At 36.8% G+C, this 112,759-nt stretch overlaps 2 protein-coding genes and 1 pseudogene across 4 annotated transcripts; 1 reads left to right on the forward strand and 2 right to left on the reverse strand.

The window, feature by feature from the left end:
* Window positions 1-338: 338 nt before the first annotated feature.
* Window positions 339-6,401, forward strand: LOC149070084 (sulfotransferase 2A8-like). The gene is made up of 2 exons (XM_089249214.1): window positions 339-569; window positions 4,892-6,401. Exon 2 carries the CDS (start codon window positions 4,951-4,953, stop codon window positions 5,842-5,844), a length of 894 nt encoding a protein of 297 aa, XP_089105340.1. The 5' UTR covers window positions 339-569; window positions 4,892-4,950; the 3' UTR covers window positions 5,845-6,401.
* Window positions 6,402-6,762: 361 nt separating this feature from the next.
* Window positions 6,763-97,015, reverse strand: LOC149070085 (sushi, von Willebrand factor type A, EGF and pentraxin domain-containing protein 1-like). Of its 2 annotated transcripts, XM_089249212.1 has the most exons (34): window positions 96,311-97,015; window positions 82,849-83,063; window positions 82,389-82,565; window positions 81,970-82,128; window positions 81,537-81,776; window positions 81,219-81,404; window positions 76,815-76,908; window positions 73,681-73,805; window positions 72,957-73,211; window positions 72,488-72,588; window positions 70,909-71,047; window positions 69,367-69,582; window positions 69,043-69,152; window positions 65,691-65,966; window positions 62,527-62,713; window positions 60,023-60,184; window positions 59,286-59,447; window positions 55,490-55,651; window positions 53,694-53,945; window positions 51,245-51,399; window positions 47,314-47,593; window positions 46,835-47,111; window positions 45,435-45,645; window positions 44,632-44,782; window positions 43,269-43,322; window positions 42,897-43,028; window positions 41,679-41,801; window positions 41,524-41,561; window positions 39,721-39,819; window positions 31,316-31,367; window positions 26,947-27,407; window positions 9,037-9,212; window positions 8,735-8,922; window positions 6,763-7,023 (listed from the first exon to the last, which is right to left on the reverse strand). In XM_089249212.1, exons 1-34 carry the CDS (start codon window positions 96,775-96,777, stop codon window positions 6,830-6,832), a joined length of 6,276 nt encoding a protein of 2,091 aa, XP_089105338.1. In that variant the 5' UTR covers window positions 96,778-97,015; the 3' UTR covers window positions 6,763-6,829. The 2 variants fall into 2 exon arrangements, with proteins under 2 accessions (XP_089105338.1, XP_089105339.1); XM_089249213.1 differs by lacking the exons at window positions 6,763-7,023; window positions 8,735-8,922; window positions 9,037-9,212 and adding an exon at window positions 20,768-23,634.
* LOC149070086 (protein RCC2 homolog pseudogene) lies at window positions 34,132-38,471 on the reverse strand (annotated as a pseudogene). Its single transcript, XR_016195040.1, has one exon. The product of XR_016195040.1 is annotated as a protein RCC2 homolog pseudogene (transcript).
* Window positions 97,016-112,759: the final 15,744 nt, after the last annotated feature.

Genomic DNA, 112,759 nt, shown 5'->3' on the forward strand with positions numbered 1-112,759 from the left:
AACCTCGTCACTCTAAACCCGTGAAAACCTACAATTCCGTCTCTACCCTGGTAAATATTTTTCCATTAATTTTGAAGCGAAATTTCGCAAATCCCAGAAGAAACAATGAAACAAACAGATCTACACAATCACATATCATCAGTGATGGACGAGATATAAATGCCATAAATATTCACATTTTTTTTGGGAAATCCAAAATGTTGTCCAATCATTGCTTCAACTTATTATAAATAGATTACACTGAGACAATCTCTTTGGGACTTTGCACTTTGGCTTTTGTGCGTCTCTTTTGCTTTATTAATATTATCTACATCCTCTCGTTGCCTTTTTTTTTTCTTCCACCCTTCAGATTGAGATATAGACCGACTGAATATGTTCAGCTTCCTTAGAAACCAGTCGCGGCGGAACTTGGCCTGATCGTGTAGTATGCGTGTTACTTAGGGATATTAGCCATTGCCTATAGCACTACTTCCGATTATTAGGTGTTTGATGCAAGAAAAAGCTGATCTTCTTCCGCCTCTAGCTTGATAGGATATATATCCGGGGTCTGTCACCAAAATATATCGATAGTAAGTTACTTTTTTATAATGTGTTATTTCAACTAGGGAAGTACAATTAGTATTTGGCACAGCTTCCTATTGAATTGTGCATTCGTGATTTCTAAATTCTTATGGGGTTTTTTTTTGGGGCCATTCCATTCTATTTTGTACACCCCCAAAGGTTTTCGTACCCTTTTGAATACGTAAGGGGGGGGGGCTTGAGTACTCATTAAAACACGTGATATGAGCGCTGCTAGATATACACGGAAACATTGCCTACTCACTGAAAGACGAGAATGTGAGCACTCTTACGAAAGACCATTCATAAAAACCGTGCGTATTCCGTAAAATGCGTAATAGGTGTGAGTGCTCCTAGATATGCGTAAAAACTGTGCTTATGTTCATGGAATGCGTAGAAACCATGCACACTCATTGAAAATGCATAGAATTGTGTGCGCTTCTTGAAAATGCGTAATGTATGTGAGAAATCCTAGAAATGTGTAATGTATGAGCACTCTTAGAAATACATAATATATGAGTACTCCTAGAAATGCATAATGTATAACCACTTCTAAAAATGCTTAAAAACCGTGCGCACTGCTTGAAATGCGTAAAAACCGGGCTTGTCCTCTTAACAATACGCAATAGACGTGAGCACTCCAACAGATGCGTAGAAAGTATACGTATTACTTGAAATGCATGATAGGTGTGTTTGTGTGTGAGCACTCCTAGAAATGTGTATCAAGTGCGTGTGTATATTCCTTGAATAGAAATGCGTAACAGATGTGCGCACTCCTAGAACTGCGCAGAAAGCAGCGAGCGAATTCCTTGAAGTACGCAATGTGTGTTTTCCAAAAAACGCATAGAGAAGCCGTGCATTCTCCTTAAAATGCGTACTAGCTGTGGGTACTTATTTAGAACCTGCGCAGATAGCGTGTATACCTAGAAAACGTTGAAACCGCGAGCGTAATCCTTGAAATTCGTAGAAAGCGTGAACGTAGATTGTAGAAAGGTGTGACATTACATAGTTAATAAGAGGCTTGCCCCTCCCTCAAATAGGTTTACAGACTTTCATATGAATGCCCAAAAAAAAAAGATGTAGCAAACTTGCATTTAGGGGCCATTCAAGTATTACGTAAGCAGATTTTTAGCCATTTTTGACCCCCCCCCCTTATCAGCAAAAGTCAGCAAAACACGGACGCCCCCCCCCCTTGTCAGCAGCTTAGAATATTTCATATCTTCAAAAAGGGGTGGTTGTTGACGTAAGCAACCTTCAAACCCCCCTCGCATCAAAAGTCAGCAAATCCAAACCCCCCCCCCCTCCCTCGATGCTGATGTAATACTTGAATGACCCCTTACTAAAAATGCGTAAGAACCATGAGTACAGCTCTACACCCTTATATATTGTGCCATAGCATTTTTTTTTCTTTTACTCATTTCTATCGTCACTGATTTTCGTACCATTAAAATCACCCATCACATACCTAAGGTTGGAAACCCACTGCATCACTCATCAACATTGAGTCTATCAAGTACCAGTTCGTCTCGATCATCATAATCTCGCTTATATAAACCCTTTGATAATCTCTTCGAGTATTCAACTCTAATAAACACGAGGCTGTGTCACCGCGATAAGAGGAGCTTCAAGTTATCACGATAACCCCCCCTTCCCCCCTCAGACATACGATATATAAAATTGGGCTTCCTCCCCCCCCCCCCCCAACAATCGATTACAATCGCAAACGCTGCTGCCGCCATCTTTGAATAGAGGAAACCGAAACTCTCTGACACGAGTTTTCTGACCAACAAAAATGTTAATTTTCTGGTTCTGAAATCCTTTGACGCCACTTACTGCTGACTGCTGGTGACTGAACGGCAGTGCCGTCTTGACACATGGGGCCCAAAGGGAAGAGGGGGCCTCTGAAAAACGAGAAGTAGTTGCATTTTTCGAGAATTTTCTAGGTAGGTCCTCAGAAAAATCACTTGGCTCGGGGGCACCATGATGCTCTTAAGACGGCCCTGCTGAACGGGACCGTCTTAACGCGAGTTGTAAGTCTTTAAGCTCGGGTACAAACATGTTTGTAAGGGATTCCCCCTCTTTTCAGCTGTTCTTAAAAAAAACGTTTTTCAAGGATCGCCATCAAAAATTACAATCCGAATTGTCTCAGCTCACATTGTCTTGGCTCATTAACCTCTTTACGATCACGGGCTTAATATTATGTCCGAACACCAGTGGAAAAAATTGAAACAAGTTCTCTCTCTGTATTTTCTTTCTTCTCTCTTCACCATCGTGAAGCTTTATAGCAACCCTATTATCACGATTGTCTATTATCTACGGAAGTTGTTTTTTTTGTTCTTTATAATTAGGGTGACCATACATCCTGTACTTTCCGGGACAGTCCTGGTTTTTTTTTTCTGTTTTTCCGGCTTTCCCGACTTTTTTGCAGAAATGTCTCGGTTTTTTACATATTTTCAACGAAGCCAACTTGGCTTTTATTCTTCAAATCGATGATCAAAATTATCTTCACAATGCTGAAATTACATTACGATAATTACGACTACAAATGAGAATATTTATTCCACATGTTTTTCATGTTTATTTTAATTCACTGCAATTTGAAGTTGTGCTCCAGTTTCCTCAATTGGCGACTTTCCTGTGATTTCGTCATGAGTTGGCGTTTTTTCTGTTATTTCGTAAGGAGTTGGCGACTTTTCTGCACTTTTTGCATCATTTATGGTGATTATTGGGTACACACAACACTGACTACTCTGTCTATTACTCGCATCGTTTTTTCAAGACACATCGAATTTTCCATAAATTCAATCGCAGTACCAGTCTGGCGGCGCCACTGTACGGAGGTCAACGAAGACCTTCTCGATTTTTCCACACGATTCGAGTGTTTATCTTTACACTTCTGGTTTGGCAACAGGAAATTACTGTCCCGAGGCGTTATCCAAAAATTGCGCTACCGATATTTTTCTTAACAACATGATGCCATCGCCAAGTTGGAGTATTTTTCATGATAATTATGTCCAGGTTAGCTATGATGGCCCATCAAACCGCAGTCACGATGCGATAATAATTATTTTTTCAAAATTTGACAGAAAAACTATATGTACATATTATCATCAATAAATAATTCCCCCCCCCCACCCCTCTCAAATTTCTCTTTTTTCACTCTTGGCACTCTCTAATCCAATACAGTTACTATATGCACAGCCATGAATCGCACATTGGCAATGAAAAAAAGGCTCCCGAGGTGTTTTGCCAAAGCCCGAAATTCATCAATTTCGTTGAATATTGACCGGTCGATGTCCGAATTTCGGGCTTTAGCCAGCCAGTTCACGAAAAGATCGGAGATTCCTGGCAAAACAAAAGACAGTCCGGTTCCTGGCAGTCCGGTAACAAAAGACATTGCTCCGGATAATATCTCACAAGTCGTTGAAATGATCAGAGGATGAAGCAATTTTCAGGACGTCACAGATTTGTTCACAAAAAACAGCTATTTACACATATTATTCACAATCTCACATTGAGAATAATGTCCAACAACATTGACTACTCTCTCTATTCCTCGCATCGTTTTTTAAAGACACATCGAATGAACGCACTTCGAGTTTTGGCAGTAGCATACCTAAGGCTGAACACACAGTGAGACAGAGAGGAAAGCAACGATGGAAGAAGAGATCAGAGCAGCGAAATCAAACACACTGATTCCAATGCGCCTGCGTATAGCGGCGCGCACCGCAGCAGAGCGGGAACTCCGCGACAAACGATAAGAGCAGCGCATTCAAGATATTTTGTTTTTGCCGCTCTGTTCGCTTGCGTATAGCTTAAGATGGCCGTCTAAGGGCTTGTTTTTGCTATTGCAAAGCGGTAGTGAGGTCAAAAATGTCACCAGAATCGTTGATGTTAATTGCTCGACGTACTTCAAAATGGTGTGGAAGATCAAATGAAAACAGCAAGCACCGAATATAATTTTCATGTTTCCCGTGAAACCTTTTTTCGTGCGTACGTGCCTAACCAAACCGAAAATGATTTATATTTTACGTTATATAATATATATAACGTAATATATAATATTTATGCAAATTAAGTTCACAAATCGGGATTTATGGGTTCTGCAGTTAGCTAAAAATATTTACATACTTACTGTCGAAAATCATACCAGAACTCATCGTGTAGGCCCTCTGTGGACATGAAGTTCATTTCCCGGGCCATGTCTTGAATGGGCCAAGAACCACAAGGTACCATATAAGCCTTGTTGAAAACCACTGATTGAAGTTTCTCAGTCACTCTGCAATTATTTACATATTGACAAACGTGTTTCATTCTATGGGTATTTTTTTAGGATCTTCTGGAAGGAGTTCAAGAGATGGTCACATGTGAAACTGTCAGCAGCAGCGTACCATGTCTTTGGCTGATTCAGATTCGGACCGTGATACAAGACGGCTGCCGATCCCACTCCGGCCGCTGTCCGTGACGGAGTTCTGCGACTTCCTCCCTGAACCCAGAGACGTGGTGCTGGTATCCTACCCGAAATGCGACACGAAGGTGATAGAGATTATCCTTTGGAAGCTCCTCAGGCCCTCGGCAGATCTCCCGGATCCGTACAGCACGACTCATCGTCATCTGCCGTGCGTGGAGATCCACGGTCTGAAGAGGATCCTCTCCGGACAGCAGTGGCCAAGACTATTGAAGACCCACTTGCCAAGAGTCTTGGTTCCGATCTATCAGAAGGCAAAGTACATTTATGTGGTGCGGAATCCCTGGGACGCCGTTGTGGCGTGTTATAGGTCGGCTTACCCGGAAAACACGGGGAACGAAAGGAACGAAGACTTCGACAGTTTCTTCCAGTCCTTCGTCTACAACGAGCACGGCTACGGGAACGTGTTCGACCACGTCAGAGCGTGGACGAGCAAAAAGAACATCGAGCGTGCAAACTTCATCGCCCTGACGTACGAGAACATCAAATGGCAGCCGCGCAGCGCACTGTACACGGTGGCGGCTTTCCTCGGGGAACCATACCTGGACTCACTGGTGCAGGACGACAGTGTTGCTGCCGAAATACTGAAACAAATCGAGAAGTCCGGCTTCTATCACAACCGTCACTGTAGGGTGAAGAAAGCGAGGAGGTCGACGCTGCTGACGGCAGAGCACGTCAAGACCATCGAGGGCACGATCGAGCAACACCTCAAAGGCACGGACATCGAATACCAGTGGAAGAACATGCTCAAAGAAGAGAAAGTTCGAGCTGCCGGCGTCAGAAAACACGAAAATCAAATTAACCAGTCGATAATATGACCTACCAAGCTGTCGCTACCGACTGTAGTAGTAGTACTATTACTACGTAACCATACAACACCTCGTACACATTCTTTTTTCGGAATTTCTAACGAATCGGTGTCTACCGAAACGTGTTCTGAGTGTATGTGCGACCCTAACTTATTTAGGCTGTCAGAATTGTGCTTGTTTGATGTTCTTGTTGGCGTTGCCATTTGTTTGCTATACTTTGAAGTGAAAATGGTAAATGCTTGCGTTTTCATGTTGTATAAGTATCATTCTGAAGGTCTGCCTGCTCTCTGCGAAGAGACTTTTCAAATGGGGGACTAGCTTGCATTCGCGCCTAGAAGTTATAGGGGAACTACCAACTAAGGCCCCTCTTCACTCGGAGAATACTCAAATTTATCTCAAGTAGCATAGTGATCAAGAGTCATCGACCGAATCACTCGATTTTACCGTTCTCCCTCACACGGTGCGAAGTCACCTGACAACCGGTTACCTTGGTATTCTAGTCGCCAATACTCCAATGTTCTCTCGTCTGATTGGTGCTATACGCGTGTTGGGAGCCTGGATACCGAGTCTTCTGGATTCACTCGAGTCCCTCTGGTCATCAGAATCATTCCAGTCTCCAACACTCCAATGTCCTCGTTTGAGTGGTGCCATAGCAATTCACGTGTTGGGTCACCGTGATACCGAGTCTTCTGGTATCTGAATTACTCTCCCTCACACGGCAAGAAGTCGCCAGTCAAATGGTGGCATAGGTAGGTATTCTAGTCACCAATACTCCAATGTCCTCGTCTGAATGGCACCATAGACATATGCATGTTGGTTTGCCTGGATATCGGGCCTTCTGGTATCCCCGTATGGGGAGGGGCTTGAGTCACTGCCCCCCTCAAATTTTGATACATGTCAAAGGTATGATGCATGCAAAGGCACTGAACAAATAAAGATTTTTATTCAATAAATAAACATTTTCTAACAATAAAATATATCACTATGTCCAAGTCTAATCGGGACAATCTTCTTTGGCGATGCAGGTGCCATTCCGAAGTACTTCGCCATCCGGACAGTAGCAGCCCGGAAAGCACTGCCATTTCTCGCAAGCAGCGTCATCATTAAAGTGATAATCACGATCCGAACAAGTTGGTACGCATGCGCTTCCACACTCCCGGTATACCATACCGTCATTACAATGTTTAGCTGTGAACAGAAAAAAGAAGGCATAGAATCAGATTTCAGATTGATATATACGAATACAGTACAATACCGTTTTACACTTCATAACTGTTAACACTTCATACACTTCTTCGTTCTTACTGTTCGGCCATAAATTTGCCGATATAAGAGCCCCTAGTGGCCGCAAAGATCAACGAATGCAATTGAAATTCGAGATATAGGTGTTTCGAAGTATGCACTCGAGAATGTAAAGAAAAAAAAACCCCAAAACCTAACTCTTGCAGTGACGGCCACAACGAAACGATTTCGAAAAATTCGAACGGCAAACGCCCACTTTTATGCATCGCAAAATTATCAGCGTACCGAATAAACATAAAGGGCGTTGGAACGGTGCCTGTAACTTATAAATGCGGCCGCAGACAAAGAAAGAAGATCTCACCAAGGGGTTGGTGCGCTAGACGCTCGGTCTGGGGCTTCCGCAGGTTTGAAGAAATTCCCCGAGAGTCTAGCGCTCCAATCCCTTGGTGAGATCTTTGTCTGCGTCCTTCGCCAACACCCCCATAGATAAGATATCTTATCTAAGATAATCTTATCTGTAGGGGGTGCTGCCCTCGCCCACATTTATAACGTTACAGGTACCGTTCCAACGCCATTCATGGTTATTCGGTACGCTGATAATTTTGCGATGCATAAAAGTGGGTGTTGCCAATCGAATTTTTCGAAATCGTTTCGTTGTGGCAGTAACCGCATTAAGGGATTTCCCTTAACCGAGTTAAGGAATTTCGGTTTCTTTTGTTATTTTTTTACATCCTCGAGTACTTACTCTGAGATATCTATATCTAGAATTTCATCCAAATTCGTTGATTTGTGCTGCCGCTAGGGGCTCAAAATTATTTTATGACCGCCCTGTACAAGGGTGACAGAGTTTTGAGCACCTCTCCGCCATAAATGCCTCTAATGGCACGCAGGTCTCACAACTCAGCATCTCGCGATCATCTGTTCCTTCTTCTCACTCTCGCGTGCACGCACACCACTGAGACGCGCACACACACACACACGGATGGTTCGTGACGTCACAGTTCGGTCACTATTGGTGTATGCGGCACCGTAGGCCCTTTGTTAAGTCGGCCCTGCACTCTGGGAACTTCCTCGGAAATTTTCTTTGACGGACACGAATTCCAAGACTTTTAGAGCCCCCCCCCCCCCCATAAATTAATTAATTTCCGGTAAGTGTGTGTGTGAGCAAAAATGAGTTAATCTCAGCCTAATTCCTATCATATCTTTTGTGGCGGGGGGGGGGGGGCGGTCGCGGCGTAAAAAAAGTCGTCAAGAGTTGCCAGCACTCCCAATGCTACCGCAATATTGCACATGTAAATGAGGCTAAAATATAGTCTGAATCAACTCAGCGATAGGTATATTGATTAGATCGTCTGCCCGGATTGCCAGATATCAGGGTTCGATTCCCGGCGGAGATAACTAACACACTTCCCTTTCTAGAGTTCATCTCAGCCATTAAAATCCAAAAAGTCTCTCTCTTTGATGCATTGCATATGTTTTTTGCCCACATAATGACGTTTAAGTAAAAAAAAATGGCGTCACACACGCAAATTGAACGATGAGCAAACTTCCCTCATTTTTCTAGATGAAATATGGTCACCCAAGGCTTAAATAAATTGTATTTTTGCTTCATGGTAATGCCAAAAACTGCACCAAAAATTGAAAATATCGTACTCACAGCATAGCTTAGCTCTGCCCAGTGACTTTATCGGCACTCCTTTCTCGCTGCACCTCAAGGCGTAGGCCAGCACGGAATTACAGAAGCAGTTCGATTTGCCTTTGCAACTGCAGGCGTCCCTCCAGCAAAAATGGTAGTAAAGAGTCGGGTCCACGACGCGGTGGCAAGACCGGAAGTACTTGCTCTTCCTGTGGGAAGAAAAAAACGGAAGTGGCGTCAATTAAGGCGTTCCGGAAATTCACTGTGCGGACGCTTAGAGCGTCTAGTTTTTAGAAAAAATGGATGATGTATGTGAATCGTACCAGAACGTGCTGCAGACTTTCAAGGCCCTGATGCGTCTCGCCCGGGTCGAACAACCGGACAGAGTCATGTCGATGCTGACGTTTATCGGGGACACTCGAAGCTTCTCGAAGTCCAGTACTATGTCGTGTCCGCTTTCTCGGCAACTGGTGTCCTCCTTCCAGCTCGTGATGAACTTCTGTAATTGGATGCAAGAACAAACATTAAAAAATCTGAGCAACCACGATTTTTTGGGACTCTTTATGCATAGCAGGGGCTATTAACCTATGGGTCGTGATCCAAACTTGCATCGCAGGTGATTCCGAGATGGGACGTTCATATCCATTAAAAGTCGGGGATTATTGAGCTATAGGTCAAGACCCATACTTGATTCGTAGAGGCTTCCACAAGATGGGTGATGCAAATCCACTTACAGCCAGGGGTTCTTGAGCTATGGGCCACGACCCGAACACAATTCACAGCGGCTTCCTAGGTGAGTCGAACAGATCTACGTGTGTTATAAATGCACTGATTACGCCACTGGTTTGTCACTAACTTCAAAAAACAAATAGTCGCATGGGTCGCGAAGCTGATCTTGTTGTTAATTTTGGGTCACGGTGTAAGAAGTTCAAGAACCCCTGATATATATATATATAGCATTCTTTGAGGCAGATACGTAGGCAGGGGGCAGAGGGGTATGGACCACCCAAGACCATAAAAAATTTAAAATATTTTGTAATATTTTCGTAAAAAATTATAATATCGAAAAAAGATGCTAATTTCTGCATCCGAATAGGACCCCCGAAAGTTTTTTGGGCCTTGGGCACGAACCCCGTTTCATCCACGCGAGAAACAGGCTCTGTCCATGATCAGCTTGAATGAGAAAAACAAAAATTGACTTATTGTTTTTATATTATTCTGTACTGACAATATTACTCGGTAAAGGAGTCCCTAACCTCCATCTTATTGGTCCAAAGGGTCCGTAGAACACAAAATTGTTAAGAACTCTCCTTCCACCCCTCGTCTAATGGATATCTCAATTTTGAGTATTAAAATATAATTGAACCGATTCAGCCACTTCTTTTTCTCCGTCTTGAAATTCGATAACGTTTTTATTGAGCAATATTTGGCATTATTTCCCCAAGGCTCTCTGCTTCATGTTCTTGGAATCCCAAAGAATCCGGAGGTCCCCATTGAGAACACGAAGGCAGTCGAGGATCCAGATAGGTGGGGCTGTTGCCCCTCCCAAGAGCCGAATAATATGTAAAATTCGCCTTGACCAATAAAATACCCCTCCCGTACCACATCATTCTAGATTCGCACGTGCTTGGAGAACTTTTGGAATCCAACTTGGGGGTCTGAAGCACAGAATAGTTATGTGCAGCAATGCCGTCTTAACTCATGGGCACGGCCCGGGGGGCCTCAGAAAAATGAGAAGTAGTTGAATTTTTCGAGAATTCGACAGTTAGGGCCCCAGAAGAACCACTTGGCCCGAGAAGCCCATGATGCTCTTCAGACGGCCCTGATGTGCAGCCCAGATCGCGCCACCACTTATATATATATATACAAAAAAAGCTCCCCACCCCACCACCACAATAAATTCTCTCGGCCAGAATGGTCAGTTTTATTACTTTGCCTGCAGCAGGGCGAGAGGTTTTATATATATATATTTGTCTACCCTCAGAAGGTTTAATTTTCCTTTCGGGAGCGTTTGTTTTTTTGCCAGAGGCAATTTCGTCATAGGAATCAGCACTCGGTGTGTTGTGTTTGCATCCTATTTTCTTCATTTCTTTATGGAAGAGGTAATGCATCTGACACACCCCTGTCCCACCCCTAAGGGTATTTAGGTAACTTCGTGAACCGGACGCCGCCATCCTACTCAGTGCAGATCTGACTGGGCGAAACGGAACTAAATCCCGAGCCGAGAACCAGAGGAGCCAGGTTCGAGGGGTGGTGCCAACCCTCTTCCGTCGTGCGATTTTTGCAAAACTACAGAGCTATAGCCTTCAACCGCAGGACTTGATGCTACATAACGGCATCACCAAGCTGAAGCCCTACCCTACACGCATAGGCGAAATACCTAATAGTACGGTAAAACTAATGTCTCACGACGGTCTTCATGGAAAAGGTAACACCCCACTTAAGTACATATGGGCGAACCCTTTCCCCCCCCCCCCGAAGGAAATACGGGAAATTGGGATTCCAAATACGGGACCATTGTCATTTATTGCCGAAAAAAAAATGATGCTAAAAGTAAACAAAAATGCCGAACACTGTAAAATCACGGCAAAAATGTCAATGGCTGGAAGTGAAGCACTACTGCAAATTGCTGCAGATTAAAATGAATTTCATTAAAACAAATTCACCATGACAAACATGAGATCGATACTTATTTTATTGTTGTAAATTATTAATAATATAATTTATGTGTTGGAAAAAAATTCTGACTTCAATAAACGATAAAAATTCAAGTAAGCCTTGTTTTAAAAAACGGGAAAAACCAAGACATTTTTGCAAAGAAAAAAGTCGGAATGGCGAGAGAAAAAAAATCTGGACTGTCCCGGAAAAGACGGGAGGTATGGTCATTGCAAGAACATAGCTGGCTCACTTGTGAGCAAACAATGATATTCTCAAAATGTATGTTAGTTTTTTTTACCGGATCCGTTTCATACGGGGAGCATGGCATCAAAGCATGGCCCCCACAAAGGTGGGGGGCCGACAGGGCTCTAGCCCTGGGGCCCGGGACATTTCTCATCATTTTTTGCTTTTTCGCACTATAAATTATTACGGAAAGGGTCCGTGAAAAGTCTGACCGGGGCCCCCGCTCCAGGATGTGGGGGCCATGCATCAAACGTGAAGTCGACTGATCTAATGCATAATTGTATAGATGAATTGACATCATCATGATTTTTGGAACAACGATATTTAAAAATCTTCCAGAATCTGTGACCAGGGCCGTCTCAAGAGCATCATGGGCAACCGGGCCAATTGGTTTTCCTGAAGCCTTTCCCTACCTCGTAAATTCCAGAAAATTTCAACAGAATCTCATTTTTGTGAGGCAACCGGGTGGGCCCATGCGTTAAAACGGCACTGTCTGTGACTTGAATTCTCCGGCATGCCGAAAAATACGGGTATTCCCGACAATGCTACTTCTCTCATCGCGGTTTCTTGGCATGCGACCCCGAATAGCGTACTTTTAAAAAAGTGCAACAGATACGCACATCAAAACAGAAATGTGCTGCCATCTAAAAGTCTTGAAACAAACAAAATCTTTGAATTTTTGTTTTCACTTCCAATAGTTATTTTTAGATGGCAGCACTAACACACGTTTTAAGAAATAAAAATCGTCATTTTGAGAAAATATTTCGTTTAAATTTTGTTTTACACGAATTTATTACAGGGTTGCCAGATTCGGAAATTCCGAAATAAGGAGGCACGCTTGTGCCACTTCGGTAACAACACATTCATCTCTACCCACAACAGATGGCACTACTGTCGTCTGGGAAAAAGAAACCTGTACACGTTGAGTTCCGAGATGTCCTCCTTTTGTGATGTCATTTCAAACGTCCTCGTACATTTTAGGAAATTTGTCCTTTTGTCCTCCTTCCCAAAAAAAAAAGGGGTTTCCAGAATTATTTTTATTTCTTTCCTGGAGAAAATTTCCTAAACTGAAACATATCTCCTTTTTTCTCCCCCTTCAAGCATTTTTACACCCTTTGAATTCTCAGAATAGGAGTACCCAAGGCGCTTCCGAGCAGGGCCGATGCTATAAATATTCTAACCACGGCCGAAAGTTTTTGCTTCAGGATAATACGAGAAATTCCAAAAACAGCTCTGGAATAACAAACGCGCGAAATATTGTTTGGCTCATCACCAACATAGGGTTACCAGACATCCTTTTTTTTGTCTTACGCACGCCTAGGGTGGTGTTTCCCCAAAGTGAGCAATATTGCCCCCTGGTGGACGATGGAATGGTCCGGGGGGGGGGGGGAAGGATAAAAGTTGCTAAGCTACTGGTTTAACATAGGACCCCGTGGGTTTGCTCGAGTAGGGGGCCGATGAGAAAAAAATTCTGAAGGGGGCGATGGAACAAAAGTTTGAGAAACCATGGTCTAGGGCAGTGTTTCCCAAAGTGGAAGATGGAATGGTCCAAGGGGGCGATAGAACCTAGTGATTTAACGTAGGATCCTATGGATTTACTTTAGTTGGGGGGCGATGAGAGGAAAAAATTTCTGATGAAGGGGGCGATGGAACAAAAAGTTTGGGAGATTATGGTCTAGGGTTACCATCCATCCATCCTCCTTTTTCGCGTCATTTCAAGCGTCCGACGTTTTAGAAAGTTCGCCAATTTTTCCCCTTTTATTTTTTACAGATTTACCGAATCATTTTCGTTTTTTTTAGGGGAATTTTGTGTTTTTTTCACTCTGAAACATATATCTCTTCATTGGTATGAGTTAGTGGGTGTTTTTTCCCACACATTTGTACACGCGTTGACGAATGCCCTCGAAATTCCCAGACAAATCCAAGTTCCATCCAAGAAGGATATTAATGCTATTCTAACTACGGCCCAACTTGCTTCAAGATAACATGAAAAAGAGTCTGGGAAAAGCTCCGGAAGAAGAAAGCCACAATATCCGTTTTGAGAATACCATTGTTTGTTCACCAACAGCATATGCCATGAACTGAAGTAGGGGGTTTACCTATTCCATTCAGAAATAAAGAAAATAAAATGCAAATAACTCTCAAGGCTGATTCTTCTGGCAAAAAAACCACTCCCAGAAGATAAGAAAAAACTTTTGAGAGTATGGAAAGAGAAACCCCTCTCCTTTTTCCAGGCAAAGAAATAAAACTGACTAGATGGTGAGTACAATCCATCAAAAGCGAGAGAGATCGTTACTTTTTTTTCTTTTGCTCAAACTCATGTCTGTGCCAGACATATACAGTATGTTAAAATATGGAGACGTTTCAAGTCCAAGACTATTGTATAGCTTTTTGGCCGTCATCATCCTACTCTATTTTCCGCATGGGTCTAAAATTCAAACCACCAATCGTTTCGGTCACTTTTACCGGTAATTATGCATAGTCCCCGATTGAAGTTGGTAAGGATTATAGATATGGAAGAAATGCGAAAATCAGTGCCGCCTTAACGCATGGGCCCACCCGGAGGCCTCACAAAAATGAGATCCGATTGACATTTTCTAGAATTAGCAAGGTAGGGCCTCAGAAAAACCAATTGGCTCGGGGGCCACGATGCTCTTAAGACGGCCCCGGCGAAAATATCACTTGAATTTAACCACTTAGTTTCTCCCGTACGTGACGGGTGCACCACATATTTTGCCGTATTTTAAAATTACCGTTATTTAACGCGTATAAGAAACCCCCCGATTTTTTTTTGGGCTTAAAATTTGGAAAATAGTTTAAAAGATATACGTCTATAATACTATCCAAGCATAAAGAGGCCCCCGTCTTATTTTGGGAACCCATTTTATGGCAAAAAAGGTTCCTACACGTTAAAATACATGGTAAATGGAAATGTGTTTATGAGAATAAAAAAAAAACCGAATCTATGGCGCTCTTGCCAGCAGTGAGCGGCGATGGTCGATTTTTCACGCTCTTGATTTTTAACACAGAGAGCATGTTCATTTAATCTAGTTTTTATGGGTCTCCGTGTTTTTTGGAGTATTATTAGGCAAAGTCATCCACTCTTCCGTAGTTTATGTACGAACAGGGAAAAGTTATGAATGGAAACTGACGTCACCAATAGCAATTTTTTTTATGAATGAACTGCTCTTTATCCAGAGGCGGATTTAACGGCGGGAGCACCGGGACCCCGACTTCTAAAGGGCCCCAAAAAACATATATATGAAAGTCACCTTCATTTGACTTTTCTTGTTTACATCCGTATAGTACTACAAGGTTCCTACGTTTTACGTTTACTACCAGTAGTACTACGAAAGAAGACATCGACCAATCAGCTTCTTTCATCGTTCATTCGTGAAAATCTTCACGAGTTCATTCATTGATGAGCTTATGGATGAGAAATGAGATTTTTTCCCCCGCGTTTTTTCTGTTGCCTAGGCGACGGGATTAGATATTGATCAAATGTAAACACTACAGTGCGAGAAATATATCACAACAATGAGTTTGTCGCGTTTCCTGACGTATTTATAACTAACAATTGAATATTATGTTTAGCACTTTAAATTAATGACATCGCAACAATATAGTTTACTTCAATACTTCTACGTGCAATTTCTTACAATTAGAAGATATTCAAATTTCGTGTAAATTCACCTAATTGGAATTTTAAAATGCAGTTTTCACCAAAATGTCTGCCATAAAGAGAGGATTTAAAAGAGCTCGGAGTTAACACATACATAAAAATATTAGACGTCAATCATTAGCGTCGGAACCTAGGGGCTGAAGGTATTCGAGTCCTCTCCCCACCCGAATAATTTCTGAAAAACGATGCAATTCACCTTCCCTTTCCCGTATAAGTGCTCGAGTCCCGTATATACGGGATAACCAGCAACTTTCAGCCGTCTCTGCCCCTTTCAATGTTTTGTTCATGTCGTCGCCTCTAGCGCCAATTTTTCAGTCGTGATGATGACCTGTCGATGAACTAACAAAATTAGGAGATTTTATGCATGAAAAAAATGATTAATCATTTATTTAGGTCGTTAGCTGTTTTTTATTGTTCAGGTTTAGGGTTACTGGATTCCGGAACTAAGAAATGCAGATGCACGCACTCTAGGCAAAGTCACTTATATGTTTTCAAATACTGTATGTTGGCACAGAGACAAGTGGCGTCTCTCGCCTCTGCTAGAGTGTGTGAGCATGAAAAAGACAAAAGAGTACGCAAGCATGTGTGACCAAAGCGCGACTTGGAAACAATTGCGTATCTACGGGAGGGTGGCGAATTCGGGGAATGAGCGGTCAAGACAATTATACAAGAATGGAAGGAGCACGGCAAAATCAGTGTGGAGTATGTATCAAGACCATATTTCGCCTCCGGGGGGGGGGTAACAGAATAAGCACACATCGACGAACAGATTTTTCTTTCAGAGTGCAATTTTTGTTTTTTCTGGAAAGAAAAAATTCTGGAGCCCTAAAATATGAGGCCAAAAGAGAAATTCAAAAAATGTAAGAGGGCGCTTGAAATCACTTCGAAAATAAGGACATGTCCTCATAAATGAGAACGTCTGGTAACCCCTATTGTGCCGCCCAGACACCCCAAAAAAAAGTCAAATACCCCTGCTCTTCTTGAAACTATGGTGTAGCATTTTCATGTTCGAAAACTAAATTTCTTTTCTTTTGAGATCTAAACTTTGAGCCCAGCCAGTGAAGGATCGATTCAAAACATAACGCAATGTTCTAGCGGGGCCCCATAAATAGAGCTGCTTGGGGGAAGAGGACTAGAAATTTCTAGAAAAGGGATTGCAAGCATCTCTGATAACAATTTGATTGTAACAGAAATAAAGGAAAAAATAACTTTGCTATTCTAAAATATTTGAGCTGAAAAAAACTCTTTTAATAGAAAAATGTAACATTTATTGACCGCACACGTATTATAAAAAAAAAATCAAAAGATCAGTTTATATCAAACATCAAAGAATGTCAGATAATAAAAGAAAAATAAAGCATGGATATATATGTATAATTATTTAAAAAAGTAAACAAATAAAAGCGACAAAAACAAGTATCAAGAAGTAAATGTTTTGGCAATCCGTAATACCACTGTGAAACACAAATTAATAAATAATTGCATGAATCCCATTCTCAGCAGTGAACACTGTATTTAACTTATCCGAATACATTCAGAGCCATCTTAATAACACCTAGCTCAAAGTACCTCCCACCAATTTTAATTCTTACTCTTAGAAAGTATTCTTACTCGTAGCACCAAATCTCACTATCATGAAGGCCCCCTGGACCGGCCAGGGTGTTACCATGTGTTAAGAAAGCCCTGAATATATTCAAGATCCAAACGACAACCTAGAACCTAACTCTAATCATTGAAAACTTTTATGCATGGAGGTACCATACAGTAAAGTGTGGACTTCCATGGGAAGAAGGGCATTATGAGAACATCCATGTACGACAAAGTATAGGTAAATAAAAAGTTCTTACCAAGAAGCTATGTAGATTTAAATTTAATACAAATTAGGTGAATAAGTATGAAATATTGATACGGTAGACTCGATTCATGAAGAATAAAGTTATTACAGAAATTGTGTTGCCGTTATTCAAATTAGTACGTATACATTTATGATATTTTTATGTCCTTGTCTCTTTTTAATCTCTGAATCCTGCAATCACCTTGACAATACAACTCATATGTATTATTATAGTATTTTGATTCTAATATTGTTCCTAAGGCCACATATACTGTACAATACATATTCATCAAAACAAACTTGTAAAATATTGAGAAAATAAACACAACACGACTTTGAAACAGTATGTTTGGGTACCCCCAGATCATATACAGGGTTCCCAGCAAAATCTTCTTGATCATTTCCCTACCAGAAACTCAAAAAATTCTGGCTTTCCCTGACCAAAACTTCTGAGAAAAGAAATATACAGTCGCCCCCCCCCCCCGTATTTGCGTTTTTTTCCCCTTTATTGGAATTTTTTTTTCAACACTCAGAAATCGTTATTCATGTGTTTTGTTTACAAAATTTTAGTTGTGCATATTTAGAATGGCTCGCTAATGACATTACTGTCATCACCAGAGCCGTGGCAGTCCCCAAGAGAGAAACAGTCCTCTTGGATTGGATTAACCTTTTGCCACAATGTGCACTAAAGAATACAACCACTTCTACAGAGCCAACTGAAGAGACTATAAAAGACATTGCCATGTTAGCGAAACAGGTGGGTGGAGAAGGGTTCAATGATATGGATATAGAGGAAGTTGAACTGCTACATTAATAGCAATTCAGAGGTGTTGACCGAGGAGGAATTAATGCAGGTTGACTGCTCCTGAAACTGAAGCGGTACCAGATGAAGATCAAGATAAAGAAGTAGAAGACAGGTTCACCATGAGTAACATAGCGGAAAGGCTTCACACGTTCTAATCAGCAATGGATTGTTTTCATGGCATAGATCCCCATATGGTACGCTCTTCAAATTTAGAAAAATTGGTAGAGGAAGCCTTGTCATCATATTACAACATACTTGATGATATGAAGAAGACACGACAAACAGAAATCACAATGTTCTTTCAGAAAACATCGCTAACAATCGCTGCACCCTCTTTTACATTTCGTTCTATCCCCTCCTCTTTCCCGTGATGTTCAATAAACGAGATATACAAGAAGAAAACGATGGTTTCGGTTATTCGCGGATTTCCCGTATTCGCGGTCACCACCGGAACGTAACCCCCGCGAATACGGGGGGCCGACTGTAATTCAAAATATTAACCTTCCAAATGTTTTTCAGTTTGTTTTTTCTTTTTACAAAATTTTTCCCTGACTTCTATCGAATATCTGCATACTTCCCACCCCCCGACCATTTTTCTTTTTTTTCTTCTGACATCCCCTGATTTTCCAGGTCAATGGGAATCTTGTTTTTTATACTTATCAATTAATTTATTTTCACACAAAGCAGGCGATGTACAACACTGATGTAAAGTTTAGATGTTGTCTGCTTGAGAAGAAAAATAATTGTAAGTTGAATCTGAAAACTTACTTACATTCAGTACACGCAAACAAAAAACAGAAGTATATGAAACGTTGATGTAAGTATATTTATGCTTCTTGATGTAAGCATATGGCAAAAATGTTATATCTCAATCAACAGCATTGCAGTAATTCAAACACTTTAAAAAAAAGAGCCAGTTTCATATTCAAAAGCAAGTTGCTCTTGTTAGCACAGTGAACAGCATCACGATAAATACAGATGCTGCTATTGTTCGAGAAAACTACAGAGCAACAGTGAATGGACTGACAGATATTACATATTTCTGATACCAGCATACACTCAGCATTCTACAATTCCATCCACCGTCACTCAAGCATTGACAACAATTGTTTTTATCATGATGTCATTCACCATTCACTTAGTAGCAAGAGCGCCCAAACCACCTTGCTTTAAAAATTAAACACTCCTTTTCCCTTGAAGTATTTGAATCATTGAAATGCTGTGGTGAATCGAGGCAAATCATATTCCTCACTGTATGTTTAATATGCTTCTGTTGCAAATTTTTGTAAATGAACCAATTTTGCTTTCCCTAGGCGAAAAAAAAAAGACTTGTAGTATGTTTTCGTTCCATTCCAGCCCAGTGAAATGCCAGACTTGCCAGCAATTCCCCCATTCCCCCCCCCCCCCCAAGCAGACAACATTCAAGCTGAGTTTTACATCATTGTCATACATCATCTGCATTTTTGAAAATTCATTCATTCCTAATCTTTTTTAACACTGGCCTACATATATACAAAAATGCTTCCAGTAAAACTGAATAAAAATGCTAGAGCTGAAACAAAAACACGGATAATTAGATTTCATTTTTCAAATGACTGTGCGATCAAACTTAGAGCTTCATCCTGGAGGCAAGTATGTTAGTGATCCTTTGTAAAAAAAATTATCTGTTAAACACCAATGTTTTTCCCTCACTCAAACCCATACTTCCTATATGGGAGTGGGGGGACAGAACATTGAAGTGAACAATATTACCAGAAAGAATGGTTGGAAACATCACCTGAAGGTTACGGGTTGCACTGCATCAGGCAAAGTGGATTATTGGAGCATTTCAATTAAAATATACACCAGAACATGACAAATCCTAGGTGCTGGGTTCACATTATGACTAGAAAATCAGTATTGACCAAATATTTTCCTGACAATGCTTCTCCCAAGATATTAAGGGCAGGGGGTCATTAAGTCTGGAAAAGTCACTCACAAATCCACTTAGAGCCAGAGATTCTTGAGTTATCAGTCCACGGCACAAACTTGATTTGCAGGTGCTTCCAAGATGAGTCATACAAATCCACTTACAGCCAGGGGTTCCGAAATGGATTGTACGAAGATTTCAGCCAGGGATTCTTGAACTATGAGCCACGACCCAAACTTCATTCTCAGGAGCTTCCTGGATTGTTCATACAAATCCACTTACAGTCTTTTTCTAAATGGACTTATTGCGGTACTGGTCTCAAAACAATTATGAAAAACCAACAGTCCTGTGGAAACGCGAAACTAATCTTTATGTTGATTTTGCGTTGCAGCTGCAAAAGGCAGAGAACCCCTGTTTTAGGTACTCCAAACCAGTGTTTTGCAAAGTCGGCACTATCGCCCCCTGGGGGTGATGGAATGATCTGGAAGGAGTGGGGGGAAGTTGAAGTTATGGGTATAAAATAGGATTCAATGAGTTGATTTGAGTCGAGGGGCAATAAGAAAAAATTTCTGAAATAAAAGTGGGGATGAAGCAAAAAGTTTTGGAAACTCTGATCCAAACAAACGGGACAAATATAAATAAAAGAAATAGGACTTATTAATCTATAATTACAAGACAAAATTTGAGGACAGAGAAGACAGTAAAACAACCAGATCTCAGAAAATACTGTGCACAGATATAAAATAGTGAAAAAGCCAAGGACTTTCCTTAACTTGAAGATTATCTATATTCATATATACCAACATTGGCTTAAAGCTTGTCAGTAGTAATGAATGTTCAGCTTTGCCATGGGGGGGGGGGTGGTACCTCCCAGGAACAACGTAATCATAGCACAATAAAAAAGTCCCTCAAAAATTTTTTTTGAAATTTTTTAATTGAAAGTTCATTAAATACAGCACCTCATTGGCACTGGAGCCTAGAACGCTCAGGCCACATGAGTCCCACCTCCCGAAACAGTAACAAAACAGATCGGTTCCGAGTTTGTCTTCTCTCACATGCTTATATGAATTCATTGTTACGGTAAAGATCGATGCAATTAAAAAAAAATAAAAAAAAATAAGTAAACCACCGCAAAAAACTCAAACACCTGATTTTTTAAAACCAATTTCTGTAGTATTAAGAATGCCTTCCGTAGCTCCGTAGTTTATAGCGGCCATCCATAGAAACTATGGATGAACAAATCCATAGCAGTTGGCAACTCTGTATATGTATTCATAGGAAAAAAATATAATGGCACCATATTTGATTAAAAAAAATTACATCAAAGAGGAACTCAGTTTATCAAAAAAACACACTTTGAGGTAGAAAAATATAAAATAATTTTTAATACTACCTTCTCCCCACATTTTTTTGATGCATAAAATATGTTTAAAAAATTGGTCAAATTGACTAGTTTGTTAGCTTTGAGTATATCTAATTTTTCCTATTTCTGACAAATTTTATACATATACCAATTTAACCTTTACAATGGCAACCCCAAGATATCTCGTCAAACTTGATCTGCTTTATTTTGGTCACCCCGAAATCATGACATAAAATCGCTACTAATATAGATATGCTTACTTTGGCTAATTGAAAATATCCTTAATGATAGACTTTAAAAATACAAATATGGCCAAAAATGTAGTGATGCAAAATCATTGAATCTCATTTGAAGTAAGAAATTTGAGCATGTGACAATTGTTTTTCTTCATTAATACTTGCTGAAATACTGAAACAGAATACTAATAGCTAGGTAGGTATAAAAGATTGAAAAGAAAGTTTACGTGAAATTCATCAGGGACCCCCCCCCCCCTTCATATGATTAGTATTGGATGACGTTGTATAAAGGCATTACATTTTGTGTTTTCTGGATAAAAAAAAAAAAGGAAAATATTACTTTACTACATTCAATGCATTTAAATATTGAAATATATACTCTCAAAAAGAGGAAAAAAAAATTCTGAAACTGTCAAGTTTTACAACAAAACAAAGTATAGTATTGATCAGATGGCTCAAAAGCATTCCGGGCCCATATCATTCATTTGCCAGTGCCCGTTTTCCTCAACATTCGGTGTAGCCTCAAGAAATGCTCGATTGATTTGTAGAAAAATAAATAAAACTGGGAAATTCAATTGCCTTGTTGTTGAAATCTAAAAAGTTTGGAGAGACCCTTATTTGTTCATGAATCAAAATTTTGCTAGTAACAGCAACAACAAGCATTACTATACCGAAATAAGACAGCGATGTCAGGTCCTGCTATGCAATAACAAAACAAGTGATAAATTTTCAATTCGCAAAATGTGTTTCTAATGTAACAAGGGTATTGAAAAGTGTAGAAAGCATGATGCGAGAATACAATTGCAATTATAATGTTCAGAATGTAAATATATTTTTTATCAGTTATGGAACGAGGAACTTTTGGCTAGGCAGTAAAAATTTTTACTAAGGTAGTACATTAATAAGGCTGTTGCTGAACCAACATCAATGAGTAACCCATGTAGATCTGTTGGAAGGATATTCATGTCCCTTGAGGTCAATAATGTGTGTATTATATGTTTGTATATTGTATAGATGTTTGTATATGTACATATCTTTGTATTTGTGCAATTGTTTTATCAATAAACATTGTTTATCAATTACATGTAATAAAAATTAATATACAGGGGTCGAGCCAAAACAGTACAACCCGTTCAATATACAAATGATTCTCAAAGCAAAGCCATGGGTCAAAGTAATTGAAACCTGGGTGAATCCAAGTTCTTTCAATCGTTGATTTTGTTATGCCACAACCTGGCTAGGAAAAATTTATTCATCTGATTTTGACAAAGGGCGTATATGACCTGAGATCTAGGTAAAAGCATCTCTGATATAACAATGCTGATTGGATGTTCATATTATGCGGTTATCAGGATGTACCTAAGCGACGCCTTTGAATCATATTCATGGTTGGGACAGTGGGTCAATGTAGACTTTCTCGTCTTGTTAGCAGAAGAGGAGCAATAGCACAAGACGACACCAGGCATAAATTCAGTAAGCATGATTAGGACCAGGTGTCAATGTACACAAATACACCTTCATCATACTCATTTGACTTTACATGGGAAGACTGTGGTGACAGCTGTCATCGTGAGATGGCGCTGTACATTCCATGAAAATGTGTGCATGGTTGTCTGGGCGGATTGAGGAAATACTCAGTTTTCATGCGGCTGACAGTCAGAAATTCATTTCATTGTACACATTCTTTTTTCAAACTTTTATTGCTTAATTTTGACCATCAGTAAATTCTTTTAAATGTGGGGAAGCGTTTTATCATTTTTTGGCACCCATAAACATGTTACGTAGGTGGTTTTATTGCTTTGGCTCAGCTCTGCATACTCTCATATAAAATGTGACAATACTGTACTAGGAAATCAATTAAGAGTAATTTTATGAAGCACAAATGTCACAAAACATATTGTTGAAGATAGACAGCACAAGTGTTATGTTCAATCAACAGAGAAAGCAAAAGAAAAGTTTTTAGCACGCAAAAACAAATAATAAACTACAAGAGTTGCTACAAACATTATCACAGACTTCGACAAGATAGATAAGAATGCAATACAAAAATTAAGAAAAGGGTATGAGTGGTTGTTAGAGGATTTAGAAGATGAGGCGCAGAAGAGTCTTGCAGTGGTCTCTCACATGCTGACTGACTAGCATCTGAAAGTTGATCTGTATCTTCACAGATGTATTTACATTCACCTGAGTCCTGTATTAACATCATAAGAAAAACGATAAAATATAAAAAGACAGAACACAGAAGCGAAAAAAAAGCAACAATGACAGCAATTGAAATATTTAGAATTCTTAGTACGCGTACAGTCAACACTTGCTATAACAAAAGTATGATATTGAAACTGTTCCATCATAACGACCAGTTCGATCGCTTCCCTTTGAACGACATCCATCTTTAAATGTGTCTGGCCTCTACCTCTGATATTTGGGAATTCTGTTTCTTATGCTTGTAATCACAAGAGACACAAATGCGAGGTCTGATACATAGCTATGTGTGACTGTTGCATGGCTGACCCCTCCCTATTTCTCTGTCTGGGTATCTTAAAATCCTGATTGAGGAAACTTACGAAAAATTCTGACCATGAAATAAGGACATTTCACTGTGCTGAAGCTTCAAGTGTACACAAGCTCTAAGGAAAGATTGAACTTTGTTGCTTTTGTTATCTAGTGTGCTCACCTGGCAAGTGAGAGGACGTAGGCTCGATTTCCAGCAAGGGCAGTTGAATTTTCTCTCTAATAAATTCATCTTCACATCAGCCAGCTGGTGAAAACCTTCGCACGGATATCAAAGAGTGACATCATCCTCAGAGAGGTGGAGTTATGTTTGCACAAACTGAAAATTGGCACTTTTAAATTTATTCAACATGGCTGTCTTAAATAAGTGCAACAACACGCTACCCCTTTTCACCTTAAATTTTAAATTACATGTACTTAAGTAAATGCATGAAATTCATTATTGCAATTTTATTATTTCCTAACCAGATGCATTTTCACTGCAATTGCTTTGTTACATTATAACAAAATGAATAACACAATTTTTTTTTATTCTATCGAAATATGGAACTCTCTTAAGAAGCTAATTATTATTTAAAATATTTTTAATTTAATGATCTCTTGATATAAAGTCTGCTGGAATGATGGTAATTATGACGAGTTCGCTGTAATCATAACTAAAACTTAATTTGACATTTTCACTAGAGAAACAGCAGCATATATAAGCCAATACAGACTCCTTGAATGAAAAGGGCAAATGCCCACCTCCGGCCATGACAATAGCACAACGCTTTTAGTGAACTCTGGCGCATTCTGTTATCTGCCTATAAGTAACAGGGCAATCACATGGTTCCAACATGTTGAAAGCAAGATAGTTATTCTGGAAAAACGTGGAATTACTCAAATACTGAAGAATCAAGGTGCAGCGGAACCGCAGAGAAAATTTCTATTCAAATCAGGTCATGACTTCTATTGCACGAGATTCTCATGCCAATTTGTTTTTTGTGGGGTCAGCTCCTAGGCATTCTGTTCACAACTCCTACCGGAACCCCTCAAGGAATTAGTAAACAAAAAATAGTGTTGTTAATGTGTCAGTGTTGCACGCTAGTCTTTCATAGCCTAGTGCATTCTGTTCCATGGTGAATGTTTCTTATGCATTCTTTCACCTGACTTAAAGTTTGCGTGAAGCGTTTTGAATAACCAGGAGTATACAACATACATATAGACTGCATATAATTTAACGAAGCTGCATCCGAAATAAAATAGCGGAAACTTTTTTTATGCACATATATATGTACACATATATAGGATTCACACAAAATTTCCTAAATATAAATTAAGGACTTTTTAAGGAGTTTCAAGCAGTTTTTAAGGAGTCATGGCAAACTTCATAACTTTTAAAGCAATAAAAAGGTTAATAAGTTTTACATCAAAAAAAGGGGCGGAGCACATATGCAAATTTATTTTTTATTTGCCAAATTTTCCCTCTTCTCAAAAATATAGAAGTAGAAGTGGTTCAGAAATTACAACTTTTAATTTGTCACCCAGCATCATAAGAATTCATAAAATAATCAATCTACATACATACTTTTCTGCTGTCACCAAAGTATTCTAAACCTGAAGTTTCGGTCAAAAATATAATTCACAACAGCATCACGTAAATTATAAAAGTGATATTCATTCCCCTTTCCTCCAATTATTCAAAATAAAAATCCACAGCTAACAAAGATTTTTCTTACAAAATTATATTTGCAGCAACTCTTTATTCATCTCTCGCTCAAAGTGGATCAACACATACACAAATTCTTTAAAATTAAGTTTTTAAATTTTCCTTCTTGTTTTTCAGTTGTACTCAGAAATTGTTGCAAAATGAGAGCAAATTTCAGGACATTCAACGTGATGTTCGGCGATTTAGCACTCGTTATTTGGTGACATTGGCGATTTAACACTCGTTATTTGGCGAAATTTACAAATCAACTCTCATAATTCAGCGGACTAGTTCTTATTCATGAAATAATTTTTTTCCCCCACGAAACATCAGGATTTGATGCAATGACAATCTACCATAGTAATTTCTGCTGCTTGCAGTGGCGACATTTCCTTTTCTTTTTTTGAAAACGGAAACCGCGGTCGCTTGTTGAGAAACACGGGACTAGAGTAAACCATCTTCAGCTGTACGATCAAGGATATGATCGGGGGTTCAAGATGAAAAGCCCGATGAGGGGCCGATAATTTGAATAAGGAGCTGTAGTTATCACAATCCGATTTTCGGGGACAAAATCGAGAGTGGGGGAAAGTCAACTTTTTTTTTCAGAAACAGCTGGATGGATTTTCAGGAGTTTTTAAGGGCCCTTAAAAAGGAAATGAAAATTAATGACTTTAAGGAGTTTTTAAGCACCGTACGAACCCTGATATAAAATTGATTTTCTTTCTGTCTGTATGTTCTTCATACAAATCTACAATTTTAGACCAATAGTGACCAAATTTTGCCTATATACCAAACAGGACCTGACTTGAACGATAGGCTACTTTAAAAGTTTGCCAGAGCTGGGCAAATGGGTGAAAAACCGTTGAGCAACAATGGTTTCTGAACCTCAACAATCATTTTTGAAATGTTTACTTTGGTTACTGTGGTTCCCTAACAATTTGTTTCAGACGTGTACAGTCAAACCTTATTAATGAGTCACTCTTGGGAGAGCAAAAATATGACTTGGTAAGCGGAGTGACTCATTAAACGGAGTAAGCCATAGCTGTGCCAATTCCTGCCTGAGGACAATTGGGACTTTCAAAACGTGACCCATTAAGTGGAATGACGTGTTAACCGGGTGACGCATTAACAAGGTTTGACTTTATACAATGGATTTCTTTAATGCTGCCAGTATTATGTACAATTTATTCCTTTATAATGGTTTGTCACTTTTTCAATCCTCCCAGTAATTGAATAAAATCCTGGCAGCAACAGGTATTATAGCTAGCATATATATATATAAAGAAAGAGACTAAATATACTTACAGACAATGTCTCAGCGTACAAATGGTGCCTTGTTGTCATGTCGTCTCGCAAATTTCCATTAAAATTACCACAAAGACCGGATATGAGCTTCTTGAAACCGTAGGGCATTTGAACAATAAAAAGTCCAGATGTGTGCCATGTCACCGAAACACCATGATACGACCACACGGTAATGAAGAGGTCTGAATCCACAATGGAGAGCTTTTCATTTCGGAAAGGTAAGGAAACATTCCTTGCATTCACAAAGACCTCTTTACTTGAAGAGATGGAAACTTCATCACAGAGAATGTGGAAAGTATAAAGCTTTTCAGTGACGTTGTTCACATCATTTTCAATATGAACAGAAAAACTTCCATCGATGTTGTCTTTTGATAATAAGTACCTGCACCTCCCTTGGAAAGCGTAGCTTAGACCATCAAACGTCTCGATGGTGGCATTCGGTGAAACAACACACTCAGTACCTGAAAAAGTTATATTTAAAATTATCAAAATAAATATGTACTTGTGCAATAACCAAGGAAGATATCGTTCAAGCAGGATTTGACAAATTGAAAAAATATTTATGTGCTAGGCAGGGTTTTCGTCAGGACAACAGGAAAAACAGTCCTGAATAATTTTTGTGACTTTTCTAAGACTTAATAATGCTTCCTGTGTTGAAAGAAGTGACATAATAAAATAGGAAAATTTTGCATTATAATTAGACTAATTTAGCATTCATCTGTAAAATATCTTAGACAACAATACCGATTTTCTAGTCGCAATGGATGTGTCAAGGCCTGTGTTTAAGTCCTGGTTATATAAATAGCGAATAAATATACATGATATAGGTGGGTAGGTAGCAAGGACAGGGGAGTCTCAGTTATCTGTGTGAATGGTGTGTGGGAAGGGGGAGGACCACCATTATAAAGAACTTGAGCCCAAAGGAGAAAGTCACATGGGCTTCTGAACATCAACTGCCCCTGGGTTCACAATGGTCTTCAGTTGGGGGGGGGGGGGGGTTTCATTAATAAACTTTGTATTTTTCTCACTTTTTTTACACTTACAAATTTAATAGAAAATGAAATTGATAAGAAAATTCTCTCCCTCATCCCTGAAATAGTTATCCTTAAAATAATGATATTCACCACAACTATTTTTTCAACACTGATATCTGAGCCATTGGTTATAACTATGAAATTTTTTCAAATTTTACAGCCATAGAGCAGATTCTGTAATTTAAAAAAAACCAAACTAATTGAAAGTTTCTGCTCGATAAGTCTTTGCTATATCAAACGCCCCACTATGTGCGCTATGTTACTTGCTCATGGCTATATTCTAATCTCCCTTCTATATCCTAATTTTTTGCTTTGATCACCCCAGCGCAATATGTTTTTAACTTACGGGAGAACACATTGAAAACATCATGGAGATTACTTCTGGACGATAAAAAGTGAGGATGAAATGTATATTGGAACAAAGATAAAATTATTTTTAAAATTTAAAATTTTATTTTCTGTAAAACCTCTAGATACGTGACATATTCTAAGATAGGGGTCTTCAACCCGTAGCCCGCCAAAACATTTCGATCGATTGACACAATATCATTCAAAAATAGGGTAAAACAAAGATTTCAACAAAACAAAGTCACCCAGCTTCATATAGACTTATAACAAGGACAGGATGATCAGTGTACAGTATTTAGCTTCTTAATAAGGCTTTTAACGTAAAAGAAAACACACCATGCACTTCTTCACTATAAATAACTTCGAGTACATCCCATTCTCCTTGAGTGGGAGAAAGCAGAAATGAACAGAATTTCCATGGTATCGTATTTCTCGGGTGCATGGTTGGGTAAGGAGCAGGTGGATGTATGCATCTTGATTGGTTGGAAAAAGGATTTGTACAATATTGGTACAGTTCGTTTAGTTGTGTTTTAGGTCTTTGAAGCCTTTCAACAGAAGCCTTTTAATGAGTGCACGATGGCAAACCGTGATAACAAAAAAAAGGAAAGTTGAAGAAAAAAATGAGATTTTTTCAAGAAAAGTGGTCATCCCTAGATGCTTTAGCGCCTGTTTTCCTTGAAGGAGGAAGGCGATGAATTCATGAAATCCAAAGGAAAACTTACTGGAGAGTTTCAAGATAAAAAGTGGGTGGGAGATTTCACATTTCTTGTCGATGTCACTGGTCATCTGAATGATCTAATTCTAAACTACCACTTACTGGGAAAAGACCTACTTGTCCATAATTTTTATGACAACGTAAAAGCGTTCGAAACTAAATTAGTCCTTTGAAAACATCAATTGCAAAACAAAAACTGCATACAAAATTATTGAAGTTGGTAAATAAATCTACAACTTGGAAACCGGACGATTATGGACAGTACATTTCAAATCTGAGAATGGAATTCAGAAGCAGATTTTCCGACTTCCGCGAGAACGAAATTTCTATGAAAACATTTTCCTGACCATTCTCAGTCAATATCGAAAGTGTTCCACCTGAGCTACGATTAGAATTTGTGGATTTGCAATGTGACTCTGCAGTTAAATGCAAGGTTTTTTTTTAAATTCCTTCATTAATTGATTTTTATTCTAAGTATGTGTCCGAACAAAAGTATCCAGAAATAAGCATATATGCATTGTTCATATCTTCTATATATAGGCAGCATATTTTTATTATATTTGCTGCCTTATAATTTATTATATTCGGCAGCACTCGCATATGTGAATAGTTTTTTAGTCGAATTAAGAATACAAAATCAAAAAATAGAACACGTCTGACTGATCAGCATTTGGAAGATACTTCACGAATAGCAACAACACAAATTTTGCCTAACATTGAAGCTTTAGTCAAGCAAAAACACAATAGATAGGACAAATTAAAATGAGACGCGTACTACGTATTTTATGATTCCATTGTGTAGCATTTTCGTTTTAAAAAATGAAATTGAATTGGGGTAAGACCAATTATATTAGGTATTATTTCCATTGTATGAAACAGAATGAAAATGGATGATTTTATACATATATATATGTTGAATTAATTACGCACCAAATAAAAAAGAAAATCTTCGGTTACTCACATTACGAATGCGCATTAATTTAGAAATTACATCCACTCGCATTCGTAATGTGAGTAACCGAAGATTTTCTTTTTTATTTGGTGCGTAACTAATTCAACATATATATATGAATAAAATCATCCATTTTCATTCTGTTTCATCAATGGAAAAAATACCTAATATAATTGGTCTTACCCCAATTCAATTTAATTTTTTAAAACGAAAATGCTACACAATGGAATCATAAAATATGTAGTATGCGTCTCATTTTCATTTGTCCCATCTGAGTGTACGTGGGATCAACCTTTGGCAGGGGGGTTGGGCACACTGAGATTGATTGGAGGCACAAGAAATCTCTGAGAAAAATTCAGATTTACCAACTTTCAAAAGCATTTTCCAGTAACAGAAATGTATTGATACAGCAAAAAAGAAATTTTTTGACACTATAATTTAAAATGTTTTTTTTAAATCATTCAAAATTAATATTTGTTGAAATTAATTGAATTGAATGTTTAAATTCTATAAAATATTTTGAAATATATTTAATTTGTGATCATCTTTGGGGGGGGGGGCCCACGGCATTAATGAGTGGCCCGCGGAACGCAACAAATTTTTTAAGTGGCCCTCGAGCGTAAAACGTTAAAGACCCCTATTCTAAGAGGTATTTACAGTTTTTAACATTATTATTAGTGTGAAAAGTTTCAATATTTCAGTCACCTAATGGTATATGACCAATTTATAAATATTGATTCCCTCGCCACAAAACCAAAGTTTAAAGCATAAAATTGCTGTATTGAGTCTTTATCTAGTCATAAAACATTGGGAAATGTGGTCTTTACTACCAGACGCATCCCACTACTCATTCAACACAAACATCAGAGCGTTCATGAAGGTTGGACATGCCTGGAGATAAAGCCAAAGTAGTTTTTTCCCGTCAACAGACGAAGAAGAATCATACCGTAATCACTATGAAGGGAAGGATATGAATTAAATCTTGATAACATGACAATCTTTGCCTTGAGCATCCTTTGAGCCTATTTTGTCATCTACACACTCCAACAGATTTCAATTAATATCCTCTTGGCACAGTCTTCGCGTTCCTGAGTCAATAGTCAGCATTAGCTGCGAGTGTTGATTGTTTACATGTTGGTGCTCTAATAACTTCTTCCAATCATCACTGACAGCTCTTCCGGGCAACAGTTAATGGTAATGATTGGAAATGTGGTCTGCTAACCAAGGACAAAAATAATGTTATAAAGTGTAATTAAATACCAATTGAAAGACTGATATAGATAGTTAAACTGTTTTAGAATGTAAATGAAATTTACTTACCTGATATGCATGAACTGCAGCAATGACCAGGCAATAAAACTTCTTTCTCGCCCTTAATTAAGAAAAAAAGAACAGAAAACAGAATTTAAAAACATAGGAGAATCTATTTATAACAAAATCGACATCATGGTTAAAACACTTTTTTTTGGTTTCGGTAAGTCACAATACTGGAATAATTTTAAAAACATCTCTTATATAACAAATTGCCATACTTACAAATACCAGATATAAGAAAGCTTTTTTTTTTACAAGAATAGAAAATTCTCTCTTCATAGATTATGCTCCATAAAATCTGTTCTTTTTCAAAAACTTTGAATGCAAAGTACTATTGTGCTGGACTGAGAAAGGTTATTGGTGTTCTGCCAGCGTCACTTATAACTAGATGCTGATTTCCGGCTAGAGATATTGCTGGTTCTGTTCATTATAAGAACTGCTAAAATAAATAAGGATCAGCATAACAACAATTTCTATGGCTCAGACCATTAAAATGTCTGAAGAACTTCAATTACAGCAGCAATTTTCAAATTTTTACCACCCACAGCTCCCGAGAATAGTCTAATACAGAACCAATTTCAAACACCCACCAGGCACTTGTGCCATGTGAAATCCACATGCCTAGAAGCGCAAAACACACTATAAAAGCCACAAAGTTACAGTATATAGGTATATTTATATTACAGTCGAACCTCGTTATAACAAACTCCAAGAGACCAGAGAAATCCCTTTGTTATAATGGAATTTAGATATATAGAAATTCTAGGGTTTTGCATTGTTTCCATGTAAATTTATCTGGAGGATTAAAAAAAGTGTTTGTTAAAACAAGATTTTTTGCTATAACAGTATTCGACTGTATAATATATACATAAGTATACTATATTCAAACTTATGTGGAATATCATTAACATTTGTGTATACTCTTCATTCTACTTATAATTGAACTTTCAAGTCTGTTGGAGGGCCACCTTGTTTACATTTACAGACCATAGATCGAGAAAAGTGCTCGAGTGGGTTCCTTTAACTCGAGTATTTATTGTGTATCAACACGGAACATAGAAGGGGGTCACTATCCTGGAAAAGTTGAAAGAGAACTTTAGGGACCTATTTTCCTCTGGAAAAATTTTTTTGACTCTTAGATTTTTTTTTAATAGCCATGCCCTGCTCTAGATATCGATTTTAGTTATCCTAACTTCAAGGTGCAGTCTCTCATCTGAGAAAATTTCTCTAATTTAACATTAAACGTTATATTTATATTCATATGCACGCCTTAAACATTATATTTACATAGCATGAGTATTCAAACGTTTACCATCTTCATTTCGAAACGTTGAAAACAGATGGCAACAAGTGCAGAACACGAAACAAGCACACATTGACAATATAAACACTTTTGACCAGGGGTGCACAACAGTTTTAGTCTGCGGGCCAGAAACTTGTACCGCCCCATACCATATGTTATGAGAAATTCCTGTATTTTGGTCGACTGTCTAAACATTTTCATAAAATCTATTTTTTTCTCTTATTTACAGGGCTTACTTGAATTTTTTAAATCAAGAATACAGATTATTTTCATGACAGAAATTAATGTCTTTAACAACTTTTTAGCAATAGTGAGTGATATTATGTATGAATCCTGATTTCCCATTTCTGTATATTCATGAAAATATGGTCAGCCTGGGAGTTTATTGCAGTGTGTGTATTGATACTTCTTTTAGAACACCTTTTGTGAGCCAGATAAAACCTTCTGTCAGGACAGAGCTTGTGCACCCCTTTCTTAAGGTGTATTGATGACTCCGAGATGTTCAGAAGGAAATTTAACTACTAATTGAATTAAAGATATTTGATTAAATAATAATCATAGTGAGAATCATTCCCGAGACAAGGGAGAGTGACGTGCATAATCTCCAGTGCAAAAATAGAGATGTATACTTGTTGAGTTGTATATTTCATACAAAAAAACTTTTTAAATAAAGATAAGATAAAATATCCTATGAGAATGGAAGTACACACAGTATGCCAATGCTATCGAATGAATGAAAAATGAACTGTGAATGCTCACTGAGGGTGCCAACACACCACAGTATGTTAGAGGCCACACATGCATGAAGTCCAAACTTCAAAAATTTTTTTTAGTGAGAGACAAATTCCTTTGGGGCCAAGAATGACTTTAAATTTCAAGAAAAACTAAATATATTTTTTAATTTTTTCCAAGCCTTTATATATTTTTTCTATGTTCAGGGTTGTCTTAAGTGTATAGTGGGGCCCCGGGCCAAGTGTTTTTTCTGAGGTCCTACCTGGCTAAAAATGCTCGCCTACAAATTTACACACGTTTACTCTAGAAAATTTCAAAAAGATCTCGTTTTGTGAGTTGTCCGGGTGGGTTCCATGTGTTAAGACAGCACTGATTATGTTACAAAGCACACTATCATGAAATCAGAAAATTTTGAGTTGTTCACAGACTCCAATTTAACAGTCACGTACAGAAAAGTTTAGGCACTGGTGACCTGGGATTTGTCAAGCCCTGCAATAAGCACCACATTTTGACGTGTACTGATTCATGAGAAATTCAGCAGAGGAATTGAGGTCTGAATTAACCCACCATCAGTGCACAGAGACTTTGTGACTACCAACCAACTATCCCTTTCCCATTACAGTTCCGGGATGGCAAAGCAATGACTGAAATTGACATCCCGCAATAGTCTGGATTACGTAGTTTAAATGGTCTAAATCAGTGTCTGCCAAACTTGTACCAAATTTTAAGAGTTAACTTATCGTGAACTTTAAAACGCTCATTCTGACTATGAAATAGACTTAAGAAATATAATGAAGTGACTTTAATTTTTTATCAATGTTTTTTAAATATGCCAATAGACAGGTGACATTTCACTACAAAACCTTTTGTGGCGCTTGTTAATACAAATGAACACTGTACACACATACACAGTATTAAAATTGCTTAATGCAATGAAACTGTTACATAATACATCAAAAGTACAAGAAACACATGGTAATTATAAATATAATGGAAATGAATGTCAAAGAAACTATACACATAAAATGTCATAAGAACTTTTGCTTGAAGGAGATTTAAACAAAAAAGTTTTTCCATAATCTTCAGACCATTGACATTGATCCCTCGGATACATAACTGTAAATATTGTTACAGAAAAAAAACCAGAAAAACAAATTCAAGCCTTGAATACAACAGAACCGAATAATGATGAAAAGAACCAAAAAAAAAAAAAATTACAGAGGATTCTCGATATCTCAACATTTTTTATTCCCATGGGCAGCACAATACCAGATTCAATGGAGAAAAACCTCTAACTCAGCATCTCTCAACCTTTTCGCACCCAAGGACCAGTAAAATTAGCTATTTTATTGTAAATTGGATGTTTTGGTGACAATTAGAAGTATCCTGTATATAAGATAACAATTTCCAGTATTTTTCTTGATGAAATATTTTTCTCTCATACCTAAAGTATGGGGGGTCTAGTTAGACTCAAGAGGATATTAATATCAGTTTCACAATGAGATAATTTTCCATTCATTACCAAGTTATTTCTTGAACTATCGATTCTGTCTGCGGAAGAAAAAAATGCTGCTCTAACTCATCACAAGATTGCTAAGCCCTGATCAAGTTTGACTACAATTTGTATTGTGCAGGGGACGGCAGGTTAGAAGGGCTGATAGCTTGAGTTTTAGCCTGACACCTAATTTTTAAAAAATACTGATAGTAAAAATTCATAACATGCTTTTGAGCCATAACATGGAATTATTGAGGAAACTTGTAGGAACAGATAAGGCCTGGGACCATAATAGCAGAAACAATCTACTCTGTCACCAGGGGCAAGTGACATTTTAGTGCCCCCTTTTCATGATTTTTCTGAACGGTCAAAATAAAGGCACAAGATTTCTGGATCATCAGATAAAATACCTTCGGAATGAATTTGTTAATAAAAATCGTCTCATTGTACATCATCTTCACAGGTTAAGTTTAAGAGATGATAGCTCACCAATCAGTGGTGTTTTGTGCTTTTCGTTGTTGTGGTCGAAGATTCTCTCCCTCGCGCCATGGAGGTAGGATCACCCGAGGTGGCTAGTAACTCTGGCTATTCAAATGGCATCTCCTTTTGAGTAATAGTATTTGAAATAGCATCATTTCATTTTCCGTTGTCTTGTCTCACTAGGATTACTTTTCTGTCCGGTTGTATTTTTCCAATATATTTATTATTATTTTACGTAACGTCAGTCCTTCCATTTTTAGTGTTGTCAAGAAATATCATTATTTTAGTTTACTATTAATTTAAAGAGCGGATACCCTGGATCGGTTCATTTTTCAAAGAGAGTCCGAGTTTTTTTTTTATAGAGATTATTTACTTTTACAACTAGAAGGACCGTAGCTTATTTAAAAGGGAATTCCTAAAATTCTGGATAATCAGAGAAACTAACAGCCATATCGATTTATTATTTCGAAGAGAGTAGGTTTTATTTTTTTCATACTGAAAACATTTATTTGCACTATTATTGTTGGTTTCCACTTTTATGTTTTCTACACTGGTTTCTTTTTTGTCATTCGTAGCCAGTCACTGCCTTGGCGACTTTTCCCCCGGGCCGTCAGATGTGTTTGGCAGCGAAAAAAAAGTCGCCAAGGGATCTGGATCCCTTACATCTGTTCCAAAGATTGATAGAATATTTTTAATATTTTTCTTCAAGAGGTACCGGAGTGTGTAATAATAGTTCTACACTACACATACTCGAGTAGCACAGCAAAGGAGAGAAAGATGCCACTCAACAAGGTGCATGACAAACCTTTTCCACTTCTGCAGAAGGGTCATCATCATCACATCCTTGCATTTCAGAATCCCTCTGGTCATTTCCTTTATCTTCCTCCACCCCTATGCATTTTTTTCATCCTAGTCACAACTCTTGTGTAACTCATCTCTTCTCACCACTATAAGCACAGCCTAAATGAGAACAGGCAAATAATGCACATAGAATTTCTCTAGCCCTGGTCTAATATTAACATTTTTATTCCTTGTTTTTAAATATATATTTTTTCAATTTCCTCTGTTGGCAGCTTCTTTGGTTATCTCTCTCTTGATTTCTCGTCATGCTTTCAGAACTTTCTCCCACCAAAAGAAAAAAAAAATCACCAAAACAGGACTATTATATAGCTGTTCCTAAAAATATTAAAAACGTTTAAAGACTAGATTTATTTATTGATGTATTTATCAATCCTTCTTGGGGCATCAAGCTATCGAAATTCCACTGAGTAACAGCACAGACAGAAACACAGTACCTCCTCATGAGGGAGACAATGTTAACACGAACAAACTAGGTTTTAAAAAAAAAAAGAAAGATGTTTTAAAAACATAGAACAATTTTCTTTACGAAAGTAAAAGTGATAAAACATCTTCACCACGTGTGAATACAGAAACTTATAAGCTCTTTTACAAAATACAGTATCGGAAGTTTTGTTTCCACCAGCTCCAGTTGAAAATTTACCGATCATCGCTTGGATTGAACTCTGGCATCCAACCCAGTTTGGCAATTTCTTCTTTTGTCTCATCCCTGGCAATCATTAATGTATGTGCATAGCCACATGCTATTTGCTTGATATGAAGTCCGTCAACTGTTTTAACTTCTTGGGGTGTGGTAGATGACCTCATCCTATTTTCTCCATAGCACAACTCGCCATACGTTACACTGGGACCCCAACTAATCAAGCTTTCGTCCGATATAGCAAGAATACTAGTGTTTCCACAGGCAACATCCAGTACTTTCCAGCCAGTCAGTTCACGCACTGGCTTAGGATACATGGTAGCTTCACCAAGTTTATTACTTTGTCCCCAAAAGTAAAGCAGACCATATTCGTTAATTGCCAAACTATAACTAGAACCGGCATAAACACGCTGGACACCTCTGTTGGGCCCATCAAATGTTTTGATCAGTCTAGGAACTAATTCATCTTTTTGCAGTGAATGCCCCAATCTCCCGTAGCCACCGAAGCCCCAAGAGAAACACCGTTTCTTCATATCTACAGCAACACAATGATTCAATCCACATGCAACATCAACTATTCGTACATCCTCTACACGAGTTGCGCATCCTTCCTTGCTTTTTTCGATGAAAGTCATTACCGGACGAGGCACCAATTCGCAATGGAACGCTAACTTGGCACCGGTGACAAAGTACTTGCCGTCAGCATTATGCCCGAGCTGCCCGTATTCCGATAAACCAAAGGTATATAATGTGCCTTTCGAATCAAGAATAACGCTGAATTCACGCCCGCAAGCTACTTTGCTGATGGGTCTACCTTTGAACGTGACTTTTGTAGGTATGCTGATGACACGCATTTGAGATCCTACTCCACATTGTCCCATCTTGTTGTCCCCACAGGAATAGGCATCACCCTGATCTGAAAGAAATATGGTATGCCCCTTCCCGCAGGCGGCGGACACTATACAATGTTCTTTCAAGGTATCTACCAGACACGGAGTGTCCCTCCTTTTGATGTCATTGTGACCCAACTGGCCGTTTTCGTTTCTACCCCATGTCATCGTTTTTCCCTCGTCCGTGACGATCACGCTGTGACAGGCACAGCAACCAGATGCGGCGAATACAACCCTGATGCCTCGCAGTGCAGAGAGTTTGTGAGGTCCCCATAGGTTCCTCCCAACTGCACCTTTCGCACTCTTAAGAAGTGTTTTCCGACCAATCAGATCCCAATTAGTGCCTCCACTGAATAACAAAATGCCTCCTACTTTCTTTTCTACACTTTCCGTTTCTTTTGAAATCACCTGTGTAGATTCATTGCTACTCTTATTGGCGACAACTTCAAATTTGGGATCCGGCTGTTCAGGTGCATCACTACTGCTCGAGTCGGTGCAGAAACTCTCGTCGCCGTCCGATGAATCGTCATCACCTTCACCCACTGGTTTACGCTTTTGACTGCTTTCTACCCTTTCGACGACATTTTTCCGTTTCCTGGAGCTCATCGTCGCACAGTCACAACCTTCAAAACAATGATATATTTTTTTTCTTCGTAATATACGTATTCGATACGATTAAAGAGGAGAACCGATGTTTGACATACAAGCACAGCCGTTATTGTTCTCCGTCGCAATCAGCCTCCACTAGGAAAATTTGTTTGGCGCGACGGCCTTGACTCCCCTATTCGAGGATTTGAACTAAATAAGACGGCCTTGACTATGCAGAGTGAGATTGCCTTCAACATTGATTACCATACGTCCCGTATTCTTTGAGACTTCGTTTGTTCTGGTTTTTTACGTATTTTCAATCAAACCAACTTGACTTTTTAATTCTTCAAATCAATGAATAAAATTATCTTTCCAACTCAGAAATTTTATTACGATGACCCCGACTGAAAATGAGAGCATTCACCTAATAATTTGTTATGGCTTTTAATTCACTGCAATTTTACAGTACTGCACTCCATTCCCCGCTATTGGAAACTTTGCTCATTTTCGGCATTACTTTTTCAGCGATAATTAACAATGTCCCGTGTTTGGATGTTCAATGTCCCGTGTTTGGATGTTCAATATCCCGTATTTTTCAAACAAATATGGTCTGCCTACCTTCAACGTTATTTGTACTTGGTATGTTTTGAGAAAAACGCATTTTAGTGAAAAACACTACCATGTGAAATGCCTGCCAGCGCAGTTTATATTAAAATATTTGAAAAATATTTCTAGTACAGGGCAGAACAAAATTTTCAACAGTTAGACGCAGAAAGTTTCATAGTATTGAAAAATTGAAAAATGAGTATTTGGAAAATTTGCGTGCACCAACTTCCTTAACCTACTGTGCCATGATTGGCAATAGCTGGCACGGTTTCTGCTACAGGAAAATGTCCCTAAAATTTCCCTTGTACTAATGAAAAATCCCTAAAATGTTTTAAGAGACCCCTCTTACATTTATTTTTGTACAGAATTTGGATAGGCGAGAAAACCCTCCCGAATTACCATTCTCCAAAGTTGGCAGCAATGCAAATGATATATATATATACATATGTCTAAGGATAATGATATGCTATAGATATTTAAACTAATTTAAAATTTTATATGCAATAAAAAATACTAAAGGTTTTTCATTTCAAAAACATCATAATCTCGACTTAAGTGTACCCCTTGCCGCCGCCCCCCCCCCCACTCCCATACTTCAGTAGTAACTATATAGGAACAACAGAAAAAAAAATCTCTGGATATAAGAATTTAAAATGTTGAACCGAACGTGGTTCTTCTAAGCTCCGAAATCATATCGTGCATGGGTGAAAATTTTGTCTCAAACGGCCCCTGAGCAACTACCCCCAATAATTTGGAAAAGAACCGCTCCAAAGAATATTCATGTAATTTGAATATAAATCAAAAACAAATCATACTTACAATGCTGCAGTTTACATGAGGGCATATTTTTGCCTGGCAAGTTATCTCTCCAGCAGTACACACACAGTCTTCACACTTATAAGACCACTGTTCTTTATCCTAGATACAAAGAGAACTTTCCAGAAAAACATATAACAATTTTTAAAACTTTGCTTAAATTTCAATACTGCAAAATAAAACTTATTTACAACTATGAATCATTTAAAACTTGCATCACCAAAATAAATTTTGCCATCAGATGTACACTACTTCTCAAAAGTTAAGAAACAAACTAATAGTTTGTCGTGCAATGAATAGAACAAACAAAAAGTCAACATATTCGCATCCATTACTGGTAACTTTCACTAAGCAAACAATTTGCATAGCAGGTTTTTCTGCTTGGCAATAGGTTTAGTATATAAATGGTCTCGTTTAAACAGGTTCCATATTTTCTTGTGTTGATGCAAAAGATAAACCAAATTAACAAATCTCAAAAGAAGAATACACATCATTTAGGTGCCGATATGCAATGGGCAGCGATAGGATGTCTCTGAGTGAGTACAAACAAGTCTGAAGAACTGCAAGTTCTGAATGTCAACCACTCAATCATTATTTGCCAGTGGAATCACTATAAAAATGAAAGGGCCCTGTATGTGAGAGCATTGGCGTACACAAAGGGGGGGGGGGGGAGTTGGGGGTTCTAACCTCCTCCCTCCAACCAAGATTATAGTGTTATTTTGCAGGAAAAAAAACCCATGAGAAGAAAAAAAATTGAAACACACCCCCCCCCCTTCAGAATATTCTGCTATATGTGAGAGGATGTTCAAGAAAGTAACAGCTATTTACAATCACCATTACTTGTATTTTTAAGCCCAAAGTCACAGACTACACACAGGTTGTCAACTTGATTTGGAACTTGATAAAATTAACAGAAAAATTGGTATCATGCCAAAAAATTCTCAAAGGCTGTATGGGGGTCACCTGTATGATTCTGCATCTTAGTGGGGTCTTCACACCATAGGGTAAGGTCAAACCGGGCCCCATCACAATGGAGAAATGGTTGTTTTTATTGATCAGTCTTGATTTGGTAAATACAATGCCTTCCAGTGAATACAAATATGGGAGAAAAAACACCAGAAACTTAATGTCTGACTCATTGCATCAACAAAAGGCATGCCTGCAGTAGTGGAGGTTTGATGGTCTGGACAGACGTTACTATTCACACCCACACCAAACTTTAAGTCTTTATTAACAGTTCAGAGACAGTAGTGCATTATCGAGATGACATACTTGCACCATATGTTCACCCATGTCTTGCTGTTATGGGACCTAATAGCATGTTTATAAACAATAATGCCATAGACAACAAAGCTTGTGCAGTGTAACATTAAGTTCAGTTTGAAGCACTGACCCGTATGGAATGGCTATCTATTTTTTTGTTTTGACTCAAATCCCCTTGGGGGATAGATGTTTTCATATTGTCAATAGACAGGTGGTGGCAAATACAGAGAAATAATTTTCAACATAGAATAAACTAACCAAAATGTGAGTTCTGTTGAAATTTCATTACATAGAAAAATTTGTTACATAGTGACTCTACTGTAGCTAGATTTCACTTTCCTTCTCGTAGACACTCAAGAACAACAAATTTGAAAACTCCTTAGAACTAATATCACACTATTAATGTTAAATTATGTTAATTTTTCCTCGTTAACATTTTATGTAAAAGTTTTACAAGCTATATACAACATGCATATAATTTTGGTCTTGGAAATAAAAATATGTGTACAAGCTCAGCAATCTTTTATGAATGTTCATACTTACAAGAAATAATTTATCGTCAATTCTGCAAAATGTTGTATCTGTAAATAGTCAGAATGAATGTTAAGGTGAAAAAAAAACATTATTCTGTCTAAGCACCCAAAAAGTCTTAGTCACCACGAAACTTAGACAAAAAAAATCAATTCAATAATACACACCCATGCAAGTATGACTATCGTTACTAAGCATAAATTCCTCTGGACAAGAGCAATAGAAAGAGCCTGCTGTGTTCACACATTCATGACTGCAACCATGAGCACCCAGCAAGCATTCGTTGACATCTAAAAAATATGATTGGTTGAATTCTCTGAGTTGATCATCATGAAACACGCAAAATGATGTAAATAAATAGAAAAAAAACAAGATGTCTGTTTCATTCATTCATAATACTGCTCAACACTGATTTTGTTCTCAATGTTATTTCAGTTGTTTTAGGATGATTTTGGGGGGGGGGGGGGACGCTGATTCCAAATCTGGCATTAGTTTTGACAGATTGGCTATAGTTTTTGCGATAAAGTAACAATTAAAAAATTAAATTTCAATGGTTATACATAAGGGGCATACAAATCACATTGAAACTGCATTATAAATAAATACAGTAAATCATTGGCAAAGATATTTCAGTGATTTGAGGGTAATTTTGGGGCGCTGATTATGAATCTGGTATTGGTTTTATCAGATTAGCTCAAATTTTTGAGATAAAATAAGAATTAAATTTCAATGGTAATACGTAAGCAGCATTTAAATTCCATTATTGAGAATATGCATTATCTCAAAAACTAGAGCCAATTTCGCAAAACCAACACCAGTTTTGAAATCAGTAGCCCCAATATACCCTAAAACCATTAAAATTTCCTTAAGAACATGATTTGATTTTTTTTTGTCGAGCAGTTTAATTATAAACAAATTGAAGTAACATCAATATCAATGAAGGTACACAATCCAACAAAGCAAACTGACATTCTCGCACTAGATTTTTAGCATGTTATTTCGATTATGTTAACACATTGCAAGCACATAACTGAGATCTCTGTCCAACCTTTCCTGACTAGAATGTAATGCATTCTTTAGCTACAAAAAATTGCCCAGTGCGGAAACTATTGTTAGTTCACACTTTTGAAACAGATAAAAAGACATGTTTTAATTTTTTTTGGTCATCTTTTTTGTTTAATTCAAGTAAGTGAAACAATATAAAGCATATATAATAAAGGAATAAAGTATTTCTTTTCACAGTTTATCCTGTACATCATACACAACAGCACCTACATACTAATGTAAGGAGATAACAAACAAGAACAAAATGCGGGTGATATACTTTCATTAAATTAACTCTAAAAGTGCGCAGAAACTCTTATAAATTTTTACAAAGCACTTACCATATTCACAAAACTTTCCTTCAAAACCTTTGCCACAAGAACAAGTAGCTCTATCACCAGACTGTATGCAGCTCTGGCCATTTTTACATGGGTTTGGAGCACAGCTACTAACCGAAGGCTTGCAACTCTCGACTATGGAAAAAATAAAAATTTAAGAAGAAATGAATAAAAACCTTAGAGAGCATACCATATGCTAAATAAGAATTATTTTCAGTAACAAAACACATTTTTTCATCAGTTGCAATCTAGAACTGTAAACGAACTCATCGTAAAGGAACTAGTATGTGCCACACTCGAGATTTAAAAAAATTTAATTTACGAACAGTAAAAAAATTATGAGAGAATAAAAATATACTTGCATGAAGAACTAACCTGAAGTATTGGCAAGTTTGCAAAAGCATACGCTGGAGTCACAAACGTTACTATCTGAAAAAACATTCATGTATCAATTAGGGGAGTTTTGAAAATACCCTCTCATATTCCCCCCTAAAATTAAAATTTGGGGGGGGGGAATAATCCTAAATTTAAAAAATTAATATATTCTCTTTACACATGAGTGAAAACTGACTATTAAAAAAATTTCTTTGATTTATTTGTGTTTATTGAATGTCAAAATACCCTTTGAAAAAGAAAAATTAATTAATTAATTTGGGTCGATATCTTTATAACAGAACCATTTGAGTTAGGTACACAACAGACAAATTACCAAAGAAAGTGAAGGAAAAAAAGATGCCCATAAAAATATGGATATAAATTATGCGTACATTAGATCTTAACTTGTGAACAAATAGGCCAAAGCTGAGTTAAAGATAAGCACATAGCTAATAAGTGTCACTACTGGCACAGGGGTGAACAACATAGTCATCTGGATGGCGTTCTCTTCTCCCGATTCGTTAATTATTTTTCTCATCTTCCCACGTGATGGCTCGCTCTGTTCAATCTTATTTCATCTTTCTGTTTCCCTCATTCTTCAGCAAGCCATTTCTTAGCTAAATTAACTTTCTTCGCGCATCAAGTTTTTTGAGTTATTTATTTTATTTCTTTTATCGTTAGTTCAAATGGCGAGAGACGTAGAGCTTTCAATCTTGTTTCATGCCACAGTCTTCGGAACAGAACGTTAAAATTTATACAAGATAGAACAAAGGTGAATTGTGTTTTCTTGAAAAAAAAAAATGTGAAGATCCTCAGGTGAATGTCAAGCAAGAAATGAATAAAACAATAGACATGTTCTGTGATGAAGGAAATCGCACCCAGGTGTAAACTGCCAATCAATATGGATATAAACATGACTATATGCTAGTTCATCCCCTCTCTTGTCAGATGGTGCTGCTATCAACTCAGCATCTTTTTTTTTACATTGAATGTTTACGCTTTCTCTTAAACCATTTTGGGGTAGGATGACAAATCTCCAGCTCCGAGGTGCAAGGTTCAGTCTGTCTTCTTTTTTTTACTCAATAATCAATAACTTTGTTAGAAAATTGGTTCATCTGAGAATCACGGAGATAGGAGCTGCCTAAAACTCAAAGACCGTCCCCCAATTAACCTTTTCACTCCCATCGAGACTTATTTGTCCTATACAGGTTTATAAATTAGTAGAGAAAAGGATTAATTAGATTTACAGAATAATATTTTTGTAAATCTTCCTACAATATTTAAAATCAAACCTTAAATCAATCTTAATCTATTTGAAATTGAATACATTTGAGTGCAAATCACAAATCTTCATAAAACTTACTGTGGCATGGACCACCTTCTTGTAGGACACTTACATCTCCTTCTATGTAAGATTGAATTTTTGGCCAGGACACCACATTGCCAATAAAACCACATTTTGTCTTGACATTTTTTATTTCTTCAATTGTGAAAGCATAATCCCATACATTGAACTAGGAACAAAAAAAAATAAATATATTTCATGACAAATAAAAATATAATTATGATCTTTTAAAGGCCTTAGTTAATTGATATACAATGATACTCATGAGACAGGAGAAACATATCATTATAAAGGATTTATTGCTATATATTAAATATATTAACACTAGTGCATCAGGACCAGAGAGTAATATTAGTGCACCCAAGTAGTGCAATGGTCAGATGTTCCTCTTCCACCATGAAGGTTACCGTCAAGGTTCAGGAGTTTCAATCTGGGGGAAAAACACAAGTAGAGAACAATTTCTTTACCTACCGAGCCTGGGACGACCACCAATAGATGCCGCTTTCATTTCCCACCCAAATCCATGGTTGGAAATTGCTGTATGGCGATATGACCAGAATTGTTGAGTGGTAAAGTTGAAAGTAATATTGTTATGCAGACAACTTTTGTCATAGAAGATATCGTTATATATAGGGGTTTTCACTGTATTGTATTCACCCGAGCTACTGAAGATCGAAACTGAGAATTATAAAATATTTCGTAACATACAATAAAGATTTAGAAAGGGGTTAAACATACAATATACAACTTAAGAAAAAATCAGAACCACTGGCATAAACATTTGACTGAGAATATTATAATGAATTGGACATGCAACTCACTTCAGTTATCATGCCGACAAATGCCTCAAAGGAATTAAATGATCCACCAAGACTATCTTGCTCTTGTCCCAAGATAAAGACACCAGGATAAAGATAATCAGATTTCCTAACATTTGAACCGGATACTACAGTCTGCCCATCAACATAGAATGCCCATTCACCATTAAAACTATCCCATGTTATAGCATAATGATTCCATTGCTGACCTCCACTGAAATTGAAAAACATGATGGAAAAACTATTAGCCATTACAACAACTTTGGTAAACAAGAAATGAATGAAACAAAAACAAAATGTATCAATCCAAGATTTTCATGTAAATAACACTCTAGCATCTAATGTTAAATTTAAATAAAAGATATTACGGAAAAAAAGTTATCAGCTTAACCCTTTCTTTGCCATATTGTATTCAAAAATAAGCACATTTTTGATAAACAATTTCATATTCGAATCGATTGCATAAATTGAAATCTGCAGTCAAAATTGTTGCAAGTGTTGTATTTATTATAATTTTATGCTAATTTTTAATTACAGCAAAAACATTTTTACTTAAAGTTGTTCTTTTCTGAATGACAAGCTGTACTGGAAAGATCACTTTAGAGAAATGGATGTCAGAAAAGAGCATGCATTTTTTAATACTTACGTTTTTATTTCATTTCAAAACGCTGCTTATCTCCATGTTTTAAAATTTATCACATAAAAGCTAAGTCCTATATCACAATTGGGACAAAAATATCTGGTTTACACTAGCTTTCTGATCCAAACAATACTAGACAACTAGAGCCATCTATTAGAAACACTAGAGATTTAAAAAATGCAAAAAGTCGGGAAAATCAGATTTTTTTAAATGCTATTTCTTCCTCTGCTAACAAATTCAACTGAAAACAGATTTTAGTCGACATGGATGCACATGCTCGCATAAAACAGCAACGTGGTGATCTGAATTATAACGCAATCATCCAAACTACAGTGGGCTCTCAGTATTCACAGATTTCATATATTCGCGGTTTCTATATTCAAGATCTTTTTTCCATTTTTTCGGAAAACACTGTTGCAATGCAAATTCTCATATGGGAACAAAATACTAGCATAAATTGCATATTTTAAAAACCACTGCTAAAGGTGCTTCACCAGAATCCAAGCAGCTTTCATGTAGAAAGTAGAGCCCCCAGACTCGAGCAGCACTCATTTGGGGTGTGCCCGTATGAGTGAAGACAGCACAGATCAATAGTGTACACAAATAGCAATATGATTCTGAAAGCATTTTCTTATAGGGAATAATACTAAACATACTAAAATATAAATAATAATCTGCTATTAGGACAATGATATATTCACATAAATAAGTTTCCATCAGAGAGCATAGAAATCATTTATTTAGATACCAAAATATACTGAACCTGTTTGCCTTATAACCAGTATGGAACGATTCGCCATGGATGTACAAAATGAACTTATTCATATCAAATAGCGTAATCGCGTTATCAACCAAAACATCTCTCTGAACATCATAATAACTGTATGATATTGGCGTGCCTCTGTTGTTATCATCCGTGTATCCACTCTGCATGAAAAATGATACCGTAATTGCTCTCATATGCTTGCTATTGGTAAGTTTCACATAATTGGATGGATTGGGAGGAGGAGAAAATTTCAGGATGTACTCAGACAACAAAGCTGTAGGAAAATTAGGAAATAAAAGAATAAGAAAAAATATTGCCACAGAAATATCTAATCAAATTCATTTACCGGCACAAAGAATAAATAGAGAGAGTTTTTTTTAAATGATGTAACAATTTCATATTTCAGGAATTTAGACAAACGCTTGAAAAATATAAAAATTTTGAATTAAGAACAAATAAAGCAGAGATGAGCTCACTTTCATTACAATACTGTCCTCCATATAGCATAGGACAAACACATGTGGAATCGTGGGCACCTTCAATGCATGTACCACCATTGAGACATGGATTCACTTCACACTGGTTGATAGGTAGTTCACAAAATTGTCCTTCATACCCAACAGGGCACATACAGCTGGTGTTAGATGAATTCAAACCACATGATCCACCATTCAAACACAAGGATGAATCACAGAGACCAATTTCTATTTCACACGTATGTCCATAAAATTCCTCAGGACAGCAGCAATGAAAATCCTGAAAGCAAATATTTAATGTTTCAATTAAAAACTCTGAATTATCGAAGTTTTCAAACAGGAAATCTTGATTGGGGCCATTCAGCAAATTCATCAGCAAATGTTTAGCCATTTTTGATCTCCTCCCCCCTTGTCAGCAAAATTTCGTCCTCGGCTCTGCCTCTTAACGCATATTGGTGGAATCAGAGAGAGAGGTATGTGGAGGGGGCCCGATGATCAAAAATTTATTTTTTAGTGCAAAAAAATATTTTAAATAAAATTTTGGAAGAAAATAGCTTTATATGTTATTATTGTTAATTTCAATGCTACTTGAAGAACTCAAAATTTCTTTTTAAGAAATTCATTGCGACCCCCCCTCAAAGCCATATATGATAAGTCCATGGCCTGCAGACAAAATGTGACCCTGATGGTTATCTGATGTGGCCTGTCCCCCCTCAAACCTAATTTTGTAAAAATTTAATTAAGCGGCACATTTACAGATTGCTTAAGTCACCCATGACGCCAGGACCGCAACTTGGGGGGAACAGGTGGGTCTTTGCCCCGGGCGCTAGACACGAGGGGGGAGCAAATTTCATTCTGAAACCTCTCCTTCAACATTACGGGGGGGGGGGGGGGGGCATCAAAATGTGCGCTTCCCTGGGTGACCAAGCATCTAGTTGCGGCCCTGCACGACGCAGTTTCAGAGCATTTATTTAAGCAATCTATAGCACATTTAAAGATCTCTTGAGTGACATGTGGCACAGTTTTAGAGCACTTAAGCGGCACCCAGTGAGGTTTTACACCACTCAAAAGTTGTATATTCATTGTATATTCATGAGTTATTGGAGTTGGGGGGGGGGGGCTCAAATGGCATCAGCCCTCAGTTTCTGGTGCCTATGGTCGGAGTGTTTGAATATTATTTCGGTATGATAAAATACAAAGTGATTTGAAATGTGTGTGTACATTGCATTGCCAAAAAAATAATTTGAAAATAAGACTTTTCGCAGCTGTTACACATAAAACTTAGATATATTGTCATAAAAAATTCCTTAAAGATATATTCTCTGCATGGATACATTTAATAGTGAATTACGGAAATCGTGCTGGGGGGCCACATTGATCGCAATTCATTATCTCGATGTGAACCCCCGACGCCTCCCACTGCAAGAAATGGAAATCCCTACAGAAAGCAGGAAGCGCGGCCTATACGATGGAAACTATAATATTAAGTGCACTTGAATTTGAATACTTTGCATATGAAAACATACTTTGAGCTTTAAAATGGATACTTTGCACTTACATTTAAAGCGTAAAATATCCATGTTATAGTGGGTATCATCCAAACTAAAGTGCAGTTATTTCTGTTCAATTTAAAATTCATATTTATCAACAACCTAATTAAGATCCATTAGCCCCCCCCCCCAGGCCCTATCTTTATACTGATTCACATAAGAACCTGCCAACCCACATGGTGTCAGTAATTAAGAATTAATGGTTTCACACTCTTATGTAGTGCCGCCTTAAGGCATGGGCCCACCCGGGGGCCTCAAGAGAAAAAGGGGCCTCACAAAAATGGGATCTGGTTGAGATTTTCGAAAATTTGCTTGGTAGGGCCTCAGAAAAATCATTTGGCCTGGGGGCCCATGATGCTCTTAAGATGGCCATGCTCTTATGATTTCACAATTAACAATTAGAGCTAACAATAATTATTACAAAAACTTTGTTAGATTTAGCTATAAAATGGGTACTTAGCGAAAACTATCCATTTCATGGTGGAGATCATCCAAACTAAAGTGCAGTTCGACAACTGAAACCACATTCAAACTGCAATTGCCTTAAATATGAACAAATCCTTTTTTATTTGCCTACTGCAATTTGCAAACGTTAAGCTATTTTGAGGAAGGAGACTTTCTGGATATTTATACAAAGATGAACTCAGGAAAAAAAAAAACTATCTATGCCAGGAATCGATCCATGGTCCTCTTGCAATCAAGGCAAGTGCACTACCCAATATACCACTACTAAAACAACTTAAACCCTGCATGAACCTCCAAAAAATTCCTCTGGGGAATTTCCAACGAATTGGTACATGCAGGAACGGAACATGTTTATGTGTACAGGGTGGTCATAAAATATCTTTGCCGATACACAAGACCCCAGCAGCAGCCAAAATCAACTAATACAAATGAAATTCAAGATATAGGTGTTTCAGAGTATGCGCTAAAGAATGAAGGGAAAACAAAACCCTAGCTCTCATAGTTACAATCACAACACACTTTTGAAAAAATCAGATGACAACACTCACTTTTATACATTAAGTGATTAATGCAGTGGAAAACCACGAATGGAATTGGAATGGTACTTGTAACACCATAAGTGTTGGCAAAAAAAAGATCTCACCAACAGACATTGTGCTAACCCCTCAGAGGGGAACTTCCAGCAGCAAAAATGTGATCTGCATTCGTTGTTTCTACATGTTTCACCAGCATCTAGCACTGGCATTTATAGTGTTTCAGGTGCTGTTCCAATGTCATTTATGGTTTTTTACTGCACCGATCACTTTGCGATGCATAAAAGTGAGAATTGCTATTTGAATTCTGTTGCTGCAACCATAACCATGTGAGAGCTAGGTGTTTTTTCTCTACTCATTCTTGAGTGCATACTCTGAAACGCCTATATCTCAAATTTCATTTGCATTTGTTGATTTTTACGGCCGCTAGGAGCGTGTATATCTGCAAAGTTATTTTATGATCAAACTGTATGTGTGTGACCCCAACATATTCATATGTAAGAGTTGTGCTTGTTTTGTGTTATACTGGCACTTGTCTTCCAAATTTTGAAATGAAAATGGCAAATGCCTGAATTTTTATGTTAGAAAGCATTGTAAATATTGTGTTGTAGATATGCCTGCTCTCTGCAGAGAGACTTTTTCTAATCAGAAACTGGCTCAGGTTTGCATTTTGAAGTTGAAATATCTATCTAATATAATACAGAAATGTTGTCTACAGAATCACACAACTCTGCTTGTTGAAGAAAGAGAAGGCTTGTGTTTCTGTGATATATTGGATTGTGCATTTACCTAGATTGCAAGAAGCTGTAGTTTAATTCTCGGTGGACCAGCTCAGTGTGACCAAGCCCCCTCCAGGCAAAAGGTTTACATCCCCACGAGACAGAGCCTGGGTCATTGTTCGATCCTATAATGTAGACAGCTGACTTTTCTTTCAGAGCCCATCTGGGTATTGATATCCAGAAAATCTATTTCCTTCATGCATTAAGGGCTGAGAAAAGTCCTCTATTTTTCGTTAATTCATTTTCTTATTGCTTTAAAAATAGCAACTCATCAATTAAGCATGAAAAACATTTCCCCATTGGATACAGCCCAATACTTAGCATGCAGCTATTTTCATATTTCAATGCAGAAAACTAATGACTATGATTTTCTTTTACAGTTGTGCCACACAATTCAACAATAAACTGTCGCCGAACTAATGTCAAATCTATGTTCATCCCACAGTTTCATGTATGCATGCACTGCCCTAAGGAATATGAGCATTGAATTGTGTGAGGCACCACTGTTACAGCAATTCTTAATGAGTTTTTATACTATGAAGCACAGGAAGAATGATAAATAATACTCAGTCCTAAACTATGTACAAGAAACAATGATATTTACATTAAGGCCATCATAACATTTTCCGTCATTCAAGCAAGGATCAGATGCGCAATCGTCAATATTGGTTTCACAGTTGTAGCCACTCAACCCAGTGGGGCATTCACATGCATAATTATTGACTAGATCCACACATCTGCCTCCATTTTCACATGGATCTATGAAATTATATATTAAAAAAATGTTTAGGACAATAAAAATTAACACTTGTTTTAATCACATATGGCACTCACTTTAGAGTCATATTAGTCTAAGCTTCAAATTAATCATACAGTAAATCCTCTCTATCACAAAACAAACGGGTAGAAAAGAATTTTGAGATAAGGATTCGAATAGATTTCAAATTTTGAGAAATAGAGGGGGTTTTTTGCTTAAGAAAGGAAAAACACAGAAAACATGGCAAAAATTTTGATCAAGATAACCTAAAATATTGTACTGTATTTTACTACATACTAATGAAATTATTAGCATCTAAAAAGTAGAGAGAGGAGGATCGCAATGTGTTCTTTTCTGAAAACATGTTAAGTTTCCATTTCTCCATCATTTGAACAGCATTCACCTATGGCTGTAAGTGACACATGCCTCTATTTTTTTTTTGCCTCCGGGTGGCATCGCAATCTTTGTTCAATGTAAACCAAATGTGGTTATCAGTTTTTCGCACATTTTTACTATCATAAGCGGATACAGGCTCTTTAAAAGGAAGACGGGTGGGCAATAGTCCCCCCTCTGACCTCCCACCCATGTCACTACACTTTTTTAAGTGAACTGTCCCCCTCCCATCAATAATAGTATCTGATTATGATTCAGCAGATCTATTAACACAATGGTAATATGAATAATCCTTCATTATCAGTTTCTTTCACCTCTGGAAAAAAGCAAAATTTATTTGGGGGGAAAAAAGAAATTTTCACATTTTCTTTCTGCTATCATCGTGGCTTGGTCTTTGAGAGGTGAAAATACATTGATTTGGTACAGTAAATACAGGAATTTTTTTCCTTCTTTGAGATATACAGTTTTTCAAGAAATAGAGTTTTCAAGAGAAGAGAGGTTTCGACTGTATTTTTAAATGCATGACGAAACCTATGTTAATAATGTTTTCTGGCTGAAATCCTCAACACATCTTAAAAAGTAAGTGAATCCTGGTGATAATTAAGTTTTACAAAAAAAATTTTATTTCCCATACTCAAAGTTTTACTCTCATTTTGCATACTCATTATTTATTGAAAAAAAACCAAAGATAATTCTGACACGTGTGTAATGGTAATTCATATTTCATTAATGAAAACTTTGGTATTGCTAATACAGTCAAATTCTGGTATAACAAATAAAAGTTGCCACAAAATTTCGTCATTAAAACCGAGATAGACATTTTCAAGAACTTTTCTTGATAAAAAATGTAAATAATCAGATTCAACCAATACTGGGCATCAAATTGTTATTTCATTATGATTAGAGTGATCATGTTTGATTGAGAAAATATGAGAAATAGAAATATCAAATACAGAACATCAATTCTCACGAAAAAATTTTGCCAATTGAAATTTGAAACTGAAATTTAACACATAAAGGTGATACAAACACATATTATACTCTTCTATTTTACCCAATGAATTACACAATCCGTCCAGGGTTCAATTGTCGAAGAAATTGCCAAATGTTGCTCATAAATAATCTTTGGCAAGAAATAGTGCTATTACAAATCTGCAGTGCTTTAACATGCATTTCAAGAAAAAAAAATTTAACGTATCAATGTGAAATGAACTTTTATTGCACATGTGTTATAGTTGCATTCACTATAAAACAATTTATAAATTATGCAAATTACCTTCATCTCCAATTCTAGTAAACGATTATGAATTAAGTAAGCTTTGTTGAAAAAAACAGGACATTTTTACAACAAAAATAAAGTTAGGAAGGGCAAAATTATGGGAAATATCAAGGAGAAGGTGAGAATGTCATGTAACACTTTTTTTCTACATTAGGCATCAATAGAGTAACAGACAAACATTGCCTCAATGTGATAAGCTCTAATTCTGGGAATTTCTTGGGGAAATGCTAAAAAAAGGGGAAGTAAAAGAATTGAAAAACGTCATTGTATCTGAGGTCTTTGCACTTTATCGATGTTATAAACAAGTCTCATGAACATTATTATCTATGGGGAATCAGCAAGGAATGATAATTATAATTACCATTACTGGCTGTTAATAATTATTACCATTACATCCGAGGTTGTTATTAACCAAGTTTGACTGTAATCTTACAATTCTAGGTTTTTCTGTTCAGTTCAAAATGTTTTCTATCCCAAAGATGGAGCTTTGATTCCTACTAACTATAGAAATTCATGTTAATGGTATTATTTCATATGGGGTAAAAATTTGTACTGACTAAATATTTTTCTTCTATGAAACTAATTCAAAAAAATTATAGATTAGAAAAAAAGGGAAAAACTTACCCGGCTCACAATCATCAATATCAGATTCACATATTGCACCGGTGAATCCTGGTAGACAAAGGCATGAAAATCCATTGATCAAATCAATGCATGTGCCATTATTTTCACACGCATCCTTTGTGCAATCATTAACATTCACATCACAGTTTTTGGAAGCAAATCCCAGGGGGCAAATGCATTCATAGCTATTGTTGGTATCTTTACAAGTAGCCCCATTGGCACATGGTTTGAAATCATCGCAGAAATGTACAGCTAAAAATAAATTTGAGCAAGATTTATTGAGAAACTTGACATATTGAAACATTTTGTGGATATTTTAAAACCACTAGTTTTCTGGTTAGAGAAAGAAATTTTTGGGAAGAAGGGTTTTTTTTGTTCTAAGGGGGCCATTCAAGTATTACATCAGCATCAACGGGTGGGGGGGGATTCCAATTTGCTGACTATAGATGATAAGGGGAAACTCGGGTTGGATAATGCTTACGTCATCAATCACCCTTGACGCGCCATGGTGGGGCGTCCCCCCCCGGAATACATCTCTTATCCCACTAATATGTGTTAGGAGGTAGGAGCAGAGATAACAAAATTTTGCTGACATGGGGGGTCAAAAATGGCTAAAAATTCGCTGACGTAATACTTGAACGGCCCCTAAGACTAGTTGGATTAAAAAATACATTACTTAAATGATAAGCATTCTATCACTTTGAGTGGACTGTAAATGAGTGAATCTTGAAATCCCTTTGTGTGTTAAGTAGTTTAGCAATATTACACAATAGTTCAAAAATTCATTTTATACTAAACTTAATTGGAAGAAATACATATGATTTTGAATATATTTAGAAGCGATGTTGAAATTAAAATAAATAACTTCTGGTGCATCAATCCTTCAATCCGGGTCATAAATTTAAATGTTGAGGGAGGCCCTATACGCAGTATTAAATTTTTAAAAAATCAAACTTGGTGCAACTCTGCTGAAAATAATTTATATCTTTTCCAATTATATTCTATAAAATTGAAAAAAATTTTTTTTAATAAAATGTCTACTCTATGCAATAACAATTTCACTGTGATTATTTTACAAAATAATCAGGCGGTAAAAATTTTTACAGGCTGACGTACTCTGTACTGAGATCTGCGCATTAGATGAAGCATTTTTATTGCAAGCATTTTTGGATTATATTTCGTTTACCATTTCTCTATTTTTGCAGATATTTTATTGAGAAATTCATCTATGTTTCGCTTTGTATTCCCCTTGTTTTTGTAATCATAATAAAGTGATATTTTTTTAAAACTTTCTTAATATTACTTAACACTCTTGCTCTCCCCCAATTGCTCTCATTCAGGAATGAGTTACATCTTATTTTTAAACTATAAATTTACTAGAAAGGGACCAGTAAAAAGTTCTTTCTATGCACTTGAAAGCAGTTTACCATGTTTTCCTCCTGCAAACTAAAATCTCTTAAGTTAGCCCCCTTTGCACACTTTAATGCAAGTGTCATCTATTTATTCCCCCCCCCCAAAAAAAACAAGATGTTGCTGGTCTAGAAAAAACTGCTTACACCAACACACAATAGCTACAATATAATAATACTCTGATACACAATAGAACAATTAAAAAAGGAATAGAAAAGGCCTGTTTCATCCAAAAATTTTGAATTAAATTTAAATCAATGCTTTGGGCCTACAGATCAAATGTTTATAGAAGAATACATGCATGTGTGAATGAAACTATTTAATAAATCATTAATTAATACACACAAGCTGGTGAATCACAACATGAGAATGTAATGTTCACTTACTCTGACAGTATCGTGAACTGTGGGCTCCTTCTACAACTGTGGTTGTTCCTGAAGGGCAGTCGAGACAAGATGTCTGTTCGCCTTTCGGTTGATACGTTCCAAAGGGACACAATAAACAAGGAGGAAAACCATTTTGAGAATAAGAGCCCACTTGACATGGATCTGAAATAACAAAAATAAATATAATAGCAAGTACAAGCACAGTAATACACTAAAGTTATGCCATAGCTGGAACCGACAATAACATGCTTAAGTCAGGGTGTGATTTTGCATGCAATATAAATATTAGTTAATTGGAACAAAAATTTAGGGAGGGGAATACGTCTTTTTTCATTCCTAATATGAGTGTGCAGTACAATTATGGTATTTTCCTGTAATTTAATAAAATTTCATTATGACTGAAATCCAATCCTTAAAAAGACTGTTTCCAAAGAGATCTGTGCAAACAATTAAAGTAGTGACTTTGCATGCTTCGATAGCTTTTGTCCATAGAAAGAAAAAGGGCTGCCTGTTTGCTGCTTTAGAGTCAAGCAAAAAATTTTCACCCATGTGTCAAAATTGGCAGGTGCATCAGATATGGATGCCATGTAAAAGCCTTGCGATTCCATTTCTAAATCACGAGACATTTTAATCCTTATTATACGGTGTAACCTTTCAAAAATCAGTGGTTTCATCCCATATAATGTTTTGATAGAATAAAACAATTCTTATTTGATTGTCCGTTAATGATCTCTAATACCTCAGCAATAATCCAGTGTTTATGCTTAAATTTTAGAAATGTGAATTTTTTACAGAAAATCATGTAACTCCCTAATCTCGTAAGTTAGGATATTGCAGCATCAAATAAACCAAACATTTCTCTCTAATAGGGATGGGATGAATATTCGGCTATTATTCAGTATTCAGCCTTTTTGCCAAATATTCGGTTTGGCCAAATAATGTTTAGGTATTCAACAGAATATCTGTGTAAATAGATCAAACTAGTTTTAAAAATTACATTAACTGGAATTTTTCCCATAAATTAAAAATTTATATACTGATCATATTTTATTATGTGATGTTTATCCCTTTCTGTGAAACAACTTATGTCAAGGTTAAGGAAAACATGAAACAGACAATGAATGAATGCCAGGACTTTGTCACTGGACTTATCTTGCTGCCAAAATCTCTTCCAGCCCAACTTCATGGCAGAGTCTGGAACACTTTATTTTGTGTCAAAAAAAAAAAAAAAAAAGAAAAACATAAAAAAATTTCACAACATATTTTCCCCAGACAATTGGGAACTGTTGCGATTTACAAATTTTGTGGTGATTACAGACGAGATGGGGTTGGAGAAAAGTTTCTGGGTTTCGTTAAGATGAATGAATGTACGTATATTAGGATGGAGGTATATTTTAAAAGCAATGGGAGGGGGTCCATGCAATATCATCTGTTATATTGATTGCAGTTATATTGACTGCAATATCATCTGTTATATTGATTATAATGACATAAAAATATTTTCTTTTAAAATTTTAATTAAAAAAACATTTGCATTAAAAAAATAAATTTTTGATCATCTGGTGGAGAGGCCATGGTGGGGCGTCCCCCCCGGAATACATCTCTTATCCCACTAATATGTGTTAGGAGGTAGGAGCAGAGATAACAAAATTTTGCTGACATGGGGGGGTCAAAAATGGCTAAAAATTTGCTGACGTAATACTTGAACGGCCCCTAAGACTAGTTGGATTAAAAAATACATTACTTAAATGATAAGCATTCTATCACTTTGAGTGGACTGTAAATGAGTGAATCTTGAAATCCCTTTGTGTGTTAAGTAGTTTAGCAATATTACACAATAGTTCAAAAATTCATTTTATACTAAACTTAATTGGAAGAAATACATATGATTTTGAATATATTTAGAAGCGATGTTGAAATTAAAATAAATAACTTCTGGTGCATCAATCCTTCAATCCGGGTCATAAATTTAAATGTTGAGGGAGGCCCTATACGCAGTATTAAATTTTTAAAAAATCAAACTTGGTGCAACTCTGCTGAAAATAATTTATATCTTTTCCAATTATATTCTATAAAATTGAAAAAAAATTGACTTGCCATACTATATACACAGGATACAAAAAAAAAATGAAACGAGAATCTTATTTTGAAATATAAAACATCCATCGGAGCGAGTCATCTCGCTTAACACCTTATTGGTGAGCAAATGAGTTTGATAGATGAAACTGACTATAGAATCTCACTGTAATAAGATGGAAGTGAGCATGAATTACACATCAAGTTCACTACTGAAAGACGTATCTAGACAAGATATGTATAGAGCTACCTGAAGGAGGCAAAAGGAGTAAAGGAAAACTAAAGGGAAAAAATAAGAAAATTCGTAGTAAATTGTATGATGCATCACTAGTTGGGTCCAAATAATGTTGAGACATTCTTTGATTAAATGTAAAATTGGAACAAGAGTTGAAAAAAAATTGATTCTGTAAAGAATATTAAAATGCAATGTACCATCATTAAATATGATTGTCACTATCATGACAATAACAGTTTTCTCAATTACCAGTTTTTTTAATATTTAAATAACGAATTGCATAATTAAAATTCAATATAATTTAAAATTACCAATAATTTTATTTTAAATTAAAAATACTAATTTTATTCATAACTGCGATGAATTTTAGGAAAACTGATATTTGGTATTTGGTTATTTGGCCAAATAACTATTCATTCTATCCCTACTCGCTAATCACATAAAATTTAAGAGACAAATTAAAAAATTATTAGAAAAAAATAAAACACTGATATAAAAACAAAAATTACTTGAATAATGTAAAAAATATAGCCACAATCAGATGTTAACAAATTTTGTTTGTTTCTGGGAGACTCATCCTAAACTTTATAGTTGTTATTGAATGTGCATGAAAATAAAGAGAAAATGTGACTAGCAATTGAATATCAAAAGCTTCTAGACCATTCAGCAAATAATATCACTTAATAATACACTATCACTGTTTATATAAATAAACACATCTCATAGCATTATTTCAATGTGTGTGTGTGCTAATAATACTGATGTCACAACTTGCATGGGTAACACAATGTACAATTTGAGAAACAAATTGCCAAACCGAGAGAAACTTTGAGAAGCAAAAGACAACAAATTTTGCTCTAGCCCAGTGATTCTCAACTGGGGAATTAATGCCCCCTGGGAGTGATGGAATGTTCTAGGGAAGTGGTAGAAGCTACAGGTATAACATAGGATTCTATGGGTTAGATTGCGTTGGGGGGGAGGGCGATGGGAGAAAAAAAATTCCGAAAAAAGGGGCGATGGGACAAAAAAAGTTGGAAACTATGCTCTAGCCCATTGGCTTTCAAACTGTAATGCATGCCTTCCTGGACAGACACATGAACTTCAGAACATTTGTATAAGTATTTAGTAATATAAGCTTCTTTAAGCACTACCTCCATAAGAATAGAATATATGAAGGCATAACCACTGCTACAGCCGATTTACAAAGTTTTTAGATGATATTTTAGTATGTTTCCTACAGAAATTACCACTGTAAGAAATGAAAAATAGAATATGAAAAGTAGGAAAAAACCAACTAAAATCTTTTTAAATTAAATATTTTAATAGTTACCCCTCTCTCTCCCTCTTATAAACTTCATATATGATATACAAAAGTATCTTAAAGCTTGAAAATCCCCTAAAATCGCATGATTTCACCCAAAATTCGAAATGGAATTTTATACCTAAAAAAATTACTACTATAAATTTTCATAATCAAATACATACATGTACAGTAAAGTGAAGAATTTGCTCCAGTAAATCCAGTTTTGAGGCCATTATGACAAGGAACACAATATTTTGATGCCCAAGCATTTTGGTATGAGTCTGTATCACATGGTGTACATGGTTCAAGTCCTGATGCTGAGTAAAATCCTGGTTTGCAAGGAGCTGTGGAAAATAATATAAGGCAGCACCAAACAGGATTCAGTAATTCATACATAAAAAAATTATAAAAAGTATAACAGAAAAATTTCAATGATTTTAATACTGATTTTATATATATATATCTATAGCTAATAAACAACTAACATCAACTATGATTAATTTTCGCAGGATAAAAGTACAAATACTGACATGAACTGCTTGCACAACTTGAAAAACTATGCAAAATATAATTATGATTACAGTGAAACCTCGATATAACAATACTCCGCAGATCAAGAAAAAATATTGTTGTTAAGAGATTATCGTTATATTCGAGAGGCGGCAGAGGTCTTCAACCTTTTTCTAGTCGAGAACACTCCTATGCTCATCATAAAAAAAGAGCACCCTTATGGCAAGTTTGACATGTGTATGCTTGCCTTGATTGAAATTTGTACAAGGTGTTTAGTTGGAATGTTGAACAAGTGCTCACGAGCACGAAATCGAACACCAGCATTGAGAACTCTGGGTGCTTCAGGGAGCACAGTGGTACTCGCAAGCAACAGGTTGAAGATGCCTGCATTAGAGTATATCAAATATACCTTTGCAATCTTCAAGCCTTCTACTTCTAGACTGAAGTGTCAAAGATCCATGAGGACATTCTTTACAGGTCAGGCTACCTTCATTGTCTTGATATGAACCAGAAGGACAAACCATACATTTTTTAATGGACTCATCAAAATAAGTCCCAACCGGACAGTTCACTGTAAATATAAATGGACAATAATGTAGATCTAAAATTTCACATGAAAAATACAATGTTAATCATTTTTTTTGTATTCATTTTTAATATCATAAATTTTTTTAACCCTTCACGAATTTCCAATATCCAGTGCATTATATTTATTAATGTTTTCATGCTGAGTTCGTTGCTTTTAGAAAACTGGAATCTTATATATAAATGTGAAAGTATGTATGTATGTTCTTTATACAAATCTACAGTTTTAGGCCGATCGTCGCCAGATTTTGCATATACACCAAACAGGACCGGGATTGAACCGTAGGTTACTTTAAAAGTTCGTCAAAGCTGGGCAAATGCCCGAAATGGGCGAAAAACTGTCGGGCAACAATAGTTTTGGGGCCTCAACAATTACTTTCCGAACGTTTACTTTGGTTACTGTGGTTTCCAACAATGCGTTTAAGACGTGAATATATGCCTTTACAACGGTTTGTCACTTCTTTAATCCTGTTACCATATGTATAATAGTTTATGCCTTTATAATGGTTTGCCAATACTTTCAATACTACACATACTATTATTCAATACAATTACATTTCAATACTCTCAGTAATGAGGCTTTTTGAATAGACGTCATAAGCATCATCAGCATCGCTTTGAGGGTCAGGAAAAGGGTGAGACTCATAGAAATCACGGTTAAAATTGCCGATTTTATTGTAGAAATGCTGAAATGTGGTGGGATATTCCGCCACATCAATAATTTTAAAAATTGTATTGAATTCTCGACTTCTAAAATATTAAGTTTGCTTAGAGATATACGAAGCCCACGAGATTTAATATGAAGTAATTAGCCGGATCTACTTTTGAGTTGGATATGCATGCAATAACATTGATTTCAACTTTTTATTTATATCTTCTCAAGAGTGAAAATTAATGTCTCCGTATTGTCTTTTGATATTCAACTGCATCAATTCATGTAGATAAGGATATTTTAAAATTAATTATGGGCCCGTAAAAAGTCCTTCGAAAAAATTCCACAGCTTTAACTAAGCAGTTTTGGAAGCTGAAACTGGCAGATAATTAACTTGAAGTTCAAGGGGGGGGGGGGATTCGAAATATCTAGCGCCCCCTTAAAAAAGGAAAAAAAAACTATTCATTTCTATGTTTCTTTAATCTAGATTTATTTCACGAAGTCGCGCAGGAAGTCGCCGGGTATTATAGCTAGTCAATAATAAAAAACGTTAAGGCATAGTATGAGTATTTCAAAGGATGCAAAAGAAAAATGGTTTGTCACATTATTTTAAATGCTGGCAGGCTTTAACTTTTTGGCTTCTCGTGATTAGATCTGTGAGTTAGACTTGCCAGAATGTTGACTACTTGTAGAGTTGTAAATTTGTCCAATCTCTCTGTTCCCGCCTCTGAAATTTCATTTCATTTTCTTCACAACTCTTCCACAAGCACCTCAAACCATACCCATATTTCAATGGTTCTCAAAACTTTTGCCACGTGCAGCTTTAATCTTCTTAGTCACAGTTTATCTGTGACTCCCCAGAAAAATCTAGAAAAGAACCACTTGCCTATTCAAGTATGCATTGGACAGGAACACTCCAGTATCTACAGTTTGTCAAAACACTCTAGGCAGAAGTTGAAGACACCCCCCAGAAACCGTGGCACATTTTGAGAAATACTACTATATTCCCTTACTGGGCTATATTTGATTATCTTTGAATGTTAATAAAGTTTAAAAAAAGTTGAACTATGGAAATAAAAATTCCATGCGATTCAAAAGCATTTAATTTTTCTGCTCATACTTCTTTTTCCTCAATAAAAAAATTTCCCATAATACTAAATATGGATGCACTTCAAGCATCACATTTACTGTACTGAATTGAGATTACATAAGGTTCACCATACTATATTCTCCACATTAGCTGGCATATTGTAAAACTAGACGGACACCAGTTTTTTGAATATTGGGGTCTGTCTGGTCCCTTCCTGGCATGCCGGGAAAAGTTAGGTTTAATAAGGATCACAGATTGTATTTAGTCAATTTGATAGATTCTTACAACAATAAAATTAAGAATTTTCAAATTAAAGGCAAATTAATTTTGTCTAATTTTAAATTTGAATTTTCGAGAATTTGTGACTCAAACTTTGTCGCATGTCGGAAAATATGGGTATTTCCAGCACATGTTGGTCTACCTTGCTGTTTCCCGGCATGCCAGTTAATGCGAGGAGAATATGGCAATTCTGTTTTTTAAAACAGCTGTCCCACATGGACATTTTATAACTGCCCTAGAATAGATTTATTCTATCTCGAGTTTTGCAAGGGTGAAAAAAGTTGCTTTATATGGTGAAAAAAGTTACCACAAGTCCCATTTTCAAGAACTCGTCCAACTTCACATATTGGAACATGTGAGTAGCTGTAATATGCTCCGGAGTTGTTCTGAATGCCAAATTCTTCCTGTAAGAATTGCGTTATGGTTGGTTCCACAAGTTCCTTCACATTATCATCATTCACTTGTAGTTGTTCATGAACATCCTCAAGAAAATTCTAAAACATAAAAACCAAAAAAAGAAAAAGAAAATAAGTTTGTAAGTTTGCTTCATCACGCTAAGTGCATCATACTTTCCTGTGTATTACCGATGGACTATACAAGAAAAGAGTAGTTTCCTCCATGCTCTGCTGGTAATACAACTATGAAGGGTTTCGCAACAATATTTTTCAAATTAGAAACCTGTCAAAAGATTTCAATCCAATGCAATAGCATCCCAACTTATGTCACTTAACCTAGCAATTGCATTGTCTCATTTGAATTTTTTTTTAATTAGATAATTTCAGGGGTGGGAAGTGACCAAGTCCATTTCGGAGCAGCCTTGGAGCAGCAAAATTCAGGATTCGGAGCAGTTTTGGAGCAGCAAATTTGGGATTTGGAGCAGGAAAATATGGGATTCGGAGCAGATATTTATAAATTGGAGCAGTGAAATTAACAAGAATGTTTCCGTTAACCCTCAACCCTTTTCAAAATAAAACTGCACTGTCTTTTGTTATCAAACATCTTTTCATCAGCTTGATTTTTGTTTTTGGTGTTTTAGGCTTTTGGCACCTTGTTTGAAAAAGCGGCTGTCATAAAATTTTTTGCACCCGTCTATTTAAGATGATTTTTGCTTACTGAGGGCACTATTTGCTGCCTTGAACAGCAGCACTTCAAATGAGCTAAATTTTTTTTATAAGTTTTCAATTTTTTTATACTTGGAAAGAAATTGCTGCAAAATGGGAGAGAATTTCGGAAGAATCAACTCGATGTTTGCCGATTCAGCACTCATTATCTGGCGAGATTGGCGATCAGACTCTCGTTATTTGGCGAGATTGGCGATTTAACGCTCGTTATTTGGCGATATTGACGATTTAACGCTCGTTATTCTACAACATTGGTGATTTAACGCTCGTTATTTGGCAACATTGGCGATTTAACGCTCGTTATTTGGCAACATTGGCGATTTAACGCTCGTTATTCGGCAAAGTTTCTAAACTAACATTCGTAATTCGGCGGACATGCGCTTTTTACTTCCGGAATGAACATTTTTTTCACGAAACATCGGGATTTAACATAATGACAATCGACTATGGTAATTTCTGCTGCTTCCAGTGACGACTTTTTTTTAAACGAAAACACTCAAATTTGCACTTTAAAGCTGAAAGGCATTGCAAACCATCTTCAGTTCCACGATCACGGACAATATCGGGGTTTCGCGATGGAAAGCCCGATCAGGGGCCGATAGTTTAAGGCGATAGTTTAAGTATAGTGGAATAAAACACGCTCTTCTCGTAAAGAAACGTTTCGTGGCTAGCAGGAACAAAAATTTTTTGGCGTCCTTTCCGATATTCCGGGCATACTGAAACGAAATTCGCTATTTGGCGCAGAAAAATGCGAAAATATGCTATTGAAGCAGGATGGCGCAAGATATTAGTTTTGGCGCAGTGCGGCGCAATTGGCGCAGAGTTCCCACCCCTGTAATTTGAATCTTGAAGGCTTTTGATATTACATTCTCAGAATAAAAATGGTTTCCAAATTGAAAAATAAATAAACAAGGAAGAATAAAGAAAATTTGTACATTTACTTCCCTTCTGAAGAGAGGGAATTATCAGTAGAAAATTTCTCAACTTACTTTTGTTTTACGTACGTCGGCAGACTTGAATCAAATTACAGACATAGTCAAGGACTGTAATACAACTAGATTTATATTCATTCGCCATGACTTTACTTTGGGAATAGGTTTGGGGGAAATAAATGTTCTACCAACATTTCGTCCCATTTACACTTATCTCCCCTCCTCCCAAAAGAATAGAAGGAAAAAATGGTGTGAATCCACAAATGTGGGCTACGATGACAATGATGCTGGTAATCATGACCCCTATATCCTGAGCCTGCTCAGGATATAGGCTCAGGATACAGCCCTATATCCTTAGGCTGGAGTTTTTCACAGGCTCTTTTATAGTTAATTTATAATGTGAAAAAGCAAAAAAAAAATTATGAGCATCGTCCCAGAACTCTGGGCTAGAGCCGTCAGCCCCACCCTTATGGGGGTCATGCTGGTAATATATGACAATGTTTTCAATTTTACCAAATATATTTTCATTTTATCAACAACAACTCAACTACACCTAAAGTTTCAGTATATGAAATAAATAGCTGTAATACTCGCCGCTGCCAAGGTTTACTTCAATTAAAAAGAAGAAATAAATTAAAGAAGAAATAAAAGAAGTTAAAGAAAATTAAGAAGAAATGAAAAGAGAGAATTGAAAAACTGACAAACCATTACAAAAGAATAAACTATTATACATAATACGGGTATCACTAAAGAATTGAAAAATCATTGTGAAGACATGTCAGAAACACAGTGCTAGGGAACCATGGTAACCAAAGTAAACATTCTAAAAGTCATTGTTGAGGCTCAGAAATCATTGTTGCCTGACAGATTTTTGCCTATTTTGGGCATTTGCCCAGCTCTGACAAACTTATAAAGTTCAAGTCAGATCCTGTTTGATATACATGCAAAATTTTGCGACAATCGGGCTAAATCGCAGATTTGTATAGAGAACATATGCACAGAAAATAAATTTTATACAGTCGAATCCTGTTTTAACGAATACCATTATAGTAGGGAAAAAAATCTCATTTTAACAGACACTTTTCTAATCCCCTGCCCCAGCTAAGTTTTCATATTAACAATGTAAAAACCTGAAATTCCTTTATAACAAAATTTCGTTATAACGAAGTGATTTCTCCGGTCTCTTGGAGTTCGTTATAATGAGATTTGACTGTATATATAGATTACATCAATTTTTAACATCAGTATCTCTGATTTTCATTTACGGAAAAACCTGTCAATATTATTTTTAATTCAAAATTTTCATTGGAATGTTTAAGAGAAAAACATGACTACTCAAACAGTAACAGTTTTTTAATGCATACTTTACTTGGAATATTTGTATAAAGCATAGTCATAGTAATCTCAATTTTATTTACCTCACAAGAATCAGTACAGTTATAAGCTGTCTTTAAATCAAATGACAATATCAATACAGCTCCGTTTTCACTCTCCCGACGAGTTCTGAATGAGCCATAAGTTCCAAGTGTTCCATCTGGAAGAGCTTCTACCCATTCAAACTTGTCTAATGTTTCATCGTCATTGACAGTTCTCTTCTTACGTGCACTACTGGTATGATTAGCATTTGCTTTACAAGATACATCAACATTATCTGGATGGCATCCTTTATTTTTGCAAAATATCTTCAAGTACCCCTATCAAAGAGAAATTTTAATGAGAAAAAAAATTAATGCTTTAACCGGCATTGACAAGATATCTGACAAGCCCAGATATTTTGTAAAGTGGGTTTCTTAATGATAAACTTTTCCGTATACCCCTTAGTTTGCACCTGCTAAAAATCAGAAGAAAGCCAATTTCATTAAAAAAGATATGAAAGGCCGCTTAAAGGGTTAATAGAAACATAATACAGTGGAAACTTATCTCATGTAACAGGGCCAAACTTACATACTAGTGAATCAAAATTTTTAGGTGGCTGAACATGCATCAATTAAAAGGTCAAACATCTATACAAATTACTAGGGCTAGGATTTTTATGACCTAAAAACTGCTTGAAAATGCTCCATAGAAATGTATTTATGCCCCTAAAAAAAACTGAAAATATGCTCTGTAAAACAAGAAAAATGACCTAAAAAAATTTTCCTCTTCCATTTCCAGTGAAGTTAGTTTTAGTAAAATGATGTACTAATGAGTAATACTAATGCAATTAAAACTATTTTATGCCATCAGTTGTAGCTTTAACTGAAATTCCGCAATTTGCCAGCTGTCAAATTTATAGGCCTCTCATGGAATCAGAAACAGTTTTTTTTTAATTATTTTGGTTTCTGTACCAAACTGAAAGTTTACTGCTTCCCATAGGGCAAAAAAAAAAAAATTGAAAATACAAATTTATTTATGAACTTGATGCTCAAATGGGATTGTAGTCAAACCTTCTCAAGATAAACTTCTCAAATATAATTTTCGTTTTCGGAATTAAATATTTCTGATGTTGAACACATGGTAGAGTCTCAATAACTCAAGGTGGATGGGACTGAGTTTTATTTGGAAAAAAAAGACAAGCAAAAGCAATACTAGTATACCTACTGCATTTTTAATTCTTAAAATATAGATGCCATACGATGTGTTTCAACACATGAAGAATATGAAAAGGGCACGAAGATGAGAGTGTGCTTGGGAAGAGTTGGGAATGAGATTGATGGTTAATGATGTCGAGCTGCTATGGCGGTCAAGTGATCATAGTGGCAGACTCGCATTTCGAGGATCCGGGGTTCGAACCACACTGTTGCCGCAGTGGTGGTTGGCTGAGGTTGGTTTTTTGTGGTTCCCAATTTCGAGGTGCAAATGCCAGCTTATCTCTTCGTTAAAAAGTCTCGCCACAGAGAGAAATAAAAATATTTTATTTTACGATACAATTATGTCTGATATTTTACTATACCAGTTACCTCTTATAAGGCTGGGCTGGGCCTAGTCCCCTTTCAAACTGAAAATTATTGTACAATATTTTACAATAAATTATTGTACAATACACTGCCCAGCAAGAAAATTGCAAGTGTGCCCCCAGGCACTTAAAGGTTGGTCTGTTAGGACAGGAAAACCGATTATCTACCCTCAGTCTCACCTGCGTACTTTTTCAGCTGGGAAAGCATATATTATGCTTCCTTCATGTAATTTTGAATAAGTAGTCAAAAGAAGAATTTAGTGTGCTCTCTGGTCTAGCACCCAGGACACTAGATCCAACTGCACCAGCCTTCTTGGCTTGGGGGGTGGGGGGAGAAGTCTGTCACAACCCTAGGCCTGAGGGTTCAATGTCTGAATGTTGGACTTCTCTATCTTAAATTGGATTTTAATTAAGGTACTGGTTGGTTAAGAAGTCTCAAAATGTAATCAAAATATTTTTATGCGGCTAAAAACATTTAGCGGCCTGGTGTGGTCGTGCCTTCACACCGGCCCAAGTCCAGTCCTGTCACATTATACGAAAACTTGAACTTTCAGGGTTCAAATTTTTGAGACTCTACCGTAATCAATTCACTGTTTTGTTGATTAAACCAACAAAACAGTGTTACAAACCAACTGGGTTAGTACGAAATTAATTTAGCACGAACTATTTTCTATATATTTTTGACTTAATAGATAAGTTTGTAAGAGAAAGATGAAAACCAACGATTGCAACTCAAAATATGAAATGTATGTAGTCTCATTTTTCTGCATTGATATGCTTACACATACCGACAAAACAACCTACTGAATTGTTGCTTCCAGATTTGAAGACAGATGGCAGCACCTCTTGAGCACATAAAATAAATTTTGAATCAATTTTATCACCAAAAGTCATAAATCAGTTTACTGCCATCATATTCTTGGGGGGGGGGAAGAAGACAGTAGAAGAAGAACTTGAGAGATCACTAGGAAACCCTGAGGATAAGACTAGCGTGCAACAAGTCTACTTTATAAAATTCTGACTCTAGCTAGAAGAGGGAGAAGGAATTGGTATTGTCACTAGGATGAATGTCCAGATGTTCTGACCACCAAGATCCTTTTTTTAATCTTGACATTGATAAGTCTTTCAGTAGAAGATGGGTGTGGCAGGGGGGAAAATATTTCTCATTGAAAATGCAGAAATAGGCAAAATAATGGCTTAAAATCATTAAAATATGCGAAAAAATATATGTGTGCGAGTATATATATATATATAAAATACATTCAAAAGTCATAGAAATCGCAGCCCTACTATTACCAAAGCTTGACAAATAAGTTCCAGAAAAATTGCTTATGAGAGCCAAGCACTTTTTCTCCACAGAAAAAAAAATTACCAAAAATATATTTTTACTACTTTTCCAGGGCTCAGGGCGAGTACCAACATAAAAAAAGGAATCAATGAAGCATATTACAAAATTTGTTGTCCTACACTCTCATTTATAGATCATATTAGTTGGTTACATAAAATAGAAAATTTTTGGGACGAAATAGCAATTTTTTGTTGCGACATCAACTTAAGCCTGGGATTTGTCAAAACCTGCTAATTCTAATGGGAAGTTAACTTGAAAAATGTAGAAAACTTTGCCCATCTTTGTTTAGCAGCTGTAGCACAAAGTTTTTTAGCAACATTGTTTCTCATGAGTTTCAATATGTTTCATGCTCAATCAGGGAATTCCTCAAAAACTTGGAAGACAAAATTATGTTGTTGAAATTACTTCAGATGAGAAAAAATTCAACATCATTATTTTTTTCAAAACTCTTTTTTGCATAAAAATTACAAATACAAATAATGCCAACCGTGAATGACGAAATGAATTTCTTTTTCACCACAGCGATTTCACTGTCTGAACAACTGCTTACTGCATGAACGGAAACATTGACACTTATTCCACTTGGAGGCTTAACTTCTAAACAAGGACAGAAAATACAGGTGTTTCAGTGAAAAGTAGAATTTTAGAAACATTATTTTAATGATACAAAAATATAAATCATTTTAAAGGTCAGACAAATTTTTTATACCTATAATTATGTTGAGAAACTTATATTTCAAAGTTTGCTATAATAAGAAAATTTTCAAAGCTATACTAGAGCTTTTTTTTTATAATGTTTCAAAAAACATACCACCACAGTCTGGCCATGGAAACACCACAGCTTTGTTTCCTCTATCAAGAGGTCTAGTCCATTGCAATGTCTTTTGCGAACAAAAATACATGTCTTCTGGAGGAGTCGGAAACGCATAGCCTAATTTGCAAGTCACTTGGCATAGCTGACCTCCAGCCCACTTATCACATGAAAGAAAGCCATTTGCCGGAGGCTCTATGTATGGGCATGGGTGCGCTAAAAATTGAATTGAAAATTAAACATAAAAATGTAAGTATTTCAAATGTTTTATTGAAAGTTTAGTTTTGAAAAATTTCATGTGCAATGAAACCTATATACAATGCAACATCAGAGACAGAAATTATTTCCATTTTATAAAGGTACACACAAAAAATATATGCAGTGATTTATTGCTACCGTTTTGTAAAACTTAAAATTTGAAATATCACCCTAACTACTGTAAGTCAATGAGTATTAAACGGAGATATGCATATATTATTATCTTGAATTTTTTCATGTTTGTTTTTTCAAATTACTATACATTTGAAAATTCATATTTTATTCACCAATTGTTAAAATTCAATTTAAAACATTCTCTTGAATGGCAATAGTATGAACTTTGGTCAAAAGTGGAAAATTTTTTAGTGTTTGAAATAAAACATTAGGGAATCACATACCTTTTTAAAAATAATCACAATGAGATTAACAAGCAATTAACGTTTGTGAAAGAAAAATTCTACATCTCTCTCTGTAACACTTAAATTTTGCTTTTCGTTAGCCTTCGTATCCTGCACTTTTGTGTTCAAATCCAAAATGTGTTTCTTGCAGTCATCTCTACACTGAATGAAATGCTAAAAAAAAACCATGGTATTGCTAAAATTGTGAATAACTGAATAATAATTCCGTCGCCCTCCCTCCCCTATTCCACTGCCAAATTAAATTAAATGTAAAGTATAGACATTTTGCTAAGAAACAGGAGTGTTTTCTAATAAAAGTCATCATTTCCATCATAAATGAAATGCTAAACTGTCTTTTCTTTTCTAAATTTTTGATAGTAAAATCTCCTTCCATCCAGAACCAGTTCAGATACAATAGTAAACATTCATCATTTTTCCAAGAAGTGAAAGTGTCCCCTAACAAAAAGGGGATCAGTATGACTTAATTTTTTTTCTAATTCAAAGGACAAAAAAGTTGCACTTGGCCGAAAATAGTTTCTGTTTCAGCAGTTTTTCATCTGAAAATAGACTGAATATGCCTTCTGTTTCCACATTAGACAGTTTTCGCTTTAAAGAGGTTTCCCATAATTGAAAAAGCATTAATTATCCACTAGATTATTTCTCTGTTCCATTAAAGACCGGTTTCCATCTCATGCAGTGTCCATCTTAGACAGGTTTCACTGCACATAGATAATGCATATAGGTCGGTTTTACTTCCAGTTGAATGTTAGAAAATTTTTTTTCTTATCTTTAATTGACGAAATGGGATAGGTAAGAAGTACGAGCAGATACTGATTGTGTGTGCATATAAAATAAAAAAATATATAATATGAACTGTAACACTTACGTTTTACTTTTACTGAAAAAGAGCAATTAGCAGTGTTTCCAGATGGATCTGATACAGTGTAGTTTACTATGCTGGGTGGACCCCACTGAAAATGCCCATAGCGAGAAGGTTTTGCTTCTGATACTGATCCAGAATTGTCCTGTGTAATTTAAAAAAAAAAATTGAATTTAAAAAAAGTTCAAATAATGAGAGAGAAATTATATATATCTTAGTAAGAGTTTATATTTCATCTTTAAAAACATTATTTCAGGATTATCTTTAAAAAATTTATCATGTTTTGAAAATAAAGCGAAAGTTATAAGATGATAATTTTACATTTCAAGGTCATATTTATGTTTTTTAGGTCATAAAAAATCTGAGCAGTAGTCATTATCTACTTATCAATAAATATAAGTTCATTGGATTGAATTTTAAGTATTCTGAACTAATGATAATTAGAAAATGCTTTCTAAAACATGTTTATTGGGGGGGACAAAAGAACTCAAGAGTAGTATTACATATTCATTATTGAAAGATGTAACACATGTTTCAATATGGACCTTATGTTAGAGTCACAATTTTTTTCTTTTGTGTTGGAGCATAAATGGCTACACAGTACTTACTTGAAAAAATATGACTGTGATGTCAGTGGAATATTTATATATATGTAGAAAAATGTACATTATGAAAATTCAATTTTTGTCGAAACTCACCAATGCCAGTGCCATAGGCTGTTGTAATATGCAGTGTAGTGAAAAACCATTGTAAACATTGTTAAAGTACCATTTTTAAATGTGAAAAAATTATGTGAACTAGAAAGAGAAAGCAAAAAATATGAACATTGAAAATTTCAAAAATAAATCCAAAAATTCAAATAGGAATTTAAAACTGAAAAATGTCATAGCCAATGTCTAGGGCTCTCATCAGGAGGGAACACCCTGATGATGGGGAATTTAGCATTGGCTATGACTTTTTCAATTTTGAATTTCTTTTTGAAATTTCCAATGTTCATATTTTTTGCTTTCTCTTTCCAGTTCACATAATTTTTTTCACATTTTTAAAAATGGTACTTTAACAATATATATAACAAGTTTTTTTTTTTGTGCATATAAATGTTAATTTGATAGTAATCGACAATTTGAAGCAAAATGACCATGATCTCTCCCCATGCTCTAACTTGATTCAAAAAACAAGGGAGACAAGAAATAATTAAGAGTACTACTACTTCACCATACACCCACCTTGTACCCATTCCTAGAAATAGTAACTAACAGCAGCAGCATATAAGCATTATTATTGACTGCTTGTTAGAATCTGTAATCAACTGTCAATAATAATGCTTACATTCAACTTATAATGGTTGGAATATTTTTAAGCTTTGCTTTCATCCACAATGGACAAATTCCTAAAATTAACTTTAGCACAGTCGATGCTCATGGTAACAAACCCAATCATTCAGTCAAAAACAGATGTTATATCGAAAGGTAAACATATAGGATAGTTGATAAATGAAAAAATTTGAGAATTGTTTTTGTAGCATAACAGTCAATATAATGTATGGTTGTTACAACAAGATTGATTGTATAATGCTGTATTTTACCTTAAACTTTGGTTCATCCCAAGTAACATTTATTTGAGTTCTAGAGCCATGGAAAATTTCGATGTCAGCTGGGCAGTACAAAACTTGAGGAGGTTCCTGGTCTGCAAAATGATATGAATAGCATAATGGAATATGCAATTTATATAATTCATGTAAATAATAAGTTAACTGATGCAACATGATGCAAACACTATTGGATAAAATGTTAATAACCATTTTATTTATCCAATAGTCATTATGGACCTGTCATTTTGACAGGTGTTACATCATGTCTCAGACACCTTCTGAGAGGTCTTCAAGAAAAAAAGGGGGAATCGACTTTATTCCTGAACATATCCATTGCTTCAATATCTACATGGAGATGTGAGGCGGGATGTGCATAGTCTTCCATAATGCTTTCTCAGTACATTTTTATCAAAACTTTCTGATATTTACGGACTTGATACATAGTTCGAAATAGAAAACTCACCCAAAATGGTAACCGTGAAGGAACAAGTACTACTGATCCCTGAAGAATCCACAGCTTCGTACACAACTTTTACTGAACCAATCTTGAATTTGGCTGGTGGCTTTTGGATACCAGCTGGATGAATCAACTTGATTTCCTGGATGGCTGCGTTGTCTTTTGCCTGAGGCAAATCCCATGAAATCAAAGCCATTGGCATACCAGGATCTGAGTTTTTGCTGATAGACTTTGGGCACTTGATTGTAGGAGCCTCAACATCTGTAAAAAGTATAATTGTTTTCTTTTTTATTTCTGCAGAAAGTTACATATCGAATAAAACACACCCTCAAAATAAACATAGGAGGAAATAAGTTTAAAAGTTTTCTCTAGACTAACATAGGATCCTATGGGTTGGCTTGAGTCAGAAGGAGAAAAGTAATTTCTGAAGAAGAGGGAGATGGAACTAAAAGCTTGGGAACCTCTTCTCTAGACGCCGATCTCTTCTCTACTCACTTCCTAAATTCTACATTTGACTTTAGACTTTGATCATAATTTTTATTTTTGCATGCAGGAATCTCAATTTCTGACGATTTCTGAGATAAAAGGGTTACACAAAGAATTAATTCATAACCATTTGCAATGCAACTCAATGTATAAGGGCTTCATATAAAAATTTTACCAGACAAAACAAATGCACATGCAAAACTTCATCAAGCAAATTAATTTTATTATTTTCCCTCTCCAGTACCTTTGCAGAAAAGATCTTCATCCCAATTGGACCATTTTCCTCCAATACCACAGATTCTCTCTCCTAATTTCTTCGGATCTGCTTGTTTTCTTGATGTCAGGTTATAACCCTCCCGACAACCATAACTGCATAAAAAATAAGTAGCAACAAAGTGTTTGTACTTGAATAAATTTAATTTTTTTTCAAAATAAAAACTGTAAAAATGCAAAATTTTTTTTAATAAATACAAAATTACCTAAAAAGCTCAAACTATTACTGCTAATTCTATAGCATCATAAAAGTCTATAGGTTGCTATGAATTTTTTTTTATGAATTTATAATCTTTACAATACATACACATTAGGGTGGTCCTTATTTTTCAATATTTTAAAAGTTTAGCTCCCTCCCCCATCTTGTTGCAATTAAAAAAAAAAGATCTGTGCAAACTTTTAGTTCAATCGAACAACTGCTTGGTACTTTAACAATATATATAACAAGTTTTTTTTTTTGTGCATATAAATGTTAATTTGATAGTAATCGACAATTTGAAGCAAAATGACCATGATCTCTCCCCATGCTCTAACTTGATTCAAAAAACAAGGGAGACAAGAAATAATTAAGAGTACTACTACTTCACCATACACCCACCTTGTACCCATTCCTAGAAATAGTAACTAACAGCAGCAGCATATAAGCATTATTATTGACTGCTTGTTAGAATCTGTAATCAACTGTCAATAATAATGCTTACATTCAACTTATAATGGTTGGAATATTTTTAAGCTTTGCTTTCATCCACAATGGACAAATTCCTAAAATTAACTTTAGCACAGTCGATGCTCATGGTAACAAACCCAATCATTCAGTCAAAAACAGATGTTATATCGAAAGGTACCAAGGTCGCCTGGTACCTTGGTACCAGGCGACCTTCAAACCCCCTTGAAGTTGGAACATTGTAAACAATGTTAAATCCATATATGCAATGATTAATTTCATTCAAAAGCAGTATACTCTTCCCTATCTCGACCATTTTTTTTCTTCTTAGAGAAATTTATGAGCACACATTAAGGCAACAGCAATAATGTTTATTTGTTTACATTATGTTTTGATTCTATAAAAATTATTGCAGTTGTGTAAATGTGTTTCTCTTATAGAAGTTATATTCATTATTTAAATAAACCGAATACAGTAGACTCTCGACTATCTGGCCTCTGCACTATTGTGCCTAATTTAAAAACAATAACACATTAATGAATTGCAATATTGCCTTTCATATTTTTGTAATAATTTATCAATGAATAGTAAAAACTAAGTTTAAATAATTTTTTTAAGAACTTGGCCTATGTTTTCCGTTTTGTTCATTTTGAAGGTGTGTGTATTTGTACCGTACAGCAGTGTTTCCCAACCTTTTTTATATAGTGCACCCCAGCTTTAGTGAAGGTCAAGGCTCTCAACGGACTCTCTGTAGCGAAGGTCTATTTCCACGCGGCCTCCCCATGAAATCCAAAATGTGTTTTTATAATTTATATATCATAAAAAATTTAAGTACAGTACACTCTCAATAACCCAGTTGTGTGCTAGTCCGGCCTATTCAGTAATATGACATTTGTGGGTGAGTTTTCTTCAAACATAGAAGAGGAAATATGTCATTGCATGACTGTGCTCAGAAGTTTATGTTATTCAAATGGGCTTTTCAATTAACTTTCAGTAATCTGGCAATTTCAGCAATCCGGCACACTCCGTTCTGCTATGTGTCATATTAGCGAAAGTATATTGTACTGTAGTAAATAACAATTTTGTGTCACTAAATGCGTTCTTCATGAAATGTGCAATATTTTTATTTTTGGAGTAGTTTTTCTGCAGTAAGTTTTTAAAACTTACGGTTCAGAAGTATATAACAAATATCTATTAAATACTCACCTGTATTTTGAGGTCAGAAAATATAAGAGCAGGTTTTAGTATAAAAAAATGTTTTGATAATATAGGTGGAGGAAGTGAGCACTGTATTTATAGAAATGCACCCTATCCAGCTTTTCTGTTATCTGGCCAGCCTTTCTGCCACTTAAGGTTGGATAGTCTGGATTCTACTGCAGTTCCCAAATTTTTCATGTTAATTCAAGTATTTTTCGAATTGGGACAAGTTTTTTTTTTTTTTTGGGAAAATTGGATTTAGAATGTTTTTAAATGATTTCTGGGGTTGCCTTCTTCTTCTAACCAGATCATGGCTCGCCGCTCTGTCTCAATGAAGAGATTTTAGCAGGTAGTCGAAGACCTGGGCCATGCTGGAAAATGTGCATGTATGAGTTGCAAACCTAATGTGAAGCTTGTTTCTATGTAATGTTTCTTAGAGTGCTGCCATCTGCCATAAATTTAACTACGAGTGAAGTGTAATGATTGAATAACTGAATCATTGTAGGTCTGTTGCTCTTTGTGGCAAGACTAAGCGGTCATGCCATTATCAGCTGGAGTTGCCTGGATGTGTGTTCATAAAATTTCTCCGAGAAGAAAAAAAAGGGTCAAGATAGGGAAGAGTATACCACTTTTGAATGGAACTAAAATTGCTTAATGTGTTCCAACTTCAAGGCATTTGAAGGTAACCTAGTAGTTGTTGGATTCACCTAAAAGTTTGCACAGATTTTTTATTGATTAAAATAGGATTAGGGAGTGGGAACAGCAAAATCTTAATGTTCAGAAAATTACCTATAACTAAGAACCACCTTAATACACATTGCTACTTTCTGCCTTATAAACAAGTTGAAAAAATGAAGAAACCCAAAAAACAATAAATTGGTACAAAACACAATACATAAAGAAATTCTGAATTTTTTTCTAGCATCAGAAATTATAAATTTATTGGAGCAATTCACTAAGCTCATAATTAGTCAATTTATACAATGACACTAATTTTTCTAACAATGTCTATCTCATCAATACATGGTTTTGATTAATTTTATTTATTTTTTTGCATTCAGCCGAATAAACCATTTCTAACACTGGAAACCTTAAATGTATTTGGTGATATTTTATTCTGAACCACTTTAAGTAGTTAGTATCATATAAATGGCAAAATGTGATTCAATGCAAGTTTTAGTATGTGTAAAGCCTAATTTTACCAGAAAATAAATGTAAAAAAAATTAATTGAAAATGAACTCACTGGCATACAATATTATATTCAACTGGCTTTTTAGTACAATATTCTGGTTTAACCCGCAAATCAATATTACTCTTCAGAGGTTTACATTTTTCAGCTTTTTAAAGAAAAAAAGAGGGTGGGAAAAAAAAACACAATGTAATGATAAACAATGCACCAAAAATCTTATAATTGAATTCTATAATAATCTAAACCAGTGGTTCCTAACCTGTGCTACATTTACAATTTCCATGGGGATCAGCAACTACTCCAGCAAAAATTAAAATAAATGAATAAATTTAGTAACTAAAAATAAAAAGGGATCTATCATAGAAATTGATTCTAAAAAGATATCAGAGAATCAAAAAAGTTGGGAACCACTGATCTAAACAAATAACCCTTTAAGAAAATATGAAATATATCTGTAAAAATCAAGTATTATAAATTGTTAAAGAGACACATTGAACATTGAAAGACCTGACACAGCCAAAGGTACTTTTACCAGCTGTAGATCTATAAATTATTTTTTGCTATTTTTCAAATTCAGAAGTGCGATGAAAGACTTGAAGATAATCATAACCCCTCCTTCCCAGCAGAAAGGTTTTTTTTTTTTAATAATTTTTCAAATTAAACCATTCAATATCACTCAAGTCACTTTATAGAATAAATAATTAATAAATACCTTATAAATTTAAGAAATAACCACCAAGAATGGAAATGATTAAAATTAGGGCTAAGAATCTATTAGCAGTTTTAACTGATTAATCAAAAAAAAACTTAATCCATCAATCAAATTGTAATGGAATGTTTTCAAATGCTATTTTTATTTTCATTTATTGATGCTAAAAAAAATGCATTTCACTCACCAATTTGCTAGATGTAAATAGATATTACAATAAATTGAGAAATTAAGGCTGCACACTTAAAGTAATGCTGAATATTTTTGCCAGATCTTAGAATTTCTTTTCCAAGCTCTAATTGTTCTTTTTTAGAAAATCAGTCATTTCAGGTTAGTCATTCAAAACTACTTTGAAGTTATTTATCTTCATACTACAGTGAAATCGGAACAAAATGAAATGTCAATGGACCGAAATAGTATTCTATTTTGGATAGATTTCCATTTCATAAAGGTGCAAACAAAAGCATTAATCACTGAACAGACTATATTTTGGTTCCATTTAAGACAGGTTTCGATGTATTACTTTTTTCGCCCAAGAAACTGCTCCCAAATGGTACTGGAAGGTGGGGGGGGGGGGGACTAATGTTTCTCAGAAACAAAACTGCTGTTCACAAGGAAGATAACAAATTTTAGTCTTGTCTTCTAAACTTCCATCAAATCCAATTTCATAGCTGCCAACTCAACTTTGGAGAATGAGAATAAAGGAAGTTTTCACTCGGCTCCAAATTCCATACAAAAATAAATATAAAAGGTTTTTTTAGAAACCTATGTGTAGGGATTTTTAATTTAACAGTAAAATTGTAGAGTTTCTCCTTTGCAAAAATGTGATATCTTGCAAGCTATCATGATTAGTTTCAAGTCACCAACAATTGCCAACCAATTGGTTAAATTATCTGCCATTTACTCTCAAGTCAAATCATGCTAGCAAAAAGAATCACCATCGGATACAAAGAGAGACATGGTCAGAGCAAATACAAGTCATCTCGTGAATTTCAGATACCAAAAGTCAGAATTAACGCTGGCTGTTTGGCAAATTTTGTCTCCCCACCCCCCGAAAATGAAATATTTTTTTGTGAATTGACACAATGGTGACAATTAACTAACTATAAAAACGCAAAGCAACAGTTTTTTTTCTGGGAAAATTCTTTGGGAATAATTTTTTCCCCAAAAGTAGGGATTTTATACAATCGTGGTTGAAATTCTGGAGATATAAGAATTTTTTGGGAGTCCAGGAGAGAGAGAGAGTAGAAATCTGAAAACTATGCAATTTAAAACTGAAATCATGACCAGTTTTCACTGAATCGATTTGTATTTCCCTTGTGTCAAAACATTTGACCAAAATACAGATTCAAATATGGTCACAAATTATAAATGGTCACATCTGAAACGTTATATTTAGGAATAGAATTCAAAACATCTGATCGGTTTTGTCAAAAAATTAAAATAAATCATAAGTTTTAAATAAAAATTTTAATCAGATTGATTGAGTCAATTAGCTCAACTAAAATTTGTAACCGTGATTAACAATCGATTGATAAACTGACATGATTAATCAAAGCAGTCCTAATTGAAATCATGTATTTATAGCAGTGCAGCTGTTTCCTAACATAAAAGTGGAATGAATATTCATGAATTATGTTTGCAAAAAGATTGGGTTCATTTTTATGCTGAAAACAGAAAAAACTTGGTGGAGATTGCTGATCGAGATAACTCATCCATGATAGTGGATGTGCCAGGTGTACCAGGCTAGCTTTACCAAGTCATTTGATCATTTTTGTCACACCATGGTCATTTTCTGCACACAAGAGCTAATTAGACTGGGACCTCCAATTTATTGCTGATTCCAAATGGCAGGCTTGTTTTTCATACTCATCGAGAGGTTGGTGCGCCAACCCCTTGATGGGGGGGGGGGGGGACTCTCTACGGTAGCAATTTTTTCTGCGATCATTTCGTCGTTTCTGTTGTACCCATGTCAGGAAAGTTTTCTGACAAGGGCGAACCGGGTATCAAACTCTCGACACCTCTAAACATCCTTTGGTACTTTAAGCGAGTATATTATCAACCTGGGCTACTGTGCCCCAGCTTTACCAAGTTTTATCAACATCGTTTGAAAGAATTAAATTACTTTCAGATGAGGAATTCTATCCCCAAGCAAGTGTTACTGTACAAAGGTTTTTAACAGCTGGCTGATGCAAAGATGAATTCAGGAAAGGGAGAAAATTCAATTGCCTTTGCAGGGAATCACACCCACATCCTCTCAATTGCCAGGTGAGCGCCCTAGACCACTAGACTACAAATATCTCAATCCTCCCTTAGAGATCGTGAACACTGAACGGGACTGCACATGGATGGTCATTAGTTGTCTAGTAGTCTAGGGTGCTCACCCTGCAAGTGCGAAGATGTGGGTTCACTTCCCCCGCAAGGGCAGTTGAATTTTCTCTTTCTGGAATTCACTTTAACATCAGCCAGCTATTAAAAATCTTTGTATGGATAGAGAAGAGTAACGTGATCCTTGGACAAGTGTTACTGGTCTATAATGATTTCTTTTAACTTCTGTGACCAGGGTAATTTTATGCACATGAAAGCTAATTATACAGTTTTGAGTCGATTTTGAATGGTTGCTTGAAGGTAGCTCTATGTCTCAGCTGTGATGTTTTGAACTGCATCAAACTGTCAAAGTTAAAATTCATCATGAAAAATGTATTTTTCCTTATTCTAAAATTTTTTTTTATCAATAACTTTCATTACTTCTATGATTAAACAGCATGCAGGCTTACCAATATTGACAATAAGCAAACTCATTTAACTTCATATTCTCAATCGTTAAAATCCATTTATAACTTAAATAACGTACAGTGATACCTCAGCTAGCGAATGTATTTGTTCTGGATTTATTTATGTTAGCATAATCTTTGTTAGCCAAAACACGATTTCCCATAGATTTCTGTGAAAAATTGTTTAATTTGTTCCTGGTACTGCCTAAAATTTAAAGATACATTTTTTTAAAACACCAAAGAATGCTATAAAGCACACAACAATGGATCAAAGTTTAAAATGAACATCTTCAAAATTGAATAAATAAGAATTTACAGGAAGATGAGACACTTAACACCATTTCATTTTACACTATGTACATAACCAAAATGAGCTTTAGTAGACTAAAGCTGTAATTGACACAACCTAGCCGAATTCGTAGGTGTCTCCATTCATTAGTGATTTGGTTAGCTCATTTCTGTGTCTGATACATGCAGATGGAAAAGATGGAGCTCCTACCTACAATGTCCAGACCAAAGCCTTGGTCCAGACTGTTCAGTTTGATGCTAACAGTCTTGCACTGAAAGAATATGCACACACACACACAGGTCCCCTCTTTTTTTAAATTCATTTTCTATTAGTGGAATCTAATAGAAATGCAGAATATTGTAGTTGCCATGACAACTAAATATCAGTATATATATAAAATGGCACCTAAAATTTTCTATTTGTGTAGTTCCTAAATTGCAGGCTGAGAGTAGCACAAAATGTTTTGGAATTTATAGAAGCATATCTGCCAACATGAAAGAGGGTCATTGTGCCCTTAAAAAGTCAAAAGAAGCACTATTTTGGACCTTTGCTTTAAGTGAAAAATTTGTAACACATTAAAAATTTATCTGCACTTAGATTTTTTTGTGATTTGTCCAGCCCTGCTACATTTTTAGAAAACATACAGTGATAATGCATAAACTAAAACTGTTAAATAAGTTTCTTACTGGAGCAGTCAGTTTTTTCACCAGTCCATTCACCATTTTCGAGGCACCGCCGGTACTTTGATCCAGATAAGGAAAACCCTTTTTCACAATTGAAATGGCATTCAGTCCCAAAGGAGAAATCAGTATGCGAGGAACTACAGTTATGGTTCCCATAATTCGGATATTCCAGAGCATTACATCTGATTTCTAGAGAGGTATTAAAAAAAAACTAAGTTGCATTTATGCAATCACTAAACTAAAAAAATTTCAGTCTAACCATATCAAGATAATGTAGTAAAATATATTTGTATAACATTGTAAGAGTGCTACAATACCTACTTTCACAGTGGAAATCAGGACCAGACCAAGTTCCATTCTCTAAACAATGTCGTGCTTCTTTTGGCAGGAAATTCCATGGCAAACTGGAAGAATCCCCGCTTACAGAACTGGTGTCTTTGCAGACATATGGACAATACCCGACTTGACACTTGAATGTGCAAACGGAGCCATATGTGTTTCCACAATTGTGAGGCAGAATGATACCACCTTCGGGAGCTTTGAGTGCATTGCATTCCACAGCTTCAAAGATAAAAGTAAATGTTTGAACAAATAGAAAAAGGGGACAAAACCACTAAAATGAAAATATGTAACATATCAATGTATAGAGGAAAAACTTCCTCCTGCAAAGAAGCTGAACTGCAGATCAAAACTTACCCGCGACTGATATTTTCCCGATAGGGAAAAAAAAAGACAAAAATGTGTGTGAACATACGTTTGCAAGGTTTCCTACTTGATGGATTTCCTTCATGACCCACTATGCATTTACACTGTGCAACTGATGTACTGCCGATTTCATCAGTTGTAGAATTGGCAGGACATGAAACGCAGACACTTGAACCAGATTCATCTTTGTACATTCCTTTTGCACAAGCTACAAGAAAATTTAAAATAAATTACTCTTCTGCTCTTAAAACCAAAACAATTTTTCTTCATAGGAATCAATGTTAAACTGGAATTATTCCAGGGATATTGAAGACTGTTAGTGGGATTGGTGTGGGGGGGGGGGTTAGAAGAGTACCTAAGGCTGAAATATTTAATGCAAAAACCAATGGAAATCATCAAGCTAATACTGAAAAAATAAAAGGAGTACTAGACAGCTGAAATTTAAATGAAAAAGATTGAAAAACTTACGACTGCATTTTCCTATATGTCCATCCCCGAAATAACCTGGTCTGCAACCACATTCAAAATGACCACCTCTTGCGCCACAATAGCAATCTGCATTTTTATCACAGCAGTCATGACCACTGCTGCAATATCCATTACATAGGCTTGAATCTGCTACTTTGTCCAGCGTCTCTTTTGTATCTGCGAAATAGTTGTGTAAAATGAGTATCCAAAAGAGAAGATAAGTAAAGGGCCAAAAGAAAAGTGAATCTCCACTACTTTTTAAAAAATAATATATTCAAACTGGTGCAAGTATAATAATAAAAAAGCAAATAATAAAAAACCATGATCACAATAAATTTAAAATTTGCATAACTTTTTTTATTTGTGTTTATTATGAGCAAATCCAACTGTACTACGCTTCATATATATAAGAATATACTAAGTAATTTCATACCATACTTAAAAATGCTATAAAAGTTACCGTTTTTTAAAAGATCATTAAACTCCTTGATGAGTGAAAAGTCTTTCAGAATGTAAATATGGTTTTTAGAAGTCGAAACAGAAACTAATTCATCTTCATTGACATTTGCAACACCAATAGTAAATATGATCACACCACTCTGCTTGAGTTCATTAGAAATAGACAACAGATTATAACCACCATTGCTTTGGCCATCCGTAAGTAATATTATGATCCTGAAATAATAAAAATAAATTAAATTCTTAAGAAGCTAACAAATATATACCGATGATACAGCCACAAAAAAATGTTTATCTACAATTTACAAATACAAATGTAAGGCCACAACAGACAAAATGCCCAACGAGGTAACTGAGAAAAAGATGCCCAACTATATATATAAAATTGATTTTTTGTATGTGTGTGTATGTTCTCTATACAAATCTACAATTTTAGATCTTTCGTAGCCAAATTTTGCATATACCAAATGGGATGCGATTTGAACGATAGGCTACTTTAAAAGTTCGCCAGAGCAGGGCAAATGCCAAAAATGAGCGGAAAAACTGTTGGGCAACAATTTACAAGATAATTTCAACAATCCCTTGTTTACTTTGGTTACAGTGGTTCCCTAGCAATGCGTTCCAGACATGTATAATAGTTTGCCATTTCTTTAATGCTGCCAGTATTATGCATGATAGTTCATGCCTTTGTAATGGTTTGTCACTTCTTCAATGCTCAATTGAAAAGTGAATGCAATTGAAGGAAACCCGGGCAGCACCGGGTATTATAGCTAGTAACAAGCAAACATACATACATATGACATATGTATGTACTATAGTGTATTAATGCGTAATATATATTCTATTTATATGTAATATATTTCTAAAATACAGCAACCCAATTAAAAGTGCAATTATAAAAAATAAAAACTATATACATGATAAAATATTACACAATGCCCATAAAGAATACTTATAGTTGTCTTATTCTAAGTATGGATAGCTTCTCGATTTACCCCAACATGTTTATCGCATTTCTTTTTAAACGTGTCAATTGTGTTACCTCTGGGGGTAAGCTATTCAATTTATTAACAACCCTATTAGAGAAAAATTCCCTGCGACACCATAACCTCGCATTGTCCCTTACCAATCGATACTGGTGTCCCCTTGTAAAAGCAGTCGATTGGCGGTGTACTAAAAGTTCATGGTCCATCCTATCCAATCCCATTGAAAATTTTGAACATTTCGATCATATCTCTTCGACACCTGCGTTCATCCAATGTAAACATATTCAAAAAATGAAGTCTCTCTTCATAACTCAAGCCTCGTGTGCCAATAAGGACACAAGTAGCTCTTCTCTGCACCCCTTCAACCAAGTCTATGTCCCTCTGTAGGTATGGTCTCCAAAACCTTACTGCATACTCCAGTCCCGGATGAACTAAGCCTCGAAAAAACGGAAGAATTACTTTAGCAAAACGCGAAGAGACGTTTTTGAAAATGAGACCGAGCATTCTATTCGATTTTTTGACCACCGCTGAACAATGTCCAGAAAACCTAAGCCGCTCATTAATGAGAATTCCCAAATCGGTGACCCTAGTTGCATCCGGGGGATAGTGACACCATTCAACTCGTAAGAGAACCATGGGTTGTTTGAACCAAAATGAGCAACCATGCACTTATCAATGCTAAACGTCATGCTCCATTCATTTGCCCATGCTGCAATCCTGTTTAAGTTGGTCTGGAGCAACTCCCTATCATTTTGATTTCTGATTACCCCCATTAGCTTCACATCATCTGCGAATTTGCTAGTAATCCCATTGATACCCTGATTGAGTTTATCGATAAAAAGTGAAACAGCAGTTAATTCTCTAAGATATTTTTTGCTCAGAATTTCTTATGATGAAAGCTCTTTAGTCAACCAACTGACAATTAAAAGTGTCAATTATTATATCACTGTTCACTTCCATAGCTGTATAGACATTTTCCTGTTAATCAGAAAGTTTTTTAGCACAATCTTTTCAGTGATTCAGAAACAGCTTTAAACTGCAAGTTCTAGTGCCATGGTCTCTTAATCACTGGAAGAGACAAGGGTAGAATAAAATTATCACACATTCCATGTGTAGAATGAGGAAGCCCAAAAATAGGAAGAATTGTGGTTAAAAACAGTTTGACTTTTCTGTGTCCATTCTTTGTTCAAATTATCTCAAAACTAATTTTTTCGAGAAGCTTGTGCTGCGATAAGTCATTAGAGATACGTCTATTTCACAGATAAAAATCTGAATTTCACAACAAAAAAATTCTAAATCAGAAATTTCGCATTTATTCATTTGCAAAAAAAAACCTTCAAATTTTGCAATTTGTTCGATAAAAAAGACATTTTTTTTCAAGTATAATTATGGCAAGTTTTCAATTTGGATTAATGGCTTAGGATATATGTGTGGCCCTAACATATTTATGTTACTGAGGTTATGTATGTTTCACGTTATACTACTTCACCAAAGACCATCTCTGGCCATATCGTTATATTGCAATTTACTGCCATTAATGAGATGGGTTGGAAATGAAGGCGCTGTCTATCGGTGGTTGCCTCAATATCTTATCTATCTTTGAATCCAAGGGAGGACCTGGATTCGAACCCATGACCATGACAGCAACCTTCGTGGGGGTAGACAAGCATCTTACCACCATGCCACTCGGGCTGTAAATTTCTCATGCTATACTCGTAAGATTTGAAGTCACATAACCAAAAGCCTGTTGGTTTACCACTACATGATCATTTTCTCCATCCTGTGTCATGTCTTTAAAAATACATATTTTAGAGAAAAAGCTTTCAGCAATTATTTGGGCCGCTGTGATGGTTGAGTGGACTTAGTAGTGATGGACTTGCATCGTGAGGACCTGCATTCAAAACCCACTAACACCAGCTGAAGCTGGTTTTCGTGGTTTCCAATTTTGATGTTCAAATACGAGTACATCTCCAAGCTAAAAAGTCTCATCATGGAGAGCAACAGATCAAAAAACAGGGTTGGGTTTTTGCCAGCAAAAATGCAAAAAAACCCAGGCAAAAATTGATAAAAATTATTCTTTTTAATCAAGACATACCAAGCTTAGTTTTCCAATTACGAAATATTCTTTTCAATATAAAAACTTAGAAAACATGTGAAACATGAAATTACATGGTATAAAAATGAATATTCAGCAACCAAAAATATGAAAACATATTCAAATAAAATATGCATCACCCAGATTTGTTATAAAAAAATTCATGAATAAAAGACTTCATGATTATTTATTTATAGAATTCAATACACATAAATCCAATTTTTTAGTTAAATGAATTTTTTGCCACTGGCAAAAACTATTTTTGCTGGAATGGTTTTTACCATGGTTTTTTCAACTGTACCAAAAATGTGTTTCAACCCTGGTTGGTAGGGGATGTTAAGTTCCACTTGAGACCATCTAAACCCTCCCTCTTCCGTTTGGCGGAACATGACATGTTCATACAAGGTGTCCGTAATTAGAAGACCCTATTTTAAAGTAGCCTACAGGCGAAACCAGTCATCAGAAAATTGTGAAATTTTGTGGAGGACTTCATGAAGTGATGGGAATTTGTTTAAGGGAGGGGGAATAGTTGCATATGTTTTTGTTGCAGTAACAATTGTTAAAATTGTAAACATTTGTCTAGATGTGTTACTTATTAACCAGTCAAGTGGTTACGACGGCATGTGCTGTTGCTGATATACGTAATGGTTTTGTCTACGACGGCATTTGCCAACACACAGACTTTTCGGTCTTTTTCACATAGATATGACAAAATAATTTATCATACATGTGCTGCCATCTCTGTACAGCCATCCTTCTACTTTATTATCTCATCACTAGATGGAGTTGACAATTATATTTCAAGGTCTGAGATTATTATTACTATTATCTTTGTCATGCTTTGCAAAGCTGCATCACCATCGTTTTTGTTTCAATTTCCAACTCCCTTGCGAAGCTGCATCTGTTTTATTACTCATATATCTCTTAGCAAAGGTTCAACTACTATGGTTCCACATAAATCCATCAGCAGCATTTCTTTTAGTCACAGGACATTACCACCACCCCTCCCCACTTTTGGGGTGTCATATTATTTCTCGACACATTCGAGCTATAAAAAAACATACTATAAAAAAAATAATATTTCAAACTTCCAAGAAAAGGAAAAAAAAAGGGAAAAAATGTGTGCATCTTCAAAAAAAACGGGGCACTGCGGGTAACGCTCGGAGAAATTAATTGGACAGTTGACTGGTTAATAAAATGCCCTCTGGTGCAGAGCCGCAACTAGGGGGGAGCAGGCAGGTCTTGTGCTCCGGACACTGGACCAGAGGGGCATGGGCGGAGATACGGGGGGGGGGGGCATTGCCCCCCCTCAGCGGCAAAGGTGAAGTCGACTGATCGAATGTATATATGAGCTGACATCATCATCGTGCCCCCCCAGACTTCCAAGTCAATCTCCGCCTATGCAGAGGAGGCGCAAATTTTATTCTGAAACCTCTCCTTCAAGGGGGCACCAAAAGCCCCGGGTGACCAAGCATCTAGTTACGGCCCTGCTCTGGTGGCAACATATGCAACTAATTTTTTCCCCCTTAAACAAATTCCCATCACTTCATGAAGTCCTACACAAAATTTCACAATTTTTCTGATGACTAGCTTTGCTTTAAAATAGGGCCTTTTAATTATGGACACCCTGTATATTGAATAGATGTTCTTTGCTTCGCCCCTCTGAAAGAATTGAAATGACGGGCTTGTTACAGATACTATTTGAATGAGAACGCCGCCTCATAAGCATACAAATAATTCAACTTAGTAGCAAACTCATCACATTTCATGAAAATTTTAATTATGTAAAAGATTATGTATATTTGAGAATGGAGATGATAATAATTTAAAAATAAGCTGTGTTGCACAAAATTGCCAGGGGGCGCCTAGAGAAAAAATCTCACCCGTGAGGGACCGAATTTTCGGAGTCCCTCCCACCAAACACGTTTTTTTTTCGCCCTTTCAACTCGGATTTAGGCAGCACCTCTTAGCACCTTTTCAAGAGCGGCGTCCCGTGCAGCCGCACGGACCAAGAGCCACCCTCGTGAGTTCCCCTTGAAAAATATCGGACATAGGTCCACTTTATATACACTACGACTACAGTTTTGAAAGATTTGTTTACTTTAATTCGGTACGGCCGTAACCTCGGTTTTGTTGCAATCACAAGGTTCCGATTGCCATACGTACATAACATAACAAACAGTACCGAATGTCCACAGTCATTCCATTAAAGGAAAGTATCAGTTTCAACTAATTTTGGATTTAAAAAGTTTAACAATAATTATTAAATATTCTTCGAATATTTTTGATGCAGAGTCACCATGTTGTACAAAAAATGTTCTGCCACCAATCGTCGAATCACTAATTTATAGGCGTTCATTAAATGATAGATAGCAGTAGTTATACTTACATAGGGTGACCATACGTCCCGTATTTCCCGGGACAGTCCCGGTATTTTCTGTATTTTTGGTCGTCCCGACTTTTTCGCAAAAGTGTCCCGGTTTTTCCCGTATTTTACACGACGCTTACTTGAATTTTTATTCTTTATTGAAGTCAAAGATTGAAATTATTTTTCAACTAATAAACTATATTATGATAATTACAACTATAAATGAGAATATTTATCTCCCACATTTGTCTCGGTGAACGTTTTTTTCGTGAAATTCATTTTAATCCACTGCAATTTGCAGTAACGTTTCATTTCCCGCCATTGTGATTTTACCGTAATTTTAACAATATTTGGCAACTTTGCTCGGTTTTGGCGTCATTTTTGGCGATAATTGGCGATGTCCCGTATTTGGAATCTCAATGTCCCGTATTTCTCTCGAGGAAATATGGTCAGCCTATACTTACATATATAATTTTTCCAGTTGACCATAATTCTCGAATAAGAAGTACGGTAATTTCAAATCACAAAATACAAGAAATTCCCAACAGTCGCCAAAAACGTTAACCCTTCCCCACTTCACTTACAAGCTATTGGCAAGAAATTTGGAAGATCTCTATTTGACGAATTGGCGACGAACGTGGTGACCTTGTCCTAACCTAGAGAATTTGTCATATTCAACTTAGATCATGTTTCATTCCAAGCTCGGATCGGTGATATCATAAATCGTCAGTTAGTTGCTTTCACTAAACATAACTATGGCCTAGGATGGTGAATTCGAATGGCAATATTGGTTTTGTTTGTTGATAAGTGAAGAAAGCCAGCATTACAAGACTGATAATGTGGTTATGTAATGTTTTTATCGTCTTCACACTTATTTGAATAAATTAAATTTTCACTGCAAAATGTTTGTAGTGCAGGGGGGAAACTAATTAATTGGCTTAGTCAAACTTTTACAGCAGCATATAATTTTAACATCAAAATGTGTGTATGTGAACCAATTGCGACCGAAGACAAAAGTGTAAATAAGAAAGTCGTATAAACCGATGTATATCGTACCTCCCCATTAGCAGACAAAACTTTTGGTCCCAAGGGTGTCCGCTATCAAAAGGTTTTACTGTATTCGCGTGCCCTTTCCCAGTTTTCGGGAAAACACCGTCGCAGTGCTAATTTTCGTATCGGAACAAAATATAAATTGTATGTGTTATAGATACGTTTTAAAAAGCCACCCAAAAGGTTTTTACAATGCTTCTTGAGTACCTTGATTGATCAGAATTTTGATTGCTCTTTGACAACTTTGGATACTTATTTATTATTGGTGACCGCTGCACTTAGATTTTTCGATTTGCATAATTCTGACAACGCACTACAGTATACGTGATCTTCGCCATCTTAACAAATTCTGTTTTTCCGAAGATACCCAGATTCCTCTGGAGGGCTGAAGTTACAATTCTTCTTGCGGCAGAGTCCAGATATCTCGCGATTTTTCCAGTTCTTATGTAAATGTTTCTGTAATACTGTTGTTTAAATGTTTCTGAAAATGAAAAACTTGAAGGATATTCAAAAAAAATTTACAGTTTCATTGCTACCGTTTCCTGTTCTTACAGCATCAATGAATCTACAATCTGATATATCAAGAAAAAAAGAACTTGAAATTTGATCAGCCGTTGCTGTAGTTACACCTACTACACTGGTGTAAGAAATTAAGAGAATTTGCAGACTTGGTCGATTATCTCTAGAACTACTGTACCGATTTTAATGAAATTTGATATGTACATACATTGATACAATACAAAACAAGTAACCATTCAATAATTGTAATACACACGCATGATCGTGCGTAACACTCGTTGGAGTCGGAAGGTATGAAACAGCGGTTGCAGAATAAACAGAAAAATAGGTTAATAGATGGGTTAATAGGGGGTATGGTCCCCTCTTATACAGGTCTCGCAGCGTGATTCCATACTTGAAATAAGGCAGTTTATCATTTCCTGTGGCAATTGGTCCCACTCGTTCGCAACGCTGTTTTCATTCCCTGGATGGTTCCCGGAGGGGGGTTGCGAGTTGCAATTGCCCTCCCCAGAGCGTCCCAGACATGCTCTATAGGGTTAAGGTCTGGAGATCTGGTTGGCCAATCCATCCGGCGAATATCTTCACTCTCTAGAAAATCGTCGAGCAGAACAGCTCCATGTGGCTTCGCGTTATCGTCCATTAAAATGAACTCATGGCCAACTGCACCCCTGAAAAGGCGAACATAGGGCTCCAAGACCTCATCCCTATACCTCACACCAATCACAGTCCCTCTTTCAAAGACATGGAGAGGTGTGCGGCCATCCAACATGATGCCTGCCCAGACCATTAAACCTCCTCCGCCATAATGGTAGATTTCGCGGACATTGGAGGGTAGGTAGTGGGTCCCTGGTTCTCTCCATATGAACGTACGGCGAGAATCGGTGCTTAGGCTGAACCGGGACTCATCAGTGAAGAGAACGGTCGCCCATTGATCCATACTCCAATCTCTATGCTCTCTGCACCATGATAAACGGATTCTCCTGTCCGTAGAAGTGAGCGGGACGTAAACAGCAGGTCTTGCAAACAACCCTCTCTCATGAAGTCTTTTGGAAACAGTCACCCTTGATACACGGGTTCCTGTGGCTGCATACAAGTCACGAGAGAGCTGAGAAGCTGTAGCACTCCTGTTACGCCTCTCTATAATCGACAAATGGCGATCTTCTCTGGCCGTCGTGGCTCTTGAACGACCTTGCCCAGGCTTCCTCTCGATGGATCCGGTATCCTGGAACTGTTTCCATAAGTTACACACGACGCTGGGCGTTAAATTGGACTCTCTACAAATCTGGACTTGAGATTGGCCTGTTTCTAGCCTCCCCACAATTCGCTACCTCATTCCATCATCTAAACGTTGGTGGTTACTCATTTTTACTGTTACAATTTGAAGTTAACCGATTGCTGCAAAATAACACCAAGAAATTCGCCGAGGTGTGCTAGCGAACGAAATGCGTCTTAACTTACGCGCGCTTATAAAGCCTATTTCTCTACTGGCTCCTCCTACACATAAGTGTACGCTTACGTATTTGACGTACAAGATTTGCATTTTTGTCTAGAAGCAGTGGTTTTACATAAAAATTTGAAAAAAAATGCCATCAAAATAATCTTGAAAATCTGAGTATGTTCGATATGTCGAAAGAAACTTTTGACAGTATCTAAATCAGCCGCTGTGGTGGTTGAGTGGTCGTAGCGACGGACTCGCATCGCGAGATTCCGGGTTCGAACTCAATTCACTGGTTTTTTTTGTCCCCAATTATGGGTCCAATGTCCCTTTCATTATCATTGTTCCCCCCCCCCCCCCCGCCATCATGGGTCCATGTCTGTCACAGATGCTGTCAAAAAACTTCGAGATACGTTTTGATTCTGCAACTATTCTAACAGCTTAAGATTTCTAGAATGATAGAAATCTATCAGCTCATTTAAACGCTATTCGAATAATTGTGAGTACGGTATACAATATAGAAGCTCAAACCAAGGTCCCACGCGCCAAATGTGACCCTCGGAATCATTTGATGTGGCCCGTGGCCTCAAACCCAACTTTGTAAAAATGAAACAAGTGGCACATTTCCAGATAATTTAAGTGACCCGCGCTGCAGTTCTACATCACTCGAGTGGCCAGTGGCACATTCCAAGATCACTCAAGCGGTCCGCGCATGGGGGCATTGCCCCCAGCGTCAAAGGTAAAACCGACTGATCTAATGTACAAGGATGACATCACTCTCCTCTACCATACGAAGGGTTTAACAACTGGCTGTTGCGAAGATATATTTTGGAAAAAGAGAAAAAATTCGACTGCCCTTGCGGGAAATTTTGGCCTGAGTCTGGTCCGGCCGTCCATGTACGGTCCCTTTCAGTGTACACAAGCTCCAGGGAAAGATTGCGAGATTCGGTGCCTCTGTAGTCTAGGGCGTTCACCTGGAAAGTGAAAGGACGTGGGTTCGATTCACCGCAAGGGCAGTTGAATTTTCTCTCTTTCCAAAATATATCTTCGCAGCAGCCAGTTGTTAAAACCTTCGTGATCTAATGTATTTGCAGATATATGAATTTACATCATCATTCCCCCCGCCAGACTTTCATGTCTATCTCCGCCTATGGGTCCACGGCACATTTTCAGATCAATCAAGCGTCCCGCGACACATTCAAAGATCCTTGAGTGAACCGTGGCATATTTTCAAATCACTTATGTAACCTGCGGCGCTGTTCCAGATCACTCAATTGTGGCTCTTAATCACTTAAAAAACGTACGTTCTCGGTGTACAGTATTATGTAGCTGCGGTCGAGTGGGCATCATGCTGGACTCCTATCACGAAGATCCAGATTTGAACCCCGTTGTTCAAAAGTCTCTCCACTTTATATTATTTTTTTTATATTATTATTATTTTTCTATTTTTTTCTTCTTTTTTTTTTCTTTTTTCTGTTTACTTTTATTTTTTTTATCATTATTATTATTGTTTTATTTTCTTTGAAAACCATTTTTCTCTTTGTACAAAGTATTATAATTTTTTTTTGTTTTCCACGGTAAATATGCTGATTGTACCATTATATATGGCCCTATGTTATACTGTGTGGTGCATAGAGAGATGTCTTTGTGACACAAAATTCAAAAAAAAAGTCTCTCCCCACAGAGAACAGACAGACCTTCAACGCGATACTTACAAAACACCAAATTTCAAGTATACGAGAGACAGATAAAATGAGCGGGTCCGCTCCGCTCATAATTATTCGTAATTATTTGAATATAAAGGTAATTAGTTGAAGCGTTAATTTATTTAAATGTTTAAGGATTATTTTGTATCAAACGATTATTGAAAAGGGGACTACGTAACAGGTACTAATTGAGGCTTGGCATTAGGTAGTTGTAAAAGGCACGTGTATGCAGGGCGGCCACGAGTGATAAAAGATTATGTATGGCTAACTACCAATGAAGCACAATTCATCTGGCAAGGTATGAAGCTATGAAACAATAACGTACGGCCCCTTTCACACGAAGCGGATGTGGGTCCGCATACCCTTTTACACGAGCATCTTTAGTTTGAAGTTCGTGCATAAAAACTATTTTTTTCTCAATTTTTGTAATTATTTTTCTAATTCATCCCTAATTTAGTGCCCATAGGCAGCCTAGAGCCATTCTTTGGTGGTTTAATCTACAGCCCCATAGGATATAGGTATAAAGATGCCTTCATTCTGATCCTCACAAGTAGTCGATGGGGGAAAGTATCTTAAAATATTTTCAAAAGATTTTGAAAAAAAAAAATGTCTTTTCGGAAAAATATAAAAGAAAAATTCCAAAAACATCCAATGATGTTCCAAAAAAAAAAAGAAAAAAAAATTCAGGAGATATCGAAGAATTTGCAAGTAGAAGAAAAGGGGAGGGGTGGAGACTTTCAAAATGCCTGTGCTTAGAAATATTCACATCACAATTCTGTCTTAGGCCGGGATTACGCTATAAAAGTTCGTTTATAAAACTTGAAAAATGCAACAAATAGGCGGATCAGTTAAATTCGCTCGAATGTAACAGATCTGTCTATTGGTTACGTTTTTCAAGTTTTATAAAAGAATTTTTACTGAATGTTTTATAGAGTAATACCAGCCTTAGGCCGGGATTACACTTTAAAACATTGATTAAAAATTCTTTTATAAAACTTGAAAAACGTAACCAATAAGATCACCGGTTACATTTGCTTGAATGCAACCGATGCGCCTATTGGTTGAATTTTTCACCTTTCATGAAAGATCTTTTATAAAACTTTATAGTGTGATCCCGGCCTTAAGCCCTGATTACACTATAAAAATTTTATAATAATTCTTTTAAAAATGCAACCAATAGATTTATTTGTTGCTTTTATCAAGTTTTATAAAACAACTTTCATAAACCTTTTAGAGTGAAATTCCATTCTTAGGCTGGTATTACACTATAAAAGTTTGATAAAAGTCCTATTACAAAACTTGAAAAATGCAGCCAATAAGGTCAATGGTACATTTTCTAGAATGTAACAAATAACCTTATTGGTTAGTTTTTCAAGTTTTATAAAAGGGATTTTATCAAACTTTTATAGTGTAATACCGGCCTTAGATTAGTCACTTCTGAAATATAAAATTTCACTTTTTTTTAGTTTACAGACTCAATATCGAGTAAAATATACTTGTGAATTTCCGGGATGGAGGGCACCAAAATGATTCAAGTGCTTGGGGCCTTCAAACGTCTCAATCCGGCCCTGAGTGAACACCGTACGTGGATAACGTTGTTTAATAAAAGTTTTTTTTTTAAGTTTAAAAAACTGAAAAGATTAAAAATTAAAAAATATGTATATACATACTTAAAATAATTTCAAATATTTATATTTTTTTAATAATTTCAAAAAATAAAAAAATGAAATGTTTTTAATTAAATTTAAAAATTATTAAAGTATGTAGTCAATGAAATATTCGTAATGGTTGTTGACAAGTTTTATTGTATAAAATTGTGAAGTATGGACAAAAGGCAGTTAAAGTTGCTATATCTCCATCTCAGAAGAAAACAGAGGGATAGACGTATGTGGGTACATCATATTTGATGAACAGGGACCTTCATATGGTGTTTTTAAGGATATTTATGGCAAATAATTAAAAAAAATTCCGTGCAAAATCATCTTTAAAAAGTAGCCCAAGATGCGGACGAATTCGCACCGCATCCGCATTGTGTGAATAGCTCCGAATAACCCAATTGTCAAAACTTCTATGTGCGGATGCGGAGCCCAGGGCAGTCTTAAGAACATCATGGGCCCCCGGGCCAAGTGATTTTTCTGAGGCCTTTTCTGGAAAATTCTCGAAAAATTCAACTACTTTTCATTTTTCTGAGGCTCCTCTTCTCTTAAGTATGTATGGTCTCCAAAACCTTACAGCATACTCCAGTCCAGGACGAACTAATCCTCGAAAAAGCGGAAGAATGACTTTAGGAGAACGTGAAGAGACCTTTTTGAAAATGAGACCAAGCATTCTATTCGATTTTTTGACCACCGCTGAACAATGTTCAGAAAACCTAAGCCGCTCGTCAATGAGAATTCCCAAATCGGTGACCCTGGTTGCATCCGGGATAGTGGCACCATTCAACTCGTAAGAGAACCGTGGGTTGTTCGAACCAAAATGAGCGACCATGCACTTATCAACGATAAACGTCATGCTTCATTCATTTGCCCATGCTGCAATCCTGTTCAGACTGATCTGGAGCGACTCCCTATCGCTTTGATTCCCGATTACCCCCATTAGAAAATATACCCCCAAAAATAATCAATATTAGTGAGAGCTGTGGATATAGGACATTAGCCAGGTCAATTTACAACGGGTCAATTGATCGGACATTGGCAGGATCAATTTACAACGAAATCGGCCAATTCCCGAACTGACCGTTTTCGGGTTGGCTGTAACATATACACACACAACACGTTCTGGCATGTACCAATTTGTTAGGAATTCCCTGGGGGAATGTATATATACGAGATGCATGTACTGTTTAGGAAATTAAATACAGTCGCAATCGATATAACGACCCCCTTCGCCCCGTCGAAACGAGCGTTATATTGGGAGGGTCATTATATCGAAAATAAAACATATGATAGTCATTCTATGGAAAAATTTGAGACTTATCCTACCGGTCGTTACAATGAAATGGTCGCTACTACGTGGGATCGTTATAACGAGTGTCGACTGTACTATACCAGCCCGGAGCATCAAAACATCCGGCAAATACAGTAGAATCCCCTTATAACGAACACCAAGAGACAGCAGAAATCACTCCGTTAAAACGAAATTTCGTTATAAAGGAATTCCAGGTTTTTTTATTATTCCTATGTAAACTTATCTGGGGGATTAGAAGTGTTCGTTAAAATGAGACTCGCAATAACGGTATTCGTTTTAAAACGGAATTCTACTGTATTCACAATGTTTTTAAAAAATAATTTTAACTGTCACTTACTTATTCGAACCAGGTCTAGCTTGTGCGAAAATACTTCTCGCTTCGATCATCGCATCACCGGTATACGTCCAACCGGCTGCATAGTCGATTTTAGTAAGTTCCGGCAGGAATGTACACATGTTCTTACCCAAACCGTTCTTAATATAGTTCACGTGGGTTCTAACAGCCGTCGAGAAAGTCAGAACTGCTACCCTGCTGTAATCGTGGGAAACTGTCAGAAACCTCGACATCAACTCCGTGAACCGAACCACTTGCGGGTAAACATCGGCTCCAATACTCCCGGATTCATCCAGTATAAAAATCACTTCGTTCTTCAGGTTGGAGTAAGGCTCCAAGATTCCGAGGAAGTTCCTCAGGTCATCGGGTATCTTCGCCTGACAGTTCGAAAGTTGCTGCACCAAAAATCCCGGTGACAATAAAATAATCGCGATTGTAGTCAGGGAACGCATGGTACCGTGAGAACACATTTTGTCCAAAGTATTTTTTTTTTCGATAATTCAACACCACCAGATCAATATAAATAAGTATTATGAAAATTATACTTCCATAAAAAATAATGTCTTTTGTTCCTTTCGGCACATTCAAATTCGTAGACAGGACCGAAGAAATCGAGAGAAGTTTCGGTTCTCACTTTTTCTCGCACTTCACACGTGATTTCTGGATTCCGGTGATTCATACGCCATCTGATAATGAAGGTCTGCTTCTGATATTTCATCGAGGAAATAACAACTTCCTTTTGATGTGATTGGCGGCTTGCGAGACAGTTGCGTAATCAACATCAGCACATCAGCAGCCAAAGAAAGTAGAGCGTTAGAGGTTTTTTGTGTATTTTAAGACGGCGAGCGAGAGCCAAAAAACGTCATTTAGTATGAAGGGGGAAAAAGAAAAAATAATTCATTTTCCTTTTTGCTTTCTCTTTCCACAAAGACATAATTTTCAAGGTCAACAACGTGTTCAAAGATTGCTTTTGATACGAAAAACGACAAGAAGAAGACAACGAGGAAGAGTATTATTAATGGTATCGTTATATTTACCATTTACTATGCGTACACATTGAATACATTAGCTGAATAATTGTAATTGCAATCAACACAGGAATGATTATAGTTATAATTCCGATTTCAAAATGGTCAGAAGTAGAACCAGGACTGTAGCAAAGATAGAATTCTTGGGGGTGGGGGGAGTTCAACTGGAATTTCAGGGGGATCAGACAAATTGTGCAATAAATTCAATCACTTGATACATTTATATTAGTCATTTTTCCGCATTTCGGGGAGGGGCTGAATAAGGACGCAGGGTCAGGGTTATTTTTTTCGCTTCAAACGTCAATAATTTTATAACGGCGTTTTTTTTCCTCTAAAATTTTGCGCCACATCACAATTGCCGCTCGGGGCTATTATCCCCAGTTCCAGCCCCGAACCGGACAACACCACCTCTTTGGCTGGCGCTACAGCTTTGATAAGAACCACTCCAAAATATTTCCGATATAATTTACGAAAGAAATAATCTCTCTTAGAATTATTGAAAGAAACAATTCCAAAAAAATTCCAGAAACACTGCAAGAAATAATTTCATGATTGATGAAAATTTATAATTGAAAGAAATAATGTCGTAATGAATTTAAAAATAATTTCAGCATTAATGAGAGAAAGAATTTCAAGATCAAAGTAATTTCTGAAGTACGTAATAGAAGAAAAGTAATTTTAAAAAATTCGGAATTGATGAGGGAAATAATTTAAGAATCATTAAAAACTCATTTAATGAAAGAAATAAAGACTTCAGTAAGCTAGAGCCCCTGCTTAAAGTCGGGGTCAGTTGACCTATTCGTTGAGACATCACTGTGGATTTAGGAGTATCAAGTCCTTTTTTTGCATCTGTATACCATCTTACAATTCCAAATACCGCTTCATGAGTAGGTGGCCGCGGGCTTCGTGGGAGATTTTAATTTTTCCCACAATGTCTGAAAGGTTGAAGATCCCCCGCCCCACAGAGAGCTAGAGCCCTAGAAAATATACCTTTATGACTCCTTAGAGAGAGCTATCGGTGCTCTAAGGCGTCAAGTTATTTAAAATATTAGGGGGCGAAGATGGGAAAAAAACCCAATATTTCCATAGGTATTATGAAGATAGTGGGAAATTTTTGAGAAGAACTGGGATGGAGGGAAATATTGATTTCATGGTCGGATCTATGAGCCCAGTGCAAGTTTATGCCTATATCGGGGCTTAGTTATGATTGAACGCAATGAAAATGTGTGGCAAACATTTACGAGTGAAAAAATATGTTATATACGATATTTTTCTCATTCATACCTGACGAAATCGCAAAATAGTGTGTACAACAACCGATCTGAGAGTTTATGCAGAGGCGTAAGAAGGGTAGGGGCATTAGGGCTGTCCCACCTCCACCCAAGACGTTCAAAACTTAAAAATCTTTTCGTAAAAAGTTAAAAAATTAAAAATCTTTTCGTAAAAAATTAAAATACCGAAACGTTATATGTTAGTTTTAATCAATTTACGTTAATTTAAACGCTTTCCGAAAATATTTAACTCAAACATTTTCTAGAAGAAATTCCTGATGCCCTCCCAAGCCTTTTGTGTTTCCTCCAAAGGTCAAACCTGCGTATGCTCCTAAGTTACTGCACTAGATATTAATAATTCCTTGTCTACTAACAATAAAGAAAAGAAGAAACCGAGTAATAAAGACACATAACCAGGAAAGAGCACCCGAATTTTTTAAGGAGTTTCAACACAGCATGGGCACCGTCTTCAGAGAATATGAATTCACGGTTTTGTCTTTTCATTTGTCTTTATCGTTGGCTTTCTTATTCGTTATAAGTTTCTGTACTGTTAAAGCATGAAATCGCGGAGTGTTCCCTACGTAAGCCTTTGTCGTGGACTACGCTCAAAATGCAAATGATAGATGATGAAAAGCACTTCAAAAGCAAATCATTTTCCAACCACAAAATATTCAGAAAATTATTTCCTTCAGTTCGTTCATTTTGACATCATGCACGTATGCTATGCTCAAGCACTTCTCTTACATAGCACTAGACGAGCGTTTTTGTTGATCCGCATAATGCTCTGGGAGCTTATTCTATTAACTGATACTAAATAATGAAATACAGTAATAGATAACAACCAAGATGCCGATTAGTGGAAAAAATCTCTCAATATACTTTATATATATACTATTACTTTAATATTACTATATTACTACTTCCCGCTAGTAACTTAGGTTACAGCTCACTACATGGCCGGCGTCTTTCTGAATTTTGACATTAAACTGTAATTTTCATATAAGTTGTCCTGTGTATTTGGCAACGAATTATGAAAAAGTGAAATTGAAATTTTCCTCGCATGCGCACTTGAAAATCATTTTCTTAAAATGCTCATATCTGATCGAATAGCCAATTCTTTCTTTTCAAATTCCACTATTGTGTATCTCATGTATGTTCTCGAATTTTCTGTGAGTTCATAAAAAGTTGTTGAAAAATACGCATATACGTACGTATAAGCAAAATACATGCGGTAGAAATTTGAATTTATAGAAGAACAATCATATTTTTGTAAATATACTTTCTATTCCTACGAAAATGCATGCGAATATTTCACAAGGCAGGAAAAATATTTTCTGAAAGTTACGAATCATTTGCACCTTTTTATGACACAGGGTTGATCAAAAACATGTTTTTCTTATTTAATTTTTTGTCGATCCATTATAAACACACGTGACCGAACTTTTGCGGAAATGTGAGTTCAAGTACCATATGAGTAGTACAGGCTCGAATTCACAGTATTTCCGTTCAGTATTTTTCTAGCAATTTAGAAAACGTGTCTAAACTTCATATTGAATGAACTTATAGTGAATGTTTGTGCTTAAATGTGCTTGTGATCATTAAATACAGTTCACGCCGCTCAGTGCGATTACATCGGGACTCGGGGTTTCTGATAGCAATAACGGATTGGTTTCTATATCCAAGAAAAGTTCCATTTTTGAAAGCACGATCACCATACATCCCGTTTTGTCGAACGGGGCGTATGGTAAACGGGTACTGGTAAAACGGGACAACTCCGTTTCTTATTTCCCATATAATTGGTTGCAAAATGTTCGATCGTTATACATTTTTTTTTTGTTCTAAACAGGATCCTTCATTTTTTTCACTCAGCCATCATGGGGTGTAAGAATGGAGATGTGTGTGTGTAAAACGCAAAGGTTCTGAATCTGTGCTTCGCGGAGCTCTGAGCTCTCGGTGTAGACTTCCCGAAGGCTCCACGCCCACTCTAGAAGAATAAAATAAATCAGTAGTAAATTTAATAAATAAGTAATAGAAAGAAGCCTTACGGGCCAAGTCATAGAAATTATGTACTAAAAAGGGCTTCAAGAGTCAAAAAAAGCTTGAAACCACTGATCTAATGTACTATATCACGCGAATCACGATATTTTTTAAATAGATCATAGATCATTTGAGAAAGTCTCTCGGAAAAGAAATTTGAATCTGGTCAACTGAAAGAAACTGATCAAGAACTGAAGGAAAGGGGGTTTTCTTTGTCATACATTTCTCTTCACCATGGGAAGGCCATTGCAAAAGTAGCTCCACGCGTACATGGATCACAGCATATACTACGGGCTGATTACGACATTAAGCACGGAAATGTTCGCCAACGGAAGAGGGAGGGTAGAGTGAACACCTTCTAGTCTCTTACATAGTCTTGCAGGCTGACGGGGGTGGGAAATAACTTTGATTAAACCTTAGCTTCAAAATGCGCAAAAAAAATTTCGACGAAAAGAAAAATTGATAACATAAACCGAAGTCCCGATAACTATAAATGAATTTTTTTTCATGTTATGGTATTGGTTTGTTTTTTGTAAAAGTGATAACAATACCCAAATGATAACATTATCAGTGATTTTAATAAGTGGCGTCGACTCTATTAATGAATGGTGATTTGGAGCGCAATGAAGTACACTCATATAATAGAGTGATATATATATCCTCATGTTCTTCTGTAATTCATTTATATTTACGATGGTTTTTGACACTCAACACCATCTTCTGATAATAATATAAAATAATTAGGCAAAACTAAGGTACCTATGCATTCATCTAAACTTATCTAAACTTCTCATTGGAACACGCATGAATATTTGATCATCCTTTTTTATCCTAAGTTGTAATAAACTGCCTTCCCACGAACATGACACATTTTGGCCATAAGGAACTGTCAAAAAAAAAAATCTAGAGTGTTTTCCAATATGATGAAATCGTTTGTATATGATCATTCGGGAATCAAAATAATCGTGTTTCTTTCAACGCCAATTGGGGTGTGATTTTATATCCTCAGCAATACACACAAAATGGTGACTCGTGCAGCCTTGAAACAGTTCAGTCATGCCCTTTAACCTAACGGAACGGCCGATCAGATCGGACACTGATAAGAAAACAAAAACGAATGAAACGTACAGCATTAAACCGTGAGAAGAGAGTTGTGTGTGTTTTTCTTTTTTTCCTTCATTTTTCATTTCAACAAACCTAGCAAATATATGCGTAAAAGGAAAAGAAAAATAGCATCCCCAGTGTAAGCAGAAACCCGATATCCTGTCGGCAAAAACACTTATTGCTACCGATTCCCGCAACCAACACGGAACTCGTGATTTGAAATGACAGAATGTTTCAGGACTGAAATCCACTTAACGAGGCCGTGTCGGAATAAATGGTTGTTCTCAAATAGGAAATAGATTCATTAATATTATTATTATTGCTTCGGAGTTGCTGATGTTTTCACCCTGAATGAATAGCATTGTGTTTGAAAATGAGCCCCAGAACCGAAAACTATGCAAGTGGGCTCAACTTACATATAGGGAGTACGAAACTGAATGAGGGACTTCAACAATTATAGAGTTTATCCATAACATTGTATCCAAGGTTGAATTGGATCAGTTCTAAGACTACCTTTGTGTTTTTATGCAAAAAAAAAATGCCTTAGCATCGCAAGTGTTGTAGATTTCGCCCTTATCTTTCTAAAAATATACTGTTAAATAAATTCGCATTATTTTAATTTCGTTTTTCAGGAAAACTAAAAATAAATTCGTTTTCTCCTTCAATGGCGGGGAGGGGGGGGGGGAAGTTCGTGAAATTTCGAGAGATGTACGAGGTTATATGAAAAGTGGAGCTGTGCTAGTACATTGGAACAGGGCCGTATTAAGATGTTTGAAGGACCTAAGCGTTTAAATGATTTTTGTACCCCCCTCCCCTCCGCCATACAGTATATTTTACACAATGTTGAATCTATCAATGGGGAAAAAAAAACATTGAATGAAACTTTGTAATTCAGAAGTAACTAATCTAAGACCAGCCGTGGATCCAGAAGTAGGGTGGGGAGTAATCATCCCTCCCAAAATCCGGATAGTATGGTAAAACTTGGCCTGTCCCGTAAAGCACAGGACAATCATACAATCATACACAATGAGCCCCCTCCCACGACCCATCGCTGTGGATCCGTGACTGTGTGTAAGGTTGAGTATATGATCTGGATATTTCTGAGCAGTCACTTTACTTGTCTGCAAGCTTTCTCCTACTTTTTCTAGTTTAAAGTCTTTGATACATCTTTAAAACTAATGCTACTTACCACATTTGTGTCTATACTTAGTGTAGAGATGAGCCATCATATATTTTACATACTTTAATCGAGGAAATGTTTCGAACTTTTTTTTCATTTTTTTATTTTAGATAGACCATGGATTTACTGTATAGGATGGCCTCTGTTAATTCGCCCTTCATCTCATCGTAGAGGTGTGGTTCCCAATTTGAAAAATGCTAAAAATGTGTCCAGAAACCACTCTGTTTCAGTTTTGAGAATGAAAATACAGTGTGTCACAAAATAAAACAAATTGATTTTACATGGACACCGTGTCCTAAAAACCCAATTCGAAAGTTGTTGCAAATTCAAAAATCTGCGAAAAGGTGGGAAAGAACATCGTAAACTAAGGGACAACGCCCGTTTCCCTCATTTATGCTGTTCTTTCCCAACTTGTCTCCGATCAGAACCGGACTTGAGGAGGTGCGAAAGGTGTGGTCGCACCGGGCCGCAAAATTTCAGGAGCCGCTATTTTTTCAAAAGAAACCTTTTCCTTTCTCGGCAGATGTTTTGGAAATTTTAGATTAAAATTTAATTTTTTTCTCATTAAACTATTATTGATTGTGAAAGGAGTCTTTCAGTTTAAAGCCCCAACAATATTATTTTTAGCGTTATTAGGTATGGCAGTGACTTATTTCTAAAATAAAAAAGAGTAAGTTATGCAGGTGGTCGCATTCTTTATCCCTTAAAAAGTCTGACCTTTCTTTCTGCTGTTAAACAATAACAGGGCTATATTAACCAAAAAAAAAAAAAACATGCTTAGAGCATCAAACGAAAATGGATACTAGAAAAGATATCTAGCAATTTTTTCCCCTTGAAAACCTCCCCCCTCTCGTTGGAGTTACCATCTGGTCTGGAGGTACCAATAGTGCGCAGAAGGTGAATGTTTGTAGTTTCATTTTGGCGATGCTTCCACTATTGATGTTCCATAGTAGACTGTAGCATGGATATTTCTAGATGACGATTGCCCCCGGGATGAGGCAACATCGACTGTCGTTCGGAGTGTTAAATGCATGCCTTTCTGAGAACCTCTGAACTGCCATGCCATGTTTTTATTCATAAACACCACCCCATCTCCGACTCATTCTCTCATATATTCCGGAAGACGGATGTACAATATATAAATTCAAAATTTTGATACTTTTTACTACTGAGCTTCCGAAAAAAAAGGTAAGAAGTTTCTCTCTGATTTTTTTTCCTCAATCTACATTAATTATTCACCTAGTACAGTACCAACATTAGAGATATTTCGTTTCATGAACAGAGCTGGATCTTGAATCCAGCGAAATACGCGGCCGCAAAAGTCGCCAACTGAAAGGGGCGATTTTTTTAATCACCAAAACATCATTCGCCTACACTTGAAAAATGTCCAGAACCGACCCTGTTCATGAATAGAGAGTTCATGTATAAAATATTTAAGAGCACAAATTTCCTAACATTTAGGATGTAGGCTACGTTGCTTACAGCCCCGGTAGTTTCATTGCCTACTATTAAATAAATTATATCTGAGGTTTAGGCTGATTGCTTAGCTATATAATGTTGTTAATATTCGACACGACCCCTGTTCCAGAGAGTCTTTTTGAATTTCGAATTTGAATATTCAAATACTGAGATTACGATCTTGGATTTTGTTTGTGGCAAGAAACATACAGTGAATTGAAATGAAATAATACGTGAAATAAAACGTTGGCGGTGAAACGTTTTAAACGGGAAATTTTTTTCAATAAGTGTTAGTAAAAGTTGGGATTACGCAAATAAGTCGTACTAAGCGAGTAAACTTTTTAAGTGGGACCGTTAAGCGGATAATAGGCTGTAGTAATTTTAAATAAATCTACATTTTCAAATGTAGTTCTAACGTGTTTCAGAATGGTTTTCTTTATTTTTGTGAATAGTTGACTAGTTGCGGCCCTTCCCACAAGAGTAGGCAGGACTGCAACTATCATTTTTGTGCGTATTTTCCCACATTATAAACTTACTACAAGGGGGGGGGGGGCATGAAAAGTTTGACCTGGAGGCGTACCAGAGATCCCAGCCTAGGAGCCATGCTGTAGGATATGGGATCCATGGTTTCTATAAATTCATTACAGAGTAAAAAAAATCTGACACGGCGGCCCTGCTTCTGGAGGGGTGGAGGGGGCCTGATGCAATGCACCAAAATGCGTTAAGAACAGACGTGACTCGAGAAGGAATGAAGAGTGCGGAACCTATTTTTGGTGTCCCCTGCTTACGTTGTTTTTGTTTTTTGTCGACAAAGCTTCTCACTTTTTCAACTCGAATTCGCACTCCTCTTAGAGTAGCGCCCAAGTGCGGATCCAGACGGGGGCGATCGCCCCTCCCAAGAGCAGAATAATATGGGAAAAATTTGTCTGTTCTGTAAAATACGGGTGATATTCTAATGCACCTACACAGAAAGTCGCTTCTCCGACACATCGCCCTGGATCCGCCTGCCTTCACGCCATTCGAAGCTGAAGATGTCTGCCACGGCTTTATTCACAGCTGAAGATGCCTGTACCTCCGCTCCATTCGGAGCTGAATATTTCTGCCTCCACTCGTTTCGCAGTTTAAGATGTCTGTCTCAGCTTCTTTCCCAGCTGAATATTTCTGCCTCTGCTCCATTCGCAGCAGCTGAAGATGGCGGCCTTTGCTCAGGAACGGATCCAGGGGTGGGGGTGATAGGTAAGAACCGAATAATATTGGAAAATTTTCCTGTCTCGTAAAATACGGGACCATCCAACGAACTAGAAATACACGCCTTCAAACTACTGAAAATTGAAACCAGATCTCATTATCACGAGGCTCCTTTTGTACTTGAGGGGCCCTCCGGGCCGTGCCCCCTTAACATCTTGCAGTAGGATCCCAATAGGCTGGGATCTTTGACGGGCCCCTCTAAAGTGAATTTACGGTGGTAAAAAACAAAAATATGATAATAGAACCTTCCCTGGGCGCAGGCCCGTAGCCAGAAATTTTGTTTAGAGGGGGGACCACTTTCATTTCGGGGGGGGGGGGAACCAAAGTGATAGAACAATAGATTTGGCCATCTTTTCCCCCTTTTTCGGTCATTTTCTCACATTTCGGGGACCTAAATCCCCAAGTCTACCCCCCTCCCACTACGGCCTTGCAGGGACCCAAGGTCAGTGCCGTCTTAACGCATGGGCGTACCCGGGCACAGCACAGGGGCCGTGAAATGAGATCTAGCTGAAATTGTAAGAACCAAGAGTGAAACCGATACGCGCTTATTGGTTGCATTTCAAGTTCTATAAAAGAAATTTTGTCAATCTTTTGTAGTATAATACCAAACTTACGATAAGAATTTTATGGGCAACTCCCTATTGACAAGCATTTTATCGGCTGATTATGCCCCATCCCTCTTTTCTCGCAAGTGTCGTCTTAATGAGAGGGGGGGGGGGTCCCACCCGAGCAAGGCCGGGATCAGACGGGGCTCAACTGTACAAAGGGGCCTCATGAATATACGATCTGATAGAAAAATTTGAGAATAAACACGCAAAAATTGGTAGGAAGGTATTTTTTTCTAGCCAGATAGGAGGGGGGGGGGGGCTCAGAAAAATCACTTCGCCACAGGACTTATGCAAGGCCGTAAATAGGACGGAGCCGGCTGGTTTGGTGAATCGGGTGCTAGACCAGGGGGGGAGGGAACAAATTTCACCGTTTAATCTCTGCTTCAACATTACCAGAGGGTGCCAAAATGCTTGCTTGACACAGCTGACCAAACCTCTAGTTGTGGCCCGGGTCTACGATGGTCTTAAGGCGGCCTTGATGTACCAATGGGTAGGTAGCAGAATAGAGGAAGGAATCTCTGCCCGTGCGAGATCTATTTTTGGTGCGCTCGATGACGTTTCTCAGCTCAACAATTTTTTTTTTACATTCCAACTCGGATTTGGCCCCCTTTCGTACAGAGGTGCCCCATGTGGCTGCACAGGTCACACGGCCTCTGTAGGGGCTGAAAGGCTTCAGCCTAGTTTCTAATAAATTTTTTTTCATACTATAAATTCTTTATCGAGGGACCAGTGAAAAATCTGGCCTCTAAGGCTCCAACAAAGATCCTAGCCTAGTGACCCCTGCTGCAGGATGTAGGTGCGATAAATGCATACAGGCTTTCCGACTAGGCCAGTACGCAATGCCGTCTTAATGCATGGGCCCACCCGGGGGCCTTAAGAAAAGAGGGGCCTCACAAAAATGAGAACCGTCTCAAATTTTCAAGAATTTGCCAAATAGGGCCTCAGAAAAATCACTTGGCCCGGGGGCCCATGATGCTCTTAAGACGACCCTGCCAGTACGTCCTATAGATATTGTATTTAGGAAGTAATGAGCCGTATATACTGGGTGACTCGAAACGTTACGCCGTCCGCCAATAGCAGTTTTTTTTTTTTTTTTTCCTTGTAGCATTTGCCGCGAATTCAAAATGGCACTAACAATTTTAAGGGAATTAAAATTAATTTAATACTCTAAAAGAATACTTCAAGATATTTATTTTTAAAAATATTGTTGGTGCTGCCATCTAATCTCCAATTTTAAAGTGACTCATGTGGTGATGATGAAGGTTGAAGTAATATATTCTTTATTACTATATTCTTTATTCCGCTCAGTTCCTTATAAACGAAACTCATAAGCTGAACTGGAAATGTAAACTGAAAGTTCGGCTATTTTATTTGAGCATAAGGAGGCGTCCAAAACAAAGAACCTCTTGAGCAGACGACAGACAAGAAGTCGGTTTGTTCTGTTCCCTACAAGCCAAGCTCACAAACAGAACTGGAAGTTTGAACTGCCAGTTTAGTAATTTTTTCAGGACACAAGGAGAAGTCCAAAACAAGGAACCTGGAGAGAAGCAGACGACAGAGATTCTAAGGCTTGATTTATATACTGTTTGTGCTGCCATCTAATCTCGAAATTTCAGGCAACTCATGCGATGACGAAAAAGGGAGAGAGGGAGTTCTTTGTTATTTTTTAGCATAAATATTTTTGAGTGGAAAATTTTGGTAACAAAGTTCGTACATTTGCAATAATCGGTTTTATGTAGAAAAAATAATTATTTCTTTAAACAAAAAAATTCGGACAATATGGATGATCGAACAAATAAGTGAAAATACGGATTATGTGGTCTTCAGATAGGGTTACCAGATTCAAAACTAAAAAAAGGAGGATGCCTGGTGCGAATCTTAGGCAGTACCGTCATAGGCGGTGATAGACTTGGAAATCTGGGGGGGGGGGGGCACGGTCATTATTGCTGGATATTTGGAGGAGTGAAATTGAATTTTGATGCGTGAATCGCATCGAATTTATTGGCGAACTCTTTACATTCATAGTTTGATTTTATACAGACAAAATATTTTTTCTCAATTTTCCTGCAACTATTTTTTTAAATCTCTGATTGGACACCCCCTCCTCGCTCTTTGAGTAGCAACCTGTAGTCCCGTTTACATGGGAAATAGAAAAAGCGCGTTTAAAACCCACTTTACAGATGTCATCAGAGTTCACATGGGTCGACTAGTTCAATGCGCAGCCGTGCAAAGGATTTTAGGAATAAGGAGCGGTTCCTACCCTTTATGGGGGTCATGACTACTACTCCACAATTCTATCCCTACGAGGGAAAAAGGTCTTCAAGCGAGTGCCAATGCTCTGAGTGCTACCGCAATATTGCACGCGTTAGCCGCTCTTAAATTGACGATTAACACGAACAGTAAAATGCGCATGATTTTCTCTGGAGTGAGGGTTGTCATTTTTTTCTTCCCAAGATAAAGGGGGAAGAAGCAAAAACTTCCCTCCCCCGGCACCAGTAAAACACGTGTAACCAAGATACGTGTTTATTTATTAGCTCTTAGCTGAGGTTTACAACGGGAAATGGTGTGACATCCGTAAATAACTTTCTTTGCCAAAAACAAAAGGTTGCCGGGGAACATGGAGGAAAAAAAATATCTCGCTGATTGAAGTAAAGCTAAAACTTGTCAGCTGGCTGAGTGAAAAATATCCAAAATCAGACTTGGAAGCCAGGCAGGGCTGCAACTAGAGAAAAGAATATTTACTTCATCATCACGGCCACCACTTTTTTGCCTTCCTCCGCGTGATTTTGAACGGAAAAATAGTAAATTCAGATTCCTTTGTGATCCAGTTAACCAGTCCTTCGTGATTAAGATATGGACCCACCTGGGCACGGCCCGGGGGACCCTCTCCCTCTTAAAAATGAGATCTGGTCGAAATTTTCAGGAATTTGTCAGGTGGGGCCTCAGAAAAATTACTTGGCCCGGAGACCCATTATGCTCTGAAGACCGTCATGCAGAGACAAAGCTGCATTAAGAGTACTTACTTACAAGCGGCTTTGTGCAGAGAGCACCTGACCTTCTTGCCCTTCACTATAGTTGCGGCCCTGACCGAGAGGTTCAGGTAGAAAATCGTCTTCCCTTTTCTAGAAGAGAGGGCAATGGCCTCAGCCGTAGTTATGATTTTGTTTGCGGTGGGGGGGGGGGTGAATTTGCCATCCCATCCACCGTAAGAGTCGATGATTTTTTAACAAAGGTGTTTTTTTGTTTCTCTTAAAATTTGCCATTTCCACAAACTTAGTCACCCCCCCCCCCCACCCGCTAGTTTTGGCCGCAACAAAGCTGAAGCGAAATTTGAGAAAATGACTAATATAGAGAAAATAACATGGTTAAGTCTATTGTGTTTCGTTCCCGCCTCCAAAAGAAATTTCAGGCTACGGCCCTACCAGGTGACATTTGCTCCTGTGGTTTCCATTATGTTTCATTTCTCATGCTTGTGGCGCAGGCCCGTAGCCAGAAATTTCGTTCGGGTGGGGGGGGGGACCAAAGTGATAGATCAATAGATTTGGCTATCTTTTCCCATTTTTTTCGGTCTCATTTTATCACATTTCGGGGGGACCGACCCCCAAGTCCCGCCGCTGTGGTGGTCGAGTGGTCACAGTGACGGACTCGCATCGCGAGGATCCGGGTTCGAACTCCGCCATCGCCGCAGTGGTGATCGGCTGAAGTTGGTTTCCTGTGGTTCCCAACTTCGAGGCGCAAATGCAAGCCGATCTCCCCCATTCAAAAGTCTCACCACAGAGAGCAACAGGCCTACACACAACGATACAATTATTCAATCATTACACTTCACTCATAGCTATAAAAAAAAAACTGGTGGCAGCACTACATTAACAAGCATTACACAGAAACAAACTTCATCACACTCCAACATGTGCCGATTCGTTAGAAGTTCGGCAGAGGAATATGGACGAGGTGCGTGTGTGGTTTAGTAGTCTAACCTCGGCAAGACGAACTCGATCAACACGTTTTACTTAATAACATTAATATCTTCATTTAATTCCTCGACGATCGCGCAAGTGAAATAAATTTATATTCCAGCTCTTCCTGTTTTTTTCTCATCATCGCGAAGCTTCACTGTATAACCCCTATGAACGGAAGTTATATTTTTTTCCCTCCCCGTTCTTTCTATACTCATGCGTGGTTAGTGGTCCCCCCCTCCTATGTATATAAGTTTTCCTATGTTTTCTACATCTTTTCCACGAGGGAGAACTCAGAGGGGTGAAGGTGAAAGAGTATTCTCTCTTATCTACTGCACTATTGTTATGCACTTCTATTTCTTTTTTCTTCTCCCCCCCCCCTCCTTTTTTCTCACATGCGCGAACAAGGAACCTTTTTTTTTTAGAATTATCACCAATACTGTTTCAACGTAATTAAAGAGGTCATCCAAATTTGTTGCCAAAAGCCTGTATGTGAAGGGATGGTTTCATAATAACCATTACACATGTAGTTTATATTATATATGTATTATTTATTTTTTTATTTTTTTAATATAAATATAACCAGCCAGATCGAGTCAACCAAAACACCAAGACCGAAGCTGATCCTTAGCTAAGGCTCTCTCCAGACAATCCCCCATTTAAATCAAGCCCACATTGCTCACCAAAATAGGTTTAGGACGAGACGACTCGACCTGGCAGTTATATATATGTATATAAATGTGTGTATTTCTCTTTCCTCCATTCAAGTTGTCCATGCATTTCATGTCCACAACACACGTGCGTACTCATATTGTCGGATTCATGTTGCTCACCGAATAAGGTGCTAAGCGAGATGCCACGGGTGCTCCCTAATTGTATATATTCCCCCACACAATACTTCTATTATGTATATTTTCATTAAATCCACCGGAGCGAGTGAACTCAACCCAATAAAACTGATGCTGGCTTCTAGTCGCAAGTTATCAAACCCATTTGCTCACCAATAAGGTGTTAAGCGAGATGACTCGCTCCGATGGATATATATAAATATATTATTCCACAATAAGATTCTCATTTCTCTTTCTCTTTGTATCCTGTGTATATAATATGGCAAGTGTAAGATAACAGATGAGATGGCTGGGGGGGGGGGGGGGCTCAATTGCTTTTAAAACATACCTCCATCCTAATATGTGTACATTCATCTTAACTAAACCCCGAAACTTCTCCAACTTCTAATCCCATCTCGTCTGTAATCAGCACAAAATTTGTTAATCGCGACAGTACCCAATTGTCCGGGGAAAATATGTTGTAAAAAAGTTTGTATGTTTTTTGTTTTTTTTTTACACTAAATAAAGTGTTCCAGACTCTGCCACGAAGCTGGGCTGGAAGAGATCTCGGCAACGGGATAAGTCCAGTGGCAAAGTTCTGGTGTTTATTCATTCATTCATGTATGTGAAGGGAGTAATGCAAACTCTGAGACGAAAGAATGGACTTCAAAATTTCTTCCAGGAAGTCCAGGGTGCTTTTCAGTGGCAAGTCTCACTGCATTTACCCCTTCTCTATTTTATCAATTGTACACAGCGGTAGCTCGAGACAAAATTTTCATCCGTGTGGGCAGGGCTGGTAAAAAAACCGTTTTTTTTTTTTAAAAAAACCAAAAAAAACAGTTTTTCTGGTTTAAACCGGTTTTTTGTTTTAAATAGTATTAACATTAAAAACAATAAAATATCTGAAAAATCATTCAAACTTCCAATAATTAACTAAAATAAAATGGTTATTAATGTAATTAACACTATTCCCATGCTAATTAATCAATAAATATTTCTTACATTTTAACAAAAACCAACTTTTGCAATTTAATTATTTTTTGCTTAACTCAATGGATTACTGAGTGTTTGAAAATTCTTTTAATGTTATTATTAATCATATAATATATAAAGGTTTTTCTCCAGTTACTTTCAGTATACTTAATTACGAAGCTATTTTGCAAAAAGTAATAAAAATTAAGTGAATATAATGTATTTAATGAAGCATAAATAATGCAGATTAATTAACAATGATTTACGATATACAGGGTGATTATAACTAAGGTTCTGATTTCAAAACACTATAAGAAAAGAACGATTGTCAGAATGACTTCAAAATTGACATGAATATTCTTGAAAAAATTCAATTTTATTTGATAAAGGGGAAAAAATACTTAAAAATGTAAAATTAATGACATCATCCAACATGTGGGAAATTTGCCCGCAGAATGGAAACGATAGACAGTCATGGCAGAATGATACCTTAATTATAACATTTCACGATTTCATAATTCATGGAAACATCACAAAAAACGAAGTAATTGAACAAATAACTACAACTTAAGAAATGTTAAATATGTTGTCCACCGCGTGCTCTGGCTACGAGGTTGAAAGCACAAAAATTCTTGTTCAACAACAGAATCGGAGTATGCCCCATGGTCATAATGTGGATGTGCTTGCAATTCAGCTTTATTAAACCTTAATCTGACCACTGTTTATAACATTTTGAGGTATCCCCACAGCCAGAAGTTGCAAG

Source organism: Pholcus phalangioides, unplaced genomic scaffold (genome assembly GCF_987345545.1).
Source record: "Pholcus phalangioides strain wild (caught in Gottingen) unplaced genomic scaffold, Ppha-v1.0 ptg000022l_1, whole genome shotgun sequence".
Classification (NCBI taxonomy): Eukaryota; Metazoa; Arthropoda; class Arachnida; order Araneae; family Pholcidae; genus Pholcus; species Pholcus phalangioides.

What these genes read in the sequence shown, in the direction of transcription:
- LOC149070085 (XM_089249212.1), bottom strand. Translation starts at nt 96,777, where the DNA reads ATGTGTTCTCACGGTACCATGCGTTCCCTGACTACAATCGCGATTATT. An exon ending in AAGGCTTGAAGATTGCAAAG is followed by an intron (nt 59,448 to 60,022) that starts GTATATTTGATA and finishes TATTTTCCACAG; the next exon opens with CTCCTTGCAAACCAGGATTT. An exon ending in AGGAAAGTTTTGTGAATATG is followed by an intron (nt 41,802 to 42,896) that starts GTAAGTGCTTTG and finishes CATATTTTTTAG; the next exon opens with ATGTCAACGAATGCTTGCTG.
- LOC149070084 (XM_089249214.1), top strand. Translation starts at nt 4,951, where the DNA reads ATGTCTTTGGCTGATTCAGATTCGGACCGTGATACAAGACGGCTGCCG.